This window comes from Moschus berezovskii, chromosome 20 (genome assembly GCF_049115385.1).
Source record: "Moschus berezovskii isolate FMDL1 chromosome 20, NW_MosBer_1.0, whole genome shotgun sequence".
Taxonomy (NCBI): domain Eukaryota; kingdom Metazoa; phylum Chordata; class Mammalia; order Artiodactyla; family Moschidae; genus Moschus; species Moschus berezovskii.
Genome location: NC_142479.1, coordinates 55268122 through 55409326, shown reverse-complemented (window position 1 = coordinate 55409326; position 141205 = coordinate 55268122). Strand labels below are relative to the sequence as shown.

At 49.6% G+C, this 141205-nt stretch overlaps 1 protein-coding gene, 3 long non-coding RNA genes, 13 other non-coding genes and 4 pseudogenes across 19 annotated transcripts; 9 read left to right on the top strand and 12 right to left on the bottom strand.

Annotated features, from left to right (window-relative positions):
• Nucleotides 1-28840: 28840 nt before the first annotated feature.
• On the bottom strand, nucleotides 28841-32440 carry LOC129544464 (uncharacterized). The gene is made up of 4 exons (XR_008683460.2): nucleotides 32233-32440; nucleotides 31877-31995; nucleotides 31561-31636; nucleotides 28841-29218 (listed from the first exon to the last, which is right to left on the bottom strand). It is a non-coding gene; the product is annotated as an uncharacterized LOC129544464 (long non-coding RNA).
• A 5832-nt stretch (nucleotides 32441-38272) lies between these two features.
• Nucleotides 38273-39686, bottom strand: ARL4D (ARF like GTPase 4D). Its single transcript, XM_055407978.2, has 2 exons — nucleotides 39593-39686; nucleotides 38273-39020 (listed from the first exon to the last, which is right to left on the bottom strand). The coding sequence occupies exon 2, from the start codon at nucleotides 38924-38926 to the stop codon at nucleotides 38324-38326; it is 603 nt and encodes a 200-aa protein (XP_055263953.1). The 5' UTR covers nucleotides 38927-39020; nucleotides 39593-39686; the 3' UTR covers nucleotides 38273-38323.
• An 8544-nt stretch (nucleotides 39687-48230) lies between these two features.
• Nucleotides 48231-48421, top strand: LOC129544865 (U2 spliceosomal RNA). The gene has a single exon (XR_008683606.1). It is a non-coding gene; the product is annotated as a U2 spliceosomal RNA (small nuclear RNA).
• Nucleotides 48422-58846: 10425 nt separating this feature from the next.
• LOC129544868 (U2 spliceosomal RNA) lies at nucleotides 58847-59037 on the top strand. Its single transcript, XR_008683609.1, has one exon. It is a non-coding gene; the product is annotated as a U2 spliceosomal RNA (small nuclear RNA).
• An 8551-nt stretch (nucleotides 59038-67588) lies between these two features.
• Nucleotides 67589-67779, top strand: LOC129544867 (U2 spliceosomal RNA). Its single transcript, XR_008683608.2, has one exon. It is a non-coding gene; the product is annotated as a U2 spliceosomal RNA (small nuclear RNA).
• Nucleotides 67780-75744: 7965 nt separating this feature from the next.
• Nucleotides 75745-75935, top strand: LOC129544873 (U2 spliceosomal RNA). The gene has a single exon (XR_008683614.2). It is a non-coding gene; the product is annotated as a U2 spliceosomal RNA (small nuclear RNA).
• An 11265-nt stretch (nucleotides 75936-87200) lies between these two features.
• LOC129538499 (mitochondrial fission factor pseudogene) lies at nucleotides 87201-89044 on the top strand (annotated as a pseudogene).
• Nucleotides 87410-87600, top strand: LOC129544875 (U2 spliceosomal RNA). Its single transcript, XR_008683616.2, has one exon. It is a non-coding gene; the product is annotated as a U2 spliceosomal RNA (small nuclear RNA).
• Nucleotides 89045-89767: 723 nt separating the features above from the next.
• LOC129538493 (mitochondrial glutathione transporter SLC25A39-like) lies at nucleotides 89768-90577 on the top strand (annotated as a pseudogene).
• Nucleotides 90578-90725: 148 nt separating this feature from the next.
• LOC148774751 (U2 spliceosomal RNA) lies at nucleotides 90726-90916 on the bottom strand. Its single transcript, XR_016035604.1, has one exon. It is a non-coding gene; the product is annotated as a U2 spliceosomal RNA (small nuclear RNA).
• Nucleotides 90917-97518: 6602 nt separating this feature from the next.
• On the top strand, nucleotides 97519-97709 carry LOC129544872 (U2 spliceosomal RNA). Its single transcript, XR_008683613.1, has one exon. It is a non-coding gene; the product is annotated as a U2 spliceosomal RNA (small nuclear RNA).
• Nucleotides 97710-97856: 147 nt separating this feature from the next.
• LOC148774750 (mitochondrial glutathione transporter SLC25A39-like) lies at nucleotides 97857-98666 on the bottom strand (annotated as a pseudogene).
• Nucleotides 98667-99389: 723 nt separating this feature from the next.
• Nucleotides 99390-101233, bottom strand: LOC129538487 (mitochondrial fission factor pseudogene; annotated as a pseudogene).
• On the bottom strand, nucleotides 100834-101024 carry LOC129544869 (U2 spliceosomal RNA). The gene has a single exon (XR_008683610.1). It is a non-coding gene; the product is annotated as a U2 spliceosomal RNA (small nuclear RNA).
• Nucleotides 101234-104934: 3701 nt separating the features above from the next.
• LOC148774749 (uncharacterized) lies at nucleotides 104935-114357 on the top strand. Its single transcript, XR_008683462.2, has 3 exons — nucleotides 104935-105110; nucleotides 105786-105904; nucleotides 113527-114357. It is a non-coding gene; the product is annotated as an uncharacterized LOC148774749 (long non-coding RNA).
• Nucleotides 112480-112670, bottom strand: LOC129544864 (U2 spliceosomal RNA). The gene has a single exon (XR_008683605.1). It is a non-coding gene; the product is annotated as a U2 spliceosomal RNA (small nuclear RNA).
• Nucleotides 114358-118921: 4564 nt separating the features above from the next.
• On the bottom strand, nucleotides 118922-119112 carry LOC129544866 (U2 spliceosomal RNA). The gene has a single exon (XR_008683607.2). It is a non-coding gene; the product is annotated as a U2 spliceosomal RNA (small nuclear RNA).
• Nucleotides 119113-127650: 8538 nt separating this feature from the next.
• On the bottom strand, nucleotides 127651-127841 carry LOC129544863 (U2 spliceosomal RNA). Its single transcript, XR_008683604.2, has one exon. It is a non-coding gene; the product is annotated as a U2 spliceosomal RNA (small nuclear RNA).
• LOC129537776 (uncharacterized) lies at nucleotides 127674-134691 on the bottom strand. Of its 3 annotated transcripts, XR_016035543.1 has the most exons (7): nucleotides 134553-134691; nucleotides 134373-134466; nucleotides 133881-134040; nucleotides 131035-131172; nucleotides 129166-129280; nucleotides 128560-128612; nucleotides 127674-128324 (listed from the first exon to the last, which is right to left on the bottom strand). It is a non-coding gene; the product is annotated as an uncharacterized LOC129537776 (long non-coding RNA). The 3 variants fall into 3 exon arrangements; XR_008682102.2 differs by lacking the exon at nucleotides 131035-131172; XR_016035542.1 differs by lacking the exon at nucleotides 131035-131172 and having other exon boundaries at nucleotides 133903-134040.
• Nucleotides 133440-133630, bottom strand: LOC129544877 (U2 spliceosomal RNA). Its single transcript, XR_008683618.2, has one exon. It is a non-coding gene; the product is annotated as a U2 spliceosomal RNA (small nuclear RNA).
• A 4995-nt stretch (nucleotides 134692-139686) lies between the features above and the next one.
• LOC129544874 (U2 spliceosomal RNA) lies at nucleotides 139687-139877 on the bottom strand. The gene has a single exon (XR_008683615.1). It is a non-coding gene; the product is annotated as a U2 spliceosomal RNA (small nuclear RNA).
• Between the last annotated feature and the right edge of the window lie 1328 nt (nucleotides 139878-141205).

The window sequence follows — 141205 nt, the reverse complement described above, 5'->3', positions numbered from 1 at the left end:
ACCCAACCAATATCTAGCACATAGTAGGTACTCATGAGAAGTGAAGTTGCTCAGTCGTGTGTGTCTCTTTGCAATCCCATGGATTATAGCCCACCAGGCTCCTCCATCCATGGAATTTTCCAGGCAAGAGTACTGAAGTGGGTTGCCATTTCCTTCAGCAGGGGATCTTCCCAACTTGGGGGTCAAACCCAGGTCTCCTGCATTACAGGCAGACGCTTTACCCACTGAGCCACCAGGGAAGCCCAGTAGGTACTCAGTAAATATCAATCTCATTTCTTTCTCTCATCAGACACAGGTACAAAAAGTACAGCAAAGAGTCGGACATGGTTGAGCAACTGAGCACACACACACAAGCTACAGACAGGGAGAAAATATTTACAAATCACACACCCAACACAGGATTCATATCCAGCATGTATAATGAACTCTCGTAACTGAACAATAAGAAAACAGGCAACTTGATTCAAAAAGGAGCAAAAGGACTTCCCTGGTGGTCCAGAGGTTAGGGATCCGCCTGCCAACGCAGGGGACACAGGTTCATCCCTCCTTCAAAAGGATTCCACACACCACAGGGCAATTAAGCCCATGTGCCACAACTACTGAAGCCCACATGCCTAGAACCCGTGCTTGGAAACCAAAGAAGCCACTGCAATGAGGAACCCGTGCACCACAGTGAAGTGCAGCCCCCACTCGCAGCAACTAGAGAAAGCCCTCGCGCAGCAACAAAGGCCCAGCGCAGCCACAAATAAATACATTAAAAAAAAAAAAAACAAGGAAAAGATATGGACAATGCTTCACCAAAGAGGAAATAAGGATGGCAATTAAGTACGTGAAAAACTGTTCAATATCATTAGTCATTAGGGAAATGCAAAGTTAACCTCTGATGAGATATTACTACACAAGTATTAGAGTGACTAAAATTTAAACTGCTGACAGTACCAAAATCTGGCCACGATGAAGAACAACTAGAACTCACATACATTGCTGGTGAGGATGCAAAATGGAACAGCCACTCTGGAAAATAGTCTGGCAGTTTCTTACAAAGCTAAGTATATATACATTTACCCCATGACCCAGTAGTCCCACTCCTAGGCATGTATTCTGGAGAAATGAATATTTATGTCCACACAAAAACCTGCACGTGTATATTTATAACATCTCTGTTCACAATTGCCAAAAACTAGAAATCGCCCCAAATGTCTTCGAATGGATCAAGAAACCAAGTCCATCCAGACAATGAAATATAACTCAGCGATAAAAAGGAACAAACTTTTGGCACAGAAAACCTGGATGGAGCTCAAAGGGATTTATCCTGAGGGAAAGAAACCAGTCTCTAAAAGTTCCATGCTGTGTGATGCCATTTGTGTGAAATTCTCAAATAACAGAACTATAGGGAACAGATCAGTGGTTGCCAAGGGTTAGGTATGGAGAAGTATGGAATAAAGGGATAGCACAGGGAGTTTTTTGGAATGATGGTGCAATCCTGTATCCTGATTATGGGAATGGTGATATAAATCTATACGTATCGAAATTCCTGTAACTACTCACTAGAATGGCTATAATCAAAAAGACAGGACTTTCCTGGTGGTCCAGTGGTTAAGAATACGCCTGCCAATGCAGGGGACATGGGTTTGATCCCTGGCTGGGGAAGATTCCACATGCCAAGGGGCAACTAAACCTGAAAGCCACAAAACTGAAGCCCGTGCCTCTAGGGCCCGTGCTCCACAACAAGAGAAGCTTAACGTGACGAGAAGCCCTCACACCACAACTAGAGAAAGCCCACACACCGCAACAAAGGCCCATCACAGCCAAAAATTAAGTAAGTAAGTAATTTTAAAAAGACAAATAATAAAAAGCGTTGGTGAGGAGGTGGAGAAACTGGAACCATCCTATAGCTAGTGGGAGTGTAAAAGGGGACAGACACCCTAGAGAACAGTTCAGTAGTTCCTCAAAAGTTAAACATCCAATGGGCTATTAGATATAAGCCCAAGAGAATAAAAGCATATGTCCATAGAAAAATTGGTACACAAATGTTCATAGCAGCATTATTCTCCCACCCCCTTTTTAGTCAAGCAGCCTATAGGATCTTTGTTCCCCAATCAGGGATCAAATTCACACCCCCTGCAGTGGAAAGCAGCCCACTCCAGTGTTCTTGCCTGGAGAATCCCAGGGATGGGGGAGCCTGGTAGGCTTTCGTCTATGGGGTCACACAGAGTCGGACACGACTGAAGTGACTTAGCAGCAGCAGCAGCAGCAGTGGAATACCAGAGTCTTAATCACTGGACCTCCAGAGAAGTCCCCCAGAATTATTCTTAATAGCCAAAAACTAGAAACAACCCAAATGCCCATCAACTGATGAATGGATAAACAAAATGTGGTACATGCAGACGGTGGAATATTATTCTGTCTTAAAAGAGGAATAAAGTACTTATATATGCTATAACATGGATGAATCCTGAAAACGTTATGTAAGTAAAATAGGCCTGACACAAAAGGCCATATATTGTATAATTCCATTTATATGAAATGTCAAGAATTATACAAATAGAGATTTCCCTTGATGGTCCAGCTAAGACTCCGCACTCCCAATGCAGGGAGTCCAGGTTCAATCCCTGGTCAGGGAACTAGATGCCACATGCTGCAACTAAAGAGCCAGCATGCTGCAACAAAGATCAAAGATTCCGAGTGCCACAAGCAAGACCCGGCACAGCCAAATAACTGAATAAACATTAAGGGGAAAATAGACAAATACACAGAAACAGAAAGTAAATCCATGTTTGGCAGGGCTTTGGGGAAGGAATAAATGAGAAATAACTACTAATGGATATGGGGTTTCTTTGGGGAATGATGAAAATGTTTTGGAATTAGTGGTGATGTTGCAGAGCTTTGCAGATATACTAAAAGTCATTTAATTGTTCACTTTAAAAGGTGAATTTTATGACATGAGAATTATATTGAAAAAAATTCATAGAACTTTACACCTGCAGAAAAAAAATAAATTAAAAAAGTCAAATTTAATACAACTAAGTATTATGCCTGGAAGGTAGGAACCAGGTTCTCACCTACTGTGTAAGGTGCCTCACACACTAAACATTTTGGACAGGAGTTCCCAAACTTGACTACATCTTGGAACTTCCAGGGGTGGGGGTGGTATTTTAAAATTGTGATGCTTGGCAACCACCCCTAGACATTCTGATTTAATTGGTCTGGGGTGAAATCTGGGTATTGAGCATTCTTAAATCTTCCCAAGTAATTCTAATATGCAGCGAAATTTGAGAACCACTGGCTTAGGAAATAATTGATGAACAACCATTCCCAAGAACCAAAAGCCAGCCCTCTTCCCCTCCTCCATCTCAGAGCGGTCAGATCAGATTTGTCCTTGGCAAAGAGAACAGCTACAATCATTCCTGCTGTTCACTGTGCCAGACAGAAACAAATCTGAACATTCTTTCCAGTTCCTTAAGGGCTACTGCTCTCTCTGGCATGGTTGATGAGACCACCAGCAGTTCTGAAGGAGGGTTTGCTCTGTCATGCTCTGCCCCTCCATCCTCTTCAGACTCTCTCTCTCTGGCTGCCTGGGTTAGCAGCTGGGGCTGGGGAAGTGGAGGAGTCCACTTAATAAAGGCATGCTCAGCAGGGTGTAGCAGGCTTTCTGAGTGACCTTTCCCAGGAACATTCATGTTTTCAAAGCTGACTCCCTGCAAAACACAGGCCTGGATCGCTAAGGATGGAATTTCAGATGCTAGTAGGCATGATTTTATGGCAGAGGGTCTCTTCCCTTGACTTTTCTGGCACATGTCTAGACAGGTCAAGCAATCGCTTGACCTGCCGGTTTTCTTTTCTTATTGATTGGATTGATTCATTGAATGATGTATTTATTTTTGACTGGACTGGGTCTTTGATGCTGCGCACAGGCTTTCTCTAGTTGCAGAGTGCAGGGACTACTCTCAAGTGGCGGTGGGTGGGCTTCTTATTGCAGTGACTTCCTGTTGTGGAGCACTGGCTTAGTTACCCCACAGCATGTGGAATCCTCCCCAGACCAGGGATCAAACACGTGTCCCCTGCACTGGGAGGCGGATTCTTAACCACTTGGACCACCAGGGAAGTCCCCTTGTCTGTTTTCTTAGTGAGATCCTAGCTAGGAGCATTCCATTCACGTCATGACAGTAATCTGAATTGCAATTTCACTCAGCTATGATTAGGTATCATCTGTGGCATCTACAGATGTTCTAAGCCTCTTGATCTCATACTTCATTGAAAGCCCTTTTGTATGATCTGTACTTTGTGTTATTATAATGTTGCTTCATAAAGGCAAGTCTTTTCTCAGTTTTAGTTGCAGATTACAAAAACCAACTCAGGCAAGCTCAAGCAACAGGGGAGTTTACAATAGAATTACAGGTGGGACCTGGAAAAGGTAAGTCTCAGAGAAAGCAGGAATCTGGGCATCTATGGTCAAGATCACGGAATAGAACCTGGAGCTCCATCCTAGTGGATAGGGAAGTTAGATCTCAAAGAGTAATAATAATCCAACATTAATTGAACATTTACCACGTGCCATGCACTGTTCTAAATTCTACATATATTAACTCATTCAATCCTAAGAATAACCCTATGAGGTCATTCTTGTTGTAGTTGTTGTTGAGTTGCTAAATCGTGCCAGACTCTTTTGCAACCCTATGGACTGTAGCCCACCAGACTCCTCTGACAACGGAGTTTCCCAGGCAAGAATACTGGATTGGGTTGCCATTTCCTTCTCCAGGGGATCTTCCTGACCCAGGGATTGAACCCACATCTGCATTGGCAGGAGGATTCTTTACCGCTGAGCCACCAGGAAAGCCTCTGGAAGAGTATTATCCTCAGATGAGAACCACTAGGATAAACAGACACCCCCAAAGTTATCTACTTTTCTATTTTGCGAGCTTCTTAAAGTGAATACCCATGTGCTTTCTTCTTCTCCTTCTCCAGGATCTGGCCTAAAGGTACCCAGAGCCCTTACTCCGGTTCTTCCTCCCCAGCATTTAGCTGGGCATCCAATCTTACCAACCTGGGATGATAGGAACAAAAATACGAGTCATACATGGTAATTTCCCTTTCACTAATGTACAACAATCTTCCCAGTTTAGGAACTAGTAATTTTTATTATGAAAAAAAAAAGTACCACAGTTCGTATTTTTTTAAGTTTTCAAGAGAAAAGTACCTATAATCCTAACACCCTGCATAACTACTCTCAGTTTTGCATTTCACTTCCATTCCCTGTTTACACCTGCTCTTACAGTGTACACAGATACAGGCAAAGTGTGTACCATCTGGGTTCTGCTACTTTCACTTAACACTTAGAAATGTTTACCATGTTGTTATATGGTTTTCATAATCAATGATCTTTTCAAAGTCTACATAGTGTTCCATTGCACAGATCTACTTTAATCTTAAACACTCTCCCAAGTGTTAAAGGCTTAGCTAATTTCCATGTTTATTGATATTGGGTTTCTTGCTTTATCAGGAATGCTGCAATACATATGTTTATATACATAGCTCTTCTGCTTTAATTATTCAAATAATTCTCAGAAACTATTGAGTCAATGGGTGTGGATGTCTTCATGGTTCTTGGCACACAGTTCCATATCACTCTCCCAGAGGTAGGTACCAATTTAAAATGTTTCCTGGCAGTCTATACAGGCCCCAATTTCACTACAACTTTACCAGCATTGAGGATTTTCATTAAAAAAAAAAAAACCATTCATATATATATATAAAGTGGCTTAAATTTTCAAGTCTGTGATTTCATGTATTTTCCTAGTACTATTTATTATTTGGATTCCTCCTTACATTAATAAATAATATGTAATGTCTAGAATGGAAATTATTATCATCAGTTTACACATCAAAATCCCATCCAGAGGACTTACCAGTGGTTAAGAATCTGCCTGCCAATGCAGGGGACATGGGTTTGATCTCTGGCCCAGGAAAGATTCCACATGCCACTGGGTAACTAAGCCCACACACCATAACTACTGAAGCCACACACACTAAACTCATGCTCTGCAGCAAGAGAAGCCACCACAATGAGAAACCCTCATACCGCAGCTAGAGAAAGCCCATGTGCAGCAAGGAAGACCCAGCATGGTCAAAAATTAAGTAATTAATTTAAAAAAAAACCCACCCAGAGAAGTTAGGAAGAGTTGTACGAGTTCACAGAGTCGGTCAAATTAGAAGGAAAATTTTTGATCTACCTAGTCCAGTGTTCTTTGTGCCCCACTCCATAGCTCAGCCTGCCTTAGGCTCAGTGCCGAGATCAGGAGCAAAGGAGGGGCTGGTTCAAAAGACCTCTCTCTGAGGTCTATAGATAACTCCCCTCTGACTCCAAGGTTTCAGCCCAGGTCTTAAGAGGTACCTGGAGGCAGCCCCCAGAAAGGATTCCTGCTTCTGGGTCTCCTGCCTTGCCTCTTCTGTTCCAGGTCCTATGGTATTTGTTTTTCTTCTTTACTTTTTTAAAAAGAATTTTTTTTGGCTCTGCTGGGTCTTTGTTGCTGCACGTTGGCTTTCTCTAGTTGCAGCAAATGGGGGCTACTCTAGTTGCAGTACGTGGGCTTCTCATTTCAGTGGCTTCTCTTTTGCAGAGAATGGGCTCTAGGGCACTCGGGCTTCAGTACTTGCAGCATGAGGGCTCCAGAGTGTGGGCTCAGTAGTTCTGGTGCACGGGCTGAGTTGCCCTGAGGCATGTGGAACCTTCTTCTCGGACTGGGGATCCGACCTGTGTCCCCTGAAGGCAGGGAATCTGCAGGCAGATTCTCAGCCACTGGACCACCAGGGAAGTCCCAGGTCCTGCAGTATTTTACCTGATAAATTCCTGAGGGCAGTGATTCCCAGACCTGGCTGATTCCCAGGATCCCTGGGAAAACCCTTTCCACTTCCCACACACAGACTGCTGATCTGTAGAGTTGGAATCTTCAGCGTCTGAGGATCTACAGTTTTTTAACCCCCTCTAGATAATTGTGAGGCTTACCTAGGTTTAGAACCCACTGTGTCAGTGTCCATAATCCCAGGAGTGCTTGTTAAAAACTCAGAATCCTGGTTTGCCTTGGGTCTGCTGTAGAGCTATGGAATTTGCATTCCAACAAGCATGCTGTCCACAGACGATATAAGGGGGACCTTTGGAGACTGGGAAAGGGCCTCTGCAGCCACCACTTTCCAATTTAATCAAAATGTAGACAAACCTCAATTGGAAATGGCTCTTCCTTCTTCCCAGAGGAACCAGCTAGATTTCCTATAAATCCAATTTGCTCTTCTAGCTCCAAAGCGTTAGCATAAAAGCACTGGAGAATGAAGGAAAAGGAGAACAGCAATCCTGCCCAAGAGAAAAACCTCTCTTCCAAGCAAAGGTGGTGGACAGCGTGGCAGGTGGTGTTTATCTGCAATCATGGGCTATTCACCAAACTCCCAAACCGCCTGTAAGATGCAAATTGTTCACCAGCAACATCCCTTAGCCATTCATCTTGTGAACTGATGGCAGTTGCCTTCTTTTTCCCTTTCCCAAATCAAACTCCTAAGAAGCCAGCAAAGCCTGGAAGCCACACAACGGCACTGCTTCCTGTGTCACAGAGCAGGACATCACCCCAGCCCCTGGAGTCGGGTTTGTTTTCTTAGACAAAAATCACAAAGATGTCCTCTTATTGGAGGTGGGGAGAGATGATATTTAATTTCAGACTTGCAGCAATCTTCCTGTCTCACTCTCCACCAAACGCTTACTGAGAGCAGGAATCTGGGGTCCCAACCCAGACGAAGTCATTTGTTTTTCAAAGAGTTTTTACTGAAGTTCATCACTTACCAAAAACTGACCGCTTTGGACTTCCCTGGTGGTCCAGTGGTTAAAAATCTGCCTGCCAATGCAGGGGCCACAGGTTTGATCCCTGCTCCGGGAAGATCCCACATGCCTTGGGGCAACTAAGCTCGTGTGCCACAACCACTGAAGCCTGTGCCCCTAGAGCCCGTGCTCCGTACAAGAGAAGTCAAAGAAATGAGAAGCCCGCACACCGCAACTAGAGAATAGCTCCCCTCACCACAAGTAGAGAAAGCTCGCACACAGCAATGAAGAACCAGCTCAGCCCAAGATATAAGTAGATAAATAATTTTTTAAAAATACTTACAGCCTTGAACATAAAGGACAGGTAAAAACCCCAATGAAACTGCAAATTTTGGTTTTGAAGTGGCCAAAAAAAAAGAAAAGAAAATTAAATGAAGACCCGTCAGGATTATGATCATGGCCAAAAAAAAAAAAAATTTAAAACATCTGTCAAATTGACAAAGATTAAAGAGAATTTTAATACCCAGTGGTCCAAAAAGTGAGTAGCATTCTCTTCTACTGTACTTCCTAGAGGGCAACTGGGCAAAAATTAGGGAAATCCCATGCCCCAACAATCACAGTTTTAGTAATTTATCCCAAGAAAGAAATCCAGGGTGCACAGATATTACTTACAGTGATATCTGTAATATTTAAAAATGGAAATGATTGAATGTTCAAGGGTAAGAGAATAAAAATTGTAGACATACAGTGGGAACCTAGTAAGCTCTTTAAAAATAATGCTATATAGAACAGGAGTCAGAAAACCACACCCACAGGCCAAACGGACCTCGCTCTTGCTTTTGTAAATAAAGTTTAATTGGAACACAGCCATGCTCATTGTCTTTGTGCCCTCAACAATTGCTTTCATGCTTTACGATGGCCAGTAGTTACAACAGACCTTATGGCCTGCCGAGGGTGAAATATTTGCCATCTTAATCCTTATGGAAAAACTTTGCAACCTCTGCTATAGAAGAATATTCACAATGTTTATGCTATATTGCTAAATGAAAATTTTAAAAATCAGGCTACCACATGATACCATTTTTGTTATGCATAGGTATAAGATTGAAATTAATTCAAATAACAATGATTCTGTCTAGGTAGTGGGATCACGGGTGGTCAGATATGTCGTTTTTCACATCCATACTGAATACATATTATTTCTAAAATTATTAAGAGGGAAGAGGAAAAAATAAAAGTGGGACTTGCCATCTTCTACTCTTCCCTCTTAACCTCCATCCCAACCCCCAGCTTCATCCCAACCCTCCTCCAAAGCACCTCCTTGTCCCCATCCTCACCCTAATCTTGTTTTCCTTTGCAAAATACCTGCTCAGTTGAAAAAAGAAGAGGATTCTTTTTATTCCAGGCAAGGCCCACATCACCATTTGCACCTGGGGATAAGGAGGGGCAGGAAGGAGAAGAAACAGAGTTTTGTTTTGTTTTTTCAAACTGGTTTTGCCTCTGGCCTAAAAATACAAACCTTAGTAACACTCAGGGCTCTAGCTTATTAACACAGTAACATTTAGTAACCTTCTGCTGCCACTGATGCTAAGGTCACTTCAGTTGTGTCCAACTGTTTGTGACCCATTGACAGCAGCCCACCAGGCTCCCCCACCCCTGGGATTCTCAAGGCAAGAACACTGGAGAGGGTTGCCATTTCCTTCTCCAATGCGTGAAAGTGAAGTCGCTCAGGGCTCTAGCTTATTCTCCAAACCAAGAAGTCCTCAGTGCTGCCATAGTCTAGGACATGGGTAAGGGCTTGTGCTGAGGTTGAAAGCCTGAGTACCAACCAGCTTTACGATATCAAAAGAGACCTTCATGTACCCACCCAACAAACTGCCCCCAAGCACTCATTGGCACGAAACATAGCCCTACCTTAAAAACTGCAAAGACAAGTCTGAAACTTTAAAATAGTCATAATAACTGTCTTTATTTTTTTTTCCTGTGCCATACTGCAGTTTGCAGGATCTTAGTTCCTCAACCAGAGATGGAACCTGTGTCCACTGCAGTGAAAGCACTGAGTCCTAATCACTGGACACCAAGGATTTTTTTTTTTTTAAACAAAGCATCTCCTCATTATATTTGTTTTTATTTTATTCATTTTTGGTTCTACCAGGTTTCCGTAGCTGCGCACAGGCTTTCTCCAGTTGCGGCGAGGAGGGGAACTTCACTCTATTTGCAGTGTGTGGCTTCTCACTGTAGTTGCTGAACACAAGCTCCAGAGTGTGGCTCAGTAGTGCGGTGGTACACGAGCTTAGTTGCCCTGAGGCATGTGGGCTCTTCCCGGACCAGGGACCTGTGTCCCCTGCGTTGGCCAGCAGATTCTTAAGCACTGGACCACTAGGGAAGTCCCTCAACAACCTCTTAATTATAAACTGTTACACTTGCACAGAACATTACAGTTGTCAGATCTCTTTTACATACTTAGGTCATTTTATTTCTCCGTACTCAATGTATCAACCAACAGTCAGATGTTATTAAGCACCACCTCTGCACATGGCCCTTTGGGAAATATGAAAAAACATGAGCATAGTACAGAGGTCCTCAATCACACTGCAAATCAAAATCACCTGGGGAGCTTGAAAAAGAAAGATGTCAGAACTTCCAGGGGTGCAGCTTGGAAATCTGATTTTTAAAGCTCCCCCAGGGAGCTCTCCCACATGCAAGACAATAAGGCCAAATGATTTCAATGGGTGGTTCTGGAATTGACCTGCACACTCAAATCACCTGGAGCGTCTAAAACTCCCAGTGCCCAGTCTGGCACCCAGACCAATTCAATCAGATTGCCCCTGGGTGGACTCCGCCATGAGTATTTTCTAAAACTCCCCAGGGAATCCCAAGGTGCAGCCAAGTTTGAGAACCACTGAACTGAAGGAATTCAGAGGTGATAAGAGGGCAGGCTAGAGTGACCAAAGAATGTTTCTGCAGGAGATGGGAACCAAGCCATGGCTTTGAGAACAAGCAGAAAAGAAAGGAATTTGAGGGTGGAGGACAGCATAAGCAAATATTTGGCTCAGGCCAAAGATTCATGACGAGAAATAAGGCCAGGAGCTTAGGGTGGGGCCAGGTCTTGAGGGGCCAAGAAGGAAAAGTAAGGGGTTTGATTTATACCTAAGAGAGAGTCATAGAAGATCTTAAGCAAGGAAATGACTGATCTAAGACTTGGGGGAAGATAAATCTGGGAGTAAGTACATAGAGATCAGCTGGAGTCAGGGGGGCTGGATAAGAGATTATGAAAGATTTTCTGAAGCCATAATACCTAGCAAGGGAGAGGGTACACATTCTCTCCTACTGCTGGAAAGTGCATAAATTATTACAACTTTTTTGGAAGGCAAGGCAGCCCCAGGCTTTAGGGTGCCTTTGTGAGGATTGGGACAAGATGCCCCTACCTCCAAGAAGACACAACCCCCTGCCACAGTGCATGGCAGAGCTGAAGCTGGATTTTCAGTCCTGGCTTGCTCCCCTTGACACGGACCCTCATGTGCAACAAACAACCCTCACAACTGTCTACAGCAACTCTGCTAGAGGACACGTTCACAAAGCTGCAAGACTGTACATAACCACCTCAGCTATGGGTCACTAAATGTGGAGCCTTTAGGGATTGTTCCTGCGTCAGGGCAGCAAGTTCGCCATAGAACCACATGTATGTTATAAGTGCCCAAGAGAGCAGTGAGGGTTCTGGCAGAACTTGGACCAGGGAAGAACACATCAGTGACAAGCATAGAGTATCTATGATCCGGTAGATATTTCCTCTTCTGCCTTCATTCAGAACTTGCTTTTGTCACACAGCAATGTACCCAGCACTAAGGATGACTCAGGATTCGTCTAAGTCATTCCTGATCGTGGCTATTCCTTTTGACAGCAACTGTTCCAAAGAAGCATCTGACAGTCCTGTCTACCAACAATAAGAGGATTTGCCTTCCTCCAAAAGAGAGAGATGTGTGAAGTGAAAGTTCTTGGCCTTGTTTCCTGTTTGGAAGGCGGTTGTGTGAGGATGTGATGTTGGAGCTGTAATAGCTATCTTGCAACAATGAAGAATGTCAGAGAATCTCAGAGCTTCTGAGACAAGAGAATCTCAGAGATTCTGACTCAGTGCCAGATTCAACAAGTTCCCAGTTAGAATCTGACCTTGCTGAGCTGCTTAACTAATTCTCAAAACTGCATGTTTTGTGGAATAATTAAATGCCTTTACAATTTAAGTTACAATTCTTTAGGTATTGTATTACTTGCAACTGAACATTTACAAATTAACTTATCCAACAAAAATTTAATGATCTCCTACTTGATTGTTGCTAAATCATGTCCTACCCTTTTTTAACCCCACAGACTGTAGCCTGCCAGGCTCTTCTTTTCAAGGGATTTCCCAGGCACAAATACTTGAGTGGGTTGCCATTTCCTTATCCGGGAGATCTTCCTGACCCAGGAATCGAACCCAAGTCTCCAGAATTGGCAGGTGGATCTTTTACCACTAAGCCACCGGGGAAGCCTGCTCCTACTTGATACTAGAGATTTAAAGATAGTTAAAATTCCAGCCCCCTGGGAGTATAAATTCTAGAGAAGACAGAGAGTTAAAACAAATAAACCCACATGACAAGTGCTCTAGTTCAGTTCAGTTCAGTTCAGTCGCTCAGTCATGTCCGACTCTCTGCGACCCCATGAATCACAGCACGCCAGGCCTCCCTGTCCATCACCAACTCCTGGAGTTCATTCAAACTCATGCTCTAGTAGAGGTGTGAATAAACTATTGCAGGATGACAGGAGGTAAAATGAACTTCCTCTGAGAATAAGAGGGTACTTATTTATTTTTATTTATTTTTGAATGTGTTTTTGACCAGGCCACAAGGCTTGTGGGATCTTAGTTCCCCAACCAGGGATCAAACCTGGGCTCTCAGTAGTGAAAGTGCAGAGTCCTAACCACTGGACCATCAGGGAATTCCCTAAGAGGATATTTGGATGGGATTTTGTTTTAGACATGAGATTTGAGGGATATCTAGATGAAGATGTCTATAATGCTGCAGGCAGGTCTGAATTAAATATATATATTTGGGAGGCACCCGCTCCAGTACTCTTGCCTGGAAAATCCCATGGACAGAGGAGCCTGGTGGACTGCCATCTATGGGGTCGCACAGAGTTGGACACGACTGAAGTGACTTAGCAGCAGCAGCAGCAGAGGGCTGGTAGTTGAAGTCATGGGAGATGTTAGAATCTCCCTATCTGTGGATCAGTGAAAATATCAGCTGTTTAAAAATGAGAATAGCAGGCCCAGGCCAAGACTCACACATTCGCTGGTTTAACTATATCAAAGCTCCAGGGCTGCATCTTATGATTGAACCTGTTGGTCTTCTCCCCAGGCTCACAAGATAGATGCCAGGGTTTCAGGCACCATATTCTCACATTTTGTTTAAAGGCACCAAAGTCTGCTTGTACAATTGTCCCCTGAAGTCCCTCCCACCTAAACTTCTGCTCATGCCCCACTGGCCAGGGCTATGTCACATGTCCACCCTTAAACAAATCACAGGCAAAGATGAATTATTTACTGTGACTTCTTGAACCAATCATGATTCATTCCCTGACTCAGAGGAGAGGTCACCTTCCCTGAACAAGAAGGAAAAAGAATAATTGTTGCATGAGTGACCAGTGGTATCTGCTACTCACTGATGAGCCAAGAGATTAGACAAAGGCCTAAGACAGAGAACTGGGAACTTGTCAACATTTTCAGGACAGAAAAGGAGGGTGGAAATGCAAAAGAAATGATCAGAAAAGGAGGAGCGGAAATCCCAGAAGAAAAGAAAAGAGAGTTTCCAGAAGGAAGACGAGACCAACTGCTTCAAACATTATAGGGAAGTCAAATAGATAAAAAACAGTCCTGAAGCCCATTCGTCTTGGTTAGTAGTTTACTGTTGACTTTGATAAGAATGTTGCCAAGAACATAAAAGCATATTAAAAGGGGTGAGTGGGAGGTGAAAAAGTAAAGTGTTCAGGAAAAGGGAAGAAGCAAAACATGCAGCCACTGGGAGAGGACTTGGAGGGAAAATTGTATGAACACAGAATCTGCCAGAATCCTCTACTACAGCTAGATTGGATTGGAAAAGCAGGAAGACTGACCAGCTTCCTCTACTGCATATTCTTTTTTTTTTTTTTTTTCCTCTACTGCATATTCATCAGGGACCTTTTTGCCAGCTTGAGAGAGGATGAGACAGAAGAGCCCCTCCCACCCTGGCTCCCTGATTAATTTTGTCTCTCATGGGGCTGGGCATAAAAGAGGGACTAATCATGCTCTCCCACCATCTGGGCAATTACGGTCTCCCATCAGCTGGTACAAAATGAGGGGTTTGTGACACTTAATGGCAACCCTGCCCCCATCACATCTGGGCCTTAATCTCTTGAATTAGCCGAATCAAGGGAAATTTGGAGATGTATCGTGATTCAAGTGATGGAATAAATAACCCCTTGGCCAGGCTGCACTCCAAGTCTCCCCACCTTGGTGATGCTTAATTGGAGAAGGCTGAAATGGCACGACTGGCAGACACCTTACAGGGGACGCAAGAGTCTGGGAAATAGGGTTGTGGTAGGAATATGCCCAGCTTGGATTCCTCCTGCATGGAGCCTTCCCAGACCTTCTCCATCTGTTGTCCACCCCGGACCCAAGAGCTAGAGCAAAGGGATGTCACAAATTGGGCTGGGGGTCCCATGCTAGGCAAATATCCACCGCTACACAATTCGAGGATTCTGTGATCCTAGGGTCCCTGTGTGCCCTCTTATCCTGGTGCCTCTATCATACAGCATCAGAATCCTCTGGGACCCTGTCCCATTGATGGCTGCTTGAGGGCAAGGGCCAGATCTGCCTTGCTGAGGCTCCTCTATGCCCAGAGCACAGAATAGGGACTGGTATAGAGCAGAACTCAAGAAGTGTTGGCCGTGTGAGCAAGCAAAGGAATAAATGAAAGAATGAGGGGCTGCAGAGAATATATTCTGACCACAAAACACTCCTCAAAGGGCATTTCTTCAAGAACTATCATGTGTTCATAAGGAGACACTGTGTCCCTGGGCCATGGTTTCTGATAGGAAGGTAATGCTTGGGCTCCTCTTCTGGTTCCCTTTGTATTATGAAGCATCTTCCCATCTAGTATCTCATGACATTCTCAATCACATTGATAGGTTGGGAAAGGAGAGGAAATAACCAAATGAAATTCCAAAACAGATTCAGTTTTAATTCAGTAGGGACCTTCTTGCTCCTATCAAGGATGTGATTAGGGCAGAATCCTCTTCCTATTTATGATTCATTATTGCTGACAAAGGTCCGTATAGTCAAAGCTATGGTTTTTCCAGTAGTCATGTACAGATGTGAGAGTCGGACCATAAAGAAGGCTGAGTGATGAAGAACTGAAGCCCCTCCAGGACCCTGAAGGACACAAGGCCACCTTGACCATTAACAATAGCTACAAAAAATGTCTCAAAGTTCACCTTTGATCTCAGTATATGACCAAAATTTGCTATTCTGCTTTGACTTCATCCTTTGGAAAATTTAGTTGTGAAATGTGCTCTTCAATGACATTTCTGAACTTGTATATGATGGGTGATCATGTGGCCACATATTTTGCCATCATATCTTGTCAGTTATAACATCAGTAACACAAGCAAGGCATGTCATACCAATTAGTATGTGTGAATATTCTTTTTCCATGGAGATAAACATTCCCAATGTACCTTGGAGTAAAAATCTCCTGTATGCTTTATGTGTTGAAATTATTGTGTCAAGGTTAACATTTTCTAATAATGAATGATGAATGTGAAAACTGATAGTTCTATGTACAAAAATAGTGTACAACTTTCAAATGGTGATATAAAGAAATAGGTAGGCAACTATGTAAGTATCAAAGAGTGTGTTGGCTAAATCAGTGCTTCTCAAACTTAGAGACTATCTGGAAAGTTGGGGCGAGGAGAACTTATTCTCCAGATATCTGATTGGAAAGGTCTCTGAACCAGCCCAAGAATTTTCCTTTAGAACAAGTTCCAAGGTGATAATGATGCTGCTAGTCTGAGGACCTACACTGGAGTAGCACCAAGTGAGAAAACTTTGCAGAAAATATCATAGTCTTTTTGAACTGTGAAACAATTATGAAAATATAAATGATAATATAAAGCAAAATGATAGTTGTGCTGTGCTTAATCACTCAGTCATGACCAGCTCTTTGTGATCCCATGGACTGCAGCCCACCAGGCTCCTCTGTCCATGGGCATTCTCCAGGCAAGAATACTTGAGAGACTTGCCATGCCCTCCTCCAGGGGATCTTCCCAACCCAGGGATCGAACCCAGGTCTCCTGCATTGCAGACGGATTCTTTACTGTCTGAGTCTCCAGGGAAGCCCAAGAATACTAGAGTGGGTAGCCTACCCCTTCTCCAGGAGATCTTCCCGACCCAAGAATCAAACCAGGGTCTCCTGCATTGCAGGTGTATTCTTTACTGTCTAAGTCACCAGGGAATCCCAAAACTGAGATATGGAGAGATAAAATAAATTTTCTAATGTCACACAGTAGGTAAGTAGCAGATCTGGAATTGACCCTAAGGCCCCACTCCCTTTTCTACACACACACCTGCAGGGCTATTGGGAAAAAAGAAGGAAGATGAAAGGAAGGAAAAAAGGATTTTATAATAGATATTGTCCCAATTTTTCAGCCCCTTGTAATATCTCTTTTGGGAGTGCTTCTGGGTAAGATGGAATAGTTCACAGCAAGCCAACACTTTCTCCAGGAACAGCTAGAAAAGTCAGATAAATTGCAGAACTAACATTTATAAAAGCATTAGATGTGGACAAAATTGTAATTCTAGAAGATACATGCACCCCTACGTTCATAGCAGAATTCACAATAGCCAAGACAGGGAAACAACCTAAATGGCATCAACAGATGAATGGATAAAGAAGATGCAGTATATATACACACAATGGAATATTACTCACCCATAAAAAAGAAGGAAATAGTGCCATATGCTGCAACGTAGATGTACCTAGATATTATATTATACTAAGTGAAGTAAGCCAGAAAAATAAATACCATACGATATAACTTATATGTCAAATCTAAAATACGACACAAATGAGAACAGATTTATGGTTGCCATGGGGGAGGAGGGTGGGAGAGGGAAGGACTGGGAGTTTGGAATTAGCAGAGACAAACTGTTAAATATAAAATGGATGAACAACAAGGTCCTACTGTATAGCACAAGGAACTGCATTATGGTTTAATTCATTCAGTATCATGAATTAAACCATAATGGAAAAGAATATAAAAAAGAATGTCTACGTGTATATATAAAACCGAATCACCTAGCTGTACAGCAAAAATTAACACACTATAAATTAACTATACTTCTGAAAGAAAAGCATTAGAGAGCTGCAGAAGTTCTCTAGACAGACTAATGTTCTGGGAGTTAGAGGGGGATCTTATATAGAAATGACTGAAAGTCTATAGCTCCTTTTGCCCTGGGAGCATTCACGAATTCTGAGCAGGACTAAACACTGATAATCTGGGTTCGTCCTAAACAGAGGGCTTTGCTGCTGAGCAGAAAAGCCTTTAGAGCTTCCAACAGTCACATAAGAACTAGAAAACCAACATGAGAGACTTTAGGGACCTCCCATATGCAGCCAGTCCCTCCTCCAAACCCATGCTGAATTTCAAAGGTACGCAGGGAGGAAAGCTAAAAAGAGACACTGACAAACCTCTGAAAAGCAAAGCAGAAATGCTTACATTTCTCTTGGTGTTGAGGACACAATTGGCCAGACCTCAGCTGGACGCTGAGGACGGTCACATTTAAAAACAGGGCAAATCCAAGGTGCGCTGAATCTCATCAAATCTGTAATACAGCCTCACCCCCACAAGACCCCCATTGGATCAATGGGACTGGCCACACTTTGTGTCTTACAGAGCTAGAATAAACTGTCTCTGGTGGAAAATAACCATTTTGTGGAGACTACAGTGCTTAGATACATAATTTCTAACACGCAATCAAAAATTACTACCTATGTGAAAAGACAGAGATATATGACTGATAATCAAATGAAAAAAATACACAATAGTAGATTCACAGTAGAAGACAAAGGTTTTTAAATAATTATTTTAACAGGTTTGGAAAATAGAAGGTATGCAAAATAGATGAAAAATGGAGAATTTTAACAGGGAATAGAAATTTTAAAATCAAGTGGTTATTTGATAACAAAAAAATTCAAATGGACACTGAAAATAAGAAATCGATGGATGGGTTTACTAGCTATAACAGAGACAGGGTAAATGCACTGAATACAAGTCAATATCTCTTTTGAGAGGAACAAAGGAATTGGAAAAGAATATTCCTAAATACTTCCTACTTCTGCTCCCAACCCCCACAACCTCATTCCATTTCCTGCCTTATATATATGTTAGTCACTCAGTTGTGTCCACCTCTTTGCAACCACGTGGACTATAGCCCACCAGGCTCATCTGTCTATGGAATTCTCCAGGCAAGAATCCTGGAGTGGGTTGCCATTTCCTTCTCCAGGGGATCTTCCCAACCCAGGGATTAAACCCGAGTCTCCCACACTGCAGGCAGATTGTTTACCATCTGAGGTGCCAGGGAAGTTTCAGCTTTATAATTTAGGTGATATTTTTTATGAGTGGCTGCAACAAATATTGTTGTTGCTGTTATTATTATTTTTGTTTTGAAATAATTTTAGATTTACCAAAGAATCGTAAAGATAGTAGAAAGAGTCCCTGCAAATCTTCACCCAATTTCCTCTAGGATATATATATTTTTAGCAAGTACTGAACTTTTGGGCAAGTAAAATGATCCTGGGTTTTTATTTCCTCATATGTAAAATTAAAAGGTTGGACCATATTCTTTAAGATCTCTTCCAACTCTATTAACCTATGATCTAAATCGGAGATATACTTTAAATTCTGCCTAGTGGCCACTAAAAGATAATGAAGATGATGATTAATATTTTATATGCATAAGCTATTATTACTACGTGCCTACCACTTTCCATACATTATCTATCATTTAATCCTCACAAAACTGAACCTATGGGGTAGGTTCTATTATGATGTCCATTTAAGAGATGGAGAAACTGTTCATACAGAAGTTATGAATTGGTGGAAGTCCTACAGCTCTCTATGCTGTGAAAAAGGAACTAGATCAACTCAACCAACCCAACTGTAATGAGTATTTGCCTGGAGAGGGTGAGGGGAGAAATTAAAGAAAGGGAATAGAAGAAGGATTTGGGATAGTTGTGGTATAAGAGAAATGGTCCTTGGGACTTCCCTGGTGGTCCAGCGCTTAAGAATTTGCCTGCCAATGTAGGGACCAGGGATTCAGTCCCTGGTCTGGGAAGATACCACATGACACGGAGCAACTAAGCCCACGTGCCATGCCTACTGGGCTCATGTACCCTAGAGACCATGCTCTCCAAATAGAGAAGCCACCACAATGAGAAGCCCACGCACCGCAACTAGAGAAACCAACAAAGACTCAGCACAGCCAAAAAATAAATATAATGAATTAGTTTAAATAAAAAATAAAATGAAGGGCTGCATAGTTATGCAAGATATGGACCCTACGGGAGGCTAAGTGACCTCCCTAATATTTTTTAAAAAGACAGAGAGAAATGGCCTTTGATTTAGAGTAAGCAGTCCCATTTTAAGCTCCAGCTTTACCATGTTTTGGCTTTCTGACTTGAAGCAATTCATGTCACGTGCTCTAAACTTCAGTTTCTACATCCCCCAAATAAGGGAAATTCTATAATAGTAGCTGCTATAGACTAAATGTTTCTATCTGCCCCCTACCAACACACACACTCAAAATTTATTTGAAACCCTAATCCCCAGTGTGATGGTATTTGGAGGTGGGGCCTTTGGGAGGTAATTAGGGCTAATTAGGTCATGAGGGTGGAGCTGCATGGTGGGATTAATGCCCTTATTAAACGGAAGAGACACAAATTCTCTATCTTGGCCACGTGGGGATGCACAAGAAGGCATCTCTTTGCAACTCAGGAAGAACCAAATCAGCCAGCACCTTGATCTTGGACTTGCCAGCCTTCAGATCTGTGAAGAATAATGTTCTGTGTCTAAGCCACCCAGTCTACAGTATCTTTGTTATAGTACCCAAGGTGGCTCAGTGGTGAAGAATCCACCTGCCAGTGCAGGAGACACAGGTTCGATCCCTGGGTTGGGAAGATCCCCTGGAGAAGGGCATGGCAACCCACTCCAGTATTCTTGCCTGGAGAATCCCATGGATGGAGGAGCCTGGCAGGCTACAGTCCATGGGGTCGAAGAAGAGTCAGCCCTAACTGAGCCACTGAGCATACACACAGCCAAACTGACCATAGGAGCTGACGCCTGCAGGACATACTGGGCGCCTCGCTGGCTCCAGGTTTCTTCATCCACTGCACAAGTGTTTTTTGCAAACTTCTCTGTGTCAGGCGCTGTTCTAAATGCTCCAGACACTCAGCAAACAAAACAAGATCCCTCCTTTCTATAGTTTATGGTTTAATTTGGAGAGATGAGCAATAAACAAGTAAGCCATTAGTCCTTACAAAAACTATACAGAGTAGGTACTATTATTAGCCTCCTTATTTAAATGAGGAAACTGGGGCATAGCGAGGTGAGGGGATTTGCTCACTCCCACAGCTGGGAAGTAATAAAAACAGATTCAAATGCAGAGTGTTTGGCACCAGAGGCCACACACTCCACGTCTACACTGTTCTGCCTGTCTGGTAGTGGCCTCACAAGGTTCTTGTGAGAATCTAGTGAGAGAAATGTACTAAAACTCTTTGTAGGACTTCCCTGGTGGTCCAGTGGCTAAGACTCCACATTCCCAATGCATGGGGCCCAGGTTTGATCCCTAGGCAGGGAACTAGATCCTGCATGCTGCAACTAAGACCCCAGCACAGCCAAATAAATAAAAATAATTTTTAAAAGTCTCCTTGTAAACTGTAAAGCACTGCACACACACTGGAGCTGATGCTGTGGCTGGCCAGGATCTGCAGAGGCAATGACTGTGGTGGGAAAGTACCTCCAGTGTACTGCTCACTATGAAGCCCCTTCAATTCCAGAATTCTCTGGGATGCTCCTGATTTGAGTGGTGAGGAGCTGGCAGGCATGCAAAATAATGAATTTGGCTGCCTTCCTGGTGGCTCAGATGCCCCACAGAGACACAGCCTGAAATACTACCTTGATCTTCACTCATCTTATTTTGGGTCACCATCCTGTCGGAAGAGAAGTCCCGTAGGCAGGGTGACTAAGGCTGGTGAGTCATGCACCCTGCCAAACTCCTCCGTATACCAGCATCCCTCAGCCGAGGGAAAGAGAGGAGAACTTGTGCCCACCTGCACCCAGTGTCAAGGGCTGGGGGCTAGGGAAGCGAGGACTTCCCTTCAGACGAGACAGAAGGCTCTCTAGAGTCACTCACAGACCCTCACACACACACAACATACATACACACACACACGCGCATGAAACAGTCCCCTACCACAAAGAGGTACTTGTCAATCCTTCCTTAGAAGAGGGCCCTTGGACTTCCCTGGTGGTCCCTTGGTTAAGACTGTAGAGGGCACAGGTTCGATCCCTTGTTGGGAAAGTTCCACAGGCCACATGATGCAGTCAAAAAAATAAGAGGTCCCTCAGTAGTTACTGGCTGGCTGAATGAGTGCATAAGTGGAAGGACAAATAACAGATCACATTTGCAAAGCGATTAACAGCTTACAAACAGCTGTCCCATATACTAGTTCATGTTTTCTTCAAAAAATAACGTGGTGGTATCACCCGAATCCCAAATATATAAATAAAATACTGATGCTCAGAGAATTACTGTCAACTCTTCAAGGTCTCACAGCTGATTAAGGGCACTTACTGAATGAATGAATGAGTTGGTGAATCAGGATCTGAATCCATGCTGTCTTCTCTGATTCAGTTACTCTCTTTACCATATACAATGCCACTCTCCTCATGAAGAATTAAACACAGTCTCAGGTAGCTCAGATGGTAAAGAATATGCCTGAAATGTGGGAGACACGGGTTCAATCCCTAGGTTGGGAAGATCCCCTAGAGAAAGGAATGGCAACCCATTCCAGTATTCTTGCCTGGAATTCCATGGACAGAAGAGCCTGGCAGGATACAGTCCACCAGGGGTCTGTAAGAGTCAGGGTCGCAAAGAGTCGAACACGACTGAGAGACAAACACTTTTCCTTTTTCCTCTGAGGAAGGGAAGTTAGAGGCAGTAGTGATAATAAGGCAGTGCAGGAAGGTGTCCTGGAAAGTCAGTGTCATCTTCTTCGCTGATGCCTTTCCACAGAGAGAATGACCTGCCCTCTGAGTCCACCAAGTTCGTGCTCTGGCAGCCACCCCAGACCATACTGTTATAACACTTTTACTTACAAACTCACCCCATTTAGACTGTGAGCCCTGAGCCTTGTTCATCTCTGGGTCCCTGGCATCTGGCATCACCCAGGTAATGAATAAATGAAGTATGTGGCAGAACTCCTTATATTCTCCAAAACAAGAGATCAGCAGTAATCTGACCCCCAAGATTCCATCCAGTGGTTTGGTAGCAAGAAAATGTACAGGGCCAGTTCTGAAAATCCAAAATCTGTCTCTGCTCCCTGCCCCCGCCCACCTCCCTCTGTCTCCCTTAGAAAGCCCACTAATATTTATGAGGCTAATATCAACAGGGCAATCTCAACTTTCAGAGAACAAAAGAGGACAAGAACATCCCAGCTGCTCCACCTCAGACAGCCCAGAGAGCTAAATTCTCTTTCTCCCTCAAAAGGGCCCACATAGCATGCTTCCACCCACGACTTGGCTCTCCCCGCCACACACACACCGTTTTCTACCTCCCTGCAGACAGCCTGCTGCTGCCACCTTCCCACCCAGTCCTCGGCTATCAGAACTCTGAACACCCAAAAAGGGAAAAGCAATTTGTGCTGAGAGAAGACAGAGCCAGGGAGGAAGGGAAGGGCTGTTTGCTGCCAGCTGACATCCTGCAGACTGAGCTGCCTGCGTCTGTGCCAAGGGTGTGGCCACCGGCAAAATCTGATCGAGATGAGAGAGGGAGAGAGAGAAATGTATACTGACTCCTACAGCACTTTCTGAGTTCTAGCTTAAACTGTCCTGAATTGGCCTTCCCGAGAGAGAGGATGACATCAAAGGCTGGGGACTTTCCTGGTGATCCAGCAGTTAAGAGTGTGTTTCCATTGCAGGGGACGAGGGTTCAATCCCTGGTCGGGGAACTAAGATCCTGCATGCCACCTGGTGAGGTCAAAAACAAACCAACAAACCAAAGGCTCATTCATGATGAAGGATGGGAGGTCATACATTCATTCAACAAACATTTACCGGGCATACTACATGCCAAGCAGCACAATCAGCGCAGGGATGCAACTGTGAAAGACAGCACACCTGTCCTGGGAAAACTTACACTGGAGTGGGAGAGACAGACAAGTAAACAGGCGACTGTGCTGCAGAGAGATCAGAGGAAAGGAAGAGACACTGGGCACAGTAAGAGGTCAGAGGAGGGGCACTTCACCCAGACTCAGGAGTGAAGTGGTAGTCAGGGAGTCTGCCTGGAGGAGGCCACACCCAACTCACTGAGTCAAGAGGAACGAGGAGGAATTAGATCAGTGATCACGGGAGGAGAGGCATTTCTGGGCAGCAGGAACAGCCTGTGCAAAGGCCTGGGGCTGACACAGAGAGCACCCTGCTGGCATGGGCCATGAGCTGGAGCAGCCCAGTGAGGAGCTAAGCAGAGGAAAGGTCAAAGGAGGAGCACCTTTGTCACAGATGTTAAGGAGTTTGAATGTTTTTTTCAAGACAGCTGGGCTTTCATCAAAAGGCTTAACAGAAGGAGGTGACTGACCCGATTTGCATTTTGGAAAAATGAGTCTGGCAACCAAGTGGGGAAGAGATTCCCAGGGTTCAAGAGGGGGAAGTAAGGGACTTCTCTGGGGGTTCAGTGGTTAAGACTTCACCTTCCAATGCAGGGGGTGTGGGTTCGATCCCTGGTCAGGGAGTTAAGATACCACATGCTTCAAGGCAAAAAATAAATAAATAAATAAAACAGAAGCAGTATTGTAATAAATTCAATAAAGACTTTCAAAAATAGTCCACATTAAAAAAAAAAAAACTTTAAAAAGGTAAAGAAAAAAAAAGATGGGCAAGTAAGAGACCACCAAGGAAGCTAGGGTTGTAACCCAGTGAGAAATGATGAGTACCTGAATTTAGGATGATTCTGAGGGCAGGAAGAGGAAGACACAGATCTGAACAGTATCTAGGAATTAGATTTATTGGACATGGTGACCAACAAGGGAAGTTGGGGGTCAGGGGAGGGAGAAGAAGATGATGCCCAGGTCCTGTTTTGGATGTTGAGTGAACCAGATGAGCATGCCTTGAATAGAGTTGGGGAATCTGAGCAGAGGAGAAAAGTTGGGCTGTAAACAGACAAGTTCAACATGGAGTCTCTTGAGTTTAGCAAGCTCTCTCTTGCAGCCATCCATATTCAGCATGAGGTGGAGGTAAGGTGTGGGGCTAGAGATGAGCACTTAAGAGCTGATGCACACCTGCTGTGATTAAAATTCTGGGTGTGGATGAGATCGTTGGAGAAGAATTTGCACATCTGAGAGCGTACAGACTCCGTCTTCCTGCCCCCAGGCAAGATGGGCTGAGATAATGTAAGTGAAAGTGCTTGGCCTGACACGTAGGTCAGAATGGATGATCAGTAAATTGCAGTTGAACAGTAGGTCCAGAATCATGAAGAATCATTTAGTCTAATGTTTTGCTTCCCAGGTGGCGCTAGTGGTGAGGAACCTGCCTGCCAATGCTGGAGACATAAGAGACGAGGGTTCTATTCCTGGCTCAGGAAGATCCCCTGAAGGAGGGCATGGCAATCCACTCCAGAGAATCCCATGAACATAGGAACCTGGTGGGCTACAATCCACAGGATCGAAAAGAGTCAGACACAATTGAAGCAACTTAACACACAATGTTTTGCTTCAGAATACAATTAACATCATTCTGCTCTTTCTTTCAAAACTTTCAGTCCTATTATCTCTTCCTTTTTTTTTTTATCCTATCATCTCTTGATCCTAATTGAGAAGTTCCATACCTCATAAACCGGAGAAGGCAGTGGCAAGCCACTCCAGTACTCTTGCCTAGAAAATCCCATGGACAGAGGAGCCTGGTGGGCTGTAGTCCATGGGGTCGCTACTAGTCGGACACGACTGAGCGACTTCACTTTCACTTTTCACTTTCATGCATTGGAGAAGGAAAAGGCAACCCACTCCAGTGTTCTTGCCTGGAGAATCCCAGGGACGGCGGAGCCTGGTGGGCTGCCGTCTATGGGGTCGCACAGAGTCGGACAGGACTGAAGCGACTTAGCAACAGCAGCAGCATACCTCATATACATTCCTCCTATCAGATTCCAGTCTGATAGTCCTGATCATCTTGCTCGCTATATTCACCAACTGCTCACCCTCTCTCCCTGCCTCCTACACTCTCCCTTTGCTGATATTTTTAAACTGTTTATTTTCAGATACTCTTCGTCACTGCCATCAGCGGCCTATTTGAGATATTTTCACCAAATATTGTATTTGTGTAGTTAAATCGTAACTTTCCGTACAGGAAAGCAATGACACAAGTAATCCAAAAAAAAAAAAGATCAATTTAAATGACTCTTAATTGGGTTGGGAAGCTTCTTCAGTCCCTGTATCTGAATATGGGTTTATTAGATAATCCGAAAGTCAAATTCAAATACAATGGCCATATTAGGGAAATTGATCCAAGAGGAACTTGCTTAGAACTTGCCCAGTTGTTCCATTCCAAAGCCTTCAACATGGCACCCAGACTTCTACCTATCCATCTTTCTATCCACCCATTCATTCCATCTATCAATCTTCCCATCCATCTATCCACCAAATCCATCTGTCTGTCCATCCATCCATCTATCTAAAAACATCTTTTGAATGCCTACTCTATTTCAGACACTTCACTAGCTGCTGTTGTTCAATCGCTGTGTCAATTCTGACTGCAGCATGCCAGGCTTCCCTGTTCTTTACCATCTCCCAGAATTCGCTCAAATTCATGTCCGTTGAGTCTGTGATGCCATCCAACCATCTTATCCTCTGTTGTCCCCTGCCTTCAATCTTTCCCAGCATCAGGGTCTTTTCCAAAGAGTCTTGACTCTTTCCATCTGATGCAAAGAGGTGGAAAGTGTTGCACTAGGTGCTGAGGGATATGAAAATAAATGTGACATGGAACCAAGAGTCTCCCAATCCAAGTGGGAGACTCAAGACTAAATGCTCTAAAATAAGAATTAGAAGAGCAGATATAATAACTCTTTCCAGAGGAATCAGGGAACCCTTCACAAGAAAGGCTCTGATGGAGGAGAAAAATTTGGAAGAGGATAATTGTACCTCTCACAGGGATATAGGACAGAGGGGCAAAATTTACACCCTAGTATACAGGCCACACCTGGGCATGGGGAATCTAACCACAGGACTTCAAACCCTCTCTTTGCCTCTGTATATTCATCGTTATATCAAAGGGATTGTAATGTGCTTTTCCAACTATGCTCCATTGAAGGTAGAGTAACCAGTTGTCTCTGTTTGCCCTGGTTTGAGAGATTTCTTGGGATTTGGGAGTTTTGATGCTAAAACAGGACAGATCCAGGATGTTGGTCACCACAACTGAAGGGTGATCCTTACAGAGGCAGGAAGTAGGGGAGGCAGGACTCAGGGTGGAGGACGGTCCAGGGGGCTCAGAACCCCCACTTCTACTCTCACCAGATGTCATGACATTTTTTGCACATTGAGTTTCTTTGTTAGATTTTGTTGGAAGAAACATTGCTGTCAGTTTTTCAAACAGTTCGAAAACCACTGGACTGAATGGTCTCTAGTGTCCCTACCAGTTTTTTGAAATTAAAATTATGTATCTATGGGAAGTTGATTTTTCCTCTCTCCTTTCCATTATCCTACCTTGTATTTTCCCCCCCTTTGTCTGATGAGAGGCACAGGGGACTATAAGACAGATATAAACATTTTGGCTCAAAAGTCTTCCTTCCTATAGGACTTTTAGAAGTTCTAAAATAAGTGAGAAAATACTAAGCTAAATTAAAATTGAGGGGATTTTGTTTTAATTTCTTTTTTGATGTGGACTATTTTTTAAAGTCCTCATGGAATTTGTTACAATATTGCTTCTGTTTTATGTTTTGTTTTTCTCGTCTGTGAGACATTCAGGATCTTAACTCCCTGACCAGGAATCAAACCGCACCTCCTGCATCGGCAGGTGAAGTCTTAATCACTGGACCACCAGGCAAATCCCAAAATTGAATTTTAAAATCCATACCATTCCAGCCTAAAGGAAGGTATCTTTTGTTTTATAACTTTCTCTCTCTCCACCTAGCACCACTTGCTCTGAAATTATATCTCTGGGGATAAGTTTGGGGGTTGGGGGACAATTGTTCAATCATGTCCAACTCTGCGGCCCCATGGACTATAGCATACCAGTTTCCTCTGTCCTCCACTAGCTCCCAGAGGAGAGTTTCCATGTCACATTTATTTTCAAATCCCTCAGCTCCTGCTGCAATACTTTCCACCTGATGTGAAGAGCCAACTCTTTGGAAAAGACCCTGATGCTGGAAAAGATTGATGGCAGCATCTTTCCCAGCATCAGGGTCTTTTTCAGTGAGTGTGCTCTTTTTCAGTGAGTGGCCAAAGTACTGGAACTTCAGCTTCAGCATCAGTCCTACCAATGAATATTCAGGGTTGATCTCCTTTAGGATTAACTGGCTTCATCTTCTTTCAGTCCAAGGGACTCTCAAGAGTCTTCTCCAACACCACAATTCAAAAGCATCAGAATTCATCATTCAGCCTTCTTTATGGTCCAACTCACATCCATACAAGACTACTGGGAAAACCATAGCTTTGACTATACAGACTTTTTTCTGCAAAGTGATGTCTCTGCTTTTTAATACGTAGAGACAAGGGGATAATGAATCACCCTAAAGAATCTCTTCTTTTAAAAAAAAAAAAAATTCCCTCTTGTTTCAGGGTGGGACCATGAGCTGAAAGGGGACAAGGAGAAGCAGTTGGAAACAACATCCCAGCTCCCCCTCCCTTTTCAGCTCCCTCTGGCAGCTCTAATTGAGGCCTGTCACAGGGAGAGAAGCCAGCTGTAAATTGCATTCATCAACGAATTACTGCAATTACAGCCTCAGCCCCAGCCTAATGGGGGTGACACGTCCGGTCAGGCAGTCCCTTCCTCTGATTCAGAGATGCCAAATACTTTGGACTACCAGGGTCACTTTCCCCAATCCAGACCTGATGCTTTATCCTGGCCCCACACCCTGCCTTCTGTCAATACAGCAGGAAGGATGAATGCTCCCTCAAACTCCTCCCGGGTTCTTCCATCTATCAATTGTCACTGAAATTCACCCAGCAATCTAGGGCCTAATCCCCTGCTGTTCTTTTTTCTTTTTCTTTTTGGCCGTTCCTCACAACACGCACGCAGGATCTTAGCTCCCATGCCCCCCTGCAGTGAAAGCTCAGAGTCTTAACCACTGGACCTCCAGGGAAGTCCCTCTGCTGCTGTTCTTTAAGCTGAGTTTCCTCCAGATTTGGTCCTTGGAAGAATTGATTTGCTGATAGTTCAAGAGCCTGTTAAGAATTGTTGGCAGAGGGCCAGCCCACCTCCTCCATCTCTCCTGCCCACCCTGACACACAGGGCCTGGTCTAGGGTGAGGTTCAGATGAAACCAGTGGAGGTGTAGTGGAAGTGTCACCTCCCAGAGGGAGAAGTATGTGGCCACCCACATCTGTCCACAGCTGCTTCCTCACTCCCTTCCCTGGAACCAGCAATCCTGGTTTCAACAAGAGGTGTATGTGTGTGTGGGTGTGTGTGTGTGTGTGACAAACCACAGGAAATCCACATGCTAGAGACAGGAGGGTTTATGGAGCGCATGACACTGCATCCCTCTGTGTGATTTGGGGTATGAAAACACAACCAAAAGCCCTCAGAGAATACTTTCTTTTTCTCTCCCTTGCTTTTTTGATCAGAATTCTGGCATCTCTACAAAGAAGGCTGTGCCAGAGAAAAGGGAGGTTCAGAGGTCAGTCCATCCATCCCCCAGCCTCTGACCAGAAACAATCATCTCTTCCTTTCTCCCAGTCTCTGTTTGAATTTGAGAGGGGACAAGGAAAGGAGGTGTCTTTCCAGTGCTGAAGTTTCTAAGGAAGCCAGCCCAGATTCCACCCTTTCCTTCCAGAGAATGTATCCTGTGATGTTTAAGTAGGAGTCAAGCCTTGAGAATGAATTTCTCCTGAAGTGTCCTTGTTCCGAGAGGAGGTGGGGATGGATAGACCTAGTAAAGGAAGCACACAACAGACGGGATGTGAGTCAAATGTCCCCCGGGACCCCAAAGTCTTCTCTCTAGGGGAACAGTGGGGTTCAACTGACCCATTGACAAGGAAAGAGGTCAACATGGGCAACCCAATACCCCAACTTCCTGGAGGCTTTCAAAGAAACTCAGCATTTCATTCTGAGTTTCAGAAGAGAAAGGGCAGCTCAGAGGCAGAAACCAAGGATGCTGGGGATAGGGAGGGACCAAGAAACAGACAGAGGGAGGAACAAGGCAGGAAGAGGGTAGATAAGGGCTGAGGTTGAGACTCAGAGGGAGAGCAGAAAGAGGACAGGATTGCCAAACACAGGCAGTAATCGTGCCCAGGTCAGCGACTTCTCCTCTCGGTCTACACCCTGAGTGGATGCCTTGATGCCCCGCCCAGGCCCCTCTGCTGGCTGTAAGTGTTGGTTCTAATGACTCCAACAATTTGTGGTGGCCTCTTCTCTGGAGACCTGAGCAACCAGCAGCCTATTAACTGACTGATGGGATGGGGGAAGGGTACCAAAGGCCAGCTTCCCTTCCTCAGGGGGCTCCTCTCTGCGGTTCCAGGCTCCATCCAGAGCTTCCCTACCGGGTGAAGTCCAAATCAGACTCCAGCTGTGAGAAGGGGCTTTTGCTGAGCCCCTCTCCTGCCCTATCCTGCTTCCCTCTCTCCTCTTCTCCTGAGACTCTGTCCTCAATAAACCTTGTGCTTCTGAATCCCTGTCTCAGCCTCTGCAGCGAGGATCTAGAATGTCTCTGAGTACAGGTTATACCTTTAGCTCCAGTGCCAAGGAAGGTGTGTCTGTGCACAATAAAGCTAAACCTTAAGATATTATAGGCGATTTTTTGAAAGAATGGATTGAGGCTCTGGGTGGGAGACAAGTGGGTGGAGGGTTTTATTGTAGAACTGAGCTCTCCCACTACACATACACACACATTCGGGCCACCTGCTAATGTTTGTGCAAACTCAGGAGCAGATAGTCCAGATCCCCGAGCTGGCATCTTCCCCTTCAGCAGCTCCTGCCTGAGCTCTCTTTCTGCTCCAGCACCTTTCAGGGGCTGGGAGAGGGCTGAGCTGAGGAAGGCGGCAAGTGATGGGAAGACGATGAAACTTCAGTCTATCAACACTGCTGCTATTATCTCGGCAGTATGATGAAAGGTCAAAAGCTATTGAGTAAAATCCGGTTAGGAATTTTTCTGTGGATTCTAGGTAACTGGGCTCATCAGCAAACAGACAGTTAAAGAAATGGTTTATAGCATGAACACACCCTGATTAAAGCTAGAAAATCACCTGCAAAGTAATCAGGTTTGAATCAGTGAGAATCATAGTTTGATAAGGTGTTTTCCATTAAACTGAGGGAATTCCCTGATGGTCCAGTGGTTAGGACTCAGAACTTCCACTGCAGGGGGCACAGGTTTGATTCTTGGTCATGGAACTAGATCCCACATGCCACAACTAAGAAGTTTGAATGCTACAACCGGGACCCAACACTGTCAAATACATAAGTTTTTAAATAATAACAATATTTTTAAAGAAATTGAATATGAACAACACATGTAATTTAAGAATTTCTGGGAGCCACATTTTTTAAAAGTAAAATGAAGCAGATGAAACTAATTTTAATGAAGCATTTAAACTCAATATATTCAAAAACTCAACATATCTATATCAAAAAGTATTTACGAGATGATTATTTTTTCATACTAAGGCTTCAAAATCTGTTGTATATTTCACATTTACAGGTCTCAGATCAGTTACATTTCCCCTGCTCAGTGGCCATGTATGGCTGGTAGCTGCCATATTGAATATCACAAGTCTAGAACTTGGGAGTCCCTTCCCTATCCCCTGCCCTACACTGGGCTCCTCTGGAGTGTTGAGGCAGATAATGGGATCTAGATACAGTTTGACCATCCTGGGGTGACCTTGGGAGGAACTGGGGGAGAGTGGTGGACAGACTCTAGGCAGAGTCCCAGGCCAGGTAACTAATTACTGGGAAGGGAGAAACAAAACTGTCTGTTAAACCTCAACCTCAGGTCTTGCTTCCTGAGCAGTAGGTAGGACCAAGAAAGTACTTCCAATCCCATGGTCTTCCAAGCCCCTGCTTAATCAGAATACTTAATTCCAGTTCTAAATCTGCTTCTTTTCCTCACCTCCTCCAGGAAATCCTCCCAGATAAACTCCCTAACCTTATTTGATAGTGTCTTTTCTGAATGCTATTAGCATTTATAGACTAAAACAGATTCTTCACTGAGGTGACACCCCAACCCTCCAACACTTGGGTGGACACCCCGCATTCCATAGATACAAGATGATCACCCACCACACTTATGAGTGCACCTGCCACTGTCCTGGGGATAGAGTGATGTGCAAAACAGATGAAGGCTGTCCTGTACAACCTGGAGATAAGGCAGACAGTAAACAAACTTAAAAACAAAACAAGGTCATTTCAACAAGAGATAAGAGGAAGACAGATCATTAAGGAGTTCCCCATGCCCACCTCCTACTCAGGACCAGAGAAAGAAAACCAGAAAAGATAATTATGTATTCAACCCCCTCCCTTTACAGATGGGTAAACTGAGGTCAGGGGACAAGAAATGACTTGGTCAAGGTCACAGAAGTCTTGCTTCATGGGTTACTTTCTGAGGTGCTGCCTGGTCCGACTGGTGGCTCTGTTCCTCCCCCATTACACTGGGAGGGTTCCAGGGAATGAGCAAGCACTTCTGCCTTCTCTCTCCTGAGCGATAAGAGTCAGCATCTGGAATGGAAAGCAGGGCATGATCTTATAAAAACAAACACAATCAAAAGCACAAAACCTCACTTTCAGCAATCTTTAAAAGCCAGCTGTCAGCCCCACCCTACTCCACCAATCTTTTCACCAGATTTATTATGAGGGGGATGGGAGGTGCTAAAGAGATAAACCCTCCTTCCTCTCCCCCTTCACCATCACACCACTCTATCCAGGAGGGGCAGAGACCCGGATTAGCGCAGAGACCTGAATCAACTAAATAGAGATGGAGTCCCAAACAGCCCAGGGTAGCCGAGAGATCTGATACTTCACACTTTGGCTTCCGGTTCCGGTTCCGGGAGCCCAAGAGTTATAGCTGCTGGTGGGGGTCCCTATAGGGTAGTTGGGGGAGGTCCCGGGCCCCAGCTGCCCTCCGTCAAGCTCAAATCTGTTCACATTCCCTTCAGAGCATGCGCTCCTATCTCAGCCTCACTCCCTCCCTGGGCCAAGTCCCAGGGATTTATTTCAGGAACTGTTTCGCCCACTCTGCCTGCCGCCTATGAGGAGCTGGGTGCTTAGGGTGTCCTCACCATCTGCCCACCTCCATCATCAGCCAGGCATTCCTGGGTGGAGCTCAATCCTCAGGCGTGCAAATCCTCTACCTTCGCTGGTGATTCTATTTCTTACCTCCCATAAAGCAAGAGCACTGTAAAGTCTATCCGCTTTCACCCCTCCCACTCCCCAACCCCTCAACCCCCCACCCCCATCCCTCCACCCGCTCACGTGCACACACCCTTCAGCTTAAAGAGGCCTTAAAATCTGAGGATGGAGGACGAGGAGGCTGGTTTAAATTCTCCCCCTAAAAATAAATAAATAAATAAATAAAATATTCTCCCCCAACACACATACTCAAACACTCTCTAAAGGCACACACACATACTTGGTCACTATCTAGAAAAATTTGAAAGAAGTGTACCCTTTGACACAGCAGTTCTACTTCTAGGAATCATCTTACAGGAACTCTCCAAGCGTACAAAGAAATATATACAAGGAAGTTCATTGCTGGGGACACACTGTGGATTTAATTCATAAATGAAGGTCCATTCATACAATGGAATCTCATGTAGTCATCAAAAAGAATGAGAAAAATCTATATGTCCTGCCACTGAATTATGCCCAAGATATAACCTTTACAACAATATGCCCTTGATAATCCCATATGTGTCATATATATATATGTGTGTGTGTGTGTGTGTGTAAGATTATATATAAAAACCTGTTCAAAATGTTTAGCTAGCTCTGGAGTTTAGACTATGGGGTGTTCCATTTTCTAAGTTTCTTTTATAACAAAGACCTATTTATAACTTTGGTAATCAAGTGAGGCAGGGAAGAGCAGTAAAAAAAAACAACAAAAACATTTTTAAAGGAAGAAGGGATTAACAAACACCCTCCTCTGTCTTAGATTGGGGAAGAGGTTCCATGACACCCTTCCAAAAACTCCCCAGCCAGGTCCTGCAGATGGCCTTGGAAATGATGGGTGGCTAGATACAGACTGCCCATCCCTTATAGCCCAGTGCTGGCCTGGGCCTTCCTTACTGCCTTCGCTTTCTCCACTTCCCTGGCCTCCATTCAGAAAAGGTCCATGTTAGAGAACAGGCTGTCCTGTGTGCTCCTAGTTCTTCAGTGGAACCCAGTGCTTCCCAGGCCATGGTGGAGGTGTCCATCTCCAGAAAGACTTGGCATGATGCATGGTCAATGTGAAAGGAGGGTGGGGACTTCTGGCCAGACTTGAGGCCAGAGCTCTGCTGGACTTTGAAGATAAAGTCCCCACTCTTCAGGAAGGGGAGTGGGGGAGCGGAAAGCTGGCCCCTAATCTAATCAAGGCAGGGAGGGAGGGAAAGAGCTCTGAGGTCCTGGACTTGCTCCCTGTCTCCTATCTCCTGTTGTCTGCCAAGGGAATCCAAAGAGCCAGCCTGGGAGGAAGGATCTGGACACACCACTAAGTAGCTTTATTCTCTGGCAAGTCACTGCCCACTTAAGGAATTCTTTCCTCCCTTTTTGCTACTTTTTTCCTTTCCTTGTTTTGGTCTTGCCAAGCAGCATGCAGGGTCTTTCTTAGTTCCCTGACCAGGAATTGAACCCATGCCCTCTGCAGTGGAAGCACAGAGTTCTAACCACTGAGCTACCAGGGAAGCCCCTCTTTTTGCTATTTTTTCTTTGCCTTGAGCACACGCAGCATGGGGAGACTGGAGGGAGAATGGGAAGGTGAGAGACCACTGCCATCTTTGCCCTCATGAGGGCTTTGGGGAAGCACAGGGCACCCAGGGAAAATGCCCTCCACCTGGATTTTACCATCCAAACTGTGCGAGAAGAGGTGGCTGGGAGAGGGGGTTGTAGCCCAGAAGGGAGCCCCAGTGCTGGGTCCACTGGTTTCCTTCAATTTCACCTCACAGGCAGTCCCTGACCACCACTCCTGGTCCCTGGACATCCTCGGCCCTGAGGGAGCCTCTCCCTCAGTACCTATTCAGGGACTCAAAGAAATCCTCCTGGACTTCCCCGGTACTCCAGTGATTGGGAATCCACCTGCCAAGGCAGGGGACTCGAGTTCGATCCCTAGTCAGGGAAGATTCCATATGCCTCGGGGCAACTAAGCCCATGCATCACAATTACAGAAGCCTGCACACCCTAGCGGAGAAGGCAATGGCAAGCCACTCCAGTACTCTTGCCTAGAAAATCCCATGGATGGAGGAGCCTGGTAGGCTGCAGTCCATGGGGTTGCTAAGGGTCGGACACGACTGAGCTACTTTACTTTCACTTTTCACTTTCACACATTGGAGAAGGAAATGGCAACCCACTCCAGTGTTCTTGCCTGGAGAATCCCAGGGACGGGGGACCCTGGAGGGCTTCTGTCTATGGGGTCACACAGAGTCAGATACGACTGAAGTGACTTAGCAGCAGCAGCAGCAGCACACCCTAGAGCCCATGCCCCACAAGAAGAGAAGCCACTGCACTGAGAAGCCTGCATACTGCAACTAGAGAGCAGCCCCTGCTTCCTATCACAAGAGGAAGCCCGAGCATAGCCAGAAAGACCCAGCACAGCCAAAAATAAAGGAATAATTTTTTTAAAAAAGGAAGCTTAAAAAAGAAGCTGAGACAAAGAAACTACAACCTACCTCAATCCTGATCCCACTCCCCTCCCAAGCCATCTGGCCCAGAGTTCAACACACAGACTCGCTGAGGTGATCACCTCCCTCCCACCTCTCTGCCCCTTTGATGGACTAAGGCAGGAGGATTATTTCAAAGAACCGGATCCCCACCCAGCCAGAATGTAGCTTTCTAAGCAGAATACCCCAGTGCTGCCCTCTCCCTACAACCCCTTCAGAGCCACTGGCTTCTCCATTTCACTGTCACTTGCCGCCAGTATCCTCTTCCTCCACCCCCCAGGTGGTCAGGGCACAGGGCTGTGGGGAAGAGCTGGGACATTCACAGGTCTCTTGTGGACCATGACCGCTACCCAGGGCTGGAGCGTGGTGGGGCGGTGGGGCAAGGAGAGGAGCAGAAGACAATCTAATAAGATGGGGAGGGAGGACGGTTGGCAGAGCTGTAGAGCTGGCACTGCAGAGTTGGCACCACAGAGGCCTCTCTGCTAGGGATGGGGGAGCACCTCTGAGTTACGCTGCATGCATGCAAAGTCGTTCAGTCATCTCCAATTCTTTGCAACCCCGTAGCCTGCAGCCTGCCAGGCTCCTCTGTCCCTGGGATTCTCCAGGCAAGAATGCTGGAGTGGGTTGCCATGCCCTCCTCCAGGACATCTTCCCGACCTCGGGACAGAACCCTGTCTCTTATGTCTCCTGCATTGGCAGGCAGGTTTTTTAACATAGTCCCCCAAATCCAGAGACCTCAGTCCCCCAGGCAACCAAAAATGGAGAGAACAGGTCCTTGGAGATTTTAAGACAGAAGAGAGAATTGGGGTGGAATGGGGAAAAAAGATCTCCCAGCAAGAGCTTAGGGTCCTTCCAGCCAGGGCCTCCCCAGCCTGCTCTTGGGCTGCAGCAGAGGACTCTGCCCCGAGGCCTGGGACAGATGAATCACAGGTGTGTGTGGACGGGGGCCAGGTAGCACGTGTCCCCAGCAGAACCAGTCCAGCAGCTCTGCCCAGCAGGTCCCAGTGCTGACGCAGACTTGGGCACCCTTCCGGATGGATGCACACCCACCCCCATCCTGCCAGGCACCTTGAGGGCTGGGGGAGGGACGGTGCACAAGTTTAGCAAATCTGATCTGGCTCCAACTCAGCGAAATTCCGCTTCTGCCAACTGGCTAGGAAAAAAGGAGTTCCTTAGGAAGTCTCCTCCAGGATGGGGTTGCCAGCACCTCCCCTCCGTCCCCAGTCCTTTCATCCGATTCTGGAGCCAGGACTCTGAACTGGCTCTTGGAAGCCCTTGTTTGCACAGAGGCTGGGAGCAGGACTGGGGGACTGGAAAGAATTGATGGTGTTTGGTTTTTACTTACGACTCCCACTCAGATTAGGAGGATCTAATTGTCCTCAGACACAGCTGGCCCTCCTGCTGGTGAGGAGGGGGTGGCCCTAAGAGTCTGGGTAGGCCCTCACGACATCAGCATTTTATTCTTTCCATCATTGCTAACATTGGTGGCCTACACCGATATCCAGCAGTCCTCACTCCCACCTGGCTCAAACAGCTACTAAACTTCCCCTCTCATGGGAATAGCTACCATTCCCAGGGCTGGACGACTCAGGGCTTAGTCACAGGTGCCAGGCTGGCTCAATCCAGCCCAGGCCTCCCCAGCACCAGTCCTGCCACTGCTGCCAGTGAGCTGCAGTCAGCAGGATTGAGCACACGGAGGCGGCTTCAGGCCAGGAGGAAATTACTTTCCATGCTCACCACATCCCCCAAGGTGTGTGCTGGGTTGGGGGAGGAAATCAGACTAACCACTTGAGTACTGGGGGTGGGACAGAAGGCCCTTTGAGGACTTACCTATACATACAGACCTAAGAGGTGGCCCCAAGGGCAAGAACATAGGAGCAGCTCGCACCTGCAAAACTTGAAGTTAAATCTGCAAGGGGACTTCCTTGATGGTCCACTGGTAAAGAACCCACCTGCCAATGCAGGAGACACAGGTTCGATAGCTGGTCTGGGAAGATTCCACGAGCCTTGGGGCAACTAAGCCCATGCACCACAACTACTGAACCCACGAACCCTAGAGCCTATGCTCCGCAACGAGACGCCACAGCAATGAGAAGCCTGTGCACTTCAATGAAGAGTAGCGCCCACTCACCGTAACTAGAGAAAGCCCGCACACAGCAACAAAGACCCAGCACAGCCAAAAATGATAATTTTTTTTTAAAGCCTGCAAGGACCAGTTAGTATCAAGAGTAAATAAGAGCCAGAGGATGAGGGAAGAAAGGGAGAAAGAAGGGACCCAAAAAAACCCAGCAAAGAGATCAAGCAATGTGGTGTGTGTGTGTGTGTGTGTGTGTGTGTGTTGTATCTGACTCTTTGCAATCCCATGGACTATTGCACACCAGGCTCTTCTATCCATAGATCAGGCAACAACATGGAGTTACTTCAACTCTCTCTAATCCCCACCAGCTGCCCCATGAACACACAATCTAATATTTTTGAAAAGGGCTTGCTTTGCAAATTCAGCTTCAAGATAAGTCCCTCCCCCGCCTACCCTGCCTGCCCATCTGGAAATCTTGGACTATCCCTGAGGCAAGGTAAGGAAAGAAAAATGCCAAACCAAGGTTAGAGCTACAGCATCATCAGTCTTTAATAACTTATAGGCAAATGCTAAAAAATAGTTAATAATTATACAGAGGACATACATGGCTTATAAAAACAGTCGTAAGTCTACAAAGGGGGGATGGAGGGATTCTTGGCACTTTCATACAAACACAAAAATATAGACAATTATGACTGGTATCCCTAGAAAAGCAACCTAGGGACACCCCTCAGTTGCGGGGGGGAGCCAAGAGCTAGTTCTCATTTATTCCAAATGCATCCTCCAAGCAACTTTCCTTCGCCCCTAAACACATCTAATCAAAAAGCCAGAGAAGAAAAACAGGAAACAGGGTCGAGGTAGAGTCAGTTTACATTGAAGCCTCCACAGTTCTGCAGCCTCCACTTCCCCAGAAGTGAGGATGAAGGAGAGATGTGAGAACACATCCCATCTCCTGTCACCCGCCCCCATGCTGCCCCCAAACAGGACCCCTGTTGTGCTTCTTGGTCCTCCATTGAGGTGGACAGGTCCTGCACCCTAGGGCTGAGTGAGGGGCCACAGGCTCCGCCTGGCTGTCCAAGTGTGCAGACCCCTACTGGTAAGGAGGGGCAGCCTCAGGTCACCGTCGCTTCTTGCCTGCCCGGGCAGCCTTCTTTCTCTTGAGGATCATCTCATACAGGCGCTCCAGGCCCGGCTGCAGGCCAAGCCCATCCACAGCACTGCAGCCCTGCACATGGGTGAGTGTGGCAGTAGCCAGCTCCCGGACCGCCAGCCTCTTCTCCACCTCAGCGGCGCTCAGTGCCCCGGGCTGATCCTGCTTGTTGGCAAGGACCAGCACAGGCACACCCTGGTTGTCCGAGGCCCGGCTGATTCGGTGGAGCTCCACCTTGGCCTCCTCCAGCCGCTCAGCCTCAGCAGCATCCACCACAAACACCAGGCCATCTGTCCGGCGTGTGTAGGAGCGCCACAGCGGTCGAAGCTTCTCCTGCCCGCCGACGTCCCACACTTGGAAGGTGATGCCACGGGACCCCCCCAGGGGCACCCGGATCTTCTCTGTGTTGAAGCCTTTGGTGGGGATGCTCTGGACAAACTCTTTGAACTTGAGGCGGTAAAGAAGGGAGGTCTTTCCAGCTGAGTCCAGCCCAATGACCACAACATGCAGGGCCTGGAAGTGGGGCAAGAAGGAGGTGGTGGGCGCCATCTCAGTCAAGTGGTTCCCCATGTTGAACTCTAGCTAAGATGCAGCTCTTGGGGCTCACAGAAGAGGCAGGGAGGAGACTTGAAATTGCAGGCTTTGGGGATTACAGCTGGGTCATCTGAACATGGAAAGGCCATAGGAGAAAAGAGGAGGATCGATGTTTAATAACAAACATGAAATTTGCAACTTCTTGATCACGTCCTAAATGAGCAGCCCACTTTAAAAAAAATTGTTTTTGGGTTTTTTGGTTTTTTTTTTAAGCAGCTGCAGGTCTAACAGAGGCTCTTCGCCGTCCCCTGGGGGCCATGACAGAGGCGATGAGACCCAGAGAAATCCCTAGGACACTGAGGTTGGAGAGAGAGGCCTGGATAGGGGGAGATAGCTTCCGCACTTGTGGTGTGGCAGCAGGCACCGCGACCCCAGCTCCCCAGGAGTAAATCCTTGAGGGAACCTGCATCTGGGGGGCAGTGGCCTGAAATTAAGAATCAGGGTGCGGGCGCTGAAATCGGAGAACAAGGCCCACTCCCACTCGCCTTCCACAACCCCACGATTGACACGCCCCTCCTTACACTGATACCCCCTCCCCACTGCCCCGCGACACTTCGCTGCACGCCTTCCCCCGATCGCCGACTTCAGCTTCCCCAGCCCCGAACCCAGACCGCCTCGGCTCGGCCTGAGCAGCGCCTTTACCTCCCGTCAGCCGCGCTCTCCCCGCTCCCCTCCGGGCCAATCCCGCTAGTGTCCACGCCGGTCTCCTGCGCGCGGGCACTGCGGAGCCGACAGGGGCACTCGGCCTTAAAACCCGAGTGTGACGTCACGCGGCATGGGCCAATCAGCGGCCCTGCGGCAGCGAGGCGGGGCGGAGCGTGGAGATCCGCGGATTGCAACCCGGTCCCCACTGTGATGTAACTCTGATCAACTGGTGACCGTTTTATTTGATCTTTTCTACCATTGCCTGTATTTGGAATTAAACTCAGGATTAACCCGGGATGGAAGGTGGAAGGGGCGTGGCAGCGTTTGGCTAGGGAGGAGAGGTGAAGAGCATAATACTCTCAATACCCCCACATGCTCCTCCACACAGGAGAGATATTCACTCCACGTGTGCACTTCCTGTTGACAAGTCTTCCTCCTTTATCTTTCCTAATTCAATGTTCTAACCTGTGTGAACCTGGAACCCCATAAAATAGCCTAAACCTATTACCCCTATTGATTCCCATAACAGCCCAGGAGGTCGGGACTGGTGTGGTCTCGCTACACGGGTGAAGAAAGCTCTGAAGGGCTCAGTGACTTGTCTAATGTCGTGCGTGCTCAGTCAAGTCCAACTCTTTGCCACCCCATGGACTGTGGCCCGCCAGGCTTCTCTGTCTACGGAATTTTCCAGAGAAGAATACTGGAGTGGGTTGCCATTTCCTTCTCCAGGGGATCTTCTCAACCCAGGGATGGAACCCTCGTCTCTTGAGTCTTCTGCATTAGCAAGCAGATTCTTTACCACTGGGCCACCCTGTCTAAGGTCACACATAGCTAGTAAATGGCTGAGCAAGGATATGTCTGAATCCAGTGCCTCAGCCCCTCACCACTTACCTATTCAGTCTCTCTAGTCAGGGAGATTATTAGCAGAATTCCCCCAGTTTCTGGTCAGAGTGCCTGCCAGTAGCAGACCCCACCTTGTTCAAATGGATAAAGGCAGAATTATTCACTTCACATTATGACTTCATTAACGTTTGCGCTGCATGAGCCAAAGAAACTACGAAAACGTAGCGGATGTGCAGACCACAAATGCCTGGCTTCAGAGGACTTATACTCTAGTGAGGGAGACAAGACTGGTCACTGACAGGGAACACTGGGACTTTTAAATCATGAGATAAGCATGTGTAGGACTTCAGAGGAAGGAAAATGTCAACTAGAAACTCCTGGAAAGGTTTCCAGAAATTAATGAGCCCTGTGTAGGACTGGTTGGGAGGTGGACAGCACTGTGTGGCATCTCCCCAGTCACTATAGCCTGATTTAATCTGGGAGATGTCACAAAGGGGTAGTGTGACCGAAGGCTAACAGTGATTACCTAAAGGGAGAAAGGTAAAAGTGAATGTGGAGAAGGGGATCCAAGGAGAAGCAAATTTTAACTATACTATTTCCATTTTTACAAGGAAGCCGGATTCCTGCATTTATTATGCATCACAGTATTAACTTTTTAGAAAACTGTCTGTAAGGGTGATTAGAAAAGAGGAGGATGGGGACTTCCCTGGTGTTCCAGTGGCTAAGACTCTGCCTTCCCGATACAGGGTGCTTGGGTTTGATCCCTGGTCACGGAGAAGGCAATGGCAAGCCACTCCAGTACTCTTGCCTAGAAAATCGCATGGACAGGGGAGCCTGGTGGGCTGCAGTCCATGGGGTCGCTACTAGTCGGACACGACTGAGGGACTTCACTTTCACTTTTCACTTTCACACATTGGAGAAGGAAATGGCAACCCACTCCAGTGTTCTTGCCTGGAGAATCCCAGGACGGGGGAGCCTGGTTGACTGCTGTTTATGGGGTCACACAGAGTCGGACAAGACTGAAGTGACTTAGCAGCAGCAGCAGCAGCAGAGAACTAGATCCCACATCTTTCGACTTAGAGTTTGTATGCCACAACTAAAAGCTGATGAAGCAAAATACATAATATCAAAAAAAGAAGAAGAAAGAAAAAGAAAAGGAGAGGGAAGCCACTGCCAGACAGGAGGGCTTAGCCCTTCCTACCCACTAGCTCCCATCTGTTTAGCACCAGCCTGCCTTGCCACCTCCTCTTCTCCTTCCTGCTACAAACCAGCCACCTGGTTTTTCTTAACGATGCAGGGAGCTTCCCCAAACCCTTTAAGAGATCAAGACCTTAAGTAATTAGCTTGTTACACGCCCCCCATGTTGGGGGCTGGCAGGATGCAGTAGGAGCTAAGGAACAGGGAAGGAACTGAGTTAGCACAGGGGAAGACATCACAGACCAGGAGGTTGGGAACAACTGGCCTAATTAAGTAGCCACTGTATGCTAAGCTGTGGTCAAGGAACTTTGCATGCTTTTCCTTTTATTCTTTTCTTTCTTTTTTCAAAAAAAATTATTTTTGGCCTCAAAGCTGGCAAGAACTTAATTCTATAACCAGGGAGGGATAGAACCCTCACTCTCAGCAGCGAAAGTCCTAACCACTGGACAACCAGGGACTCCCCAATACTCCTTTTTAAATATACAACTCATACCATGTAGTAAGTATAGTTACGCTAAAAAGAGGACAGCAAACCACAGAACAGTGAAGTAACTTTTCCAAGATCACTCAGCTAAAAACTGGCCAAACTTGGCTTGGATAAAATGACTATGAAACCAAAAACACGAAGAGAAACAGAGAACACAGAAAAGAGAACCCATGGAAACTGAAAACAGACACAGTGCTTTGTGCTTCTTCCACAACCTTTGAAACTTCTTTGACATGTCTCCTACATCTCCTGGGCCTCACACACAAGAGGGAAATTATAACTTGATTATCTGATAAGGGAGTTGAAACTGGAAATCTCACCCCACCCTTCATCCTTTGCCTTTGCCCAGAAAGGTGTTGATGAACAAATGGGAAGGAGGGGGTGGGGCAAGGTGGAGGTGAAGGAAGGGGCTCAGTCTGTCAGGGCAACACCAGTCTGTGGGCCTATACCAGTCCAGTCTCCTTTAAAATGGGAACTGCTGTTCCCATTTCCACAACCAGCCTGGGGCCCAGGGAGCCTTCCTCCATTAGTCACCATTTTTGATACTGGCAGCCTCATTCCTGCAGCCCTTTCTCTTCACAAGATCATAGCCCAGGTCCTAGTACACTGGAGGATTCACAATGCTCAAGAACATTCTTACTTTGAGCATTCATGGATGGAGTGCCTACCAGTCTGAAGGCCTCAGTGAAATGGATAAGGACATGCTCTCATAGAGTGGACATTACAGTGAGGAGTAGGGAGAGACAGATAATGCAGATAATGACTAAAGAGGTTCATTGCAGATACTGACATAAGCCATTGAGGAAAATAAACAGGGAAATGTGCTGGAGAGTGACCGGGGGGAGAGCTACTTTACATGGAGTGGGGGGTGCTCATGAAGGCCTCTCCAATGGTGACCTCAGAGGCAAGATTGAGTGGACAAGAGGCAGGGAAGCATTCCAGACAGAAGGACAGACTAGCTGGGATCTACCTGCTTCTTCCCATTGGCTCCCTGACCTGGTTAGATTCCAGCTGCAGAGTGGAGGGTCTTCCTCAGAGCTGTCTCCCCACCAGAGTAAACGCTGAGCCCAGAAGCTGGTTCGTCACAGCCACAGCTACACAGTGCCCAGCACTGTGCCTGCCACACAGAAGGCAATGAAGAAATCCTCCATAATTCATGACTATATGATAGATGGACTAAATATACTCAAGTACGCTGAGTGTGGGAACCAAGCACCCAGCCTTAGCTGGGAGTTTCGTGGCCTGTGGTCCCTGACACCTTGGGGGTTGGGAGGGTTATTGAAAAACCCTATACTTCCAGGCAAGGTCTGGGTAATACTGAACCCTCAGGCCTTTACAGGGGAAGAGGGATTTCTTAGAGGAGAAAAACAGAGGCCATGTGAGGGATGACCCTGGAGAGAGAGGCCCCCCGCAAGGCCTGGCGGGCTGAACCCTGGGCTGAGAGTCATCATGACTCCTGTTCTGACAAGTAGGCTGACTTAGAAAACCACTTGCCCCTAGGAGCCTTGATTTCCTCAGCAGGTAATGAGGGGCTTAGAGATTCCAGGTCCCTTTCCACAGGACGGCTCAGGCTTTGGAGTAGGGGAGGGTACAGGATGGGTGAGGCTCACCTAGGAAGCAGCTGAGGGCATCCTTGTCTCCACGCATCCCCACCGAGTACCTGAGTACACAACTGAAGGGAGGAAAGGAGTCTGCGGGAGGAGGATGGGAGGCGAGAGGAGCGGCTTCAGACTGGAATCACAAAGACCCATATTGCAGATCCCAGCTATGCTTCCTCAAGAATAAAACAAAGAGGGAATTCCCTGGCTATCCACTGGTTACAACTGTGTTTTCCACTGCACAGAGCACGGTTACATCCCTGGCTGCAGAAAAGAGATTCCATGGCCAAAAAAACAAGAATAAAATGGGGAAAACACAAACTACTACTTAGAATGAGTGTGAAAAGAAAAAAGAAAAACTGAGAGGAAGGGGCCTTTGAAGACCCTTTTCTTCTACCAGGGGCCCATTCAGAGGCAGCTCATCCAAAACCAAGCCCCGGAGCTCAGGCCAGGGCAGAAAAGGAGCAGATGCTGCCCCCTGGTGGATGAGTCTGTCACTGCCTAAATCTGAAGCAAAGTGGCAGAGTGAAGTTGAACAGGTTCCTTTCCTTCCTTCTGGGGTCTTTTTGTTTGTTTCTTTTTCTGGCCATGCCACCCAGCTCGTGAGATAGTATATCCGCTACCAGGTATTGAACCCTTGCCCTTGGCAGTGAAAGCTTGGAGTCCTAACGACTAAACTAATCACAAGGGAATTTCCATGGAGTCCTTTCAGACAGTACCTTCACTACAGCTTGAATGCACAGAGGGAATGGAAAAGCCACCCTTTTTAAGTTGTTTTTGTGGAGGTAAGATCAGATGTAAATGAACATTTTCTGAGCAGGAAATCTGATTTCATTGACATTTCTTATGCTTTTCAGTTCAGTTCAGTTCAGTCGCTCAGTCGTGTCCAACTCTCCGTGACCCCATGAATCACAGCACGCCAGGCCTCCCTGTCCATCACCAACTCCCAGAGTTCACCCAAACTCATGTCCATTGAGTCAGTGATGCCATCCAGCCATCTCATTCTCTGTTGTCCCCTTCTCCTGCCCCCAATCCTTCCCAGCATCAGAGTCTTTTCCAGTGAGTCAACTTGTAGCATGAGGTGGCCAAAGTATTGGAGTTTCAGCTTTAGCATCAGTCCTTCCAGTGAACACCCAGGATTGATCTCCTTTAGAATGGACTGGTTGGATCTCCTTGCAATCCAAGGGACTCTCAAGAGTCTTCTCCAGCACCACAGTTCAAAAGCATCAATTCTTCAGCAATCAGCGTTCTTCACAGTCCAACTCTCACATCCATACACGACCACGGGAAAAACCATAGCCTTGACTAGACAGACCTTAGTAGGCAAAGTAATGTCTCTGCTTTTTAATATACTATCTTAGGTTGGTCATAACTTTCCTTCCAAGGAGTAAGCGTCTTTTAATTTCATGGCTGCAATCAGCATCCACAGTGATTTTGGAGCCCCCAAAAATAAAGTCTGACACTGTTTCCACTGTTTCCCCATCTATTTCCCATGAACTGATGGGACCAGATGCCATAATCTTCGTTTTCTGAGTGTTGAGCTTCAAGCCAACCTTTTCACTCTCCTCTTTCACTTTCATCAAGAGGCTTTTGAGTTCCTCTTCACTTTCTGCCATAAGGGTGGTGTCATCTGCATATCTGAGGTTATTGATATTTCTCCCAGCAATCTTGATTCCAGCTTGTGCTTCTTCCAGCCCAGCGTTCCTCATGCTTTAACCAAGGGCGTAATAGCTGGTGCTGGGAAGGCAGAGGCCGGAGGAGGCTGGAGGGCAGAGAAGGTTGTGAAGAGGCAGTTGCAGCAGGTGTGGTGTCTTAGGAGACAGATCCACTCGCGGACAGATTCCAGCTTCCATTGGCACAAGAGACTGGTCCTTGCGGAGACCTTGGCCTCAGGAAGGGCCTTGGGTGATTAGCAAAAAACAGCAGCCAGAGCCCCAAGAGGGTGAGAGTGCCATGGGAGCAACAGCCAACAGCTGTGAGGGGGGCAGAACAAGCCCACCAGAGAGAGACAGAGAGGCGAGTGGAGGGGAGACAGCCAGGCTCAAGCTGCGCAGGGAACTCGCTGTCGGCCAGGTATACGAGCTGAGGGACTCTAGAGCTTTAACAAAGGGGCTAATCTCCAGAGACCTCTATGCGTTTGATTCAGCTTTTGAAAAATGTATTTACTTATCTGGCTGTATCCGATCTTAGTTGTGACACACAGGCGCCAGAGCACTCAGACTTAGTTGCCTCGAAGTATGGGGGAATCTTAGCTCCACACCAGGGATCGAACTCGTGGCCCCTACATTGGGAGGTGGATACTTAACCACTGGATCACCAGGAAGTGCTTGATTCAGCTTCTTGATTTCATAGATTTCTGTCAAGTCACCCATGTTGTTTGACCCACATGAATGGGTGCATGCTTATATTGGGGAGTTTGTCAGAATCATCTGGAGGACTTGATATACACAAAGCTAGGGCCTCCTTCCAGAATTTCTGATTCAGAAATTTGAAGACTTTGTCAGACCCAGCCTAAGCACAGTATACATTTTCTCATTGGACCCTCATCCAGTCATTCAACACATATTCCTCAAAGATCAAGCAAAAGGTTTCCCAGCAAGGGAAACACAATACAGCACTAATGGCTGCGTATTTTTAATATACCTGCATTCTCTGTGTCCGTGTCCAAATCTACATGTATATCTATTCCATGTGAGCATCAAGGGTGTCAAAGCCACGTGGCAGCCAGCAAAAATACAAGACCAGGGAGAGGGGAATGTGAAACAGGAGGCTCAGGGTGAGTAGGTATAGATAGTTTGCAAGACTGTCAAATGGAATCATTTCTATTTTACAGGCAAGAAGTGACTTTCCCTAGGGTGTTCTCATTGAGACTTTGCCATGTGCTTGCATTTCCACGGATAGATTCACAAGTATGCTCATCAGAGAGGCATTTTTATCATCCACAGTTAAAATATCAGGACCCCTGGATTAAAAATACCTGAGGCCCCAGTGGTTAGCAGGATGCTTGAATGCAAATCCTTACTTCTTTTCACATTAATCAAGATGCTTAGCCTCTCAGCACTTCCATCTATAAAAGTGCTTTCAAGAAATAAGTGAGTCACACACATAACTTTTTTTTTTTTTTTTACTTTGGCCACTTTGTAGGCTTTGGGATCCCAGTTCTCCAACCAAGGATGGAACCCAGATTCCTTCATGAAAGCACTGAGGCCTAACCACTGGACCTCCAGGTATTCCCTCCCACAGGTAAATTTAAATACTCTTAGGCATATAAAAAATAAATAAAGAGAAGTAAGTGAAATTAAGTTTAATATGTTCTTTAACTCAAGATATCTCAGAAATTCTCTGGTGGTCAGTGGTTAGAGCTCCATGCTTTCAAAGACAAGGCAGGTCTCCTCAGAGTTCTTGTAAATCCTGAGGCACACCTCTCCCCCACGGGGGGGGGGGGGAATATCTAAAATATCACTTCAATATGTAACTAATATCAACATTACAGAGATATTTTACAATTTTTAATACTAAGTCTTTGAAATCCCATGTGTGTTTTCCAGTTTCAGTACCTCTGAATTGGGTGGAACCACCATCCCAGCGATCCCTGGCTGCATGTGACCAGTGGTAGTGACAGTTCAGATCAACAGAATGTTTCCTGTTTAGTCGCTAAGTAGCTTCCGACTCCTTGGGACCCTGTGACCCGCCAGGCTCCTTTTTGTCCATGGGATTTCCTAGGCAAGAATTCTGTCATGGGTTTCCATTTCCTCTCTAGGGAATCTTTCCGACCCAGGAATCGAGCCGCGATTCCGAGCCACCAGCGAGGCCCACAGCTGAGGAGGGGCAGGGAAAGAGGGTCTAGGCGGAGGGAGCTTTCGGTAGGAAGCCCGGGATCGGTTTGGTTCGTAGAAGCACAGAAGGACAAGGACGCTGGGGTTGGAGTGAACCCCTCCCGCGGCCCGGCCCCGCCCTCCGCATCCACACGCCCCCTCCCTTCCCCACCGTGGGCCATCCGCCTTCCGCCGGGCAGGGAAGCCCCCTCCAGACGCCCGACCCTACGGAGCCCCTCTCTCTGCAGGCGGAGGCCTGTGGACCACACTGCAGGCCGGGCGTTTCCGGCGAGTCAGTCTTGCAACCTTGGAAACCTCTCGGCCAACAGCTCGCAGCACGGGTCCCGCTCGCCGCCCACCCCTCTCCACTAGCCCCGAGGAGGGCTCCCCTGCCGCAGTCCCGAGGCCGTCCCCGGGGCGCTGCGGTCCCGCCGGAGCCACGCCTTCTTGGCGACAGAGGGCGGGGCATGCAGATTCGAGCCGGCGCTTCCGCCCGAGAACCGCAAAGCCAGGGCAGATGCGGGATTTCTCTTTTCCAATGTGGAGAACACAACTTCTGCTGGAGAGTCGGGTGTAGCGCCGCCATCGCACGGTCAAGGAGGCAAAGGAAGGGAGCCCTGGAGGGAGCGGGGACCCGGTCACACTGAGTGCAACATGCAGGCCAGCAGGACGGTGACAGCGACGGGCGGTGGCCCAGCATCGCTTCTCGGCCTTTTGGCTAAGATCAAGTGTAGTATCTGTTCTTATCAGTTTAATATCTGATACGTCCTCTATCCGAGGACAATATATTAAATGGATTTTTGGAGCAGGGAGTTGGAATAGGAGCTTGCTCCGTCCACTCCACGCATCGACCTGGTATTGCAGTACTTCCAGGAACGGTGCACCCCCTCGGGGACAACTATGGTACCCAAAGGTAGAAACTGCTGCATTTTTCTTATGAAGTAAGTTACTCTAGAAGATTTATTTTTACCCATGGCTGGTTCATGTCAATGTGTGGCAAAAACCGCTATAATATTGTAAGTTAATTAATCTCCTGTTAACGTTCAGTTCAGTCACTCATTCGTGATCAACTCCTGTTTATCGAGTGGGTGATGCCATCCAGCCATCTCATTCTCTGTCATCCCCTTCTCCTGCCACCCCCAATCCTTCCCAGCATCAGAGTCTCTTCCAGTGAGTTCAACTCGTCACATGAGGTGGCCAAAGTATTGCAGTTTCAGCTTTAGCATCAGTCCTTCCAATGAACACCCAGGATTGATCTCCTTTAGAATGGACTGCTTGGATCTCCTTGCAGTCCAAGGGACTCTCAAGAGTTTTCTCCAGCACCACAGTTCAAAAACATCAATTCTTCAGCAATCAGCTTTCTTCACAGTCTAACTCTCACATCCATACATGACCACGGGAAAAACCATAGTCTTGACTGCTGCTGCTGCTATGTCACTTCAGTCGTGTCCGACTCTGTGTGACCCCATAGATGGAAGCCCACGAGGCTTCCCCATCCCTGGGATTCTCCAGGCAAGAACACTGGAGTGGGTTGCCATTTCCTTCTCCAATGTGTGAAAGTGAAAAGTGAAAGTGAAATCGCTCAGTCGTGTCCGACCCCTAGCGACCCCGCGGACTGCAGCCTACCAGGCTCCTCCATCCATGGGATTTTCCAGGCAATAGTTCTGGAGTGGCTTGCCATTGCCTTCTCCGATAGTCTTGACTAGACAGACCTTTGTTGGCAAAGTAATGTCTCTGCTTTTTAATATACTATCTAGGTTGGTCATAACTTTCCTTCCAAGGAGTAAGCGTCTTTTAATTTCATGGCTGCAATCAGCATCCGCAGTGATTTTGGAGCCCCAAAAAATAAAGTCTGATACTATTTCCACTGTTTCTCCATCTATTTTCCATGAAGTGATGGGACCAGATGCCATGATCTTTGTTTTCTGAATGTTGAGCTTCAAGCCAACCTTTTCACTCTCCTCTTTCACTTTCATCAAGAGGCTTTTGAGTTCCTCTTCACTTTCTGCCATAAGGGTGGTGTCATCTGCATATCTGAGGTTATTGATATTTCTCCCAGCAATCTTGATTCCAGCTTGTGCTTCTTCCAGCCCAGCGTTCCTCATGATGTACTCTGCATATAAGTTAAATAAACAGGGTGACAATATACAACCTTGACGTACTCCTTTTCCTATTTGGAACCAGTCTGTAGTTCCATATCCAGTTCTAACTGTTGCTTCCTGACCTGCATACAGGTTTCTCAAGAGGCACGTCAGGTGGTCTTGTATTCCCATCTCTTTCAGAATTTTCCACAGTTTATCGTGATCCACACAGTCAAAGGCTTTGGCATAGTCGATGAAGCAGAAATAGATGTTTTTCTGGAACTCTCTTGCTTTCTCCATGATCCAGCGGATGTTGGCAATTTGATCTCTGGTGCCTCTGCCTTTTCTAAAACCTGCTTGAACATCTGGGAGTTCCCAGTTCACATATTGCTGAAGCCTGGCTTGGAGAATTTTGAGCATGACTTTACTAGCGTGTGAGATGAGTGCAATTGTGCGGTAGTTTGAGCATTCTTTGGCATTGCCTTTCTTTGGGATTGGGATGAAGACTGACCTTTTCCAGTCCTGTGGCCACTGCTGAGTTTTCCAAATTTGCTGGCATATTGAGTGCAGCACTTTCACAGCATCATCTTTAAGGATTTGAAATAGCTCAACTGGAATTCCATCACCTCCACTAGCTTTGTTCGTAGTGATGCTTTCTAAGGCCCACTTGACTTCACATTCCAAGATGTCTGGCTCTAGGTCAGTGATTACGCCATCGTGATTATCTTGGTCGTGAAGATCTCTTTTGTATAGTTCTTCTGTGTATTCTTGCCACCTCTTCTTAATATCTTCTGATTCTGTTAGGTCCACACCATTTCTGTCCTTTATCGAGCCCATCTTTGCATGAAATGTTCCCTTGGTATCTCTAATTTTCTTGAAGAGATCTCTTGTTTTTCCTATTCTGTTGTTTTCCTCTATTTCTTTGCATTGATCTCTGAGGAAGTCTTTCTTATCTCTCCTTACTCTTCTTTGTAACTCTGCATTCAGATGCTTATAACATTAGTAAGTTTGTTTAAAGAGTTTACTTTCCTCAGGTTTTCTTATAGCTTGCAAGGGATTCTTGCATTTATGGGAGAAATAACTAAGTTGGGTGAGAGGAAACTGTGAGTTAAAACTCACTTTTTAAATAAACATTCTATCATTTTTTGTTTTTTATTTTGTTTTCTTTTAAATTTACAGCCCTGTACTATCCCTAAAGAGTTTCTACATTTCTCTGCCTGGTAAATGCAGCTTTATGTGGTTCACTTGACCCTTGAGTTCTCTTAAAGGCAGTCCCTTCAGCTCTGCAGTCTTGGAAGGGGTGCTTTCTCCCTGCCCACAGTCGTGTCACACCAACTCAGAATACTGGAGTGGATCAAACCCAGCTCTACTGCACTGCAGGAGGATTCTTCCCACCTGAGGCACATTCTCTGAAAGACAGTGCCTTCTGCCCTGCAGTCTTGGAAGGGGCCGCTTCCAAGCTCTCACTTGATACTCCCTCCCAGTTCCTCCATACAGTATCCTCAAAACCAGAACACTAGCTTGCTTTCCTGCCTTCCATCTCTGGTTGTCTCCAACATTACTCAGGTTTTCATGTTTCCTGATTTCAAGCAGTTCCTGCTGAGAGTCACTGAGATCCATCTGGAGTCTAGGTTAAAATGATGGGCTTTAAACTCAGTGTGTGTCAGTTGTACTGACTGGGATTTCATTTATACAGGTAACTGAGTGACAAGGACAGGTCTGTGCCACTGAAGATTATATCATTCTTTAGCATTCCGAAGAGAAGAGTGCCTAGAGTAAGACCACGTGTCTTCTGTCTTTTGGATACACAAGGTAGACTGTTCAGGTCAGCACAAAGTTCAAATCACGTATAAGCTGGAACAAACTCCCTATATTGTCTGCTTTCGTCCTTTTCCATTGATTCGAGCCTTTGACCAAGATCTAGGTGCTGGGCGCTGATCTAAGTGCACCAGACAGCGTGGTGGGCAAAGCAGCCGCTGTGGGAATCTGCCCAGGTACCGCGGGACAATTGCACGCATCTCGTGCTAGTAAGGTTATGCTCAAAATCCTCCAAGCTAGGCTTCCAGCGTCCATGAACCGAGAACTTCCTCAAGTGTCAAGCTGGCTTTCGAAAAGGCAGAGGAACCAGAAATCAAATTGTGAACTTTTGCTGGATCCTAGAGAAAGAAAGGGAAATCCAGAAAAACCTCTCCCTCTGTTTCACTGAGTTGGCTAAAGTCTTTGACTGTGTGGATCATAACAAACTGTGGAAAAACTCTCAAAGAGATGGGAATACCAGACCATCTTACCCGTCTCCTAAGAAACTTGTACGCGGGTCAAGAAGCAACAGTTAGAACCTTCTATGGTACAACTGACTGGTTCAAAATTGAGAAAGGAGTACGACCAGGCTGTTTCCTGTCACCCTATTTATTTGGCTTTTACACAGAGCACATCATGCGAAATGCCAGGCTGGATGAGTTACAAGCTGGAACCAAGATTGCCGGGGGAAATATCAATAACCTCAGATCTGCAGATGATACCACTGTATCTTTCTTGGCAGAAAAGGAAGAGAAAGAGCCTCTTGCTGAGAGTGAAGGAAGAGAGTGAAAAACCAATATTGGACCTCCCTGGTGGTCCAGTGGTTAAAAATCTGCTTGCCAATGCAGGCGACAGTGGTTTAAACCCTAGTCCAGGAAGCCCCTGTGACACAACTACTGAGCCTGCACTCTAGAGCCCATAAGCCACAGGTAGAAAGCAGCCCCCGCTTGCAACTAGAGAAAGCCTCATGCATCAACAGAGACCCAGTGCAGCCAAAAATAAATAATTAAACTTTAAAATAAACCTCAATATTAAAAACACTAAGACCATGACATCTGGTCCCATCACTTCATGGCTCATAGAAGGGGGAAATATGGAAGCAGTGACAGATTTCCTCTTTTGGGGCTCTAAACATCACTGCGGATGGTGACTGCAGCCAGGAAATCAGAAGATGATTGCTTCTCGGCAGGAAAGCTATGACAAACAAGACAGTGTGTTAAAAAGCAAAGACAACAGTTTGTCACAATGGTCCCTATAGTCAAGGCTATGGTCTTTCCAGTAGTCATGTACAGACATGAGAGCTGGACTACAAAGATGTCAGAAGCCAAAGAACTGAGGCTTTGGAACTGTGGTGCTGGAGAAGACTCCTGAGAGTCCCTTGGACTGCAAGGAGATCAAACGAGTCCATCTTAAAGGAACTCAACCCTGAATTCTCCTTGGAAGGACTGATGCTGAAGCTCCGATACTGAGACCACATGATGGGAAGAACCCACTCATTGGAAAAGCATCTTCCCTGATGCTGGGAAAGATTGAGGGCAGGAGAAGAAGGAAGACAGGATGTGACGGTTGGAATGGCATCACCACATCAATGGACATGAGTTTGAGCAACTCCAGGAGACAGTGAAGGACAGGGAAGTCTGGCGTGCTGAGGTCCACAGGGTTGCAAAGAGTCAGACAGGACTTAGCAACCAAACAGCACCACACCCTCTATGCCAGGACATTTTAGTAAATGGATGGTTGGAGCAGGGAGTTGGACTAGAACCTTGCTCCTTCTGCTCCACCCATTGACCTGGTATTGTGGTCCCTTCAGGAACGGTGCTCGCCTCTCAGGGAAAAGAGAAAGTATGAACCACAGGCTTGTTGCATATTTTTCAGTGTCTTCCTCGTTCTGCGCTGGGTCCTGTCTCACGTGAAGGTTTCTGTTTTGTTTCACCAGCATGTGATTTTCTGTTTCCTTGTTGGGGAGGTTTACTTATGAGTACTATTTCTTGTGAGGGTCATATCCATGCACTAATTTTATGATAAATGTTCTTGTATCTTTCAAAACACTGTAATAAGGCTGTACCCACCTTCTTTAGTAGTTTTGTTTTTTCTTAATACTGGCTTATTTCTTCTATCCTGTGGACAAGGTGCTGCTCTCAACACCTAACAGATCTTTGAAACAGTTTTGCTTTCCTGGAGTCCCCAGGGGAAGACTCTTAATTCTAGGAATTTTTAAAATTCATGACTCCACCCGTGTATTTTCCCTCAGAGAAGAAACTGAAGAGCAGAAAGGTTAAGTAACTTGTGAAAGTCACCCAGCTAGAAATTAGCAGACGTGGGCTTTGAACCATATCTGTGAAATAGATATTGTTTCCTCCACAATCTTTGCATCTTCTTTAGCACTTCTCTTACATCTCCTGGGCCTCTCACCCAAGAGGGAAATAATTCATTTGATTAAAGATAAGAGAGATGAAACTGGCAGTCTCACCCACACCCTTCATCCTCTGCCTTTGCCAGGAAAGGTGTTGACGGACAATGGGAAGGAGGAGGTGGGGCAAAGCAGGGGTGAAGGAAGGGACCCAGTTTATCAGGACAACACCGGGGCCTACCCCAGTCCAGCATCCTTTAAATGGGAACTCCAGTCCCCACTTCCACATCCAGCCTGGGGTCCAGGGAGCCTTCCTCCATTAATGACCGTTTTGTTTCTTGGCAGCCTCACTGCTACAGCCCTTTCTCTCCACAAGGTCACAGCCCAGGACAGAGTGCATTGGAGAATTCCCTACAGAGAACATTGGAACATTCTTATTTTGCCTCAGTGTCTGCCAGTCTGAAGGCCTCAGTGAAATGAACAAGGACTTGTCCTCATGAAGTGAACATTATAAAGAGGAGTAGGAAGACCAGACAGTGACTCAAGAGGGTCATTCCAGATAGTGACATAAGCCATCGACTAAAATAAACAGGGAAATGTGCTGGAGAGTGACCGAGGGGAGAGTTATTTTACATGGAGGAGGGGGTTGCTCATGAAGGCCTCTCCAATGGCGACCTCAGAGGCAAGTTTAAGTGGCCAGGAGGCAAGGAAGCATTCCAGACAGTTGGACAGACTAGCTGGGACTTACCTACTTCCTCTCATTGGCTACCTGACCTGGGTCAAATTCAGCTACTGAGAGGAGGTTCTTCCTCAGAGCTGTCTCCCCACCAGACTAAGTGCTGAGCCCAGAAGCTGGTTCTTCTCAGCCGCAGCTCCGCAGTGTGCACCACTGTGCCTGACACACAGGAGGCAATCAGGAAATCCTCCATGATTCATGACTACATGATGGATTGACTATATACTCAAGGGTTTCCTTGAGTGTGGGAACCAAGCACCCAGCTTAGCTGGGAGTTTCCTTTTACGTGGAGGGAGGGATACCTGTAAAACCCTGTACTTCCAGGCAAGATCTGGGTAATACTGAACCCGCAGGTGTTTACTGGGGAAGAGGGATTTCTTAGAGGAGGAAAAGAGAGGCCATGGGATGGATGACTCTGGAGAGAGAGGCCCCTGAAGGCCTGGTGGGCTGAACCCTGGGCTGAGAGTCATCATGAGTCCTGTCCTGACAAGTGAACTGGCTTGGAAAAGCCACCTCCCCTTGGGAGCCTTGGTTTCCTCAGCATGTAATGAGGGGCTTAGATGATTCCAGGACAACCCAGGCTCTGGAGTAAGGGAGGGTATAGGATGGGTGGAGCTCACCTAGGAAGCAGCTGAGGACAACCTTGTCTCCACCGCATCCCCACCGAGTACCTGTCTGAGAGCAGAACTGAAGGGAGGAGAGGAGTCTGCAGGAGGAGGGATGGGAGGCAAGACGAGGTCCAAGAGCAGCGTCCAGCAGGGAATGACAGACATGTATTTCAAATTCCAGCTTTGCTTCCTCAAGAATATATTGGAGAGGGAATTCCCTGGTGGTCCAGTGGTTACAACTCCTTTCTTCCACTGTACAGGACACATGTTACATCCCTGGTTTTGGAAATAACATTCCAAGGCCAAGAAAAGAAAGAATAAAATGGAGAAAACACACCCTACTACTTAGAATGAATGTGAAAAGAAAAACAATGGGTAAGGGCCCCTTAGAGACCCTTTTCTCCGGCCAGGGGCCCTTTCAGAGGCGACTCATCCAAAACCGGATCCCAGAGCCCAGGCCAGGGTGGAAAAGGAGTGCATGCTGCCCCCTGGTGGATGAATCTGTTACTGCCCAAATCTGAAGTAAAGTGGAGGAGTGAAGTTGGACAAGCTCCTTTCCTTCCTTCTGGGGTCTTTTTGTTTGTTTCTTTTTCTGGCCGTGCCACCCAGCTTGTGGGATCTTAGATCCACTACTAAGTATTGAACCCTTGCAGTTAGGAGTGAAAGCCTGGAGTCCTAACCATTGAAGAGCCAGGGAATTTCCCTGGAGTCTTCCTTTCAGATAGGACCTTCACTACAGTTTGAGGTTGGGAATGGAAAAGCCACCCTATTCAAGTGGTTTTTGTGGAGGTAAGATGAGATGTAAATGAACATTTTCTGAGCAGGAAATCTGATTTCAGTGACTTTCTTATGCTTTGACTGAGGGCGTAATAGCTGGTGCTGGGAAGGCAGAGGTGGGAGGAGGCTGGAGGGTGGAGAAGGTTGTGAAGAGGCAGTTGCAGCAGGTTGTGGTGTCTTAGGAGACAGATCCAATCGGGGACAGATTCCAGCATCCATCAGCACAGGGGACTGGCACTTGGGGAGATCTTGGCCTCAGGAGGGGCCTTGGGTGATCAGGAAGCATCAGCAGCCAGAGCCCCAAGAGGGTAACAGTGCCATGGGAGCAATAGCCAACAGTTGCCAGATGGGAGGAATATCCCCACCAGAGAGACAGGGAGGTAAGTTGACGGGAGAGAGCCAGGCTCACACTGTGCAGGGAAATTGCTGTAGGCCAGTTATCCGAGCTGAGGGATTCTTTAGAGCTTTCACAACAGGGGCCAATCCCCAGAGACCTTACATGTTTGATTCAGCTTATTTAAAATGTATTTACTTTCTGGCTCTTTCGGGTCTAAGTTGTGACACACAGGCTCCAGAGCACTCAGACTTACTTGCCTCCATGCATGGGGGAATCTTAGTTCTGGACCAGGAATCAAACTGTGTCCCCTGCACTGGGAGGTGGATACTTAACACTGGACCACCGGGAAGTCCCTGATTCAGCTTCTTGATTTCATAGATTTCTGTCAAGTCACCCATGCTGTTGGGCCCACATGCATGCTCAAATCTGGGAATTTGTCAGAATCATCTGGAGGATTTGATAAACAGAGAGCTGGGACTCCTTTCAAAACGTCTGATTCAGAAATTTGCAGACTTTCTCAGACCCACCCTAAGCACAGTATACATTGTCTCCTTGGACCCTCACCCAGTCACTCAACACATATTCATCAAAACCCAAGGACATTCAGAGCACTAGGTGCTGAGAACAGACCAGCGAACAGAAGGTTTCCCATCAGGGTGAAAGTCCAGCACCGACGGCTGTGTATTTGTGAATATACCTGCATTCTCTGCGTCTGTGTCATATCCACATGTGCATCTATGCCATGTGAGCATCATGGTGTCAAAGCCACTTGGCAGCCAACAGAAGTCCAAGACCAGGGAGAGCGGGGTGTGAAACAGGAGGCTCAGGGTGAGGAGGTGTAGATAGTTTGCAAGACTTCAAATGGAATCATTTCTATTTTACAGGCAAGAAGTGACTTTCCCCAGGAAATACTCATTAAGACCTTCCGATGTGCTGCATTTCCTCCTGTAGCTTCACAAGTACCCTCATCAGAGAGGCATTCTTACCATCCCCAATTAAAATATCAGAATCCCTGGTTTAAAAAACCTGAAGCCCCAGTGGTGAGCAGGATTCTTGAATGGACATACTTTTTTTCACATTAGGCAAGATGCTTCACCTCCTAGCAATTCCATCTTTAACAGTGCTTTTAAGAAATATGTGAGGCACATACTTAACTTTTTTTTAATTTGTCCACACTGTGTGGCTTTGGGGATCTCAGTTATCCAACCAAGGATGGAATGCAGTCTCCCACAGTGAAAGCACTGAGGCCTAACCACTGAACCACCAGGGAATTCCCTCCTGCAGGTAAATGCAAACATTCTTAGGCATATAAAAAAACGAAGAGAAGTGGGTGAAATTAAGTTTAGTATGTTCTTTAACTCAAGTATCTCAGAAAGCCTCCGGTCGTCAGTGGTTAGAGCTCCATGTTTTCAGTGACAAGGCAGGGAGGGTTCCATCCCTCCTCAGGGTTCTTGCAAACCCTGGGGCACACACCCTCCCCCGACCACACACACACACAAAACAGATATCTAAAATATCATTTCAATATGTAATTAATATCAACATTACACAGATATTTTACAATTTTTAATACTAAGTCTTTGAAATCCCATGTGTTTTTTCCACTTTCAGTACCTCTGAATTGGGCGGAACCACCTGTCCAGGCTCCCTGGCTGCATGTGCCTAGTGGCTGTGACAGCTCAGATCAACAGAATGTTTCCTGCTGTTTAGTCACTAAGTAGTATCCGACTGTTTGGGACCTTGTGACCCACCAGGCTTCTGCGTCCATGGGATTTCCCAGGCAAGAATACCAGCGTGTGTTGCCATTTCCTTCTCCAGGGGACCTTTCCGACCCAGGAATCGAATCCACGTTTCCCGTTTTGCAAGAGGATTCTTGACAATCTGAGTCACCAGCGAGGCCCACAGCTGAGGAGGGGCAGGGAAACGAGAGCCTAGGCGGAGGGAGCTTTCGGTAGGAAGCCCGGGATCGGTTTGGTTCGTAGAAGAACCGAAGGACAAGGGCGCTGGGGTTGGAGTGAACCCCTCCCGCGGCCCGGCCCCGCCCTCCGCATCCACACGCCCCCTCCCTTCCCCACCGTGGGCCATCCGCCTTCCGCCGGGCAGGGAAGCCTCCTCCAGACGCCCGACCCTACGGAGCCCCTCTCTCCGCAGGCGGAGGCCTGTGGACCACACTGCAGGCCGGGCCTTTCCGGCGAGTCAGTCTTGCGACCTTGTCTTCAGGAAACTTCTCGGCCAACAGCTCGCCGCACGGGTCCCGCTCGCCGCCCACCCCGCAGCCCCTCCGGCCGGGTCTCTCCTCTCCACTAGCCCCGAGGAGGGCTCCCCTGCCGCAGCCCCGAGGCCATCCCCGGGGCGCTGCGGTCCCGCCGAGGCCACGCCTTCTTGGCGACAGAGGGCGGGGCATGCAGATTCCAGCCGGCCGAACGAGAACGTCAAAGTCCGGGCAGATGCGGGATTTCTCTTTTCCAATGTGGAGAACACAACTTCTGCTGGAGAGTCGGGTGTAGTTCCGCCATCGCACGGTCAAGAAGGCAAAGGAAGGGAGCCCTGGAGGGAGCGGGGACCCGGTCACACTGAGTGTAACATGCAGGCCAGCAGGACGGTGACAGCGACGGGCGGTGGCCCAGCATCGCTTCTCGGCCTTTTGGCTAAGATCAAGTGTAGTATCTGTTCTTATCAGTTTAATATCTGATACGTCCTCTATCCGAGGACAATATATTAAATGGATTTTTGGAGCAGGGAGTTGGAATAGGAGCTTGCTCCGTCCACTCCACGCATCGACCTGGTATTGCAGTATCTCCAGGAACGGTGCACCCCCTCGGGGACACTTACGGAAGTACCTAAAGGCAGAAACTAGCTCTTTTGTGCATTTGACTAAATCAGGAAATTAGCTTCTTAGGTTTTTCTACAATGCTTGTGGGGGTACTTTTGTGGTACCTGCTTAAACCTGTATTTCTCTGAAAAGATACCTCTTTCTGGATTAAAGTCTTGGAAGAAGGTCTTTCCATTTTCATTTCTCACTTGATACAAACTACAAAACCAGCTGGTTGTCCAGGCTTGCACTTGATATTCCCAGTCTGTCCTGATGCCATCCTCAAGATAAAACCAGAGCACTAGCTTGAATCTTCCGTGTCTATGCCCCCACCTTCTATTGAGGTCTCGAAGGTTACTCCTGTGTCTTCAAGCAGTTCTGGCTGAGAAACACCCAATTCCACTTGGAGTCTAGGTTAAATTGATGGCTTTCCACTCAAGTGTGTGGGTGATACCGGGCTTTCATTTATCCAGGTGACTGACTGACAAGGAGAGGTCACTGCCACTGACAAAGTTGTATTGTTCCTTAGAGTTCCCAAGAGAAGAAGGCCTAAAGTAAGACCTCCATGTCTTTTGGATACACAAGGCAGGCTTTTGAGGTTAGCACAAAGTTCAAATCATGAATAAGCCAGAATGAGTGAAAAAGCCAGCTTAAAACTCAATATTGGACTTCTGTGGTGGCCCAGTGATTAAGAATTCGCTTGCCAACAGCAGGGGATTGGTTCAATTCATAGTCCAGGAAGATTCCACATGCTCTGGGGCAACTAAACCCTTTTGACACAACTACTGAGCCTGTACTCTAGAGCCCATGAGCCACAATTAGAGAGTAGCCACCCACGACCCCCGCCACGCTCGAAAGTAGAAAAGCCTCATGCATCAATGAAGACCCAGTGCAGTCAAAACTAAATAATTAATTTTTTAAAAACCTCAATATTAAAAGCACTAAGATCATGACATCTGGTCCCATCACTGCAATGGCTAATTGAAGGGGGAAAATGTGGAAGCAGTGACAGAGCATGGAAATCAGAAGATGATTGTGTCTTGGCAGGAAAGCTATGACAAACCTAGACAGTGCGTTCAAAGCAAAGACATCACTTTGCTGTTGGGCAATGGTCCCTACAGTTAAGGCTGTGCTCTTTCCAGTAGTCATGTATGGATGTGAAAGCTGCACTATAAAGATGCCAGAGGCCAGAGAACTGAAGCTTTGGAACTGTGGGGCAAGAGAAGACTCCTGAAAGTCCCTTGGAAAACAAGATCAAACCAGTTCGTCTTAAAGGAAATCAACTCTGAATTCTCCTTGGAAGGACTGATGCTGAACCTGAAACTTCAATAGTAGGACACCTGATGGGAAGAACCCATTCATTGGAAAAGACCGTGATGCTGGGAAAGATTGAAGGCAGAAGGAGAAGGAAGACAGAGGATGAGATGGTTGGATGGCATCACCGAATAAATGGACATGAGTTTGAACAACTCCAGGAGATAGTGAAGGACGGGGAACTCTGGCGTGCTGCAAGCCACAGGGTCGCAAAGAGTCAGACAGGACTTAACAACTGAGCACCAAACAACACCAAACAGTGTCCTCTATGCCAGGACATTTTAGTAAATGGATGTTTGGAGCAGGGAGTTGGACTAGAACCTTGCTCCGTCCGCTCCACGCATTGACCTGGTATTGTGGCGCCTTCAGGAACGGTGCTCGCCTCTCAGGGAAAAGAGAAAGTATGAAGCACAGGCTCGCTGCCTCTTTGCCAGTGTCTTCCTCGTTCTGCGCTGGGTCCTGTCTCACGTGAAGGTGTCTGTTTTGTTTCACCAGCGTGTGATTTTCTGTTGCCCCGTGGGGGCGGTTTACTTAGGAGTCCTGTTTCTTGTGAGGGTCACATCCACAGACCAATATGTAAATTTTCCTTTAACTTTCAAACCATTGTAATAAGGAGGTGTCCAGATCATTTACTACTTTTGTTTATTTTTCATATGGGATTATTTCTGCTATCCTGTGGACAAGGCACTGCTCCCAACACCTAACAGATCTCTGAAACAGTGTGGCTTTGCTGGTGTCCCCAGGGGAAGACTCTCAGCTCTAGGAATGATTTACATTCTCGGCTTCACCCAAGTGTATTTTCCCTAAAAGAAGAAACTGAAGAACAGAAAGGCTAAGTAACTTGTGAAAGTCACCCAGCTAGAAATTAGTGGGCTGTGAACACATTGTTTCCTCCACACTCTTTGAAACTTCCTAGGTCCTCTCTTACATCTCCTGGGCCTCTCACCCAAGAGGGAACCTGTCACTTGATTAAAGATAAGAGAGCTGAAACTGGCAGTCTCTCCCCCATCCTTCATCCTTTGCCTTTGCCAGGAAAGGCGTTGATAAACAAATGGCAAGGAGGAGGTGGGACAAGGTGGGGGTGAAGGAAGGGACCCAGTTTATCAGGGCATCACCGGGGCCGGGCCCAGTCCAGTATCCTTTAAATGGGAACTCCAGTCCCCATTGCCACATCCGGCCTGGAGCCCATGGAGTCATTTTGTTTCCTGGCAGCCTCATTTCTGCAGACCTTTCTGTCCAGAAGATCACAGCCCAGGACAGAGTGCACTGGAGGATTCCCTAGAGAGGACAGTCAAACGTTCTTACTTTGAGCACTCATGGATGTAGTGCCTGCCAGGTTGAAGGCCTCGGTGAAATGGATAAGGACCTGCCCTCATAGAGTGGACATTATAGTAAGAAATAGGGAGAGGCAGACAGTGACTCAAGAGGGTCATTTCAGATAGTGACATAAGCCATCGAGGAAAATAAACAAGGAAATGTGCTGGATAGTGACCAGGGGGAGAGCTACTTTACATGGAGGAGGGGGTTGCTCATGAAGGCTTTTCCAATGGTGACATCAGAGGCAAGTTTAAGTGGCCAGGAGGCAAGGAAGCATTCCAGACAGAAGGACAGACTAGCTGGGACTTACCTGCTTCCTCCTATTGGCTCCCTGACCTGGGTCAGATTCCAGCTGCTGAGTGCAGGTTCTTCCTCAAAGCTGTGTCCCCACCAGACTAAGTGCTAAGCCCAGAAGCAGGTTCTTCACAGACACAGCCCCGCAGTGCCCAGCACTGTGCTGACACACAGTAGGCAATTGGGAAATCTTCCATGATTCTTGACTACATGATGGATTGACTAAATGTATTCAAGACTTTCCTTGAGTGTGGGAACCAAGCACCCAGCCTTAGCTGGGAGTTTCCCGGTGTGTGGTCCCTGACATCTTGGGGGTTGGGAGGGATATCGAAAAACCCTATACTTCCAGGCCAGGTCTGGGTAATACTGAACCCTCAGGCCTTTACAGGGGAAGAGGGATTTCTTAGAGGAGAAAAACAGAGGCCATGGGAGGGATGACCCTGGAGAGAGAGGCCCCCCTCAAGGCCTGGTGGGCTGAACCCTGGGCTCATCATGAGTCTTGTCCTGACAAGTGAACTGGCTTGGAAAAACCACCTCCTCCCTTGGAGCATTGGTTTCCTCCGCATGTAATGAGGGGCTTAGATGATTCCAGGTCGCTTTCCCCAGGACAACCAGGCCTGGAGTAGGGGAGGGTATAGGATGGGTGGAGCTCACCTGGGAATCAGCTGAGGACATCCTTGTCTCCACCGCATCCCCACCAAGTACCTGTCTGAGAGCACACTGAAGGGAGGAGAGGAGTCTGCAGGAGGAGGGACGGGAGGCGAGACGAGGTCCAAGAGCAGCGTCCAGCAGGGAATCACAGAGACACGTGTTTCAAATTCCAGCTTTGCACCCTCAAGAATAAATTGGAGAGGGAATTCCCCTGTGGTCCAGGGTTACAATTCTGTTCTTCCACTGTACAGGACACAGGTTACATAACTGGTTTGGGAAATAAGATGCCAAGGCCGAGAAAAGAAAGAATAAAATGGGGAAAACACACCCTACTACTTAGAATGAATGTGAAAAGAAAAACTGGGTCGGGGGGGGCGGGGAGCTTAGACACCCTTGTCTCCGGCCAGGGGCCCATTCAGAGGCAACGCATCCGAAACCAAGTCCCAGAGCCCAGGCCAGGGTGGAAAAGGAGCAGATGCTGCCCCCTGGTGGATGAGTCTGTCACTGCCTAATTCCCAAGCAAAGTGGTGTGGTGTTGGACAGGTTCTTTTCCCTCCTTCTGAGGATTTTTGTTAGTTTCTTTTTCTGGCCATGCCACCCAGATTGTGGAAGATTAGATCCCCTACCGAGTATTGCCATAATCTTCGTTTTCTGAATGTTGAGCTTCAAGCCTAACTTTTCACTCTCCTCTTTCACTTTCATCAAGAGGCTTTTTAATTCTTCTTCACTTTCTGCCATAAGGGTGGTGTCATCTGCATATCTGAGGTTATTGATATTTCTCCCGGCAATCTTGATTCCAGCTTGTGCTTCATCCAGCCCAGCATTCCTCATGATGTACTCTGCATATAAGTTAAATAAGCAGGGTGACAATATACAACCCGGACGTACTCCTTTTCCTATTTGGAACCAGTCTGTTGTTCCATGTCCAGTTCTAACTGTTGCTTCCTGACCTGCATACAGGTTTCTCAAAAGGCAGGTCAGGTGGTCTGGTATTCCCATCTCTTTCAGAATTTTCCACAGTTTATTGTGATCCACACAGTCAAAGGCTTTGACATAGTCAATGAAGCAGAAATAGATGTTTTTCTGGAACTCTCTTGCTTTCTCCATGATCCAGCAGATGTTGGCAATTTGATCTCTGGTGCCTCTGCCTTTTCTAAAACCTGCTTGAACATCTGGAAGTTCAAGGTTGGCTTGAAGCTCAACATTCAGAAAACGAAGATCATGGCATCTGGTCCCATCACCTCATGGGAAATAGATGGGGAAACAGTGGAAACAGTGTCAGACTTTATTGTTGGGGGCTCCAAAATCGCTGCAGATGCTGATTGTAGCCAGGAAATTAAAAGACGCTTACTCCTTGGAAGGAAAGTTATGACCAACCTAGATAGCATATTAAAAAGCAGAGACATTACTTGGCCAACAAAGCTCCATCTAGTCAAGGCTATGGTTTTTCCCGTGGTCATGTATGGATGTGGGAGTTGGACTGTGAAGAAAGCTGATCGCCAAAGAATTGATGCTTTTGAACTGTGGTGCTGGAGAAGACTCTTGAGAGTCCCTTGGACTGCACGGAGATCCAACCAGTCCATTCTAAAAGAGATCAATCCTGGGTGTTCATTGGAAGGACTGATGCTAAAGCTGAAACTCCAATACTTTGGCCACCTCATGCGATGAGTTGACTCACTGGAAAAGAGTCTGATGCTGGAAGGGATTGGGGGTGGGAGGAGACGGGGACGACAGAGAATGAGAAGGCTGGATGGCATCACCGACTCGATGGACATGAGTTTGAGCAAACTCCGGGAGTTGGTGATGGACAGGGAGGCCTGGCGTGCTGTGATTCATGGGGTCGCGGAGAGTCGGACACGACTGAGCGACTGAACTGAACTGAACTGAACTGACCAGGTATTGAGTGCTTCCCTTTGGCAATGAAAGCCTGGAGTCCTAACCACTGAACTGCCAGGGAATTCCCCTGGAGTCTTCTTTGCAGACAGGTCGTTCACTACGGTTTGAGGATGGGAATGGAAAAACCACCCTTTTCAAGTGTTTTTTGTAGAGGTACGATGAGATGTAAGTGAATATTTTCTGAGCAGGGAATTTGATTTCAGTGACATGCTTTTCCTGAGGGCCTGATAGCTGGTGCTGGGATGGCAGAGGCCTGAGGAGGCTGGAGGGCGGAGAAGGTTGTGAAGAGGCATTTGCAGCAGGTTGTGGTGTCTTAGGAGACAGATCCACCCAGGTACAGATTGCAGCTTCGATCTTCACAGGACAGTGGCACCTGGGGAGACCTTGGCCTCAGGAGGGGGCTTGGGTGATAGGAAGGAACAGCAGTCAGAGCCCCAAGAGGGTGACATGCCTTGGGAGCAACAGGCAACAACTTCGAGGGGGGAGGAGCAAGCCCACCAGAGAGCCAGAGGCGAGTGGAGGGGAGAGAGCCAGGCTCACGCTGCCCAGGGAACTTGCTGTCCGCCAGGTATCCGAGCTGAGGGACTCTTTAGAGCTTTCACAACAAGGGCCAATCCCCAGAGACCTTACATGTTTGATTCAGCTTTTTAAAAATGTATTTATTTTCTGGCTCTTTCGGGTCTAAGTTGTGACACACAGGCTCCAGAGCACTCAGACTTACCTGCCTCCGTGCATGGGGGAATCTCAGTTTCAGACCAGGAATCAAACTGTGTCCCCTGCACTGGGAGGAGGATACTTAACCACTGGACCACCAGGAAGTTCCTGATTCAGCTTCTTGATTCTATAGATGTCTGTCAAGTCACCCATGCTGTTGGGCCCACATGAATGGGTGCATGCTCAAATCTGGGAATTTGTCAGAATCATCTGGAGGACTTGATAAACAGAGAGCTGGGACTCCTTTCAAAATGTCTGATTCAGAAATTTGCAGACTTTCTCAGACCCAGCCTAAGCACAGTATACATTGTCTCCTTGGACCCTCACCCAGTCACTCAACACATATTCATCAAAACCCAAGGACATTCAGAGCACTAGGTGCTGAGAACAGACCAGCGAACAGAAGGTTTCCCATCAGGGTGAAAGTCCAGCACCGACGGCTGTGTATTTGTGAATATACCTGCATTCTCTGCGTCTGTGTCCGTATCCACATGTGCATCTATGCCATGTGAGCATCATGGTGTCAAAGCCACTTGCAGCCAACAGAAATCCAAGTCCAGGGAGAGCGGGGTGTGAAACAGGAGGCTCAGGGTGAGGAGGTGTAGATAGTTTGCAAGACTTCAAATGGAATCATTTCTATTTTACAGGCAAGAAGTGACTTTCCCCAGGAAATACTCATTAAGGCCTTCCGATGCGTTGCATTTCCTCGTGTACCTTGACAAGTACCCTCATCAGAGAGGCATTCTTATCATTCACAATTACAATATCGGGACTCCTGGTTTGAAACTCCTGAGGCCCCAGTGGTTAGCAGATACTTGAATGCAAATCCCTACTTCTTTTCACATTATGTAAGACGTTTAGCCTCTCAGCAATTCCATCTGTAACAGTGCTTTCAAGAAATATGTGAGGCACACACATAACTGCTCTTTTTTTTTTTTAATTTGGCCACACTGTGAGGCTTTGGGGATCCCAGTTCTCCAACCTAGGATGGAAACTGGACTCCCGCACTGAAAGCACTGAGGCCTAACCCCTGAACCACCAGGGAATTCCCTCCAGCAGGTAAACGCAAACATTCTTAGGCATATAAAAAAATAAAGAGAAGTGAGTGAAATTAAGGTTAATATGCTCTTTAACTCAAGATATCTCAGACATTCTCTAGTGGTCAGTGGTTAGAGCTCCATGCTTTCAATGACAAGGCAGGGAAGTTTTTATCCCATTCCTCCTCACGGTTCTTGCAAACCTGGGGCACACACCCTTCCCCCCAACCAGATATCTAAAATATTTAAATATGTAATTAATATCTACATTACAGAGATATGTTACAGTTTTTAATACTGAGTCTTTGAAATCCACTTGAAAGTGGAAACCTTTGAATTCTTGGTACCTCTGGATTTAGCTGCATGTGGCTAATGGCTGTGACAACTCAGATCAACAGAATGTTTCTTCTGGTTTTTAGTCTCTAAGTAGTGTCTGATTCTTTGGGACCCTGTGACCCGCCAGGATCCTCTGTCCACTGGATTTCTTAGACCAGAGTGGGTTGCAATTTCCTCCTCCAGGGGATCTTCCGACTCAGGAATCGAACACAGGTTTCCCGCCTTGCAGGCAGGTTCCTGACAGTGTGAGCAACCAGCGAAGCCCACAGCTGAGGAGGAGAGGTAGGGAAACTAGGTCCTAGGCGGGGGGAGCTTTCGGTAGGAAGCCCGGGATCAGTTTGATTCGTAGAAGCACAAAAGGACAAGGGCGCTGGGGTTGGAGTGAACCCCTCCCGCGGCCCGGCCCCGCCCTCCGCATCCACACGCCCCCTCTCTCCCCACCGTGGGCCATCCGCCTTCCGCCGGGCAGGGAAGCCCCCTCCAGACGCCCGACCCTACGGAGCCCCTCTCTCCGCAGGCGGAGGCCTGTGGACCACACTGCAGGCCGGGCCTTTCCGGCGAGTCAGTCTTGCGACCTTGCCTTCAGGAAACCTCTCGGCCAACAGCTCGCCGCACGGGTCCCGCTCGCCACCCACCCCGCAGCCCCTCCGGCCGGGTCTCTCCTCTCCACTATCCCCGAGGAGGGCTCCCCTGCCGCAGCCCCGAAGCCGTCCCCGGGGCGCTGCGGTCCCGCCGGAGCCACGCCTTCTTGGCGACAGAGGGCGGGGCATGCAGATTCCAGCCGGCGCTTCCGCCCGAGATCGTCAAAGTCCGGGCAGATGCGGGATTTCTCTTTTCCAATGAGGAGAACACAACTTCTGCTGGAGAGTCGGGTGTAGTGCCGCCATCGCACGGTCAAGGAGGCAAAGGAAGGGGGCCCTGGAGGGAGCGGGAACCCGGTCACACTGAGTGCAACATGCAGGCCAGCAGGACGGTGACAGCGACGGGCGGTGGCCCAGCATCGCTTCTCGGCCTTTTGGCTAAGATCAAGTGTAGTATCTCTTCTTATCAGTTTAATATCTGATACGTTCTCTATCCGAGGACAATATATTAAATGGATTTTTGGAGCAGGGAGTTGGAATAGGAGCTTGCTCCGTCCACTCCACGCATCGACCTGGTATTGCAGTACCTCCAGGAGCGGTGCACCCCCTCGGGGACACTTATGGAAGTACCAAGAACAGAAACAAGCTTTTTTTCTGTCAAGGATTGGGTTAATTCAGGGAGTTTTTCAAGTTTGTCTACAAGCTTTGCAAACATGTTCAGTTCAGTTCAGTTCAGTCGCTCAGTCGTGTCCGACTCTCCGCGACCCCATGAATCACAGCACGCCAGGCCTCCCTGTCCATCACCAACTCCCGGAGTTCACTCAAACTCATGTCCATCGAGTCGGTGATGCCATCCAGCCATCTCATTCTCCGTCGTCCCCTTCTCCTCCCGCCCCCAACCTTTCCCAGCATCAGAGTCTTTTCCAGTGAGTCAACTCGTCGCATGAGGTGGCCAAAGTATTGCAGTTTCAGCTTTAGCATCAGTCCCTCCAATGAACATCCAGGATTGATCTCCTCTAGAATGGACTGGTTGGATCTCCTTGCAGTATAAGGGACTCTCAACAGTCTTCTCCAACACCACAGTTCAAAAGCATCGATTCTTCGGCGATCAGCCTTCTTCACAGTCCAACTCTCACATCCATACATGACCACGGGAAAAACCATTGCCTTGACTAGACGGACCTTGGTTGGCAAAGTAATGTCTCTGCTTTTTAATATACTATCAAGGTTGCTCATAACTTTCCTTCCAAGGAGCAAGCGTCTTTTAATTTCATGGCTGCAATCAGCATCTGCAGTGATTTTGGAGCCCAAAAAAACAAAGTCTGACACTGTTTCCACTGTTTTTCCATCTATTTCCCATGAAGTGACGGGACCAGATGCCATGATCTTTGTTTTCTGAATGTTGAGCTTCAAGCCAACCTTTTCACTCTCCTCTTTCACTTTCATCAAGAGGCTTTTGAGTTCCTCTTCACTTTCTGCCATAAGGGTAGTGTCATCTGCATATCTGAGGTTATTGATATTTCTCCCAGCAATCTTGATTCCAGCTTGTGCTTCTTCCAGCCCAGCGTTCCTCATGATGTACTCTGCATATAAGTTAAATAAGCAAGGTGACAATATACAACCTTGACGTACACCTTTTCCTATTTGGAACCAGTCTGTTGTTCCATGTCCAGTTCTAACAGTTGCTTCCTGACCTGCATACAGGTTTCTCAAGAGGCAGGTCAGGTGGTCTGGAATTCCCATCTCTTTCAGAATGTTCCACAGTTTATTGTGATCGACACAGTCAAAGGCTTTGGCATAGTCAATAAAGCAGAAATAGATGTTTTTCTGAAATTCTCTTGCTTTCTCCATGATCCAGCGGATGTTGGCAATTTGATCTCTGGTGCCTCTGCCTTTTCTAAAACCTGCTTGAACATCTGGGAGTTCACGGTTTATATACTGCTGAAGCCTGGCTTGGAGAATTTTGAGCATGACTTTACTAGCGTGTGAGATGAGTGCAATTGTGCGGTAGTTTGAGCATTCTTTGGCATTGCCTTTCTTTGGGATTGGAATGAAGACTGACCTCTTCCAGTCCTGTGGCCACTGCTGAGTTTTCCAAATCTGCTGGCATATTGAGTGCAGCACTTTCACAGCATCATCTTTCAAGACTTGAAATAGCTCAACTGGAATTCCATCACCTCCACTAGCTTTGTTCGTAGTGATGCTTTCTAAGGCCCACTTGACTTCACATTCCAAGATGTCTGGCTCTAGGTCAGTGATCACGTTATCGTGACTATCTTGGTCGTGAAGATCTTTTTTGTACAGTTCTTCTGTGTATTCCTGCCACCTCTTTTTAATATCTTCTGCTTCTGTTAGGTCCATACCATTTCTGTCCTTTATCGAGCCCATCTTTGCAAACATGTATCCAGTTCTTTAAGGAGGTCTCTATTTCATAATCTCCTGATTACCCTGCTTTCTCACTCAGGAATGAGATCTTCTGTCACGCGCCCCCCTGCCCCCCCACCCCACCCCCCGCCCTGCCTTCTCTTGATAGTTCTAACGCGATTCCTGTATTCGTGTGTTCTGATTTAAGGCAGTTCTGGCTGAAAACCACTGAGATCCACTTGGAGTCTAGGTTAAAATGATGGGCTTTAATAGCTCAGTCTGTGTGTTGGTGGTATTGGGGTTTCATTTATACATGTGACTGACTGACAGAGGTCAGTGCCACTGAAGAAGTTGTATCATTACTTGGAGTTATTATTACTTAGACGAGAAGAGGACCTAAAGTAAGAGCCACTATGTCTTTTGGATACACAAGGAAGGCTGCTCAGGTCAGCACAAAGTTCAAATCATGTATAAACCAGAACGAGTTCCCCATATTATCTTCTTTCATCCTTTCCCGTTGACTCTGACTTTTGACCAAGATCTAGGTGCTGGGTGCTGGTCTAAGTGCACCGGACAGCGTGGTGGAAAAAGCAGCTGCTGTGGGAATCTGCCCAGGTGCCACGAGACAACTGCACTCATCTCTCGTGCTAGTGAGGTTATGCTCAAAATCCTCCAAGGTAGGCTTCAGGAGTCCGTGAACCGTGAACTTCCAGGTGTTTAAGCTGAGTTTAGAAAATGCAGAGGAACCAGAGATCAAATCGCCAACATTCGCTGGATCCTAGAGAAAGCAAGGGAAATCCAGAAAAACCTCTCCCTGTTTCATGGAGTCGGCTAAAGCCTTTGACTGTGTGCATCATAACAAACTGTGGAAAAACTCTCCAAACGATGGGAATACCAGACCACCTTACCTGTCTCCTGAGAAACCTGTATGCGGGTCAAGAAGCAACAGTTAGAAGCTTCCATGGAACAACTAACTGGTTCAAAATTGAGAAAGGAGTATGACCAGGCTGTTTCTTGTCACCCTGTGTATTTAACTTTTACGCAGGGCACATCATGTGAACTGCCGGGCTGGATGAGTTACAAGCTGGGACCAAGATCGCCGGGAGAAATATCAGCAACCTCAGATCTGCAGATGATACCAGTCTAATGGCAGAAAGGGACAAGAAACTAAAGAGCCCCTTGCTGAGGGTGAAGGAGGAGAGGAAAGAGCCGGCTTAAAATTCAATATTGGACTTCCCTGGTGGCCCCGTGGTTAAGAATCTGCTTGCCGATGCAGGGGACATTTGTTCAATCCCTGGTCCAGGAAGATGCCACAGGCCATGGGGCAACTAAACCCCTGTGACACAACTACTGAGCCCACACTCTAGAGCCTGTAAATCACAGGTAGAGAGTAGCCCGCGCTCGCAACTAGAGAGAGCCTACATGTGTCAACAAGGACCCGGTACAGCCAAAAATGAAACCATAAGTGATTTTGAAGGAAAACACCTCAATATTAATAAGAAAAAGAAAGAAAACAACACTAAGATCGTGACATCTGGTCCCATCACTTCCTGGCAAATAGAAAGGGAAAATGTGGAAATCAGAAGACGATTGCTTCTTGGCAGGAAAGCTATGACAAACCTAGACAGTGTGTTAAAAAGCAAAGACATCGCTTTGTCAACAGAAGTCTGTATAGTCAAGGCTATGGTCTATCCGGTAGTCACGTACGGTTGTGAGAGCTGGACCATAACGAAGGCAGAGGCTGAAGAACTGATGCTTTGGAACTGCGGTGCAGGAAAAGACTCCTGAGAGTCCCTTGGACCGCAAGGAGATCAAACCAGTCCATCTTAAAGGAAGTCAACCCCGAATTCCCCTCGGAAGGACTGGTGCTGAAGCTGAAGCTCCGATACTATGGCTCCCTGATGCGAAGAGCTGACCCCTTGGAAAAGATCCTGATGCTGGGAGAGATCGAAGGCAGGAGTAGAGGGTGGCAGAGGCTGAGAGGGTTGGGTGACATCACCGATTCACTGGAGGTGACCTTGGAAAATCTCTGGGAGATGGTGAGGGACAGAGAACCCAGGTTGCTGCAGTCCATGGGGTCAAGGAAGAGTTGCACGCGGCTGGGCACCGAACAACGGGAACAGTTTGGGCGGAGCGGGATGTGAGGCAAGGGTTGGGGGCGCGGAGAGGGATAAGGCCTGGAGCGAGTGGGGTTGTGGGTAAGTAGAGTTAAAAAAGCACGTCCATATTTATATATACGTGTGTGTGTGTGTGTATCTGTATATGACATGTCTGTCTCATGCTAGATACTCACAAACTCAAAACCATCTTGGGGCACAGAGGGGCGCCTCCGGTGGCAGAAGGGATTGGGATGGCTGAAACGGGCCCACGATAGGTTTTTTAGAACCGAGATTCCCACCAGGACATGACGGCTCAGAGGAGTGTCTGGCAAAGTCACTGTTTCTCCCTAGTGTTTGGGAGTTGAGGGCTGCCTCCTGCCAGGCATGTCCAGAGGGGGCTTCAGAGCTAATCTGGCCGGCAGGCTATTAGGGTTCCCTGAGAAGGTGTGAAACAGATCACCGCCTCCCACCAACCGTTTCCTCCCACAGAAGAGAGGGAAAACCCAGGGTGTCAGGGAGTCACGGAGCCAGGAGCCAAGGCACAGTCAGGTGAGGCCGTGACCCCAGGTGCCACCCACCCTTATAGAAACCCTGGTGCCGGTGGGCCTGGCGCCAGCAAACCGGCGCGGGTGTCGCCAGCAACACTGCACCCCTCCAAAGTCGTCTTCCTCTTCTGGTGGCTTCCCCCTCGGAGGCACCGTCAGTGAGCGGGGCCTGTGCTCCAGAACCGGGCGAGGTCTTGGGACACCGTGGTCAACCCCGCAGGTCAGCTGCCTGCTAGCTGTGTGACCCAGGCCAAGTTTCTTAGCCTCTCTGGTCTCCTTGATCACAACAGTGGAACGAGGCTAATAACAGCGTCAGTCCTCTCTAGGGTGTCCAGTATCCAAGTGGGTGTGATCATAGCAAAGAATGCAGGGCAGTGACTGCCAGGTGGCTGTCCTGCGGGGCAGTCCCCGGGGCAGTGGGGTGTTGGGTAGCGGTGGGAGTAGGGGTCTTGCCCCTCAGGTTTGACAGAACTAGAGAGTCGGTTAGGGGGAGGACCGACGGTGCTAGTCTCACAGAACCTGCAGCTCTCTAGGGGCTTTGTGGAGAACAGAGAAAAGACAAGAGTGCCCGCCTGGTGATGTGAAAGTCGCTCAGTCATGTCTGACTCTTTGTGACCCCACGGACTGTAGTCTGCCAGGCTCCTCTGTCCGTGGAATTCTCCAGGGAAGAATACTGGAATGGGCAGCCGTTCTCTTCTGCAGGCGATCTTCCCTACCCAGGGATGGACTCCAGGTCTCCCACAGATCCCCTGCAGGCAGATTTCGCCACCAGGGAAGCCCAACAGTACAGGAGTGGGTAGCCTATCCCTTCTCCTGGGGAATCTTCCCGACCCAGGAATCGAATTGGGGTGGCCTGAATTGGAGGCAGATTCTTTACCAGCTGAGCTACCGTCCCAGGGTCTCAGTTAAGGAGCCGGGCCGGGACCGTGGGAAGGAGTCCGGTGTCTGGCAGCCTGGGGCTCACGCGGCTCCCCCAGATGCACAGTCAGGACCCCGGGCTCACGTACACAACAGGGGCCAATCCCCAGAGACTTGACATGTTTGTTTCAGCTTTTTAAAAATGTATTTACTTCCTGGCTCTTTCGGGTTTTAGTTGTGACATGTGGGCTCCAGACCACTCAGACTTACTTGCCTCCATGCATGGGGGAATCTTAGTTCTGGACCAGGAATCAAACTGTGTCCCTTGCACTGGGAGGTGGATGCTTAACCACTGGACCACCGCAAAGTCCCTGATTCAGCTTCTTGATTCCATAGATGTCTGTCAAGTCACCCATGCTGTTGGGCCCACACAAACGGGTGCATGCTCAAATCTGGGAATTTGTCAGAATCATCTGGAGGACTTGATAAACAGAGAGCTGGGACTCCTTTCAAAATGTCTGATTCAGAAATTTGCAGACTTTGTCAGACCCAGCCTAAGCACAGTATACATTGTCTCCTTGGACCCTCACCCAGTCACTCAACACATATTCATCAAAACCCAAGGACATTCAGAGCACTAGGTGCTGAGAACAGACCAGCGAACAGAAGGTTTCCCATCAGGGTGAGAGTCCAGCACTGACGGCTGTGTATTTGTGAATATACCTGCATTCTCTGCGTCTGTGTCATATCCACATGTGCATCTATGCCATGTGAGCATCATGGTGTCAAAGCCACTTGGCAGCCAACAGAAGTCCAAGACCAGGGAGAGCGGGGTGTGAAACAGGAGGCTCAGGGTGAGGAGGTGCAGATAGTTTGCAAGACTTCAAATGGAATCATTTCTATTTTACAGGCAAGAAGTGACTTTCCCCAGGAAATACTCATTAGGACGTTCCGATGTGCTGCATTTCCTCGTGTAGCTTGACAAGTACCCTCATCAGAGAGGCATTCTTACCATCCCCAATTAAAATATCATAATCCCCGGTTTAAAAAACCTGATGCCCCAGTGGTTAGCAAGATGCCTGAACGCAAATCCCTACGTCTTTTCACATTATGTAAGATGTGTAGCCTCTCAGCACTTCCATCTGTAACTGGGCTTTCAAAAAATATGTGAGGCACACACATAACCTAACTGTGTTTTTTTTTTTTTTAATTTGCCCATGCTGTGCGGCTTTTGGGATCCCAGTTCTCCAACCTAGGATGGAAACGACTCCTGCACTGAAAGCGCTGAGGCCTAACCACTGAACCACTAGGGAATTCCCTCCTTCAGGTAAATACAAACATCCTTAGGCATATAAAAAATAAAGAGAAGTGAGTGAAACTAAGGTTAATATGCTCTTTAACTCAAGATAGCTCAGACATTCTCTGGTGGTCAGTGGTTAGAGCTCCATGCTTTCAATGAAAGGGAAGTTTCCATCCAATCCTCCTCAGGGTTCTTGCAAACCCTGGGGCACACGCTTCCCCCTCCACCCCCAGCCAGATATCGAAAGTATTTCAATACGTATTTAATATCAACATTACAGAGATATGTTACAGTTTTTAATACTGAGTCTTTGAAATCCCATGTGTGTTTTCCACTTGAAAGTGGAAACCTTAAATTCTTGGTACCTCTGGATTCAGTGGTACCTCTGAATTCGGAGGAATCACCGGCCCAGCGTTTCCTGGCTGCATGTGTCTAGTGGCTGTGACAGCTCAGATCAACAGAATGTTTCTTCTTGGTTTCGGTCTGTAAGTAGTGTCTGATTCTTTGGGACCCTGTGACCTGCCAGGATCCTCTGTCCGTCCACTGGATTTCCTAGGCAAAAATACCGGAGTGGGTTGCAATATCCTCCTCTAGAGGATCTTCCGAGCCAGAAATCGAACCCGTGATTCCTGTCTTGCAGGCGGATTCTTGACAATCTGAGCCACTAGCGAGGCCCACAGCTGAGGAGGAGGGGCAGGGAAAGGAGGGTCTAGGTGGAGGGAGCTTTCGGTAGGCAGCCCGGGATCGGTTTGGTTCGTAGAAGCACAGAAGGACAGGACGCTGGGGTTGGAGTGAACCCCTCCCGCGGCCCGGCCCCGCCCTCCGCATCCACACGCCCCCTCCCTTCCCCACCGTGGGCCATCCGCCTTCCGCCGGGCAGGGAAGCCCCCTCCAGACGCCCGACCCTACGGAGCCCCTCTCTCCGCAGGCGGAGGCCTGTGGACCACACTGCAGGCCGGGCCTTTCCGGCGAGTCAGTCTTGCGACCTTGTCTTCAGGAAACCTCTCGGCCAACAGCTCGCGGAAGGGTCCCGCTCGCCGCCCACCCCGCAGCCCCTCCGCCGGGTCTCTCCTCTCCACTAGCCCCGAGGAGGGCTCCCCTGCCGCAGCCCCGAGGCCATCCCCGGGGCGCTGCGGTCCCGCCGGAGCCACGCCTTCTTGGCGACAGAGGGCGGGGCATGCAGATTCCAGCCGGCGCTTCCCCCGGAGAACAGCAAAACCAGGGCAGATGCGGGATTTCTCTTTTCCAATGTGGAGAACACAACCTCTGCTCGAGAGTCGGGTGTAGTGCCGCCATCGCACGGTTAAGGAGATAAAGGAAGGGAGCCCTGGAGGGAGCGGGGACCCGGTCACACTGAGTGCAACATGCAGGCCAGCAGGACGGTGACAGCGACGGGCGGTGGCCCAGCATCGCTTCTCGGCCTTTTGGCTAAGATCAAGTGTAGTATCTGTTCTTATCAGTTTAATATCTGATACGTCCTCTATCCGAGGACAATATATTAAATGGATTTTTGGAGCAGGGAGTTGGAATAGGAGCTTGCTCCGTCCACTCCACGCATCGACCTGGTATTGCAGTACTTCCAGGAACGGTGCACCCCCTTGGGGGAACTTACAGAAGTACCCAAAGTCAGAAACTGGGTTTTCTCTGGAGCCAGCTAGTTCTGGAACTTGGTCTGTTGAAGGCAATGCCAAAGATTGCTCAAACTACCGCACAACTGCACTCATCTCACACACTAGTAAAGTCATGCTCAAAATTTTCCAAGCCAGGCTTCAGCCTTATGTGAGGCGTGAACTCCCAGATGTTCAAGTAGGTTTTAGAAAACGCAGAGGCACCAGAGATCAAATGGCCAACATCCGCTGGATCATGGAGAAAGCAAGAGAGTTCCAGAAAAACATCTATTTCTGCTTCATTGACTATACCAAAGCCTTTGACTGTGTGGATCACGATAAACTGTGGAAAATTCTGAAAGAGATGGGAATACCAGACCACCTGACCTGCCTCTTGAGAAACCTGTATGCAGGTCAGGAAGCAACAGTCAGAACTGTACATGGAACAACCGGCTGGTTCCAAATAGGAAAAGGAGTGCGTCAAGGCTGTATATTGTCACCTTGCTTATTTAACTTATATGCAGAGTACATCATGAGGAACGCTGGGCTGGAAGAAGCACAAGTTGGAATCAAGATTGCTGGGAGAAATATCAATAACCTCAGATATGCAGATGACACTACCCTTATGGCAGAAAGTGAAGAGGAACTCAAAAGCCTCTTGATGAAAGTGAAAGAGGAGAGTGAAAAGGTTGGCTTGAAGCTCAACATTCAGAAAACAAAGATCATGGCATCTGGTCCCATCACTTCATGGGAAATAGATGGGGAAACAGTGGAAACAGTGTCAGACTTTATTTTTGGGGGCTCCAAAGTCACTGCCGATGCTGATTGCAGCCATGAAATTAAAAGACGCTTACTCCTTGGAAGGAAAGTTAAGACCAACCTTGATAATATATTAAAAAGCAGAGACATTACTTTGCCAACAAAGGTCCGTCTAGGCAAGGCTATGGTTTCTCCCGTGGTCATGTATGGATGTGAGAGTTGGACTGTGAAGAAAGCTGATCGCCGAAGAATTGATGCTTTTGAACTGTGATGCTGGAGAACACTCTTGAGAGTCCCTTGTACCGCAAGGAGATCCAACCAATCCATTCTAAGGGAGATCGATCCTGGGTGTTCATTGGAAGGACTGATGCTAAAGCTGAAACTGCAGTACTTTGGCCACCTCATGCGACTCGTTGACTCACTGGAAAAGACTCTGATGCTGGGAAAGGTTGGGGGCGGGAGGCGGCGGGGACGACCGAGAATGAGATGGCTGGATGGCATCGCCGACTCTGTGGACATGAGTTTGAGTGAACTCCGGGAGTTGGTGATGGACAGGGAGGCCTGGCGTGCTGTGATTCATGGGGTCGCGGAGAGTCGGACACAACTGAGCGACTGAACTGAACTGTTTTCCTTCAGACTAGCGGGTGTAGTTTGAGGCACCTGCTTAAGCCTCTGTGTTTCTGAAAATCTTTCCTTTTTGCTTGGAAAAGTGCTCAGTTCTTGCTCAAAAACAGCAAATTCCACCTGGAGTTTAGGTTAAAATGATGGGTTTTTACTCAGTTGGTCGGTTGTACTGGGATTTCTTTATCCAGGTGACTGACTGACAAGGAGAGATCAGTGCCACTGACAGAGTTGTATTATTCCTTAAGAGTTCCCAAGAGAAGAGGGCCTAAAATAAGACCACCATGTCTTTTGGATACACAACGCAGGCGTTTGAGGTTAGCACAAAGTTCAAGTCATGAATAAGGCAGAACAAACGATGACTCTTGCTGAGAGTGGAGGACGAGAGTGAAAAAGCTGGCTAAAAACTCAATGCTGGACTTCCTTCCTAGCCCAGTGATTAAGAATCAATCCCCTTGCCAGTGTAGGAGACTGGTTCAATTCCTGGTCCAGGAAGATTCCACATGCCCTGGGGCAACTAAACCCCTTTGATACATCGACTGAGCCAGTACTCTAGAGCTCATAAACCACAATTAGAGAGTAGCCCCCGCTAGCAACTAGAGAAGCCTCATGCATCAACAAAGACCCAGTGCCATAAAAATACATAATTAATTTTAAAAATTCAATATTAGAAACACGAAGGTCATGACATCACTGCATTGCTAACTGAACGCGGGAAATGTGGAAGCAGTGACAGATTTCCTCTTCTTGGGCTCTAAAATCACCGAGGATGGTGACTGCAGCCAGGAAATCAGAAGATGATTGCTTCTTGGCAGGAAAGTTATGACAACCCGGACAGCGTGTTAAAAAGCAAAGACATCACTTTATCGACAATGGTCCCTGTAGCCAAGGCTATGGTCTATCCAGCAGTCGTGTAGGGATGTGAGAGCTGGACTATACAGATGTCAGAGGCCAATGAACTGATGCTTTGGAACTGTGGTGCTGGAGAAGACGCCCGAGAATCCCTTGGAAAGCAAGATCAAACCTGTCCATCTTAAAGGAAATCAACTCTGAATTCTCCTTGGAAGCACTGATGCTGAACCTGAAACTCCAATACTTTGGCCACCTGATGGGAAGAACCCACTCCCTGGAAAAGACTGTGATGCTGGGAAAGATGGAAGGCAGGCGAAGCAAGACAGAGGACAGATGGTTGGATGGCATCACCACATCCATGGACATGAGTTTGAGCAACTCCAGGAGATACGGAAGGTCAGGGAAGTCTGGGCATGATGCAATCCACAGGGTTGCTAAGAGTCAGACAGGACTTAACAACTGAGCACCAAACAACACCAAACAGTGTCCTCTATGCCAGGACATTTTAGTAAATGGATGTTTGGAGCAGGGAGTCGGACTAGAACCTTGCTCCGTCCGCTCCACGCATTAACCTGGTACTGTGGCGCCTTCAGGAACGGTGCTCGCCTCTCAGGGAAAAGAGAAAGTATGAAGCACAGGCTCGCTGCCTCTTTGCCAGTGTCTTCCTCGTTCTGCGCTGGGTCCTGTCTCACGTGAAGGTGTCTGTTTTGTTTCACCAGCGTGTGATTTTCTGTTGCCCCGTGGGGGCGGTTTACTTAGGAGTCCTGTTTCTTGTGAGGGTCACATCCAAGGACCAATATGTAAATTTTCCTTTAACTTTCAAGCCACTGTAATAAGGAGGTGTCCAGATCATTTACTACTTTTGTAAACGTAGTAGTGCCTTCGGACCGGAGCTGGCACCTCTGATGCAGGGGCAGAGCCTGAGGGTGCTGGTGGCGCCCTCAGGGTGGAGGATGGCGGGTCATGCACACAGAGAGTCGTTGCCCCAGGAAGGATGGGGCCAGGGAGCCAGAAGAGATGTGAGAACTGACCAGAACGTGGAGAACAAGTTGTTTCACTGGTCTGGAGTGGACACGGGCTAGAGAGCCAGGCATGTTGACTGAGGACTGACGGGTAGGTTGCTCATGGTGAGCTGAATGGAGAGGAGGGGAGGATGGCGGCTGGGTAGGGTCAGATCGGCCCTCCTATGAGCCGACCAAAGACACTTTTAACAGTCGGGCAGAGGGGCACAGTTCTCTGGGGGCAGGCCGTTGTGTATGATGATGATACCAAAAGCAACAAAAACCCAAGGTTAAAGTCCGAGAAACAGATCCAACCCAGAGGCAGAATTGGTTCCACCCTGGACCGTTTCCTAGATATGCCTGGTTCACTCACGCGCCCTCCGCCCCTCACACTGACCCCAACCGACGGTTAGTTGCACGGTGACCATTCTCCGATAGGAATACCACCCGACGTGGCCGGGCAAGAGAATGGCTTGGACAGCCGCTCCGACGCAGGCGATTGAACTCAGGTTCTGAAGGAGGAAACTTCATGGACTCCATCTTAGGCCAGGCTGTGAGCATTAGGCTACACGCACGGTCACCCTCCCAATGGACTCTGAACTTTGTGCCCGGCGTCCATAGAAGTGGCATACCAATGGGAAACCAGACCCCCCGGGTAAAAGAGCCTCAGGGCTTGTACTCGGACTCTCCGTCACCTAAAAGAATATGCTAATTATCTCTGGAACAGAACAGAGTGGTAAATTCCATTATGTTTGTCGGGATATGACCACAGGCCTATTGATAAATATCCACTGTTTGTCTAGTCTTGTGACCCATGAGTCATGGGTTAACTTTGATCGTATCTCTCTTTTACCTTGTCCAGACTAGCTTCAAGGAATTTGGGGAGGTGGGTTTGAGCACGTACACTTAGGGTATATAAAGTTTTCACAAAAAGTGGTGGGGGTCCTTGGCTAAGAGGAGACTCTGCCTTGGGCCCGCCGGTGTAAGAAACTGCACTCCACTATCTGCATTGTCCTTCTGAGTGAGTTTGTTTCCCGGAACACGTGGCTATAGCAGTTCCTTCGGGTAGACCTAAGACTGGCTGGGCCCGACCAAACAAATTACAGGCCAGTGTCGTCCTCCCTGCAAGGGTCTTTCCTCACAGGGAAGGAAAATTTTCCCTTCTAGACCTACGGTGGGCGGGGGTGTGGGGTGGTGGTGGGGTGGTGTCCAGGGCCCTCGCTGAAATCGTACTTGGGTCCCGAGCACCAGGCACCACCGTACAGCCATGGCGAGGCAGGCTTTACCCCAGGGTAAAGCAGCTGGAGATGCATTCTCTGTTGACCAAAAGCTCCAAGAGGAGCAGGGCAGGGCAATGGGGGCGAGCGGGCTGGGCCCCGCCCAGACGACACGTTTCCCTTTCTGGCAGTCAGGAGTCCTCCCTGACCACACAGGCACAGAAAGGCTCCTCGGAGGCCAAAGGGGAGTGATGCTCACTAACACTAGACTACGCACAGGCCTCTTGGGTAGAATGCAGTTTGGCTAAGATTGCATGCACACCTATGGAAGGACCCTGGGAGATACCAAATCTGGCCCGTGAACCAGGCAGACCCAAATGATTGGCCGAAGGGAACCTAGAGAAATGCCTCGTAAAAGCGATTCAAGGGACTTCCCTGGTGGTCCAGAGGTTAAGACTTTGCCTTCCAACGCAGAGGGTGAAGGTTTGATCCCTGGTGGGGGAGCTATGGCTCCCACACACCTAGTGGCCGAAAGATTTAAAAACTAAGCTAAAAAAGTAATTCAAGCCACTACAAGGGCTCGACTCAGGGACTCTCCCCCTGCGTCTGCCCGTGTGCCTATCCACACATAGCGTACCCTTTGCCTCTTAATAAACGCCCCACTTGTTTCACTACTTTCCGTCTCCCCGGGAATTCCTTTCTGCAGAGCCGAAGGGCCAGGGTCCTCGTCAATGGCCACGGGTCTAGTGGCTAGGGCCCGGTGCTTTCACCGCCGCGACCCAGCCCCAACCTCTGGCTGGGAACCCAAGAGCCGCTCCAAGCCACGGCAGGCCTCGGTCTCCCGAGATCAATTGGACCGGAGGCTCGCTGTACTTCCAAGCTCCCCAGGTGTTTCCGAAACGGAAGGGAGGCGGGCAGGGCACAACTTTTGAAAGAATGGCATAGCCCCCCGAGGACACGACAGACATTCACTAGAATCACGTGGGTCTAAGATGGGCTTCCCCGGTGGCTCAGATGGTAAAAAGAATCTGCCTGCAATGCGGGAGACCGGGTTCGATCCCTGGGTCGGGCTGATCCCCTGGAGAAGGGAATGGGCTGCCCGCTCCAGTATTCTTGCCTCGAGAGCCCCATGGACAGAGGAGCCTGGCGGGCTACAGTCCGTGGGGGTCTAAGCTGGCAGAGGAGTCAACTTCAAGCGGACCTGGATTCTCAATCAGCAAGCTAAAGGACGTACCCAGAGGCGCCGTGACAGTTCCAAGGCACTGTCGAAAGACCCACAAGTGGGCAGTGGTCCGATTCCTGGAAACCCCCACCCCTTCCCCCAAATAGTTGGCATGATCCTCCCACTCCCTGTCGGTGCCCAGTCGCTGGGTCGTGCCCGACTCTTTGGGACCCCATGGACTGCAGCTCGCCAGGCTTCCCTGTCCTTCACCGCCTTCCAGAGCCGGCTCAAGCGCATGTCCTTTGAGTCGGTGACGCCACCCGACCATCTCATCCTCTGTGGTCCCCTTCTCCTTCTGCCGTCAATCTTTCCCAGCCTGAGGGGCTTTTCCAGTGGGTCAGCTCTTCGCCTCGGGTGGCCACAGCATTGGAGCTTCAGCTTCAGCATCAGCCCTTCCGATGAATATTCGGGGTTGACTAGCCTATCAGCGGATCAACTCATTAGCCTAGGAAATTACCCGGCCCATGAAAGCTCACCAGGCCACGACTCGACTCGCCCTCTGTGATGGCCCACACGCTGCCTGTGGAGTGTGTTTCTCTCTGAATCAATCCACTTCTTACCTATCACTTTGTCTCTCGCTGAATTTGTGGGAGCCACGCGTTCCGGGAAACAAACTCACTCAGAAGGACAATGCAGATAGTGAGGTGCAGTTTCTTACACCGGCGGGCCCAAGGCAGAGTCTCCTCTTAGCCAAGGACCCCGACCAACATTTGTGAAAATCTTCTCTCCCCCAAGTGTACGTGTCTGCACCCACCACTCCAACTTCCTTGAGACTTACATAAACCAAGGAAAAGACAACCTCAGGAACCCCATCATTCACGTGCTATGTGCTCATGTGCTCAGACAGTCAAACAGTTAGCCAACAGTCAATAAGCCGGAGGTTACACTCCGATAGAGACAGAAAAACTTACGGCCTGTCTGGAGGAAGGGGTGATTAATGTACGTTTTCTCTTAGGCGATGAGTAACCGAGATACGATCATCAAGGTTCCCCTGTCTGGAGGGGGGTCTTATCCTCCTGTCGTCGTTTTCCTAGGCACGAAACACAGAGTTCAGAGTCCATCGGAGAGGTGGCTGAGCATGATCAGCATGACCAGGCCTAAGATGGAGTCCAGGCCCTATGAATTCCTTCTTCAAATTCTTTCTGCGATAGGACACAGAGAACCTGAGCTTCATCAGCTCTTGAAACCAGGTATCGTGGGTTTTGCCTCCGTCGGAGGCCCATCCACGGGGATTGGAGTCCCAGCCTGGGTCTGGCCGGGTTCGAGTCCCGGTCAGAGGTAGAGGGCTTCCTTTCCGCTGCCGGGCGTGCATCCGGAAGCACTGCTCCGACGCCCATGTGTTCTGACACACTGACTTTTCCGTGACAGGGAAAGGGTTCGACACACTCCCGCATTTGCAGGTCGAATCGGCGTAGGACGGCGCCGGACCGGTTGTGGGTATAACCCGCCACGGGCCCTCGGTGGACAGTGGCCGGGTGAGGAAACACCGAACTGGAGGGTTGTGTCACGGACAGAGTCCACCCCGTCTGGAGGGGAGGCGCGTGGCCCCGTCCTGGAAAATGCTGAGCGCAAGCCCCATAGATTCCGGGTGGCATCTCCCCATCCCCCTGCCCCAAATGTGTCCTGCGTGCGGAGACCGAGGACCCCCGCCAGATTCCCCCCGCCCACCACCACCACCACCACCACCACGACAGAACACACAGGCACCTAGGGGGTCCGAAAAGATCGACAAGTCACATGATGAGGCTTCCCAGGGAGAGCGGGGTGGCTCTCCGCGGTAGACTAAGGGCCAGGAAAGGAGGCCAGGTCGGTGTTCTGATGGTGGCGAGGACGGGAACATTTCCCTCCACGTCAGTAAACAAGGACGTCACAGTCACCAGCAATTGCGGCCATCACGGGAAGGCGAGCCGCTGAGCCCTGCGGGCACTCGGGACTGAAAGAACACCTGCCGCCTAGCGGCCATCCCACTGCAGCCACTCCCTCCAGGGGAGCCTCGAGGAAGCCCAGGATGTGAACAGCACAGGATGGCGGCCCCAGAGAGCTGAGCTGCGTATCAAGGGAATGATTTCCCTGAGCCCAGACTCGAGCATCTCGCCACGTATAGAAAAGCGCTACGTTCCTTCCCTTGTGATGCCTGGTTTCCTTTCCTTTACGGAATGCTGCTGCTGCTGCTAAGTCACTTCAGTCGTGTCCGACTCTGTGTGACCCCACAGACGGAAGCCCACCGGGCTCCCCCGTCCTCGGGATTCTCCAGGCAAGAACACTGGAGTGAGTTGTCATTTCCTTCTCCACATTTACGGAATAGGAAACCCCTTTTGACGTTCAGACCTCCTGCCCTTTGGGGCAAAACGTGGGCGTCCCCTGGCTCCTCCCCGCGCCGCCCGCCTCCTCCCGGCGGTTCTCTCGGGGTCGCTTCAGACGCTGACTCCGGGGCTCGCAGTCCTGAATATTCCCGCTGCATAAAACGCAAGTCTCAACTTTTAGGTTGTGGATTTTTTTTTTTTTTTATTTTCCACCCCAGTGGACAGTGCTGAGCAGAGGGGCGGCCGGCGTGAGGCTTTTCTCATCAGCTTGCCGGGGTCCAGGGTGAGAGGGGACGAGGGAAGGGCGAGGCTTATTAGCAGCGCTCGGCCGTAACCTCAAGGCAGAGTGAGACTCTCCCTCACACGCCGCCAGCTGCTTTCTCCTCCGTGAAACTCGGGTGGAGAGCCGCCTTGACGGGCACCGTACAGAGGGGTCAGAGTAAGCGCCCTGATCTGCGCGAGGAGGGCTCCGGCCCGGGTAAAGGTGGGGAGCAGCAGGGCCGCGCTGGTTCCCCCCAGAGAAGCTGAACCCAGCCGGCCCAGTCTGGGATACGGAAGGAGTCCGTGAAGGGAGAGGCGTGGGGTTGGGGGATGATGACTGTAAGAAAGAGCCCACCAGAAGCAAGCGTCCCCCGGAGCAGCTGCGAGGCCCAGATCACACCCTCCCCGCGCGCGGGTCAGCGGGGTGCAGGCCACGGCCTTCCTCCCCCCAGCGCGCCCCCTTGCTCCGCACCTCTGCGTTCTCGCCCACGCCCTTGCCTCCCGGTTCCCCCCCTCCTGTCACCATGACGGCCCGCACACCGCCAGCGCCCCCAGTGAAGCTCCAACGTGTCCTGTAGGCCGTCTCCCGGGTCTGGTAGGCCTTCCTGACTCGGCTGGCTTCCTGTCTGTCCTTCTCACCTTCTCCCTTATTGGGTGTGTCCGGGTAGGGGCCCCGAGCCACACGGCAGAGGCCTGGAGCCCTGAGGAGGTCACCCGAGGTGGGAGCCGCACCCAGTGGTCCACCTCTCCGCAGGTCCCTCCAGAGCTTCCCAGGTGGCGCAGCGGCAAAGAATCCGCCTGCCTGTGAGGGAGACGCAGGAGACGCGGGTTCGATCCCTGGGTCGGGAAGATCCCCTGGAGTAGGAAATGGCGACGCGCTGCAGTTACTCGCCTGGAAGATTCCATGGACAGAGGAGGCTGGCAGGCTACCGTCCATGGGGGTCGCAAGGCGTCGGAGGGGACTGGGCGACTGAGCACACACAGGGTCCCCTCCTCATCACACCCGGGGTCCTGGCCGTTCGGCTCCTGGGCGGGACCCGTCCGGGGCCCGGGAACAGGAGCGGTAGTCTGGCCCCGGGGCCCAGCACAGGCCCTGGTGGGTCGAGCCTCGGCTGGTTAATGACCGTTTGTCAGAACCGGTGGTGAAGGCGGGCAGCCCGGACCCCAGCTCCGACACTCACAGCTGTGTCCTCTCAGGCAAACCCTTCTCACTCGGCCTCCTGGTCGGGCAGAGGGTCGGTCGACTCCACAGTGCCCGTCCCTTCCGGAACCGGCATCCGTTCTCCGGAGAAGGGTCCTTCCTGTAAGGGATGCCTAAGGGTCACCTCTCCGTGGCGGGCTCCGTCTGATGGGGTGTTCCCCCCACCGTCTGCATGGACGGGACAGGTCAACCCGTGGCCTCGGAGTATCAGAGGTGGTTAGGTCTGTGAGTTCTGCTCCAGTATAAAGGCACGTCCAGGCCTATGACTCCAAAATGCACATGGGATGCCGTTGAGGCTTACAGGTGGCGTCTCAAACAGGTGGTACGAAGGAAAAATTCGCTCATTCACACTGTGCTCCAGAGGAAGGTGGGGCACAGGGGTCAAGAATCCGCCTGCCAAGAGGCGCGGGTTCCGTTCGTGCTCGTGCGTGGGGAAGATGCCCTGGAGGAGGAACAGGAAATGGCAACCCGCTCCAGGATTCCTGCCTGGAAAATTCCATGGACAGAGGAGCTTGACGGGCCTACAGTCCATGGGGCCGCCAAGAGTCCGGTGCGACTCAACACCGCCACCCAACCCCGGGAAAGTACCGCCCGGCTCGACGATGCAGACGTTGAGCGAGGAGAAGAAGGAGGAGACCTAGAGGAAGATTTAGGAAATTATTTCATAAGTCCTTTCGACTCAAAATGGGAAAGATATCTTTTTAAAACTGATAACTATGACGATATAAAAACGGAACCTTTAAACAATGCAATCATCATCACCTTAAGCAAAGCCCAACCGAAAAGCCAGCAGGAATAGGGAAGAGGGTCGAAGACCGCCGACAGGGAGGTTATTAATAGCTCGCAGAGAGGAAGTGTAGATTCTTCTCTGAAACAGGAGGGGACGCTCAACTTTATTTACCCACGAGAGAAAACCGCATATCCGAGCTAGGCTGAGGTACCGTTTTCACCTAAGAGAACCACCCCTCGGGCTTTCCCCACCCTCCACCGAAAAAGCCTTCCCAAGTCTGAGGCCACGCGGGTTGGTTGGCGAGGCTGGGGGACGAGGCGCTGCCGGAGAACGGCTGCCCTGCTCTTCCAGTCACCGTCCCTGATCTCCCGAGCTTCAAGGCTCCGTTGCGGCGAGGGTGGCCGGGACCGCCGCGGCCCCGCACCGCCGTGAGGGCACGAGGGGCACCCGAGCGGCCTCCGCAGAGCGCTGTGCCCCGGGGCCGGGCGCGCCTCGCAGACCCTTCAGTCCGAAGGCTTTGCACCCCGATTGGAGCAAAGTCCGCGGGAGCGCATCACGCAGTGAGAAACGGAGCTGCCAAGTGATCGCGACGGGCAGTGTTGCATTCCAACGACTGTCCGCCAGGACATCCCTTCTCAGGACGAATCCCCCCACCCCCACCCCACCCCCACCCCCCGCCCCAGGGGACCCGAACTGTGGGGCAGAAGACGGGCGGGAGAACACGGACGCGAGCAGAGCGGCCCGGAGCAAGGAAGGGCGAGGGCGTGTGGTGCTGGCCGTTAGAGCCGCGATAACCGTGACGGGTGTCGGGCACTAGCTCAGCGTGAAGGAGGCAATGGGTGCGAGTGCAGCGCGAGCCGGAGAAGGAACGACAAAAGCGAGTTCCTGATTGCTGGGGCTCGACCCGTGAGAGCTGCTTCCGCGTCAGCGCTTCCCTCGCCGTCTCCGGCGGCCGCCCCTGGGTCGGGAGGCGAGGCGGGCTCCGGGTCTGGTGTGGGCTCCGGGCGCGAGGAGGCGGTCCGGAGGGTGGAGTCCGCCCGCGGTAGCCGCGCCCCCTCGGGCGGCAGAAGGCGGAGCATGCAGATTAGAAATGGCCGTTCGGCGCGGGAATGACGGAACAGTTAAGGACATAGCGCTTGTCCTTTCAAAGGTAGAGGACAAAAAGGTCTGCACAGGAGTCCGATGACAGCACTGTCGACGACGCAAAAGGAATCAGATAAGGAGTGAGGTTCAGGGCGCTCACCGTGGGTTGAATGGGGATGGAGCGAGGGCGGCTGCGGCCAGGCTGAGGCAGAGGGTATCGCTTCTCGGCCTTTTGGCTAAGATCAAGTGTAGTATCTGTTCTTATCAGTTTAATATCTGATACGTCCTCTATCCGAGGACAATATATTAAATGGATTTTTGGAGCAGGGAGTTGGAATAGGAGCTTGCTCCGTCCACTCCACGCATCGACCTGGTATTGCAGTACTTCCAGGAACGGTGCACCCCCCCTCGGGGGAAATAACCACTGTACCACTAAAAACAGACCTCGCCTGCCTTGAGAGTTAGGAGGCCCGGAAGAGAGCATCGAGTCGAGAAGGTCTTGGGTTGTTGCGCGCCTTTTTTTGGGTTTCCTAGTCTTCTGGTCCTTGTTTTTGAATGACTTTCTTTCGGCTGTTGAGTCCTTTCAATCTCGTGGTGTTCTCACTGGGAGGCATCCAGGGAAACCAAGGCGCCGTTAGAGCGTTCGCGGCAAAGATTTTCTACCGGACGGAGGGGGTCCCGTCCCGTAAGGAGTCTGCTTTCTGTGTATACAGGTATGGGTTTTCCATTTTTGTCCCGAGACTGTGTAGTAAGACCCCCGCCGTGTGGCCGCAGGAGCTTTCTGAACAAAAGTGGTCAGTCACTTGTTCTTACTGCCATGTGCTGTTGAAGGGGCCCGCGGTTTAGTGACCCTCCGTCGAAACGTTTGCAGGAGGAGGAGGGAACAAAAGGTTCAGCTGAGGCCCTTAGCGGGTGACCCTCCAGCGGGGCTCGGGGGCACGAAAGTGGCTCCAAGTGCAGCGCGTGCATACTGAAGCAACTCAAAGGATTTTCAGGTAATGCCCGAAAGCAAGCAGTAACGGTTGGTATACATTTAGTGAGGGAGAGAGCGTTTCCTTCTCCCAGAGGTGGCGGAAGCTAATCCACTTCCTCAAGAGGGAAAGGAATACACGAATCAGAAAGGGAATCAGTGAATGAGGGGCCTGGGAAAAGTGAAAGGGAGCACCACCAAATGCTGACCTGGAACAAGGAGTCCAAGGAGGAGGTTTAAATGCTAGTGTGCCTGAGAGAACTGTTGTAGCAGGAAATAATGAAGACATTCCATGTTCAAGGCCAACCGATCTTGACCGTATACAGTCAACTCCCTTCAAAACCTCTGGCACTAAAAATACCACCTCGTGTGCTTTCGCTAGATTTTCTGGATTTAGAAAGACTCCAAACCCCTCAAAATGAGGAAATCTGTGCAGCTGACAGGCTGAAAAGAGCGCGCTCGCTGGTCACCGAAATGAAACAGCCGGTCGGAACTGACTCCATGCATGACATTTCAAATAGAGATACAACGTGGAAGGAACTTCAGGTGACATGACAGTTGCAGATAATCAAACTGAGCAGACGTCTGCAACTTCCGGAAGAGGAGAACAGAGAACGTGCTAAAGGAGAAAGGGTCATGGATTCAATCACTGCAGCATTCTGGCTGCTTAATAGCTCTGGTTTCTCCGCTGGAAGTAACCTCAACGCTCAAAAATACTACTATCTCGACAGCTGAAAATACAAAGAATTTGCAAACTTCTTTGTTTCTGTCTTTGCAATGTATGCCGTTTCACAGTCCACGCCCTGAAAATGTATTTCTCCCAGAAAGGAGGGGGAAAGGACTTGTATGTGCGTGCAGAACTAAAGGTATATTCTGTCAAAGAGAAGAGGGGGTTGGGGGGCGGTTGGTTGGGCTGATCCCAAGGCAGGAGAAACGCAAGAAGCCGACCCGCTGGCTCTTAAGTTCCTCTCCACCTGTACCGTCAAAACCGATCTCAAAAATACAAGCTAGAGTCGGTCCTGCCTGGTGCCTAGTGAGCCCTCCCTCCCCGGTAGCCGCGCCAGCGCCGGCCTAGATCCAGAACCGGAGCTATACTAGATGGCCGGCCAGGCAACCTGCGGGCATCGGTCCCCTCCAACAAATGGTGACATGCGGAGCCGGGGCTGTGGTCACCTTCCTCTTCATGACAACCCCCCCTCCCCCCCCCGCTCCCGTGGTGAAGGTACTACGCTTGCGGTCTCAGCGCCCCTTGGTGCGCAGTGAGTTGATGCCTCCCCCTCCAGACTCCGAAGCATCTCCGACGCCGAAGTGCCCTCCTCTCGCCCATCCACAGGGGAAGTAAGTGCCTCCTGGACAGTAGTGGGGCCCTGGAGCCCCTCTGCGGGCGGGCGAAGGCGCTTGAGTCCGTGTCCGACTCTTTGCGACCGTAGCCCGCCAGGCTCCTCGGTCCATGGGATGCTCCAGGCAAAAGAATACTGCCATGCTCTCCTCCCGGGGATGGATCTATCGTCCCGACCCAGGCATTGAGCCCGCGACTCCTGCACTGCAGGTGGACTCTTCACCGCCGAGGCACCAGGGAAACCCCAGAGCCCCTCTGTGCGCAAATGGTGCCCTCTTGTGCCACCTGCGTTCCGGGCCCCCACTCGCTCCACTGTCACCGAAGATGGATTGTGCGGCACGAGGGCACCGGGACCCTGCGGCGTGGCCTCCCAGCCATCTTCGTTGATGACTGTCGGCCATTGCCACCTACGTCACCGCCTACGCCCAACTGAAGGCCTTCCTGTGTGGTGGAGCCCTGACCTCTTCCTCCCCGCACCCATGGTGGCTGGTCCGCGGGCCTGCCTGGGCACCGTGACTGCCATCAATCCCCCTGGAGCTGGCACGGACAATGCCGAAGGCTCGGCACCCCTCGCGCTGGGAGCTGAGCACGTACATCCAAGCGGCTGCGTGGCTCCGGGCGGCTGGTGCTTGCTCGGGCTGGGCGGGGCGGGGTTTCCCCGTGCCCCTTCGGGATGTGCCCTTCTCGACGCTGTACTGGTTCAACTAGAGCTGGCCGACGTGGCTCAGGTCTAAGGACCAGACCGACCTCGCTCCCTGGGCTTCGGCTTTTGTGTCCGGCGCTGTCTCCTGGGCGGTGGCGGCCATCCTGCCTTCCTCTCAACGTGACCAAGACTCCACGAGCCGTGGAAGCTGTGAATGAGAGCCCCCTTGGCTGCTGTGCTACGCAGCACCCGCAGCGCAGTCGGCCAGCAAGTCTTAAGCATCAAGGCCCATTCCCCCGGCACTTGCTCGAACCTCGCAAAAACGCTGCTTCCAGAAAGACTCAACTGGGACCAGCCGGTGAGACGTTAAAAGAAACCCAGAACTTTAAAGGAAGAGCGAAGACCTGCCGCCTCCGGCTGTCCATCGGCTAAAGCTATGAAAGGCCGGAAGAGCATAAAGCTTCTGATACTCCGTGTTTAAAAACACTGCACACATGCACCGGACCAGCCTGCTAAGACTCACTAGAGTCTATGCTTTTCAGGAAGTCTATTATTTGTTACACAAATGATTTCCCCCGAGGGGGGGTGCACCGTTCCTGGAAGTACTGCAATACCAGGTCGATGCGTGGAGTGGACGGAGCAAGCTCCTATTCCAACTCCCTGCTCCAAAAATCCATTTAATATATTGTCCTCGGATAGAGGACGTATCAGATATTAAACTGATAAGAACAGATACTACACTTGATCTTAGCCAAAAGGCCGAGAAGCGATGCCGTTGCTCCGGGCTTGGCCGCTACCGTCCTCGCCTCACCTCCATTTAGCTCACGGTGAGCAAGGTCAGCCGCAAACGAAGGCCCGCCCTCTCCCCTAGACTGCACGGTGTCCTAGTGCCACAACTTCTAAGACGTCCATCGTTCATTTGTTGGGCGCCCTTAGGCTTTCTCTTCCCCCACGGCACCCCCCCCCCCGCCGGCATACAGACAACAATCTGCATGCCCCGCCCACACACGCGCCTTCCTCCTACTCCCCGTGTGCGCCGTCTCGCGGTGGAACCGAGACAAGCGCGTGGCCCAAAGCTCCCGGAAACGCCCAGACCGAGAAAGACGCAAACCGTTCCAACCAGGTTTCTCTTTCCGGCATTTCTTTTTCTTCTTAAATTTTTTTTCCCGAACACATAGCTACGTACCCACCCACCACTCATCATCTTACTGTTACTTATTGTGTACACATGCACAGATGAGTCGGCTATGTTGAAGTTCTCTTTTTACTTTCTAGATTTTAATTCGTCTTGAAGCCCAGGGAGCTTTCTTTCCATGGTCTCTTTTCTTTTTCTTTTTGGCTACCCTGGTTCTTCTGCGGGTCATGTGGGAACTCAGTGCCTCGAGTAGCGATAGAACCCGCGGCCTAGCTTACACTGGGAGCAACCACTGTACTGCCAGAGAAGTCCCTACAGTCACTCTTTTCTGTTTCCCTCAGGCTCTCTCGGTAGTTTTATTTGGCATTCCTGGACAGGGCGCCAAGATACTCGCCACACAATTTGGCTGCTCCTCCGCCAGCTGCTCGCCGGAAGGCTTCCACGTAGGCCTCCTCGGCTTGATGGGACGCTCCGGGAGAGAGAGTGGGAACATTTCTCCCGGTCCAGATTGCTGCCGACTCCTTGCCATAAGGCCGTGCCCCATCACAGCTGACCTGCCTTCTTGGCCGCTCAACTGCAAGCCTGCAGTGGAGAACAGGGGACATACTGACCGAGCAGCTGCTGAGGCCTCTTCTGCCTTGAGGATACCCTCTCTTCTCCTGTCCAGCCCAGCCCAACAAACTTCCTTGTGGGGGGGCGGGGGGCGGGGGGGGCGGCGTTAGGGGAGCGTGGAAACCGCTGACTACTGGAGGATCAGAAAGAGGGTGTAGGCAAGTGGAGACACCCCTGCCAGCACCTGTGGTGAGTCTCCCGGAGTGCACGTGGAGCCCTTTTACCCTGAAAGTAAGGGAACTTCCTCCCAGTTTGGGGATTCTCCCTGCCATGTACAATTAGACAAAGCTAACTTTTCAAAATTCTGACCCTGAGAGAACAAAACTATGCCGAGGGAAAAGCTTGATGCAGAGCGCAGTATTTAAGTTATAAATTACTGTGCTCTAGTGCCCTCCACCCCACTCCAGTACTCTTGCCCGGAAAGTCCCATGGATGGAGGAGCCTGGTGGGCTGCAGTCCATGGGGGTGCACAGAGTCGGACACGACTGAGCGACTTCACTTTCATTTTTCACTTTCATGCATTGGAGACGCAATGGCAACCCACTCCAGTCCTCTTGCCTGGAGAATCCCAGGGATAGCAAATGTCCTTTTGCAACAACACAAGAGAAGAGTCTACACATGGACATCACCAGATGGTCAATACTGAAATCAGATTGATTATATTCTTTGCAGCCAAAGATGGAGAAGCTCTATACAGTCAGCAAAAACAAGACCGGGAGCTGACTGTGGCTCAGACCATGAACTCCTTATTGCCAAATTCAGACTCAAATTGAAGAAAGTAGGGAAAACCACTAGATCATTCAGGTATGACCTAAATCAAATTTCTTATGATTATATAGTGGAAGTGACAGATTCAAGGGATTAGATCTGATAGCATGCCTGAAGAACTATGGATGGAGGTTCATAACATTGTACAGGAGGCAGGGATCAAGACCATCCCCAGGAAAAAGAAATGCAAAAAGGCAAAGTGGTTGTCTGAGGAGGCCTTACAAATAGCTGAGAAAAGAAGAGAAGCTAAAGGCAAAGGAGAAAAGGAAAGATATACCCATTTGAATTCAGATTTCCAAAGAATAGCAAGGAGAGATAAGAAAAACTTCCTCAGTGATCAGTGCAAAAAAATAGAGGAAAACAATCGAATGGGAAAGACTAGAGACCTATTCAAGAAAGTTAGAGACACAAAGGGAACGTTTCATGCAAAGATGGGCACAATAAAGAAGAGAAATGGTATGGACCTAAAAAAGCAGAAGATATAAGAAGGGGTGCAAGAGTACACAAAAGAACTATACAAAAAAGATCATGACCTAGATAACCACGGTGGTGTGATCACTCACCTCGAGCCAGATAATTATACTATGAATATACAGTTTGGGGGTTCCCTGGTGGGTCAGACGGTAATCAATCTGCCTACAATGCAGGAGAATCTGCCTGAAGAACCCTGGAGAAAGGAATGCAGTATTCTTGCATCGAGAATTCCATGCACAGAGGAGCATGGTGGACTACAGTCCATGGGATCACAAAGAGTGATACATGACTGACTAAGTCACTTAAGTCACTGTATTGTTTAGCCTACAATACTCTCTGTCAGTATCTTAACAAAATATATACATATAGATGCAGGTAGTAATAAATTTTCATCCATTTGCACTCATGTGAATTTGGCTTTGGGCTTCGGTTATTTGAATTTATTTCTTAAGAGGTGGCAAGAATATACAAAAGAACAAGACAAAAAAGATCTCATGACCCAGATAATCATGATGCTATGATCACTCACCTAGAGTCAGACACTCTGAAATGCAAAGTCAAGTGGGCCTTAGGAAGCATCACTACGAACAAAGCTAGTGGAGGTGATGGAATTCCAGTTGAGCTATTTCAAATTCTAAAAGATGATGCTGTGAAAGTGCTGCACTCAATATGCCAGCAAATTTGGAAAACTCAGCAGTGGCCAAAGGATTGGAAAAGGTCAGTTTTCATTCCAATCCCAAAGAAAGGCAATGCCAAAGAATGCTCAAACTACCGGACAATTGTTCTAATCTCACATGCCAGCAAAGTAATGCTCAAAATATTCCAAGCCAGGTTTCAACAGTACGTGAACCGTGAACTTCCAGATGTTCAAGCTGGTTTTAGAAAAGGCAGAGGAACCAAAGATCAAATTGCCAACATCCGCTGGATCATCGAAAAACCACAAGAGTTCCAGAAAAACATCTAATTCTGTTTTATTGACTACGCCAAAACCTTTGACTGTAAGGATCACAACAAACTGTGGAAAATTCTGAAAGAGATGGGAATACCAGGCCACCTTACCTGCCTCCTGAGAAATCTGTATGCAGGTCAAGGAGCAACAGTTAGAACTGGACATGGAACAACAGATTGGTTCCAAATCAGGAAAGGAGTATCTCAAGGCTATATATTGTCATTCTGCTTATTTAACTTATATGCAGAGTACATCATGGGAAATGCTGGGCTGGATGAAGCACAAGCTGGAATCAAGATTGCTGGGAGAAATATCAGCAACCTCAGATATGCAGATGACACCACCCTAGTGGCAGAAAGTGAAGAGGAACTAAAGAGTCTCTTGATGAAAGTCAAAGAGGAGAGTGAAAAAGCTGTCTTAAAACTCAACATTCAGAAAGCCAAGATCATGGCATCTGGTCCCATCACTCCATGGCAAATAAATGGGGGAAACAATGGAAACAGTGAAAGACTTTATTTTGGGGGCTCCAAAATCATTGCAGATGGTGACTGCAGACATGAAATTAAAAGACACTTGCTCCTTGGAAGAAAAGCTATGACCAAACTAGACAGCGTATTAAAAAGCAGAGACATAACTTTGCCAACAAAGATCTGTCTAGTCAAACTATGGTTTTTCCAGTAGTCATACAGATATGAGAGTTCGACTATAAAGAAAGCTGAGTGCCAAAGAATTAATGCTTTTGAACTGTAGTGTTGGAGAAGACTCTTGAGAGTCCCTTGGACTGCAAGGAGATCCAACCATTCCATCCTAAAGGAGATCAGTCCTGAGTGTTCATTGGAAGGACTGATGCTGAAGCGCCATACTTTGGCTACCTGATGAAAACTGACTCACTGGAAAAGAGCCTGATGTTAGGAAAGATTGAGGGCAGGAGGAGAAGGGGGTGGCAGAGGATGAGATAGTTGGATGGTATCACCAACTCGATGGACAGGAGTTTAGGTAGTCTCTGGGGTTGGTGACGGACAGGGAGGCCTGGCGTGCTGCCGTTCACGGGGTCGCAAAGATTCGGACACAACTGAGCAACTGAACTGAGCTGAACTGAATAATAATCAATTAATAATAATTAAAGAAATTTTAAACTGCTTGTCACATGGCATTCTCTAATTAGAAATGTGAGAACACAGTTCATAACCTCTAAAAACATGTATTTTGCCCAAACACACTTTTTTTCAGTGTAATCAAGGGCATGGTTCTAATATGCTGAAACAACTTTAGTCTTTCTTTCATATATTTAGACTTGTATGATGAGTAAGTGCTTAGTTTTCTTTTAGACCAACTAAATAGAGCTCATTTACAATTTAACCTCAGCAATGTTATCTAAGGGTGGCCCAGATGGTAAAGAAACCGCCTGCAACATGGGAGACATGGATTTGATCTCTGGGTTGGAAGATCTCCTGGAGGAGGGCATGGCAACCCACTCCAGTATTCTTCCTTGGTGAATCCCATGGACAGATGAGTCTGTTGGGCTACAGTCCCTAGGGTCACAAAGAGTTGGACAGGTCTGCCCTACTAAGCACTAAGCAACTAAGCACACAATGTTGAGTTCAGTCGCATCCAACTCTTTTCCACCCCATGGACTGCAACAAGCCAGGCTTCCCAGTCCATCACCAATTCCCAGAGATTGCTCAAACTCATGTTCATTGAATCGGAGATGTCATCTAAAGACAAGACATGTATTCACACACACACATACATATTCAAATGGGAAGAGATCTCATAGTTCTTGAGATTTAAAATGTCTCTTTGGCTTTTTTCCCTACTTGGCTTGAAGTTCTACTGATAAATCAAAGGCTGAAGTCTTAGGAAAAGTGGTCTGTGTATCTCAGGATGAATTAACATCAAGCTTTTCCCTTGGCATAGTTTGTTCTCTCAGGTTCAGAGTTTTGAGAAGTTGCTGCTGCTGCTAAGTCGCTCAGTCGTGTCCGACTCTGTGCACCCCCATGGACTGCAGCCCACCAGGCTCCTCCATCCATGGGACTTTCCGGGCAAGAGTACTGGAGTGGGGTGGAGGGCACTAGAGCACAGTAATTTATAACTTAAATACTGCGCTCTGCATCAAGCTTTTCCCTCGGCATAGTTTTGTTCTCTCAGGGTCAGAATTTTGAAAAGTTAGCTTTGTCTAATTGTACATGGCAGGGAGAATCCCCAAACTGGGAGGAAGTTCCCTTACTTTCAGGGTAAAAGGGCTCCACGTGCACTCCGGGAGACTCACCACAGGTGCTGGCAGGGGTGTCTCCACTTGCCTACACCCTCTTTCTGATCCTCCAGTAGTCAGCGGTTTCCACGCTCCCCTAACGCCGCCCCCCCCGCCCCCCGCCCCCCCACAAGGAAGTTTGTTGGGCTGGGCTGGACAGGAGAAGAGAGGGTATCCTCAAGGCAGAAGAGGCCTCAGCAGCTGCTCGGTCAGTATGTCCCCTGTTCTCCACTGCAGGCTTGCAGTTGAGCGGCCAAGAAGGCAGGTCAGCTGTGATGGGGCACGGCCTTATGGCAAGGAGTCGGCAGCAATCTGGACCGGGAGAAATGTTCCCACTCTCTCTCCCGGAGCGTCCCATCAAGCCGAGGAGGCCTACGTGGAAGCCTTCCGGCGAGCAGCTGGCGGAGGAGCAGCCAAATTGTGTGGCGAGTATCTTGGCGCCCTGTCCAGGAATGCCAAATAAAACTACCGAGAGAGCCTGAGGGAAACAGAAAAGAGTGACTGTAGGGACTTCTCTGGCAGTACAGTGGTTGCTCCCAGTGTAAGCTAGGCCGCGGGTTCTATCGCTACTCGAGGCACTGAGTTCCCACATGACCCGCAGAAGAACCAGGGTAGCCAAAAAGAAAAAGAAAAGAGACCATGGAAAGAAAGCTCCCTGGGCTTCAAGACGAATTAAAATCTAGAAAGTAAAAAGAGAACTTCAACATAGCCGACTCATCTGTGCATGTGTACACAATAAGTAACAGTAAGATGATGAGTGGTGGGTGGGTACGTAGCTATGTGTTCGGGAAAAAAAATTTAAGAAGAAAAAGAAATGCCGGAAAGAGAAACCTGGTTGGAACGGTTTGCGTCTTTCTCGGTCTGGGCGTTTCCGGGAGCTTTGGGCCACGCGCTTGTCTCGGTTCCACCGCGAGACGGCGCACACGGGGAGTAGGAGGAAGGCGCGTGTGTGGGCGGGGCATGCAGATTGTTGTCTGTATGCCGGCGGGGGGGGGGGGTGCCGTGGGGGAAGAGAAAGCCTAAGGGCGCCCAACAAATGAACGATGGACGTCTTAGAAGTTGTGGCACTAGGACACCGTGCAGTCTAGGGGAGAGGGCGGGCCTTCGTTTGCGGCTGACCTTGCTCACCGTGAGCTAAATGGAGGTGAGGCGAGGACGGTAGCGGCCAAGCCCGGAGCAACGGCATCGCTTCTCGGCCTTTTGGCTAAGATCAAGTGTAGTATCTGTTCTTATCAGTTTAATATCTGATACGTCCTCTATCCGAGGACAATATATTAAATGGATTTTTGGAGCAGGGAGTTGGAATAGGAGCTTGCTCCGTCCACTCCACGCATCGACCTGGTATTGCAGTACTTCCAGGAACGGTGCACCCCCCTCGGGGGAAATCATTTGTGTAACAAATAATAGACTTCCTGAAAAGCATAGACTCTAGTGAGTCTTAGCAGGCTGGTCCGGTGCATGTGTGCAGTGTTTTTAAACACGGAGTATCAGAAGCTTTATGCTCTTCCGGCCTTTCATAGCTTTAGCCGATGGACAGCCGGAGGCGGCAGGTCTTCGCTCTTCCTTTAAAGTTCTGGGTTTCTTTTAACGTCTCACCGGCTGGTCCCAGTTGAGTCTTTCTGGAAGCAGCGTTTTTGCGAGGTTCGAGCAAGTGCCGGGGGAATGGGCCTTGATGCTTAAGACTTGCTGGCCGACTGCGCTGCGGGTGCTGCGTAGCACAGCAGCCAAGGGGGCTCTCATTCACAGCTTCCACGGCTCGTGGAGTCTTGGTCACGTTGAGAGGAAGGCAGGATGGCCGCCACCGCCCAGGAGACAGCGCCGGACACAAAAGCCGAAGCCCAGGGAGCGAGGTCGGTCTGGTCCTTAGACCTGAGCCACGTCGGCCAGCTCTAGTTGAACCAGTACAGCGTCGAGAAGGGCACATCCCGAAGGGGCACGGGGAAACCCCGCCCCGCCCAGCCCGAGCAAGCACCAGCCGCCCGGAGCCACGCAGCCGCTTGGATGTACGTGCTCAGCTCCCAGCGCGAGGGGTGCCGAGCCTTCGGCATTGTCCGTGCCAGCTCCAGGGGGATTGATGGCAGTCACGGTGCCCAGGCAGGCCCGCGGACCAGCCACCATGGGTGCGGGGAGGAAGAGGTCAGGGCTCCACCACACAGGAAGGCCTTCAGTTGGGCGTAGGCGGTGACGTAGGTGGCAATGGCCGACAGTCATCAACGAAGATGGCTGGGAGGCCACGCCGCAGGGTCCCGGTGCCCTCGTGCCGCACAATCCATCTTCGGTGACAGTGGAGCGAGTGGGGGCCCGGAACGCAGGTGGCACAAGAGGGCACCATTTGCGCACAGAGGGGCTCTGGGGTTTCCCTGGTGCCTCGGCGGTGAAGAGTCCACCTGCAGTGCAGGAGTCGCGGGCTCAATGCCTGGGTCGGGACGATAGATCCATCCCCGGGAGGAGAGCATGGCAGTATTCTTTTGCCTGGAGCATCCCATGGACCGAGGAGCCTGGCGGGCTACGGTCGCAAAGAGTCGGACACGGACTCAAGCGCCTTCGCCCGCCCGCAGAGGGGCTCCAGGGCCCCACTACTGTCCAGGAGGCACTTACTTCCCCTGTGGATGGGCGAGAGGAGGGCACTTCGGCGTCGGAGATGCTTCGGAGTCTGGAGGGGGAGGCATCAACTCACTGCGCACCAAGGGGCGCTGAGACCGCAAGCGTAGTACCTTCACCACGGGAGCGGGGGGGGGAGGGGGGGTTGTCATGAAGAGGAAGGTGACCACAGCCCCGGCTCCGCATGTCACCATTTGTTGGAGGGGACCGATGCCCGCAGGTTGCCTGGCCGGCCATCTAGTATAGCTCCGGTTCTGGATCTAGGCCGGCGCTGGCGCGGCTACCGGGGAGGGAGGGCTCACTAGGCACCAGGCAGGACCGACTCTAGCTTGTATTTTTGAGATCGGTTTTGACGGTACAGGTGGAGAGGAACTTAAGAGCCAGCGGGTCGGCTTCTTGCGTTTCTCCTGCCTTGGGATCAGCCCAACCAACCGCCCCCCAACCCCCTCTTCTCTTTGACAGAATATACCTTTAGTTCTGCACGCACATACAAGTCCTTTCCCCCTCCTTTCTGGGAGAAATACATTTTCAGGGCGTGGACTGTGAAACGGCATACATTGCAAAGACAGAAACAAAGAAGTTTGCAAATTCTTTGTATTTTCAGCTGTCGAGATAGTAGTATTTTTGAGCGTTGAGGTTACTTCCAGCGGAGAAACCAGAGCTATTAAGCAGCCAGAATGCTGCAGTGATTGAATCCATGACCCTTTCTCCTTTAGCACGTTCTCTGTTCTCCTCTTCCGGAAGTTGCAGACGTCTGCTCAGTTTGATTATCTGCAACTGTCATGTCACCTGAAGTTCCTTCCACGTTGTATCTCTATTTGAAATGTCATGCATGGAGTCAGTTCCGACCGGCTGTTTCATTTCGGTGACCAGCGAGCGCGCTCTTTTCAGCCTGTCAGCTGCACAGATTTCCTCATTTTGAGGGGTTTGGAGTCTTTCTAAATCCAGAAAATCTAGCGAAAGCACACGAGGTGGTATTTTTAGTGCCAGAGGTTTTGAAGGGAGTTGACTGTATACGGTCAAGATCGGTTGGCCTTGAACATGGAATGTCTTCATTATTTCCTGCTACAACAGTTCTCTCAGGCACACTAGCATTTAAACCTCCTCCTTGGACTCCTTGTTCCAGGTCAGCATTTGGTGGTGCTCCCTTTCACTTTTCCCAGGCCCCTCATTCACTGATTCCCTTTCTGATTCGTGTATTCCTTTCCCTCTTGAGGAAGTGGATTAGCTTCCGCCACCTCTGGGAGAAGGAAACGCTCTCTCCCTCACTAAATGTATACCAACCGTTACTGCTTGCTTTCGGGCATTACCTGAAAATCCTTTGAGTTGCTTCAGTATGCACGCGCTGCACTTGGAGCCACTTTCGTGCCCCCGAGCCCCGCTGGAGGGTCACCCGCTAAGGGCCTCAGCTGAACCTTTTGTTCCCTCCTCCTCCTGCAAACGTTTCGACGGAGGGTCACTAAACCGCGGGCCCCTTCAACAGCACATGGCAGTAAGAACAAGTGACTGACCACTTTTGTTCAGAAAGCTCCTGCGGCCACACGGCGGGGGTCTTACTACACAGTCTCGGGACAAAAATGGAAAACCCATACCTGTATACACAGAAAGCAGACTCCTTACGGGACGGGACCCCCTCCGTCCGGTAGAAAATCTTTGCCGCGAACGCTCTAACGGCGCCTTGGTTTCCCTGGATGCCTCCCAGTGAGAACACCACGAGATTGAAAGGACTCAACAGCCGAAAGAAAGTCATTCAAAAACAAGGACCAGAAGACTAGGAAACCCAAAAAAAGGCGCGCAACAACCCAAGACCTTCTCGACTCGATGCTCTCTTCCGGGCCTCCTAACTCTCAAGGCAGGCGAGGTCTGTTTTTAGTGGTACAGTGGTTATTTCCCCCGAGGGGGGGTGCACCGTTCCTGGAAGTACTGCAATACCAGGTCGATGCGTGGAGTGGACGGAGCAAGCTCCTATTCCAACTCCCTGCTCCAAAAATCCATTTAATATATTGTCCTCGGATAGAGGACGTATCAGATATTAAACTGATAAGAACAGATACTACACTTGATCTTAGCCAAAAGGCCGAGAAGCGATACCCTCTGCCTCAGCCTGGCCGCAGCCGCCCTCGCTCCATCCCCATTCAACCCACGGTGAGCGCCCTGAACCTCACTCCTTATCTGATTCCTTTTGCGTCGTCGACAGTGCTGTCATCGGACTCCTGTGCAGACCTTTTTGTCCTCTACCTTTGAAAGGACAAGCGCTATGTCCTTAACTGTTCCGTCATTCCCGCGCCGAACGGCCATTTCTAATCTGCATGCTCCGCCTTCTGCCGCCCGAGGGGGCGCGGCTACCGCGGGCGGACTCCACCCTCCGGACCGCCTCCTCGCGCCCGGAGCCCACACCAGACCCGGAGCCCGCCTCGCCTCCCGACCCAGGGGCGGCCGCCGGAGACGGCGAGGGAAGCGCTGACGCGGAAGCAGCTCTCACGGGTCGAGCCCCAGCAATCAGGAACTCGCTTTTGTCGTTCCTTCTCCGGCTCGCGCTGCACTCGCACCCATTGCCTCCTTCACGCTGAGCTAGTGCCCGACACCCGTCACGGTTATCGCGGCTCTAACGGCCAGCACCACACGCCCTCGCCCTTCCTTGCTCCGGGCCGCTCTGCTCGCGTCCGTGTTCTCCCGCCCGTCTTCTGCCCCACAGTTCGGGTCCCCTGGGGCGGGGGGTGGGGGTGGGGTGGGGGTGGGGGGATTCGTCCTGAGAAGGGATGTCCTGGCGGACAGTCGTTGGAATGCAACACTGCCCGTCGCGATCACTTGGCAGCTCCGTTTCTCACTGCGTGATGCGCTCCCGCGGACTTTGCTCCAATCGGGGTGCAAAGCCTTCGGACTGAAGGGTCTGCGAGGCGCGCCCGGCCCCGGGGCACAGCGCTCTGCGGAGGCCGCTCGGGTGCCCCTCGTGCCCTCACGGCGGTGCGGGGCCGCGGCGGTCCCGGCCACCCTCGCCGCAACGGAGCCTTGAAGCTCGGGAGATCAGGGACGGTGACTGGAAGAGCAGGGCAGCCGTTCTCCGGCAGCGCCTCGTCCCCCAGCCTCGCCAACCAACCCGCGTGGCCTCAGACTTGGGAAGGCTTTTTCGGTGGAGGGTGGGGAAAGCCCGAGGGGTGGTTCTCTTAGGTGAAAACGGTACCTCAGCCTAGCTCGGATATGCGGTTTTCTCTCGTGGGTAAATAAAGTTGAGCGTCCCCTCCTGTTTCAGAGAAGAATCTACACTTCCTCTCTGCGAGCTATTAATAACCTCCCTGTCGGCGGTCTTCGACCCTCTTCCCTATTCCTGCTGGCTTTTCGGTTGGGCTTTGCTTAAGGTGATGATGATTGCATTGTTTAAAGGTTCCGTTTTTATATCGTCATAGTTATCAGTTTTAAAAAGATATCTTTCCCATTTTGAGTCGAAAGGACTTATGAAATAATTTCCTAAATCTTCCTCTAGGTCTCCTCCTTCTTCTCCTCGCTCAACGTCTGCATCGTCGAGCCGGGCGGTACTTTCCCGGGGTTGGGTGGCGGTGTTGAGTCGCACCGGACTCTTGGCGGCCCCATGGACTGTAGGCCCGTCAAGCTCCTCTGTCCATGGAATTTTCCAGGCAGGAATCCTGGAGCGGGTTGCCATTTCCTGTTCCTCCTCCAGGGCATCTTCCCCACGCACGAGCACGAACGGAACCCGCGCCTCTTGGCAGGCGGATTCTTGACCCCTGTGCCCCACCTTCCTCTGGAGCACAGTGTGAATGAGCGAATTTTTCCTTCGTACCACCTGTTTGAGACGCCACCTGTAAGCCTCAACGGCATCCCATGTGCATTTTGGAGTCATAGGCCTGGACGTGCCTTTATACTGGAGCAGAACTCACAGACCTAACCACCTCTGATACTCCGAGGCCACGGGTTGACCTGTCCCGTCCATGCAGACGGTGGGGGGAACACCCCATCAGACGGAGCCCGCCACGGAGAGGTGACCCTTAGGCATCCCTTACAGGAAGGACCCTTCTCCGGAGAACGGATGCCGGTTCCGGAAGGGACGGGCACTGTGGAGTCGACCGACCCTCTGCCCGACCAGGAGGCCGAGTGAGAAGGGTTTGCCTGAGAGGACACAGCTGTGAGTGTCGGAGCTGGGGTCCGGGCTGCCCGCCTTCACCACCGGTTCTGACAAACGGTCATTAACCAGCCGAGGCTCGACCCACCAGGGCCTGTGCTGGGCCCCGGGGCCAGACTACCGCTCCTGTTCCCGGGCCCCGGACGGGTCCCGCCCAGGAGCCGAACGGCCAGGACCCCGGGTGTGATGAGGAGGGGACCCTGTGTGTGCTCAGTCGCCCAGTCCCCTCCGACGCCTTGCGACCCCCATGGACGGTAGCCTGCCAGCCTCCTCTGTCCATGGAATCTTCCAGGCGAGTAACTGCAGCGCGTCGCCATTTCCTACTCCAGGGGATCTTCCCGACCCAGGGATCGAACCCGCGTCTCCTGCGTCTCCCTCACAGGCAGGCGGATTCTTTGCCGCTGCGCCACCTGGGAAGCTCTGGAGGGACCTGCGGAGAGGTGGACCACTGGGTGCGGCTCCCACCTCGGGTGACCTCCTCAGGGCTCCAGGCCTCTGCCGTGTGGCTCGGGGCCCCTACCCGGACACACCCAATAAGGGAGAAGGTGAGAAGGACAGACAGGAAGCCAGCCGAGTCAGGAAGGCCTACCAGACCCGGGAGACGGCCTACAGGACACGTTGGAGCTTCACTGGGGGCGCTGGCGGTGTGCGGGCCGTCATGGTGACAGGAGGGGGGGAACCGGGAGGCAAGGGCGTGGGCGAGAACGCAGAGGTGCGGAGCAAGGGGGCGCGCTGGGGGGAGGAAGGCCGTGGCCTGCACCCCGCTGACCCGCGCGCGGGGAGGGTGTGATCTGGGCCTCGCAGCTGCTCCGGGGGACGCTTGCTTCTGGTGGGCTCTTTCTTACAGTCATCATCCCCCAACCCCACGCCTCTCCCTTCACGGACTCCTTCCGTATCCCAGACTGGGCCGGCTGGGTTCAGCTTCTCTGGGGGGAACCAGCGCGGCCCTGCTGCTCCCCACCTTTACCCGGGCCGGAGCCCTCCTCGCGCAGATCAGGGCGCTTACTCTGACCCCTCTGTACGGTGCCCGTCAAGGCGGCTCTCCACCCGAGTTTCACGGAGGAGAAAGCAGCTGGCGGCGTGTGAGGGAGAGTCTCACTCTGCCTTGAGGTTACGGCCGAGCGCTGCTAATAAGCCTCGCCCTTCCCTCGTCCCCTCTCACCCTGGACCCCGGCAAGCTGATGAGAAAAGCCTCACGCCGGCCGCCCCTCTGCTCAGCACTGTCCACTGGGGTGGAAAAAAAAAAAAAAAAAATCCACAACCTAAAAGTTGAGACTTGCGTTTTATGCAGCGGGAATATTCAGGACTGCGAGCCCCGGAGTCAGCGTCTGAAGCGACCCCGAGAGAACCGCCGGGAGGAGGCGGGCGGCGCGGGGAGGAGCCAGGGGACGCCCACGTTTTGCCCCAAAGGGCAGGAGGTCTGAACGTCAAAAGGGGTTTCCTATTCCGTAAATGTGGAGAAGGAAATGACAACTCACTCCAGTGTTCTTGCCTGGAGAATCCCGAGGACGGGGGAGCCCGGTGGGCTTCCGTCTGTGGGGTCACACAGAGTCGGACACGACTGAAGTGACTTAGCAGCAGCAGCAGCATTCCGTAAAGGAAAGGAAACCAGGCATCACAAGGGAAGGAACGTAGCGCTTTTTCTATACGTGGCGAGATGCTCGAGTCTGGGCTCAGGGAAATCATTCCCTTGATACGCAGCTCAGCTCTCTGGGGCCGCCATCCTGTGCTGTTCACATCCTGGGCTTCCTCGAGGCTCCCCCGGAGGGAGTGGCTGCAGTGGGATGGCCGCTAGGCGGCAGGTGTTCTTTCAGTCCCGAGTGCCCGCAGGGCTCAGCGGCTCGCCTTCCCGTGATGGCCGCAATTGCTGGTGACTGTGACGTCCTTGTTTACTGACGTGGAGGGAAATGTTCCCGTCCTCGCCACCATCAGAACACCGACCTGGCCTCCTTTCCTGGCCCTTAGTCTACCGCGGAGAGCCACCCCGCTCTCCCTGGGAAGACTCATCATGTGACTTGTCGATCTTTTCGGACCCCCTAGGTGCCTGTGTGTTCTGTCGTGGTGGTGGTGGTGGTGGTGGGCGGGGGGAATCTGGCGGGGGTCCTCGGTCTCCGCACGCAGGACACATTTGGGGCAGGGGGACGGGGAGATGCCACCCGGAATCTATGGGGCTTGCGCTCAGCATTTTCCAGGACGGGGCCACGCGCCTCCCCTCCAGACGGGGTGGACTCCTGTCCGTGACACAACCCTCCAGTTCGGTGTTTCCTCACCCGGCCACTGTCCACCGAGGGCCCGTGGCGGGTTATACCCACAACCGGTCCGGCGCCGTCCTACGCCGATTGGACCTGCAAATGCGGGAGTGTGTCGAACCCTTTCCCTGTCACGGAAAAGTCAGTGTGTCAGAACACGTGGGCGTCGGAGCAGTGCTTCCGGATGCACGCCCGGCAGCGGAAAGGAAGCCCTCTACCTCTGACCGGGACTCGAACCCGGCCAGACCCAGGCTGGGACTCCAATCCCCGTGGCTGGGCCTCCGACGGAGGCAAAACCCACGGTACCTGGTTTCAAGAGCTGATGAAGCTCAGGTTCTCTGTGTCCTATCGCAGAAAGAATTTGAAGAAGGAATTCATAGGGCCTGGGCTCCATCTTAGGCCTGTTCATGCTGATCATGCTCAGCCACCTCTCCGATGGACTCTGAACTCTGTGTTTCGCGCCTAGGAAAACGACGACAGAAGGATAAGACCCCCCTCCAGACAGGGGAACCTTGATGATCGTATCTCGGTTACTCATCGCCTAAGAGAAAACGTACACTGATCACCCCTTCCTCCAGACAGGCCGTAAGTTTTTCTGTCTCTATCGGAGTGTAACCTCGGGCTTATTGACTGTTGGCTAACTGTTTGACTGTCTGAGCACATGAGCCATAGCACGTGAATGATAGGGTTCCTGAGGTTGTCTTTTCCTTGGTTTATGTAAGTCTCAAGGAAGTTGGAGTGGTGGGTGCAGACACGTACACATGGGGGAGAGAAGATTTTCACAAATGTTGGTCGGGGTCCTTGACTAAGAGGAGACTCTGCCTTGGGCCCGCCGGTGTAAGAAGCTGCACCTCACTATCTGCATTGTCCTTCTGAGTGAGTTTGTTTCCCGGAACGCGTGGCTCCCACAAATTCAGCGAGAGACAAAGTGATAGGTAAGAAGTGGATTGATTCAGAGAGAAACACACTCCACAGGCAGCGTGTGGGCCATCACAGAGGGCGAGTCGAGTCGTGGCCTGGTGAGCTTTCATGGGCCGGGTAATTTCCTAGGCTAATGAGTTGATCCGCTGATAGGCTAGTCAACCCCGAATATTCATCGGAAGGGCTGATGCTGAAGCTGAAGCTCCAATGCTGTGGCCACCCGAGGCGAAGAGCTGACCCACTGGAAAAGCCCCTCAGGCTGGGAAAGATTGACGGCAGAAGGAGAAGGGAACCACAGAGGATGAGATGGTCGGGTGGCGTCACCGACTCAAAGGACATGCGCTTGAGCCGGCTCTGGAAGGGAAGCCTGGCGAGCTGCAGTCCATGGGGTCCCAAAGAGTCGGGCACGACCCAGCGACTGGGCACCGACAGGGAGTGGGAGGATCATGCCAACTATTTGGGGGAAGGGGTGGGGGTTTCCAGGAATCGGACCACTGCCCACTTGTGGGTCTTTCGACAGTGCCTTGGAACTGTCACGGCGCCTCTGGGTACGTCCTTTAGCTTGCTGATTGAGAATCCAGGTCCGCTTGAATTTGACTCCTCTGCCAGCTTAGACCCCCACGGACTCTAGCCCACCAGGCTCCTCTGTCCATGGGGTTCTCGAGGCAAGAATACTGGAGCGGGCAGCCCATTCCCTTCTCCAGGGGATCAGCCCGACCCAGGGATCGAACCCGGTCTCCCGCATTGCAGGCAGATTCTTTTTACCATCTGAGCCACCGGGGAAGCCCATCTTAGACCCACGTGATTCTAGTGAATGTCTGTCGTGTCCTCGGGGAGCTATGCCATTCTTTCAAAAGTTGTGCCAAAGTTGTGCCCTGCCCGCCTCCCTTCCGTTTCGGAAACACCTGGGGAGCTTGGAAGTACAGCGAGCCTCCGGTCCAATTGATCTCGGGAGACCGAGGCCTGCCGTGGCTTGGAGCAGCTCTTGGGTTCCCAGCCGGAGGTTGGGGCTGGGTCGCGGCGGTGAAAGCACCGGGCCCTAGCCACTAGACCCGTGGCCAGTGATGAGGACCCTGGCCCTTCGGCTCTGCAGAAAGGAATTCCCGGGGAGACAGAAAGTAGTGAAACAAGTGGGGCGTTTATTAAGAGGCAAAGGGTACGCTATGTGTGGATAGGCACACGGGCAGACGCAGGGGTAGAGTCCCTAAGTCGAGCCCTTGTAGTGGCTTGAATTACTTTTTTAGCTTAGTTTTTAAATCTTTCGGCCACTAGGTGTGTGGGAGCCATAGCTCCCCCACCAGGGATCAAACCTTCACCCTCTGCATTGGAAGGCAAAGTCCTAACCTCTGGACCACCAGGGAAGTCCCTTGAATCGCTTTTACGAGGCATTTCTCTAGGTTCCCTTCGGCCAATCATTTGGGTCTGCCTGGTTCACGGGCCAGATTTGGTATCTCCCAGGGTCCTTCCATAGGTGTGCATGCAATCTTAGCCAAACTGCATTCTACCCAAGAGGCCTGTGGGTAGTCTAGTGTTAGTGAGCATCACTCCCCTTTGGCCTCCGAGGAGCCTTTCTGTGCCTGTGTGGTCAGGGAGGACTCCTGACTGCCAGAAAGGGAAATGTGTGGTCTGGGCGGGGCCCAGCCCGCTCGCCCCCATTGCCCTGCCCTGCTCCTCTTGGAGCTTTTGGTCAACAGAGAATGCATCTCCAGCTGCTTTACCCTGGGATAAAGCCTGCCTGGCCATGGCTGTACGGTGGTGCCTGGTGCTCGGGACCCAAGTACGATTTCAGCGAGGGCCCTGGACACCACCCCACCAGCACCCCACACCCCCGCCCACCGTAGGTCTAGAAGAGAAAATTTTCCTTCCCTGTGAGGAAAGACCCTTGCAGGGAGGACGACACTGGCCTGTAATTTGTTTGGTCGGGCCCAGCCAGTCTTAGGGCTACCCAAAGGAACTGCTATAGCCACGTGTTCCAGGAAACAAACTCACTCAGAAGGACAATGCAGATAGTGGAGTGCAGTTTCTTACACCGGCGGGCCCAAGACAGAGTCTCCTCTTAGCCAAGGACCCCCACCACTTTTTGTGAAAACCGTATATACCCTAAGTGTACGTGCTCAAACCCACCTCCCCAAATTCCTTGAAGCTAGTCTGGACAAGGTAAAAGAGAGATACGATCAAAGTTAACCCATGACTCATGGGTCACAAGACTAGACAAACAGTGGATATTTATCAATAGGCCTGTGGTCATATCCCGACAAACATAATGGAATTTACCACTTTGTTCTGTTCCAGAGATAATTAGCATATTCTTTTAGGTGACGGAGAGTCCTGAGGCTCTTTTACCCGGGGGGTCTGGTTTCCCATTGGTATGCCACTTCTATGGACGCCGGGCACAAAGTTCAGAGTCCACTGGGAGGGTGACCGTGCGTGTAGCCTAATGCTCACAGCCTGGCCTAAGATGGAGTCCATGAAGTTTCCTCCTTCAGAACCTGAGTTCAATCGCCTGCGTCGGAGCGGGTGTCCAAGCCATTCTCTTGCCCGGCCACGTCGGGTGGTATTCCTACCGGAGAATGGTCACCGTGCAACTAACCGTCGGTTGGGGTCAATGTGAGGGGCGGAGGGCGCGTGAGTGAACCAGGCATATCTAGGAAACGGTCCAGGGTGGAACCAATTCTGCCTCTGGGTTGGATCTGTTTCTCGGACTTTAACCTTGGGTTTTTGTTGCTTTTGGTATCATCATCATACAGAACGGCCTGCCCCCAGAGAACCGTGCCCCTCTGCCCGACTGTTAAAAGTGTCTTTGGTCAGCTCATAGGAGGGCCGATCTGACCCTACCCAGCCGCCATCCTCCCCTCCTCTCCATTCAGCTCACCATGAGCAACCTACCCTTCAGTCCTCAGTCAACATGCCTGGCTCTCTAGCCCGTGTCCACTCCAGACCAGTGAAACAACTTGTTCTCCACGTTCTGGTCAGTTCTCACATCTCTTCTGGCTCCCTGGCCCCATCCTTCCTGGGGCAACGACTCTCTGTGTGCATGACCCGCCCTCCTCCACCCTGAGGGCGCCACCAGCACCCTCAGGCTCTGCCCCTGCATCAGAGGTGCCAGCTCCGGTCCGAAGGCACTACTACGTTTACAAAAGTAGTAAATGATCTGGACACCTCCTTATTACAGTGGCTTGAAAGTTAAAGGAAAATTTACATATTGGTCCTTGGATGTGACCCTCACAAGAAACAGGACTCCTAAGTAAACCGCCCCCACGGGGCAACAGAAAATCACACGCTGGTGAAACAAAACAGACACCTTCACGTGAGACAGGACCCAGCGCAGAACGAGGAAGACACTGGCAAAGAGGCAGCGAGCCTGTGCTTCATACTTTCTCTTTTCCCTGAGAGGCGAGCACCGTTCCTGAAGGCGCCACAGTACCAGGTTAATGCGTGGAGCGGACGGAGCAAGGTTCTAGTCCGACTCCCTGCTCCAAACATCCATTTACTAAAATGTCCTGGCATAGAGGACACTGTTTGGTGTTGTTTGGTGCTCAGTTGTTAAGTCCTGTCTGACTCTTAGCAACCCTGTGGATTGCATCATGCCCAGACTTCCCTGACCTTCCGTATCTCCTGGAGTTGCTCAAACTCATGTCCATGGATGTGGTGATGCCATCCAACCATCTGTCCTCCGTCTTGCTTCGCCTGCCTTCCATCTTTCCCAGCATCACAGTCTTTTCCAGGGAGTGGGTTCTTCCCATCAGGTGGCCAAAGTATTGGAGTTTCAGGTTCAGCATCAGTGCTTCCAAGGAGAATTCAGAGTTGATTTCCTTTAAGATGGACAGGTTTGATCTTGCTTTCCAAGGGATTCTCGGGCGTCTTCTCCAGCACCACAGTTCCAAAGCATCAGTTCATTGGCCTCTGACATCTGTATAGTCCAGCTCTCACATCCCTACACGACTGCTGGATAGACCATAGCCTTGGCTACAGGGACCATTGTCGATAAAGTGATGTCTTTGCTTTTTAACACACTGTCCGGGTTGTCATAACTTTCCTGCCAAGAAGCAATCATCTTCTGATTTCCTGGCTGCAGTCACCATCCTCGGTGATTTTAGAGCCCAAGAAGAGGAAATCTGTCACTGCTTCCACATTTCCCACGTTCAGTTAGCAATGCAGTGATGTCATGACCTTCGTGTTTCTAATATTGAATTTTTAAAATTAATTATGTATTTTTATGGCACTGGGTCTTTGTTGATGCATGAGGCTTCTCTAGTTGCTAGCGGGGGCTACTCTCTAATTGTGGTTTATGAGCTCTAGAGTACTGGCTCAGTCGATGTATCAAAGGGGTTTAGTTGCCCCAGGGCATGTGGAATCTTCCTGGACCAGGAATTGAACCAGTCTCCTACACTGGCAAGGGGATTGATTCTTAATCACTGGGCTAGGAAGGAAGTCCAGCATTGAGTTTTTAGCCAGCTTTTTCACTCTCGTCCTCCACTCTCAGCAAGAGTCATCGTTTGTTCTGCCTTATTCATGACTTGAACTTTGTGCTAACCTCAAAAGCCTGCGTTGTGTATCCAAAAGACATGGTGGTCTTATTTTAGGCCCTCTTCTCTTGGGAACTCTTAAGGAACAATACAACTCTGTCAGTGGCACTGATCTCTCCTTGTCAGTCAGTCACCTGGATAAAGAAATCCCAGTACAACCGACCCACTGAGTAAAAACCCATCATTTTAACCTAAACTCCAGGTGGAATTTGCTGTTTTTGAGCAAGAACTGAGCACTTTTCCAAGCAAAAAGGAAAGATTTTCAGAAACACAGAGGCTTAAGCAGGTGCCTCAAACTACACCCGCTAGTCTGAAGGAAAACAGTTCAGTTCAGTCGCTCAGTTGTGTCCGACTCTCCGCGACCCCATGAATCACAGCACGCCAGGCCTCCCTGTCCATCACCAACTCCCGGAGTTCACTCAAACTCATGTCCACAGAGTCGGCGATGCCATCCAGCCATCTCATTCTCGGTCGTCCCCGCCGCCTCCCGCCCCCAACCTTTCCCAGCATCAGAGTCTTTTCCAGTGAGTCAACGAGTCGCATGAGGTGGCCAAAGTATTGCAGTTTCAGCTTTAGCATCAGTCCTTCCAATGAACACCCAGGATCGATCTCCCTTAGAATGGATTGGTTGGATCTCCTTGCGGTACAAGGGACTCTCAAGAGTGTTCTCCAGCATCACAGTTCAAAAGCATCAATTCTTCGGCGATCAGCTTTCTTCACAGTCCAACTCTCACATCCATACATGACCACGGGAGAAACCATAGCCTTGCCTAGACGGACCTTTGTTGGCAAAGTAATGTCTCTGCTTTTTAATATATTATCAAGGTTGGTCTTAACTTTCCTTCCAAGGAGTAAGCGTCTTTTAATTTCATGGCTGCAATCAGCATCGGCAGTGATTTTGGAGCCCCCAAAAATAAACTCTGACACTGTTTCCACTGTTTCCCCATCTATTTCCCATGAACTGATGGGACCAGATGCCATGATCTTTGTTTTCTGAATGTTGAGCTTCAAGCCAACCTTTTCACTCTCCTCTTTCACTTTCATCAAGAGGCTTTTGGGTTCCTCTTCACTTTCTGCCATAAGGGTAGTGTCATCTGCGTATCTGAGATTATTGATATTTCTCCCAGCAATCTTGATTCCAACTTGTGCTTCTTCCAGCCCAGCGTTCCTCATGATGTACTCCGCATATAAGTTAAATAAGCAAGGTGACAATATACAGCCTTGACGCACTCCTTTTCCTATTTGGAACCAGTCGGTTGTTCCATGTACAGTTCTGACTGTTGCTTCCTGACCTGCATACAGGTTTCTCAAGAGGCAGGTCAGGTGGTCTGGTATTCCCATCTCTTTCAGAATTTTCCACAGTTTATCGTGATCCACACAGTCAAAGGCTTTGGTATAGTCAATGAAGCAGAAATAGATGTTTTTCTGGAACTCTCTTGCTTTCTCCATGATCCAGCGGATGTTGGCCATTTGATCTCTGGTGCCTCTGCGTTTTCTAAAACCTACTTGAACATCTGGGAGTTCACGCCTCACATAAGGCTGAAGCCTGGCTTGGAAAATTTTGAGCATGACTTTACTAGTGTGTGAGATGAGTGCAGTTGTGCGGTAGTTTGAGCAATCTCTGGCATTGCCTTCAACACACCAAGTTCCAGAACTAGCTGGCTCCAGAGAAAATCCAGTTTCTGACTTTGGGTACTTCTGTAAGTGCCCCCAAGGGGGTGCACCGTTCCTGGAAGTACTGCAATACCAGGTCGATGCGTGGAGTGGACGGAGCAAGCTCCTATTCCAACTCCCTGCTCCAAAAATCCATTTAATATATTGTCCTCGGATAGAGGACGTATCAGATATTAAACTGATAAGAACAGATACTACACTTGATCTTAGCCAAAAGGCCGAGAAGCGATGCTGGGCCACCGCCCGTCGCTGTCACCGTCCTGCTGGCCTGCATGTTGCACTCAGTGTGACCGGGTCCCCGCTCCCTCCAGGGCTCCCTTCCTTTATCTTCTTAACCGTGCGAGGGCGGCACTACACCCGACTCTCGAGCAGAGGTTGTGTTCTCCACATTGGAAAAGAGAAATCCCGCATCTGCCCTGGTTTTGCTGTTCTCCGGGGGAAGCGCCGGCTGGAATCTGCATGCCCCGCCCTCTGTCGCCAAGAAGGCGTGGCTCCGGCGGGACCGCAGCGCCCCGGGGACGGCCTCGGGGCTGCGGCAGGGGAGCCCTCCTCGGGGCTAGTGGAGAGGAGAGAACCGGCCGGAGGGGCTGCGGGGTGGGCGGCGAGCGGGACCCTTCCGCGAGCTGTTGGCCGAGAGGTTTCCTGAAGACAAGGTCGCAAGACTGACTCGCCGGAAAGGCCCGGCCTGCAGTGTGGTCCACAGGCCTCCGCCTGCGGAGAGAGGGGCTCCGTAGGGTCGGGCGTCTGGAGGGGGCTTCCCTGCCCGGCGGAAGGCGGATGGCCCACGGTGGGGAAGGGAGGGGGGTGTGGATGCGGAGGGCGGGGCCGGGCCGCGGGAGGGGTTCACTCCAACCCCAGCGTCCTGTCCTTCTGTGCTTCTAAGAACCAAACCGATCCCGGGCTTCCTACCGAAAGCTCCCTCCGCCTAGACCCTCCTTTCCCTGCCCCTCCTCCTCAGCTGTGGGCCTCGCTAGTGGCTCAGATTGTCAAGAATCCGCCTGCAAGACAGGAATCACGGGTTCGATTTCTGGCTCGGAAGATCCTCTAGAGGAGGATATTGCAACCCACTCCGGTATTTTTGCCTAGGAAATCCAGTGGACGGACAGAGGATCCTGGCAGGTCACAGGGTCCCAAAGAATCAGACACTACTTACAGACCGAAACCAAGAAGAAACATTCTGTTGATCTGAGCTGTCACAGCCACTAGACACATGCAGCCAGGAAACGCTGGGCCGGTGATTCCTCCGAATTCAGAGGTACCACTGAATCCAGAGGTACCAAGAATTTAAGGTTTCCACTTTCAAGTGGAAAACACACATGGGATTTCAAAGACTCAGTATTAAAAACTGTAACATATCTCTGTAATGTTGATATTAAATACGTATTGAAATACTTTCGATATCTGGCTGGGGGTGGAGGGGGAAGCGTGTGCCCCAGGGTTTGCAAGAACCCTGAGGAGGATTGGATGGAAACTTCCCTTTCATTGAAAGCATGGAGCTCTAACCACTGACCACCAGAGAATGTCTGAGCTATCTTGAGTTAAAGAGCATATTAACCTTAGTTTCACTCACTTCTCTTTATTTTTTATATGCCTAAGGATGTTTGTATTTACCTGAAGGAGGGAATTCCCTAGTGGTTCAGTGGTTAGGCCTCAGCGCTTTCAGTGCAGGAGTCGTTTCCATCCTAGGTTGGAGAACTGGGATCCAAAAGCCGCACAGCGTGGGCAAATTAAAAAAGAAAACACACACAGTTAGGTTATGTGTGTGCCTCACATATTTCTTGAAAGCCCAGTTACAGATGAAAGTGCTGAGAGGCTACGCATCTTACATAATGTGAAAAGACGTAGGGATTTGCGTTCAGGCATCTTGCTAACCACTGGGGCATCAGGTTTTTTAAACCGGGGATTCTGATATTTTAATTGGGGATGGTAAGAATGCCTCTCTGATGAGGGTACTTGTGAAGCTACACGAGGAAATGCGACGCATGGGAAGGTCTTAATGAGTATTTCCTGGGGAAAGTCACTTCTTGCCTGTAAAATAGAAATGATTCCATTTGAAGTCTTGCAAACTATCTACACCTCCTCACCCTGAGCCTCCTGTTTCACACCCCGCTCTCCCTGGTCTTGGACTTCTGTTGGCTGCAAGTGGCTTTGACACCATGATGCTCACATGGCATAGATGAACATGTGGATACGGACACAGACACAGAGAATGCAGGTATATTCACAAATACACAGCCGTCGGTGCTGGACTTTCACCCTGATGGGAAACCTTCTGTTCGCTGGTCTGTTCTCAGCACCTAGTGCTCCGAATGTCCTTGGGTTTTGATGAATATGTGTTGAGTGACTGGGTGAGGGTCCAAGGAGACAATGTATACTGTGCTTAGGCTGGGTCTGAGAAAGTCTGCAAATTTCTGAATCAGACATTTTGAAAGGAGTCCCAGCTCTCTGTTTATCAAGTCCTCCAGATGATTCTGACAAATTCCCAGATTTGAGCATGCACCCGTTTGTGTGGGCCCAACAGCATGGGTGACTTGACAGACATCTATGAAATCAAGAAGCTGAATCAGGGACTTCGCGGTGGTCCAGTGGTTAAGCATCCACCTCCCAGTGCAAGGGACACAGTTTGATTCCTGGTGCAGAACTAAGATTTCCCCCCATGCATGGAGGCAAGTAAGTCAGAGTGCTCTGGAGCCCGCGTGTCACAACTTAGACCCGAAAGAGCCAAAAAGTAAATACATTTTAAAAAGGCTGAAACAAACATGTCAAGTCTCTGGGGATTGGCCCCTGTTGTGTACGTGGGCCCGGGGTCGTGGCTGTGCATCTGGGGGAGCCGCGTGAGCCCCAGCCTGCCAGACGCTGGACTCCTTCCCACAGTCCCGGCCCGGCTCCTTAACTGAGACCCTGGGACGGTAGCTCAGCTGGTAAAGAATCTGCCTCCAATTCAGGCCACCCCAATTCGATTCCTGGGTCGGGATGATCCCCAGGAGAAGGGATAGGCTACCCACTCCTGTACTGTTGGTCTTCCCTGGTGGCGAAATCTGCCTGCAGGGGATCTGTGGGAGACCTGGTGTCCATCCCTGGGTAGGGAAGATCGCCTGCAGAAGGAAACGGCTACCCACTCCAGTATTCTTCCCTGGAGAATTCCATGGACAGAGGAGCCTGGCAGACTACAGTCCGTGGGGTCGCAAAGAGTCAGACATGACTGAGCGACTTTCACATCACCAGGTGGGCACTCTTGTCTTTTCTCTGTTCTCCACAAAGACCCTAGAGAGCTGCAGGGTCTGTGAGACTAGCACCGTCGGTCCTCCCCCTAACCGACGCTCTAGTTCTGTCAAACCTGAGGGGCAAGACCCCCACTCCCACCGTTACCCAACACCCCCCCGCCCTGGGGACTGCCCCGCAGGACAGCCACCTGGCAGTCACTGCCCTGCATTCTTTGCTATGATCACACCCACTTGGATTCTGGACACCCTACAGAGGATTGACGCTGTTATCCTCGTTCCACTGTTGTGATCAAGGAGACCAGAGAGGCTAAGAAACTTGGCCTGGGTCACACAGCTAGCAGGCCCCTGACCTGCGGGGTTGACCACGGTGTCCCAAGACCTCGTCCAGTTCTGGAGCACAGGCCCCGCTCACTGATGGTGCCTCCGAGGGGGAAGCCACCAGAAGAGGAAGGCGATTTTGGAGGGGCGCAGGGTTGCTGGCGACACCCGCGCCGGTTTGCTGGCGCCAGGCCCACCGGCACCAGGGTTTCTATAAGGGTGGGTGGCACCTGGGGTCACGGCCTCACCTGACTGTGCCTTGGCTCCTGACTCCGTGACTCCCTGACGCCCTGGGTTTTCCCTCTCTTCTGTGGGAGGAAACGGTTGGTGGGAGGCGGTGATCTGTTTCACACCTTCTCAGGGAACCCTAATAGCCTACCGGCCAGATTAGCTCTGAAGCCCCCTCTGGACATGCCTGGCAGGAGGCAGCCCTCAACTCCCAAACACTAGGGAGAAACAGTGACTTTGCCAGACACTCCTCTGAGCCGTCATCTCCTGGTGGGAATCTCGGTTCTAAAAGACCTATCGTGGGCCCGTTTCAGCCATCCCCATCCCTTCTGCCACTGGAGGCGCCCCTCTGTGCCCCAAGATGGTTTTGAGTTTGTGAGTTTCTAGCATGAGACAGACATGTCATATACAGGTACACACACACACACACATATATATAAATATGGACGTGCTTTTTTAACTCTACTTACCCACAACCCCACTCGCTCCAGGCCTTATCCCTCTCCCCGCCCCCAACCCTCCCCTCACATCCCGCTCTGCCCAAACTGTTCCCGTTGTTCGGTGCCCAGCCACGTGCAACTCTTCCTTGACCCCATGGACTGCAGCAACCTGGGTTCTCTGTCCCTCACCATCTCCCAGAGATTTTCCAAGGTCACCTCCAGTGAATCGGTGATGCCACCCAACTCTCTCAGCCTCTGCCACCCTCTACTCCTGCCTTCAATCTCTCCCAGCATCAGGATCTTTTCCAAGGAGTCAGCTCTTCGCATCAGGGAGCCATCGTATCGGAGCTTCAGCTTCAGCACCAGTCCTTCCGAGGGGAATTCGGGGTTGACTTCCTTTAAGATGGATTGGTTTGATCTCCTTGCGGTCCAAGGGACTCTCAGGAGTCTTCTCCTGCACCGCAGTTCCAAAGCATCAGTTCTTCGGCCTCTGCCTTCTTTATGGTCCAGCTCTCACAACCGTACGTGACTACCGGAAAGACCATAGCCTTGACTATACGGACTTCTATTGACAAAGCGATGTCTTTGCTTTTTAACACACTGTCTAGGTTTGTCATAGCTTTCCTGCCAAGAAGCAATCGTCTTCTGATTTCCACATTTTCCCTTTCTATTTGCCAGGAAGTGATGGGACCAGATGTCACGATCTTAGTGTTGTTTTCTTTCTTTTTCTTATTAATATCGAGGTGTTTTCCTTCAAAATCACTTATGTTATCTTTGGCTGTACCGGGTCCTTGTTGACACATGTAGGCTCTCTCTAGTTTCGAGCGCGGGCTACTCTCTACCTGTGACTTACAGGCTTTAGAGTGCGGGCTCAGTAGTTGTGTCACAGGGGCTTAGTAGCCCCATGGCCTGTGGCATCTTCCTGGACCAGGGATTGAACAAATGTCCCCTGCATCGGCAAGCAGATTCTTAACCACGGGGCCACCAGGGAAGTCAATATTGAGTTTTAAGCCAGCTCTTTCACTCTCCTCCTTCACCCTCAGCAAGGGGCTCTTTAGTTTCTCGTCCCTTTCTGCCATTAGACTGGTACCATCCGCAGATCTGAGGTTGCTGATATTTCTGCCGGCGATCTTGGTCCCAGCTTGTAACTCATCCAGCCCGGCAGTTCACATGATGTGCCCTGCGTAAAAGTTAAATAGACAGGGTGACAAGAAACAGCCTGGTCATACTCCTTTCTCAATTTTGAACCAGTTAGTTGTTCCGTGGAAGCTTCTAACAGTTGCTTCTTGACCCGCATACAGGTTTCTCAGGAGACAGGTAAGGTGGCCTGGTATTCCCATCGTTTGGAGAGTTTTTCCACAGTTTGTTATGATCCACACAGTCAAAGGCTTTAGCTGACTCCATGAAACAGAGGGAGAGGTTTTTGTGGATTTCCCTTGCTTTCTCTAGGATCCAGCGAATGTTGGCGATTTGATCTCTGGTTCCTCTGCATTTTCTAAACTCAGCTTAAACAACTGCAAGTTCACGGTTCACGGACTCCTGAAGCCTACCTTGGAGGATTTTGAGCATAACCTCACTAGCAAGAGAGATGAGTACAGTTGTCTCGTGGCACCTGGGCAGATTCCCACAGCAGCTGCTTTTTCCACCACGCTGTCCGGTGCACTTAGACCAGCACCCAGCACCTAGATCTTGGTCAAAAGCCAGAGTCAACGGGAAAGGATGAAAGAAGATAATATGGGGAACTCGTTCTGGTTTATACATGATTTGAACTTTGTGCTGACCTGAGCAGCCTTCCTTGTGTATCCAAAAGACATAGTGGCTCTTACTTTAGGTCCTCTTCTCGTCTAAGTAATAATAACTCCAAGTAATGATACAACTTCTTCAGTGGCACTGACCTCTGTCAGTCAGTCACCTGTATAAATGAAACCCCAATACCGCCAACACACAGACTGAGCTATTAAAGCCCATCATTTTAACCTAGACTCCAAGTGGATCTCAGTGGTTTTCAGCCAGAACTGCCTTAAATCAGAACACATGAATACAGGAGTAATGTTAGAACTATCAAGAGAAGGCAGGGGGGGAGAGACAGAAGACCTCATTCCTGAGTGAGAAAGCAGGGTAATCAGGAGATTATGAAATAGAGACCTCCTTAAAGAACTGGATACATGCTTGCAAAGCTTGTAGACAAACTTGAAAAACTCCCTGAATTAACCCAATCCTTGACAGAAAAAATACTTGTTTCTGTTCTTGGTACTTCCATAAGTGTCCCCGAGGGGGTGCACCGCTCCTGGAGGTACTGCAATACCAGGTCGATGCGTGGAGTGGACGGAGCAAGCTCCTATTCCAACTCCCTGCTCCAAAAATCCATTTAATATATTGTCCTCGGATAGAGGACATATCAGATATTAAACTGATAAGAACAGATACTACACTTGATCTTAGCCAAAAGGCCGAGAAGCGATACTGGGCCACCGCCCGTCGCTGTCACCGTCCTGCTGGCCTGCATGTTGCACTCAGTGTGACCGGGTCCCCGCTCCCTCCAGGGCTCCCTTCCTTTGCCTCCTTGACCGTGCGATGGCGGCACTACACCCGACTCTCCAGCAGAAGTTGTATTCTCCATATTGGAAAAGAGAAATCCCGCATCTGCCCTGGCTTTGCTGTTCTCCGGGGGAAGCGCCGGCTGGAATCTGCATGCCCCGCCCTCTGTCGCCAAGAAGGCGTGGCTCCGGCGGGACCGCAGCGCCCTGGGGACGGCCTCGGGGCTGCGGCAGGGGAGCCCTCCTCGGGGCTAGTGGAGAGGAGAGAACCGGCCGGAGGGGCTGCGGGGTGGGTGGCGAGCGGGACCCGTGCGGCGAGCTGTTGGCCGAGAGGTTTCCTGAAGACAAGGTCGCAAGACTGACTCGCCGGAAAGGCCCGGCCTGCAGTGTGGTCCACAGGCCTCCGCCTGCGGAGAGAGGGGCTCCGTAGGGTCGGGCGTCTGGAGGGGGCTTCCCTGCCCGGCGGAAGGCGGATGGCCCACGATGGGGAGGGAGGGTCGTGTGGATGCGGAGGGCGGGGCCGGGCCGCGGGAGGGGTTCACTCCAACCCCAGCGTCCTTGTCCTTTTGTGCTTCTAGGAATCAAACTGATCCCGGGCTTCCTACCGAAAGCTCCCCCCGCCTAGGACCTCGTTTCCCTACCTCTCCTCCTCAGCTGTGGGCTTCGCTGGTTGCTCACACTGTCAGGAACCTGCCTGCAAGGCGGGAAACCTGTGTTCGATTCCTGAGTCGGAAGATCCCCTGGAGGAGGAAATTGCAACCCACTCTGGTCTAAGAAATCCAGTGGACCGAGGATCCTGGCGGGTCACAGGGTCCCAAAGAATCAGACACTACTTAGAGACTAAAAACCAGAAGAAACATTCTGTTGATCTGAGTTGTCACAGCCATTAGCCACATGCAGCTAAATCCAGAGGTACCAAGAATTCAAAGGTTTCCACTTTCAAGTGGATTTCAAAGACTCAGTATTAAAAACTGTAACATATCTCTGTAATGTAGATATTAATTACATATTTAAATATTTTAGATATCTGGTTGGGGGGAAGGGTGTGTGCCCCAGGTTTGCAAGAACCGTGAGGAGGAATGGGATAAAAACTTCCCTGCCTTGTCATTGAAAGCATGGAGCTCTAACCACTGACCACCAGAGAATGTCTGAGATATCTTGAGTTAAAGAGCATATTAACCTTAATTTCACTCACTTCTCTTTATTTTTTTATGTGCCTAAGAATGTTTGCGTTTACCTGCTGGAGGGAATTCCCAGGTGGTTCAGGGGTTAGGCCTCAGTGCTTTCAGTGCGGGAGTCCAGTTTCCATCCTAGGTTGGAGAACTGGGATCCCAAAAGCCTCACAGTGTGGCCAAATTAAAAAAAAAAAAAAGCAGTTATGTGTGTGCCTCACATATTTCTTGAAAGCACTGTTACAGATGGAATTGCTGAGAGGCTAAACGTCTTACATAATGTGAAAAGAAGTAGGGATTTGCATTCAAGTATCTGCTAACCACTGGGGCCTCAGGAGTTTCAAACCAGGAGTCCTGATGTTGTAATTGTGAATGATAAGAATGCCTCTCTGATGAGGGTACTTGTCAAGGTACACGAGGAAATGCAACGCATCGGAAGGCCTTAATGAGTATTTCCTGGGGAAAGTCACTTCTTGCCTGTAAAATAGAAATGATTCCATTTGAAGTCTTGCAAACTATCTACACCTCCTCACCCTGAGCCTCCTGTTTCACACCCCGCTCTCCCTGGTCTTGGATTTCTGTTGGCTGCCAAGTGGCTTTGACACCATGATGCTCACATGGCATAGATGCACATGTGGATACGGACACAGACGCAGAGAATGCAGGTATATTCACAAATACACAGCCGTCGGTGCTGGACTTTCACCCTGATGGGAAACCTTCTGTTCGCTGGTCTGTTCTCAGCACCTAGTGCTCCGAAGGTACTTGGGTTATGATGAATATGTGTTGAGTGACTGGGTGAGGGTCCAAGGAGACAATGTATACTGTGCTTAGGCTGGGTCTGAGAAAGTCTTCAAATTTCTGAATCAGACATTTTGAAAGGAGTCCCAGCTCTCTGTTTATCAAGTCCTCCAGATGATTCTGACAAATTCCCAGATTTGAGCATGCACCCATTCATGTGGGCCCAACAGCATGGGTGACTTGACAGACATCTATAGAATCAAGAAGCTGAATCAGGGACTTCCTGGTGGTCCAGTGGTTAAGTATCCGCCTCCCAGTGCAGGGGACACAGTTTGATTCCTGGTCTGAAACTGAGATTCCCCCATGCACGGAGGCAGGTAAGTCTGAGTGCTCTGGAGCCTGTGTGTCACAACTTAGACCCGAAAGAGCCAGAAAGTAAATACATTTTAAAAAAGCTGAATCAAACATGTAAGGTCTCTGGGGATTGGCCCCTGTTGTGAAAGCTCTAAAGAGTCCCTCAGCTCGGATACCTGGCAGACAGCGAGTTCCCTGCGCAGCGTGAGCCTGGCTCTCTCCCCTCCACTTGCCTCTGGCTCTCTGGTGGGCTTGCTCCTCCCCCCTCGAAGTTGTTGGCTGTTGCTCCCAAGGCATGTCAGCCTCTTGGGGCTCTAACTGCTGTTCCTTCCTATCACCCAAGCCCCCTCCTGAGGCCAAGGTCTCCCCAGGTGCCACTGTCCTGTGAAGATCGAAGCTGCAATCTGTACCTGGGTGGATCTGTCTCCTAAGACACCACAACCTGCTGCAACTGCCTCTTCACAACCTTCTCCGCCCTCCAGCCTCCTCCGGCCTCTGCCATCCCAGCACCAGCTATCAGGCCCTCAGAAAAAGAATGTCACTGAAATCAAATTCCCTGCTCAGAAAATATTCACTTACATCTCATCGTACCTCTACAAAAAACACTTGAAAAGGGTGGTTTTTCCATTCCCATTCTCAAATCATAGTGAACGACCTGTCTGAAAGGAAGACTCCAGGGGAATTCCCTGGCAGTTCAGTGGTTAGGACTCCAGGCTTTCATTGCCAAAGGGAAGCACTCAATACCCGGTGAGTTCAGTTCAGTTCAGTCGCTCAGTCGTGTCCGACTCTCCGCGACCCCATGAATCACAGCACGCCAGGCCTCCCCGTCCATCACCAACTCCCGGAGTTCACTCAAACTCATGTCCATCGAGTCGGTGATGCCATCCAACCATCTCATTCTCTGTTGTCCCCGTCTCCTCCCACCCCCAATCCCTCCCAGCATCAGACTCTTTTCCAGTGAGTCAACTCGTCTCATGAGGTGGCCAAAGTATTGGAGTTTCAGCTTTAGCATCAGTCCTTCCAATGAACACCCAGGATTGATCTACTTTAGAATGGACTGGTTGGATCTCCATGCAGTTCAAGGGACTCTCAAGAGTCTTCTCCAGCACCACAGTTCAAAAGCATCAATTCTTTGGCGATCAGCTTTCTTCACAGTCCAACTCCCACATCCATATATGACCACGGGAAAAACCATAACCTTGACTAGACGGACCTTTGTTGGCAAAGTAATCTGTCTGCTTTTTAATATACTATCTAGGTTGGTCATAAATTTCCTTCCAAGGAGTAAGCGTCTTTTAATTTCCTGGCTACAATCAGCATCTGCAGTGATTTTGGAGCCCCCAACAATAAAGTCTGACACTGTTTCCACTGTTTTTCCATCTATTTCCCATGAAGTGATGGGACCAGATGCCATGATCTTCATTTTTTGAATGTTGAGCTTCAAGCCAACCTTGAACTTCCAGATGTTCAAGCAGGTTTTAGAAAAGGCAGAGGAACTAGAGATCAAATTGCCAACATCTGCTGGATCATGGAGAAAGCAAGAGAGTTCCAGAAAAACATCTATCTCTGCTTCATTGACTATGCCAAAGCCTTTGACTGTGTGGATCACAATAAACTGTGGAAAATTCTGAAAGAGATGGGAATACCAGACCACCTGACCTGCCTTTTGAGAAACCTGTATGCAGGTCAGGAAGCAACAGTTAGAACTGGACATGGAACAACAGACTGGTTCCAAATAGGAAAAGGAGTACGTCAAGGTTGTATATTGTCACCCTGTTTATTTAACTTATATGCAGAGTACATCATGAGGAATGCTGGGCTGGAAGAAGCACAAGGTGGAATCAAGATTGCTGGGGGAAATATCAATAACTTCAGATATGCAGATGACACCACCGTTATGGCAGAAAGTGAAGAGGAACTCAAAGGCCTCTTGATGAAAGTGAAAGAGGAGAGTGAAAAGGTTGGCTTGAAGCTCAACATTCAGAAAATATAGATTATGGCAATACCCGGTAGGAGATCTAATCTTCCACAATCTGGGTGGCATGGCCAGAAAAAGAAACTAACAAAAAACCTCAGAAGGAGGGAAAAGAACCTGTCCAACACCACGCCACTTTGCTTGGGAATTAGGCAGTGACAGACTCATCCACCAGGGGGCAGCATCTGCTCCTTTTCCACCCTGGCCTGGGCTCTGGGACTTGGTTTCGGATGCGTTGCCTCTGAGTGGGCCCCTGGCCCGAGACAAGGGTGTCTAAGCTCCCCCCACTCCGCGCCCAGTTTTTCTTTTCACATTCATTCTAAGTAGTAGGGTGTGTTTTCCCCATTTTATTCTTTCTTTTCTCGGCGTTGGCATCTTATTTCCCAAACCAGTTATGAAACCTGTGTCCTGTACAGTGGAAGAACAGAATTGTAACCCTGGACCACAGGGGAATTCCCTCTCCAATTTATTCTTGAGGGTGCAAAGCTGGAATTTGAAACATGTGTCTCTGTGATTCCCTGCTGGACGCTGCTCTTGGACCTCGTCTCGCCTCCCGTCCCTCCTCCTGCAGACTCCTCTCCTCCCTTCAGTGTGCTCTCAGACAGGTACTCGGTGGGGATGTGGTGGAGACAAGGATGTCCTCAGCTGATTCCCAGGTGAGCTCCACCCATCCTATACCCTCCCCTACTCCAGGCCTGGTTGTCCTGGGGAAAGCGACCTGGAATCATCTAAGCCCCTCATTACATGCGGAGGAAAGCAATGCTCCAAGGGGAGGAGGTGGTTTTTCCAAGCCAGTTCACTTGTCAGGACAAGACTCATGATGAGCCTAGGGTTCAGCCCACCAGGCCTTGAGGGGGGCCTCTCTCTCCAGGGTCATCCCTTCCATGGCCTCTGTTTTTCTCCTCTAAGAAATCCCTCTTCCCCTGTAAAGGCCTGAGGGTTCAGTATTACCCAGACCTTGCCTGGAAGTATAGGGTTTTTAGGTATCCCTCCCAACCCCCAAGGTGTCAGGGACCACACACCGGGAAACTCCCAGCTAAGGCTGGGTGCTTGGTTCCCACACTCAAGGAAAGTCTTGAGTACATTTAGTCAATCCATCATGTAGTCAAGAATCATGGAAGATTTCCCGATTGCCTACTGTGTGTCAGCACAGTGCTGGGCACTGCGGGGCTGTGTCTGTGAAGAACCTGCTTCTGGGCTTAGCACTTAGTCTGGTGGGGACACAGCTTTGAGGAAGAACCTGCACTCAGCAGCTGGAATCTGACCCAGGTCAGGGAGCCAATAGGAGGAAGCAGGTAGGTCCCAGCTAGTCTGTCCTTCTGTCTGGAATGCTTCCTTGCCTCCTGGCCACTTAAACTTGCCTCTGATGTCACCATTGGAAAAGCCTTCATGAGCAACCCCCTTCTCCATGTAAAGTAGCTCTCCCCCCGGTCACTATCCAGCACATTTCCTTGTTTATTTTCCTCGATGGCTTATGTCACTATCTGAAATGACCCTCTTGAGTCACTGTCTGCCTCTCCCTATTTCTTACTATAATGTCCACTCTATGACGGCAAGTCCTAATCCATTTTACCGAGGCCTTCAACCTGGCAGGCACTCCATCCATGAGTGCTCAAAGTAAGAACGTTTGAATGTCCTCTCTAGGGAATCCTCCAGTGCACTCTGTCCTGGGCTGTGATCTTCTGGACAGAAAGGTCTGCAGAAATGAGGCTGCCAGGAAACAAAATGACTCCATGGGCTCCAGGCCGGATGTGGCGATGGGGACTGGAGTTCCCATTTAAAGGATACTGGACTGGGCCCGGCCCCGGTGATGCCCTGATAAACTGGGTCCCTTCCTTCACCCCCACCTTGTCCCACCTCCTCCTTGCCATTTGTTTATCAACGCCTTTCCTGGCAAAGGCAAAGGATGAAGGATGGGGGAGAGACTGCCAGTTTCAGCTCTCTTATCTTTAATCAAGTGACAGGTTCCCTCTTGGGTGAGAGGCCCAGGAGATGTAAGAGAGGACCTAGGAAGTTTCAAAGAGTGTGGAGGAAACAATGTGTTCACAGCCCACTAATTTCTAGCTGGGTGACTTTCACAAGTTACTTAGCCTTTCTGTTCTTCAGTTTCTTCTTTTAGGGAAAATACACTTGGGTGAAGCCGAGAATGTAAATCATTCCTAGAGCTGAGAGTCTTCCCCTGGGGACACCAGCAAAGCCACACTGTTTCAGAGATCTGTTAGGTGTTGGGAGCAGTGCCTTGTCCACAGGATAGCAGAAATAATCCCATATGAAAAATAAACAAAAGTAGTAAATGATCTGGACACCTCCTTATTACAGTGGTTTGAAAGTTAAAGGAAAATTTACATATTGGTCCATGGATGTGACCCTCACAAGAAACAGGACTCCTAAGTAAACCGCCCCCACGGGGCAACAGAAAATCACACGCTGGTGAAACAAAACAGACACCTTCACGTGAGACAGGACCCAGCGCAGAAAGAGGAAGACACTGAAGGAGGCAGCGAGCCTGTGGTTCATACTTTCTCTTTTCCCTGAGAGGCGAGCACCGTTCCTGAAGGCGCCACAATACCAGGTCAATGTGTGGAGCGGACGGAGCAAGGTTCTAGTCCAACTCCCTGCTCCAAACATCCATTTACTAAAATGTCCTGGCATAGAGGACACTGTTTGGTGTTGTTTGGTGCTCAGTTGTTAAGTCCTGTCTGACTCTTTGCGACCCTGTGGCTTGCAGCACGCCAGAGTTCCCCGTCCTTCACTATCTCCTGGAGTTGTTCAAACTCATGTCCATTTATTCGGTGATGCCATCCAACCGTCTCATCCTCTGTCTTCCTTCTCCTTCTGCCTTCAATCTTTCCCAGCATCACGGTCTTTTCCAATGAATGGGTTCTTCCCATCAGGTGGCCTACTATTGAAGTTTCAGGTTCAGCATCAGTCCTTCCAAGGAGAATTCAGAGTTGATTTCCTTTAAGACGAACTGGTTTGATCTTGTTTTCCAAGGGACTTTCAGGAGTCTTCTCTTGCCCCACAGTTCCAAAACTTCAGTTCTCTGGCCTCTGGCATCTTTATAGTGCAGCTTTCACATCCATACATGACTACTGGAAAGAGCACAGCCTTAACTGTAGGGACCATTGCCCAACAGCAAAGTGATGTCTTTGCTTTGAACGCACTGTCTAGGTTTGTCATAGCTTTCCTGCCAAGACACAATCATCTTCTGATTTCCATGCTCTGTCACTGCTTCCACATTTTCCCCCTTCAATTAGCCATTGCAGTGATGGGACCAGATATCACGATCTTAGTGCTTTTAATATTGAGGTTTTTTAAAAATTAATTATTTAGTTTTGACTGCACTGGGTCTTCATTGATGCATGAGGCTTTTCTACTTTCGAGCGTGGCGGGGGGATGGCTACTCTCTAATTGTGGTTCATGGGCTCTAGAGTACAGGCTCAGTAGTTGTGTCAAAGGGGTTTAGTTGCCCCAGAGCATGTGGAATCTTCCTGGACTACGAATTGAACCAATCCCCTGCCGTTGGCAAGCGAATTCTTAATCACTGGGCCACCACGGAAGTCCAATATTGAGTTTTAAGCTGGCTTTTTCACTCGTTCTGGCTTATTCATGATTTGAACTTTGTGCTAACCTCAAAAGCCTACCTTGTGTATCCAAAAGACATGGAGGTCTTACTTTAGGCCCTCTTCTCTTGGGAACTCTAAGGAACAATACAACTCTGTCAGTGGCAGTGACCTCTCCTTGTCAGTCAGTCACCTGGATAAATGAAAGCCCGGTATCACCCACACACTTGAGTGGAAAGCCATCAATTTAACCTAGACTCCAAGTGGAATTGGGTGTTTCTCAGCCAGAACTGCTTGAAGACACAGGAGTAACTTTCGAGACCTCAATAGAAGGTGGGGGCATAGACACGGAAGATTCAAGCTAGTGCTCTGGTTTTATCTTGAAGATGGCATCAGGACAGACTGGAAATATCAAGTGCGAGCCTGGAAACCAGCTGGTTTTGTAGTTTGTATCAAGTGAGAAATGAGAGTGGAAAGACCCTCTTCCAAGACTTTAATCCAGAAAGAGGTATCTTTTCAGAGAAATACAGGTTTAAGCAGGTATCACAAATGTACCCCCACAAGCATTGTAGAAAAACTTAAGAAGCTAATTTCCTGATTTAGTTAAATGCAGAAAAGAGCTAGTTTCTGCCTTTGGGTACTCCGGTAAGTGTCCCCGAGGGGGTGCACCGTTCTTGGAGGTACTGCAATACCAGGTCGATGCGTGGAGTGGACGGAGCAAGCTCCTATTCCAACTCCCTGCTCCAAAAATCCATTTAATATATTGTCCTCGGATAGAGGACGTATCAGATATTAAACTGATAAGAACAGATACTACACTTGATCTTAGCCAAAAGGCCGAGAAGCGATGCTGGGCCACCGCCCGTCGCTGTCACCGTCCTGCTGGCCTGCATGTTACACTCAGTGTGACCGGGTCCCCCGCTCCCTCCAGGGCTCCCTTCCTTTGCCTCCTTGACCGTGCGATGGCGGCACTACACCCGACTCTCCAGCAGAAGTTGTGTTCTCCACATTGGAAAAGAGAAATCCCGCATCTGCCCTGGCTTTGCTGTTCTCCGGGGGAAGCGCCGGCTGGAATCTGCATGCCCCGCCCTCTGTCGCCAAGAAGGCGTGGCTCCGGCGGGACCGCAGCGCCCCGGGGACGGCCTCGGGGCTGCGGCAGGGGAGCCCTCCTCGGGGCTAGTGGAGAGGAGAGACCCGGCCGGAGGGGCTGCGGGGTGGGCGGCGAGCGGGACCCGTGCGGCGAGCTGTTGGCCGAGAGGTTTCCTGAAGACAAGGTCGCAAGACTGACTCGCCGGAAAGGCCCGGCCTGCAGTGTGGTCCACAGGCCTCCGCCTGCGGAGAGAGGGGCTCCGTAGGGTCGGGCGTCTGGAGGGGGCTTCCCTGCCCGGCGGAAGGCGGATGGCCCACGGTGGGGAAGGGAGGGGGGTGTGGATGCGGAGGGCGGGGCCGGGCCGCGGGAGGGGTTCACTCCAACCCCAGCGCCCTTGTCCTTTTGTGCTTCAACGAGCCAAACCGATCCCGGGCTTCCTACCGAAAGCTCCCTCCGCCTACACCCTCCTTTCCCTACCGTTCCTCCTCAGCTGTGGGCCTCGCTGGTGGCTCAGATTGTCAGGAACCCGCCTGCAAGAGAGGAATCACGGGCTCGATTACTGGGTCGGAAAGATGCCCTAGAGAGGAAATGGAAACCCATGACAGAATTCTTGCCTAGGAAATCCCATGGATGCAGGAGCCTGGCGGGTCACAAGGTCCGAAACAGTCGGACACAGGGACTAAATAACCGGCAACATTCTGTTGATCTGAGCCGTCACAGCCACTAACTACATGCAGCCAGGGAACTCTAGGCTGCTGGTTCCTTCCAATTCAGCCGTACTGAACGTGGAAAATATACATGGGATTTCAAAAGACTTAGTATTAAAAATTGTAAAAAGAAAATCTCTGTAGTGATGATATTAATTACATATCGAAATGAGATATTGGGTTTTGTTTGTGGGGATTTTGCAAGGGTTTGCCAGAACCCTGAAGAGGGATGGAACCCCTGCCTTTGTCATTGAAAGCATGGAGTTCTAACCACTGGACCACTAGAATTTGAGATATCTTGAGTAAAGAACATATTAAACTTAATTTCACTCACTTCTCTTTATTTTTTTATATGCCTAAGAATATTTAAATTTACCTGGGCAAGGGAATTCCTTGGTGGTCCAGTGGTTAGGCTTCAGTATTTTCAGTGCAGGAGCCCAGGTTCAATCCTTGATTGGAGAACTGGGATCCCAAAAGCCACACAGCATGGCCTAAGGGAAAAAAATTATGTTTGTGACATATATTTCTTGAAAGCACTGTTACAGATGGAAATGCCGAGAAGCTGAGAAACTTGCCTAATGTGAAAAGAAGTCAGGATTTGCATACAAGCATCCTGCTAACCAGGGGTCCTGATATTCTAACTGGGATGATAAGAATGCCTCTCTGATGCAGGTACTAGTGAATCTACCCGTGGAAATGAAAGCACAGGGGGATGTCTTGATGAGTACACCCTAGGGAAAGTTACTTCTTGCCTGTAAAATAGGCATTTGATTCCAATTTACAGTCTTGCAAACTATCTCTGCCTACTCACCCTGAGGATTCCTGTTTCATATCCCACTTTCCCTGGTCTTATGTTTCCGCTGGGCTGCCAAGTGGCTTTGACACCCATGATGCTCACATGGCATGGATGCACATGTAGATGTGGACACAGACACACAGAATGCAGGTATATTCACAAATATACAGCCGTTAGTGCTGTCTTGTCTTTCACCTTGATGGTAAATATTTTGTTTGCAGGTGTATTATTAGCACCTATGATAGTGCTCTGAAGGTACTTGACTCTTGATGAATAAGTGTTGAATGAATGGTTGAGGGTCCAATGAGACAGTGTATAACGTGCTTAGCTTGGGCCTGACAAATTCTTCAGATTTCTTGATCAGAAATTCTGGAAGGAGGCCCCAGCTCTGTTTTTTTTCAAATCCTCTACATGATAGTGGCAAATTCCCAAATTTGAGCATGCATCCATTCAAAGCTATGCCCCCTCCCAATGTGGGTCAAACAACATGGGTGACTTGACAGAAATCTATGAAATCAAGAAGCTGAATCAGGACCACTTCCCGGTGGTCCAGTGGTTAAGTATCCAGCCGCCTCCCAGTGCAGGGGACACAGTTTGATTCCTGGTCGGGACCTAAGATTCCCCCATGCTTCGAGGCAACTAAGTCTGAGTGCTCAGGAGCCTGTGTGCCATAACTAAGACCAGATCCAGACAGGTAAGTAAAGTCTTTTTTTTTAATCAAACCTATAAAGTCTCTGGGGATTGGCCCCCATTGTGAAAGCTCTGAAGAGTCCCTCAGCTCGGATAGCTGGCGGACAGCGAGTTCCCTGTGCAGCGTGAGCCTGGCTCTCTCCCCTCCACTCGCTTCTCTGTCTCTCTCTGGTGGGCTTGTTCTGCCCGCCTCACAGCTGTTGGCTGTTGCTCCCATGGCACTCTCACCCTCTTGGGGCTCTGGCTGCTGTTTCTTGCTGATCACCCAAGGCTCCTCCTGAGGCCAAGGTCTCCCCACGTGCTAGTGTCCTGTGCAGATGGAAGCTGGAATCTGTCACCATGTGGATCTGTCTCCTAAGACACCACAACCTGCTGCAACTGCCTCTTCATAACCTTCTCCACCCTCCAGCCTCCTCCCACCTCTGCCTTCCCAGCACCAGCTATTACGCCCTCAGTCAAAGCATAAGAAAGTCACTGAAATCAGATTTCCTGCTCAGAAAATGTTCATTTACATCTGATCTTACCTCCACAAAAATAACTTGAAAAGGGTGGCTTTTCCATTCCCAACCTCAAACTGTAGTGAGAGTCTTGTCTGAAAGGATGACTCCAGGGGAATTCCCTGGCAGTTCAGAGGCTAGAACTCCATGCTTTCACTGCCAAGGGCAAGGGCTCAATACCTGGTAGGGGATTTAATATCCCACAAACTGGGTGGCATGGCCAGAAAAAGAAACAAACAAAAAGACCCCAGAAGAAAGGAACCTGTCCAGCTTGACTCCTCCCCTTTTCTTCAGACTGAGGCAGTGACAGACTCATCCACCAGGGGCAGCATGTGCTCCTTTTCCGCCCTGGCCTGGACTCTGGGACTTGGTTTTGGATGCATTGCCTCTGAATGGGCCCCTGGAGGGAGAAAACGGTCTCTAAGAGCCCTTTCCACAGTTTTTCTTTTTTCTTTTTTCACACTCATTCTAATTATTAGGTTGTGTTTCCCCCATTTTATTTTATTTTATTTGGCCTTGGGATGTTAGATCCCCAACCAGGGATGTAACCTGTGCCCTGTGCTGTGGAAGAAGAGAATTGTAACCAGTGGACAGCCAGGGAATTCCCTCTTTGTTTTATTCTTGAGGAATCGTAGCTGGGATTTGCAATATGGGTCTTTGTGATTCCAGTCTGAAGCCGCTCCTCTCGCCTCCCATCCCTCCTCCCGCAGACTCCTTTCCTCCCTTCAGTTGTGCACTGAGGTACTCGGTGGGGATGCGTGGAGACAAGGATGCCCTCAGCTGCTTCCCAGGTGAGCCTCACCCATCCTGTACCCTCCCCTACTCCAAAACCTGAGCCGTCCTGTGGAAAGGGACCTGGAATCATCTAAGCCCCTCATTACATGCTGAGGAAACCAAGGCTCCCAGGGAGAGGTGGCTTTTCCAAGGCAGTTTACTTGACAGGACAGGACTCATTATGACTCTCAGTCCAGGGTTTAGCCCACCAGGCTTTGCGGGGTGGGCAGCCTCTCTCTCCAGTTCCATCCCTCCCATGGCCTCTGATTTTCTCCTCCAAGAACTCTCTCCTCCCCAGTAAAGTCCTGAGGGTTCAGTATTACCCAGACCTTGCCTAAAAGTGCAGGGTTTAATACGTATCCCTCCCAACTCCCAAGGTCTCAAGGACCAGAGACCAGGAAACTCCCAGCTAAGGCTGGGTGCTTGGTTCCGACACTCAAGGAACTCCTTGAATATATTTAGTCAATCCATCATGTAGTCATGAACCATGGAAGATTTTCTGATTGCCTATTGTGTGGCCAGCACAGTGCTGGGCATTGCAGAGTTGTGGTTGTGAAGAACCAGCTTCTGGGCTCTGTGCTTAGTCTTGTGGGGAGACAGCTCTGACGAGGAACATCAGTCAGCAACTGGAATCTGACCCAGGACAGGGAGCCAATGGGAGGAACTAGATAGGTCCCAGCTAGTCTGTTCTTCTGTCTGGAATTCTTCCTTGACTCTTGGCCAATTAATCTTGCCTCTGATGTCACCATTGGAGAGGCCTTCATGAGCACCCATCCCCCATGTAAAATAGCTCTCTCCCTAGTCACTCTCCAGCACATTTCCCTGTTCTCCTTCATGGCTTGTATCACTATCTGAAATGAGCCTCTTGAGTCATTGTGTGTCTCGCCCTCTTCTTTATAATGTCCATTTCATGAGGGCAGGCACTGAGACCTTCAACCTGACAGGCACTCCATCTGTGAATGCTTAAACTAAGAATGTTCAAATATTCTCTGTAACGTATCCTCCAATGCACTCTGTCCTGGGCTGTGATCTTGTGGACAGAAAGGGCTGCAGAGGTGAGGCTGCCAGGAAATAAGATGGTCACTAATGGAGGAAGTCTCCCTGGGCCCCAGGCTGGATTTGGAAGTGGAGACTGGACTTGGGTAGGCCCACAACCTGGTGTTGTCCTGACAAACTGGGCCCCTTCCTTCACCCCCACCTTGTCCCACCTCCTCCTTCCCATCTGTTCATCAACACGTTTCCTGGTGAAGGCAAAGGATGAAAGGTGGGGTGAGATTGCCAGTTTCAGTGCCCTTATCAGATAATCAAATGACAATTTCCTTCTTGGGTGTCAGGCCCAGGAAATGTAGATGTTTTCTGTTGTACAACGATTGTTCACAGCTCACTTCTGCTAATTTCTATCTGGGTGACTTTGGACAAGCTTCTTAACCTTTCTGTTCTTCAGTTTCTTCTTTGAGGAAAAGCACACTTGGAATTCCACTTGGGTGGAATCGTAAATTTAAAAAATTCCCAGAGCTGAGAGTCTTCTCCTGGGGACACCAGTAACCCTGAACTGTTTCAAAGTTCTGTTAGGTATTGAGAGCAGTGCCTTGTCACAGGATAGAAGAAATAATCCAGTACTAAAGACAAACAAAACTACTAAGGAAGCTGGAAACAGCCTTATTATAGTGCTTTGAAAGATAAAAGAGAAATTTAGCATAAAATTGGTACATGGATATACCCCTTACAAGAAATAGTACTCCTAAGTAAGCTGCCCAAACAAGAAAATAGAAAAACACACACTGGCACAACAAAACAGAAATCCCTGTATAGATCTGTACCCAGTAACAAAAAGACGAGGAAGACACTGAAAATGGTAACAAGTCTGTTATTCATACTTTCTCCTTTCCCTGAGAGGAGTGCACCATTCCTGGAAGTACTGAAAGACAAGGTCTGTCCGTGGAGTGAATAAAGCAAGCTCCTATTCCCACTCCCTGCTCCAAAAACCCACTTAATATATTGTCCTCGGATAGAGGGCATATCACATATTTAACTGGTAAGAACCGATGCTACACTTGATCCTAGCCAAGAGGTGGAGAAGCGATACCATACGCTCTGTCCTAGGTATCACCGTCCTCCCTTCAGCTCCAGTAAATGCAAGGCGAGCACCCCAACCCTCAGTGGACATTTCTGGCTTACTCTCCTATGTCTGCTCCAGAACTGTGAAACTGCACTTGTTATCAACAACATTCACATCCCTTTTTGCACCCCTGCCCATCTTTACACAGAGGAGGGCCCTGATTTACATGCCCCGCCCCGCCCCGCACCCCCCCCCCCCCGGGGCGCGACCACCACCTTCCGGCTCAGCCCTCGGCACCGTCCGTCCTCCTGGACCCCGCCGCTCTGCAGAAGCTGCTGTGGCGCTGGAGGTCGCTGCGCTCGCCGCACACTTTCCAGCTCCGGGGAAAACGCAGGGGTTTTGCAGTTGGCCGCCTCAGGGGGTCGATGGAGAGAGCTGCAGGACGAGACCAGCCGGGTTGCTCTCAAAGCAAATCCTGGGTCATCATGACTGTGCAATTGGGAGATTAGGGTTTGTCGGGGGCCGCCAGGAAGACAGAACCCAGAGCTTGAGGAGAGAGAATTACGAGGGCGGGGGAGGGGAGAGGCAGGGACTACCTTGACTGAGAACGGGTCTCCGTACCCCCCTTAACGGCTAGGCTCCTTAACTGAGACCCCGGGGACGCCCGGCGGGCGCACTTGTCTTTCCTCCATTCTCCGCTAAACCGCTAGAGAGCTACAGGGTCTGTGTCGGCCCTCCCCCTAACCGACTCTCTAGTTCAGTCGAACCTGAGGGGAAAGATCCCTGATCTCACGACAGCCACCTTCCAGGCACTGGCCTTCATTCTTTGCTGTGATCGAGCCCACTTGGGTCCTGGACACCCTAGAGAGGATTGACACTGTGATCATCTTCATTTCACATTTCACATTTCTCGTGATCAACAAGACCAGAGAAGCTGAGAAACTTACTCTGGGTCACTCAGCTAGAAGGCAGTTGACCTGTGGAGTTGATCACGGTGTTCCAAGATCTGCCGGGTTCTGAAGCACAGGTCGCGCTCACTGATGGAGTCCAGACCAGTGACTGCACTAGTTGTCTAGAACGTTCACATCCCTTTTTGCACCCCCGCCCATCCTTCCGCAGAGGAGGGTCCTAATTTGCATGTCCCGCCTCTCTCCGCCCCAGGGGCGTGGTCGGCCCTCCTAGCTCGGTCCTTGGCAGTGTCCTGGCCCCCGTCGCTCTGCAGAAACTGCTGTGGCGCTAGAGGTCGCTGCGCCCGCCGCACACTTTCCACGAGAAGAGGGGGAAAGCCACAAGAAGAGGGAAGCGACACTGGAGGACAGCAAGGTTGCTGGTGGCACACACATGGATTTCCTGGCGCCGGGCCCACAGCACCATGGTTTTGATAAGGGTGTGTGGCACCTGGGGTCAAGTGCTCACCTGAGCCTGCCTTGGCTTCTGGCTCTCTGATTCCCTGCCGGCTTGGGTTCTCCCTGTCTCCTGTGGGAAGGGAAGGGTGGGGGGAGTGATCTGTTTCACTCCTTAAGGAACCCTAATAACCTGATTAGCTCTAAGGTCCCCTCTGGACATGCCTGGTGGGAGTCAGCCCTCAACTAGCAAACATTAGGGATAAAGAGAGTTTTTGCCAGACACTCCTCTGAGCTGTCATCTCCCAGTGTGAATCTTGGTCCTAAGAAAACCCAACTTGGGCCCCGTTTTGAGCAATCTCCCTCCCTTCTGCCACCAGAGGTGCTCCTCCATGCCCCAACCTGGTTTTGCCTTCTAGCTTGCACCAGACCTGACGTGCCATATGTGTGCTTTGGCTGTGATTCTGCTGTCTGCCTCCCCTTCTACCCCCCACCCTAATGACTGGGAAGAGTCTCATTTGGACTGCTTTTTCCATCATTCTGTCACAATCATTAGGCTAGTGCCCAGCACCTACATCCACTGTGGAATGGACAAGTAGGTGGATAAGTATTAAACTAGATATTTTATCAGTCACACCTACCCAGCCCCTGACACGTGGTTATTATAATGGCTTCTTCAGGCTTCCCCAATTCATGATCTCTCTGCTTGGTTCCATGTTCCTCAGTGGTCATTTTATGGTTTCCCAGGTATTTGGGAATTGATTCTCAGACAGTTACATTTCTGCAAGGGAGTGTTTCACATTAAGGTGATTTACGTCACCTTCTAGTTCATGCATAGAACCCTTGGGAGCTTGGTTAACTTGAGTTAGTACCCCTTCCCCATCATTCCCTGTCAAAGTATTTGTTGCTCAGTTGTGTCTGACTCTGCAATCCCACTGCAGCCCGCCAGGCTCCTCTGTTCATGGGATTCTCCAGGCAAGAACACTAGAGTGGGTTCCCATGCCCTCCTCAAGGGGATCTTCCTGACTCAGGGAGGGATCAAACCTGGGTCTCCTGCATTGCAGGCAGGTTCTTTACCATCTGAACCACCAGGGGAAACCCCACCATGCCCTGTACTCTGCTCAGATAGAAATTCTACTGCTGGCCCCAGACCTCATCCAGATGCCATGTGCCTTCACTAAGGTATTATATCCTCAGAGTCCCTGATATCCTTGCCCTGAAGGAGTTAGGAATAACAGGTCAGGATGGGGCTCTAGGATGAGCCGGAGAGGTCTCAAGCATTTCCTGTTTCTGCAGCCTGGGGAACCAGGCACATTGTCACTCTTGCATTTTTGACAAACTCACAGGTTATAGATTATATCTCGTTGTTTAAATATGCATTTATCTCTTTATAGTTGTGTGAAAAATCATATTTATTGTAACTAATTTTAAAGACTTTATTGAAGGACAGCATACAAAAATGATGTTAATTTTAAGTGTAAAACTTGATTAAATTTCACAAAGTAAACACATATTTGTAACCATTACTCTGCTTAAGAAAAAGTATTACTATCTCTTAAGAAGATGTCCTTCTGTCCCTTTCTTGTCATGATTCTCTTCTGCCTCTAAACAATGATATTTGTTATCTTTCCCAAGAATTGTGATTTAAAAAATATTTTTATTTTTGGCTGTGCTGGGTCTTCATTGCTGTATGCGGTCTTTCTCTAGTTGTGCCAAGCGGAGGCTACTCTCTAGCTGTGGTGCATGCGACTGTCACCACAGTGGCTTCACTTGTTGCAGCACGGGCTCTAGAGGGCAGGCTCAGCAGTTGTAGTGTACAGGCTCAGTTGCCCTGTGGCATGTGGGATCTTCCAGGACCAGGGATTGAACCATTACCACATTCATTGCAAGGCAGATTCTTAACCACTGCACTACCAGGGAAGTCCCAGAACTGTGGGATTTTTTAGCCAAATTTTATTGAGTGGTTTGCTTTTTCTGATCACATTCTCAGGTCTCTTTGTAGAATACTGAGATTCACCCTACCTGTGATAGATTTGCAAATATTTTCTCCCAGTTTCTTTTTTTTTAATTGCGTAGATGTGAATTATATAAATGGATATAATATATAAATGTTTGTAAACGGTTGACTTTCGGAGTCTGAGTTATAGTATGAGTTAGGTCATCGGGGAAGGACTTAGAGTGAGGAATGCAGGAGGTTGACAGTAAACTGGGAAGGTTAATGCTTTGAACGATAAAAGGCAGGAAGCAGGAAAGAAGTCCTGAACCAAGTTGGCAGCTAGAGGAGTCCAGATTTCCACCTCACCCAACCCAACCCAAGAAATGACTGGGCCCTGTGACTCCATGGAGTTCAGGATTGAGGTCCCCAAGAAGTGTGGGGCCCATTGTGGCCTCCGTTGCCTCCAGAGTGGCCCACTGTTCATATGCCCACTGGGCCAGGCCGGGGATGGCCGGCTACAAATGGTGGTGGAGTTATTCTGTCTGTTGATTGTCCAGTGCCCTCCTCCTGCTCAATCCTGACAAACCACTTAGATTGCTGCTGCTGATGTGGGCCTGACCAAGTTTTCAGTCTTGGAGGCCTGCTATACAGTTTGTAACTCATGGGCTCTGTCCCATGGTAGACATCTATCTCTACAAATGCCTAGTAGTTTGCCAGAAGCTGCTTTTGGGAACATGGACAAGCCTCTGTTGCTGTGGGTGTCGTGTCCTGGCTCTAGAGCCCTAAGGCCCTGCACTGTGATCCCCACTTTAGCTTATCACCAAGTTCCTCACTTCCCTTCACTCACCTGCCCGTCTCTAAGATAATAGGGTCTGCCAGGTCCGCTGAGCCAAGTAGCGGGCTTGCCTCACCTCACTTGCTAGCTTTGCACCCCTTTCTAGCCCAGGCCCAGCTCCAAGCTGAACATCTTTTGGGTCACCTGGCCTATGAGCCCAGGCAGGACTTTTTGTGTAGAATGTGTTCAAAGTTTCCAGAACTCAGAGAGGCCCAACTAGACCCTGTGCTTTCTTCTCTGTGGTCACTGTTGAAAGAGGAAACAATTTACCTCGCCTTTGAGGAAGGCTGGGATGGATGAAGCACAAGCTGGAATCAAGATTGCTGGGAGAAATATCAATAACCTCAGATATGCAGATGACACCACACTTATGGCAGAAAGTGAACTAAAGAGCCTATTGATGAAAGTGAAAGAGGAGAGTGAAAAAGTTGGCTTCAAGCTCAACATTCAGAAAACAAAGATCATGGCATCTGGTCCCATCACTTCATGGCAAATATATGGGGAAACAGTGGCTGACTTTATTTTGGGGGGCTCCAAAATCACAGACGCTTACTCCTTGGAAGGAAAGTTATGACCAACCTGCTGCTGCGTCACTTCAGTCGTGTCCGACTCTGTGACTTCCCCATAGACAGAAGCCCACCAGGGTCCCCTGTCCCTGGGATTCTCCAGGCAAGAACACTGGAGTGGGTTGCCATTTCCTTCTCCAATGTGTGAAAGTGAAAAGTGAAAGTGAAGTCGCTCAGTCCTGTCCGACCCTTAGCGACCCCACAGACTGCATCCTACCAGGCTCCTCCATCCATGGGATTTTCTAGGTAAGAGTACTGGAGTGGCTTGCCATTGCCTTCTCCAAGGTTGGTCTTGCCATTGACCAACCTAGACAACGTATTAAAAAGCAGAGACATTACTTTGTCAACAAAGGTCCGTCTAGCCAAGGCTATGGTTTTTCCAGCAGTCATGTATGAATGCAAGAGTTGGACTATAAAGAAAGCTGAGCGCCGAAGAATTGATGCTTTTGAACTGTGGTGCTGGAGAAGACTCTTGAGAGTCCCTTGGACTGTAAGGAGATCCAACCAGTCCATTCTAAAGGAGATCAGTCCTGGGTGTTCATTGGAAGGACTGATGCTGAAACTCCAATACTTTGGCTACCTGATGTGAAGAGCTGACTCAGAAAAGACCCTGATGCTGGGAGGGATTGAAGGCAGGAGAAGGGGACGAGAGGATGAGATGGTTGGATGGCATCTCCAACTCAAAGGACATGAGTTTGGGTGAACTCCAGGAGTTGGTGATGGACAGGGAGGCCTGGTGTGCTGCGCTTCATGGGGTCGCAGAGTTGGACACGACTGAACTAGCAGTGCTGAAGCTGGTACTCCACAATAGAAACCCCGAAACATTGCAGCCTTTCTTATTCTACTGCAGTGTCACTTCTCTTCTAAGTTCACTGTGCTTTGTCAGATTTCTGGTGTGCCAGCACCTTCTGATGTTTTTTTTTTTTTTAAGAGTTCATACCTTGGAAAACACAAATCAATATGATATGTTACACTGCAGCCTCGACAATAAAAAATTACTAAAGTAGAGTAACTGTTAGTTCATATTTCAACCTTCTTAAATAAAAAATAAAATAAAACCCAACACTCATGTTAGTTCTCCATTACAAACTATGTTTTTTTGAAGTATGATGAAACCTGAAACAGCTATACACAACACTATTTACAAAAACGTGATTTTAACAGTATGGGTTTAGCTCCAAAGTTATTTACGTACTAAAAAAGTGAAGCCACTCAGTCGAGTCAGACTTTTTGCAACCCCATGGACTGTAGTCTACCAGGTTTCTAAACCCATGGGATTTTCTACGCAAGAACACTGAAGTAGACTGTTATTTCCTTCTTCAAGGAAAGTACTAAGCAGTACAAAATATTAGAAATAGACCTGTTTAAACCTAATTTTTATTACCAAAAGGTAGTCCCGCGAGGGGGTGCACCATTCCTGGAAGTACTGCAATACCAGGTCGATGCGTGGAGTGGACGGAGCAAGCTCCTATTCCAACTCCCTGCTCCAAAAATCCATTTAATATATTGTCCTCGGATAGAGGACGTATCAGATATTAAACTGATAAGAACAGATACTACACTTGATCTTAGCCAAAAGGCCGAGAAGCGATGCAGGGCCACCGCCCGTCTCTGTCACCGTCCTGCTGGCGTGCATATTGCACTCAGTGTGACCGGGTCCCCGCTCACTCCAGGGCTCCCTTCCTTTGCTTCGTGGACACTACTGTGAATGGTACTGTATTGGACTCTCGTGCAGATTTTTTATTCTGTACATTGTAGGAGAGAATTTATATACCTGTTGTAACTTTGTCATTCCCTGACGGAGGCGCCATTTCTAATTTGCATGCCCCGCCCTTTCCGCGAGGGTGGGTGTAGCCTGGAGGGTCGACAGCCGGAGTCTCCGCACGGTTTCTGCGCGCATGAGCGGAAGCTGGGCTGGGGCGGAGCTCATCCTTGGCGCTGGCACTTGCGGAAAGGCAGGATTTGGAGATGGGGTTGGGCGAACCGAGGAGGGGCTCTGTGAAATTGACCAGCCGACTGGTCCGAGTACGAAAAAAGTCATCTGGTCTTCATGTGAAAACAATAGGGTCCCACGATTGGCTCTATCCAGCCATAACCCACTCGGAGGCTGGAAGTCTGGGAGTGTCTGTCTACTGTCGCCTGCCAGGGGCTATCGAGAGAACTCGAGACCCTAGATCTGGCCCTCTGAGTACTGCTGCCCTGTTGTCAGAACCCCCGCCCTGCCCCTGCTGCAGGCTCTTAGGGCAAACCCCTTAACCTCCAGAGCTCTAATTCCCCAGCTGAGAGGGAAACCTTAAAGCCTATCTTGTGGGGTTGTTGTTGTTCAATCGCTCAGTCATGTCCAACTCTTTGCGACCCCAGGGACTGCAGCACGCCAGGCTTCCCTGGCCTTCACCATCTCCCGGAGCTTGCCCAGATGCATGTCCATTGAGTCGGTGATGCCATCCAACCATCTCATCTTATGTCCTCACCTTCTTCTGCCTTCACTGTTTCTCAGCATCGCGTTCTTTTCTAATGAGTTGGCTCCTTACATCAGGTGGCCAAAGTATCGGAGCTTCAGTATCAGTCTTTCCAATGAATATTCAGGATTGATTTCCTTTAGTACTGACTGGTTTTGATCTCTTTGCAGTCCAAAAGACTCCCAAGAGTCTTCTCCAACACGACAGTACAAAAGCATCAATTCTTTGGCACTCAGCCATCTTTATGGTCTAATTTGCACATCCATACATGACTACTGGAAAAATCATAGCTTTGACTAGAGGGACCTTTGTTGGCAAAGTAATGTCTCTGCTTTTTAATACACTGTCTAGGTTTGTCATAGCTTTTCTTCCAAGGAGAAAGTGTCTTTTAATTTCATGGCTGCAGTCACCATCTGCAGTGGTTTTGGAGCCCAAGAAAAGTCTGTCACTCTTTCCATTGT

Coding starts and splice junctions, on each gene's coding strand:
- ARL4D (XM_055407978.2), bottom strand. CDS start 38,926: ATGGGGAACCACTTGACTGAGATGGCGCCCACCACCTCCTTCTTGCCC.